The sequence below is a fragment of the Mustela putorius genome, unplaced genomic scaffold, assembly GCF_011764305.1.
Source record: "Mustela putorius furo isolate JIRA1106 unplaced genomic scaffold, ASM1176430v1.1 tig00000095_pilon_pilon_pilon, whole genome shotgun sequence".
In the NCBI taxonomy this organism is placed as follows: Eukaryota; Metazoa; Chordata; class Mammalia; order Carnivora; family Mustelidae; genus Mustela; species Mustela putorius.
The window spans coordinates 41,164,289-41,286,237 of record NW_025421280.1 but is presented as its reverse complement, the minus strand read 5'-3'; the positions used below and the strand labels follow the sequence as shown (position 1 = coordinate 41,286,237).

At 62.8% G+C, this 121,949-nt stretch overlaps 7 protein-coding genes and 1 long non-coding RNA gene across 19 annotated transcripts; 4 read left to right on the top strand and 4 right to left on the bottom strand.

Moving 5' to 3' along the window:
* Nucleotides 1-15,010: 15,010 nt before the first annotated feature.
* C2CD4C (C2 calcium dependent domain containing 4C) lies at nucleotides 15,011-18,721 on the bottom strand. The gene is made up of 2 exons (XM_045088279.1): nucleotides 18,566-18,721; nucleotides 15,011-17,973 (listed from the first exon to the last, which is right to left on the bottom strand). Exon 2 carries the CDS (start codon nucleotides 17,929-17,931, stop codon nucleotides 16,669-16,671), a length of 1,263 nt encoding a protein of 420 aa, XP_044944214.1. The 5' UTR covers nucleotides 17,932-17,973; nucleotides 18,566-18,721; the 3' UTR covers nucleotides 15,011-16,668.
* Nucleotides 18,722-19,210: 489 nt separating this feature from the next.
* On the bottom strand, nucleotides 19,211-51,424 carry SHC2 (SHC adaptor protein 2). Of its 8 annotated transcripts, none has more exons than XR_006609067.1 (15): nucleotides 50,294-51,424; nucleotides 38,125-38,195; nucleotides 36,382-36,442; nucleotides 36,077-36,196; nucleotides 34,842-34,895; nucleotides 34,664-34,715; nucleotides 34,460-34,586; nucleotides 33,221-33,374; nucleotides 32,621-32,684; nucleotides 30,032-30,175; nucleotides 27,469-27,779; nucleotides 25,362-25,495; nucleotides 22,400-23,821; nucleotides 21,768-21,799; nucleotides 19,211-19,385 (listed from the first exon to the last, which is right to left on the bottom strand). XR_006609067.1 is itself a non-coding variant. In XM_013048785.2 (13 exons), the coding sequence occupies exons 1-12, from the start codon at nucleotides 50,756-50,758 to the stop codon at nucleotides 25,367-25,369; spliced, it is 1,752 nt and encodes a 583-aa protein (XP_012904239.2). In that variant the 5' UTR covers nucleotides 50,759-51,424; the 3' UTR covers nucleotides 19,211-23,821; nucleotides 25,362-25,366. The 8 variants fall into 8 exon arrangements, 2 of the variants coding, with proteins under 2 accessions (XP_012904239.2, XP_004778199.1); XR_006609069.1 differs by lacking the exon at nucleotides 21,768-21,799 and having other exon boundaries at nucleotides 22,400-22,490; nucleotides 22,814-23,821; XR_006609066.1 differs by having other exon boundaries at nucleotides 21,768-23,821.
* A 1,435-nt stretch (nucleotides 51,425-52,859) lies between these two features.
* On the bottom strand, nucleotides 52,860-57,591 carry ODF3L2 (outer dense fiber of sperm tails 3 like 2). Its single transcript, XM_004778140.3, is given in 5 exon segments — nucleotides 52,860-53,897; nucleotides 54,730-54,843; nucleotides 56,537-56,644; nucleotides 57,466-57,531; nucleotides 57,534-57,591. Coding segments are annotated over 5 exon segments (831 nt in total). The 3' UTR covers nucleotides 52,860-53,412.
* Nucleotides 57,592-69,065: 11,474 nt separating this feature from the next.
* LOC106004256 lies at nucleotides 69,066-73,063 on the bottom strand. 5 transcript variants are annotated; one of them, XR_006609062.1, is made up of 5 exons: nucleotides 72,929-73,063; nucleotides 72,419-72,574; nucleotides 70,688-71,329; nucleotides 70,363-70,556; nucleotides 69,068-70,030 (listed from the first exon to the last, which is right to left on the bottom strand). It is a non-coding gene; the product is annotated as an uncharacterized LOC106004256 (long non-coding RNA). The 5 variants fall into 5 exon arrangements; XR_006609063.1 differs by lacking the exons at nucleotides 72,419-72,574; nucleotides 72,929-73,063 and adding an exon at nucleotides 70,160-70,188 and having other exon boundaries at nucleotides 69,066-70,030; nucleotides 70,688-71,857; XR_006609060.1 differs by lacking the exons at nucleotides 72,419-72,574; nucleotides 72,929-73,063 and having other exon boundaries at nucleotides 69,066-70,188; nucleotides 70,688-71,857.
* Nucleotides 72,034-76,361, top strand: MADCAM1 (mucosal vascular addressin cell adhesion molecule 1). The gene is given in 6 exon segments (XM_045088252.1): nucleotides 72,034-72,226; nucleotides 72,349-72,621; nucleotides 73,012-73,030; nucleotides 73,032-73,333; nucleotides 74,928-75,338; nucleotides 75,981-76,361. Coding segments are annotated over 6 exon segments (1,176 nt in total). The 5' UTR covers nucleotides 72,034-72,165; the 3' UTR covers nucleotides 76,091-76,361.
* A 1,358-nt stretch (nucleotides 76,362-77,719) lies between these two features.
* On the top strand, nucleotides 77,720-84,393 carry TPGS1 (tubulin polyglutamylase complex subunit 1). Its single transcript, XM_045088249.1, has 2 exons — nucleotides 77,720-78,097; nucleotides 83,616-84,393. The coding sequence occupies exons 1-2, from the start codon at nucleotides 77,760-77,762 to the stop codon at nucleotides 84,151-84,153; spliced, it is 876 nt and encodes a 291-aa protein (XP_044944184.1). The 5' UTR covers nucleotides 77,720-77,759; the 3' UTR covers nucleotides 84,154-84,393.
* Nucleotides 84,394-85,629: 1,236 nt separating this feature from the next.
* Nucleotides 85,630-98,583, top strand: CDC34 (cell division cycle 34, ubiqiutin conjugating enzyme). The gene is made up of 7 exons (XM_004778138.3): nucleotides 85,630-85,930; nucleotides 89,603-89,810; nucleotides 90,316-91,009; nucleotides 93,536-93,622; nucleotides 93,739-93,836; nucleotides 94,591-94,725; nucleotides 98,012-98,583. Exons 1-7 carry the CDS (start codon nucleotides 85,630-85,632, stop codon nucleotides 98,223-98,225), a joined length of 1,737 nt encoding a protein of 578 aa, XP_004778195.2. The 3' UTR covers nucleotides 98,226-98,583.
* An 11,993-nt stretch (nucleotides 98,584-110,576) lies between these two features.
* Nucleotides 110,577-117,184, top strand: BSG (basigin (Ok blood group)). The gene is made up of 8 exons (XM_045088242.1): nucleotides 110,577-110,730; nucleotides 114,481-114,637; nucleotides 115,244-115,326; nucleotides 115,452-115,585; nucleotides 115,668-115,944; nucleotides 116,271-116,295; nucleotides 116,402-116,463; nucleotides 116,548-117,184. The coding sequence occupies exons 1-7, from the start codon at nucleotides 110,664-110,666 to the stop codon at nucleotides 116,460-116,462; spliced, it is 804 nt and encodes a 267-aa protein (XP_044944177.1). The 5' UTR covers nucleotides 110,577-110,663; the 3' UTR covers nucleotide 116,463; nucleotides 116,548-117,184.
* Nucleotides 117,185-121,949: the final 4,765 nt, after the last annotated feature.

Genomic DNA, 121,949 nt, shown 5'->3' with positions numbered 1-121,949 from the left:
CGGAGCCAGAGGCATACACTCAGCTGACAGATCCCCAGGCATCCCTGGTCAAACACTCTTACTCATGATCACACATTGTCCCAATCACACCCTTCCCGCTGCCCCCGCCGCCCCCGCTCCAAGGTCCGTCCAAGTGATGGGTCACACTTACGAGCCTCTTCAGTACCCTCGGCTCTGGGTCAGTTCCTCACCCTCTAGTTCTCCAACTACAGAATTTTGAAGCGTTTTCTCACAGAGGCTCGTTCAGTCTGGGTTTCTCCAGTTTTCTCAGGATCAGCGAAAGGATGTGGATAAATGAGGAGACACAATGCGTGTCAGTGCATTCTGGCAGGGGCCCTCAGCGGGCACTGCCCAGAGACTACAGTGTCCACACACATCATCGCCGCTGGGGCTCGGCCCCGTCCTCCGACCCCGGGGTCTGTCCAGTTTTCTCCAAAGGAAAGTGCCCTGTCTTTCCCTTGAAATTACAGACCCTCTTCAGAGAGATACTTCAAGACGATGCAAATCCTGTTTCCTCTCTGCAGGCTTGCCTCCACGACTCATCACTTCTTTCTTTTTAGGGAAAGCTGAGCTGGTTTCCCATTCCCAGGCATGAGACACCCTTTTTCTGTACAAGTTGACTAGGTAACTAGTAACTAGTAACTAGGTAACTAGGTTACTAGTAACTAGGTAACATAAATGGATCCCTGCCTGACTTAAGCATATCATGACATAAGAGTGCAAATGAGTGGGCCCAGATGGTGGCTGGGGCTCGAGACGGATGGGGACACATGGGTGGTGTGGTCGGGTCCAGCTGTCACGCCAGGCCCCACCCCCGTTGCTCAGTGGCAATGGTGCTCCTGACTGCGGGCTCCGCCATGGACTGGGTTTGCAGATCTGTGAGTCAGCGAACACGAGCTCTAGAAGGAGAGTGATGTGTGGCCCCTGGGGTCCTCCTCCCCATAATCCCGTCGCCTGGCCGTGTGGGATGAGTCCCCAAGAGCGGCGACAAGTTGCCGCAGAGAGAGTGCTTCAAAACAACACACATCTATTCTCTTACGGTTCTGGGGTCAGAAGTTAACTGGGTCTCACTGGGCTAACGCAAGGTGTGGGAAGGCTCCAGGGGAGAACCTGTTCCCACAGCTCCAAGACACCAGGCAGGGGATGGATGACCACTTAAAGATTAGCCACTTCAGGGAGCTATCACGACCATGCCCCTGCCAGGGGCTGGGGAAGAAGCCACCGCACAGCTCCCGCTGGGGGAAGTGAGAGGGCGCGGCTTCTGAGGGGCTAGACTGTTCCCTCCAGCACTGAGCTGGGGCACCAATGACCCCCACTGGTCAGCGCCCAGATCACCAGCTCTGGGCTGGGCAAGGGAACCTCAGCACCACTAAGATCCTCAGTCCTTCTGTGCGTGGCAAGATTGTATTTTGTTATAATAATTAAACTTGCCCCCGCCAAGCCATGTTTTGCAAAACTGTGCGACTATGGAAAAACAATGACCAGAGGCCCCGGTTCCCCAGCCGCCCTCTACCCATGGCCTTCGTCACCTAACTTGGGGGTTCTGCCACCGGAGCAGAGCACGACTCTCTGCCCCACACCTGGCCCTGACAAAGAGACCATGGAGATGCGGCTGCCCCTGCTCCAAGCCTCGCGCGCCTCCTCTAGCCGCGGCCACAAACGCACGCCTGGGCGAGCCTGCCGGAGGGTGAGGGACATGGGGGCACAGTGGGGCGGGGTGGCTGGGGGACCTCGGGCAATGCGTGGGGAGCCCAGACAGCACCCATCCCTCCAGCCGCTGGTACCCCTGCTGACTGCAGCTTCCCAGCTGTGCGGCTTTTGTCCTCACAGTGGTTGGAGGGCAAAAGCTGAGGGATGCAGGCCCCTCCTTCTTCAGGGCAGTTGGACTACATGGGGCCATCACATCACGGAAAGGGGGCCCCAGGGGAACAGGCAGGCTTCCGAGTACCAGGACTCTTCCCCTTTGAACCTCAGAGCACTGTGCTGTTCCCGTGAAGACGCAAGGGACAGAAATACAGGATGAGCAAAGCTTCCTGACCCCACCCACAGTAAGACTCAACGGAGGCCTCCCAAAATGGGAGGGCTAAGTCCACACGGGGGTCCTGGGACAGCTAGCCCATGAGCCCTCCCCACCTGCCCTCCCAGCCAGGGGTTGCAGGGCACAGAGGGGCCCCACAAGGTCTGCGGTAGACCCAGACTTGCTGGACCCGGCAGCCCTGGAGGAGGGCCTTCTGCTGGATGTGTTATTAAGATGTAACAGGGTTCCCCGTGTCAACCCTGCGGACATCTGGGTCATTCTCTGGGGGGCATTCTGGGCACTGTGGGGGGCGGCTGCCGGGAGCTCCCCAGTCATGACAGACACAGACGTCCCCAGACATGATCCTGTGTCCCTGGGGAAGAACAGCCCCCCAGTGAGGACTGGCCTGCAGGTGAGGCCTGGTGTGGTGTGCGCGGTCGGAGGACAGTGGGGAGACGCTCACGGCCTCTGCTCGCGTCTGACATCGAAAAACACCCTTCACTCGTGTTTAAGAAGTTTTGACCCTGAAGAGGTGCTTGTCCTGGGTTTGATTTCTCTGACACCGGTGAGGACAGTCTCTTTCTGTCACAAAGACAAAGTTGCTCCAGGGCTGCAGCAAAGACCCAGAAGGTCCCTAAGATTCTCTCTTCCTCTCACAAGTCAGGGTCCATGCCCTGAGCGGGGAAGGAGAGGCTGTGCCCCTGCTCTGGGGTCTGTGGTTTACCCTTCAGGGTGAGGCAGCAAGCAGGACAGCAGGTGACCTCGCGTGGGGGAAGGTGGGACAGCAGATGCCCCTCCTGGCCTCCACCCTCTCTCCCTGCCTCCGCCCCACTTCCCTCGGCACTCCTGCACTCTGACGGGCTCTGCAGCGATGGGGTTCCTTTCTCTCTGGGCTGTGAAGCCAAAGCTGTGTGAGATTCCCCTGAGTTCCTTCTTGGAGGTGAGGAGAGTCCCGTTGAGGGGACACTCACTGCCAGGCTCCACTGAAGACAGGAATCGGGTGGCTTCCAGGGCGCAGGCATCCTTACTCACATCCCATTGGTTGGAATGCCATCACATGGCCACACGGGTTCCAAAGGACGCTGCGAAATGCAGTCTTTTTGAGACACAGCCGCAGCGATAAACTGGGGTTCTCTTTCAAGGGCATTTAAGGGCATTCTCCTCCGTAAATGCCAGTCAGCAACAGAAAATGCTGCCTCAAATGGGCATAAGCAATGAGGCACATACTGTCTCCCCCGCCCCCCCCACCGAGGGGCTCCTGGATGCTCCCCAGCAGGTCTCCCTACTTAGAACCTGCTAGACTCCGCTCTGCTTTGATGCTCTGTGGTTCTCTTGGTTCTGCTCCGTTCTGCATTGCATGCTTCCTCAGATGGACACCAATATGGCTGTGGCTATTCCAGACATCTCATCACGAAGCTGCCACAGCCAAAGACACAGTCACAAAGGGTTTGAGACCTCTCTGAGGTCAGCAGAACAGCCTCAGAGATGTTCCCATCCAAGTCCCCAGAACCTGGACTATGTTACACTGCATGATGAGGGGATTAAGATTATAAATGGAATTAGGCTTGCTAACCAGCTGCCCTAGAGGTGGGGAGATTATCCTGGATTATCTGGATGGGCTCGATGTAATCAGAAGGGTCTCGGTAAGCAGAAGCAGGAGGCAGAAGAGAGAGCCGGAGAGTGGGCGCAGGAAGACTCAGCCCACACTGCTGGAAGGGTCACAGCGGAGGAAGGCAGTGGCTTCCTCAAGCTGCACGTGTCTGTGGGTACGTGAGTGCGCGCGCTTGCACACACACACACCTGTCACATCTCATTGGCTGGAAGGGGGTTACGTGTCCATTCATAACCCAATCCCCAGCAAACAGGTGAGACACCGGTGGGGCGCTCTGTCAGCACCCGGATGGAGTGGGCTTCCCTGAGTCACACAGTAGGGAGAGGACACCCAAAGTCTGCAGGCTCTGTCCACAAGGAGGAGACTGGCAGGGGGCTGGCAGCCAGCAGGGTCCGCCCCAGGAGCGCGAGAGGCTGGACCAGGAGGAGGCAGCATCGTGTGCATGGAGCAGTAGTGGAAAACCTGGAGGGCAGGGGACAGCCTGGAGGTGCCCTACATGGAATGATCATAACAAGATGATACACCCACCACCTTGCCTGGCAATGCCTCGCTAATATGTACACCCCAACCCTCGGGAGTTTGGACTCTAGTTGTCCTAGGTTCGATTGGGTCTCCCCAGAAAGACATGTTCAAATCCCAACACCCCAATCACACCAGGGAGTTGAGAGTACCAGGAGGAACGTCACTCTGTGGGTTCCTGAAGTCTCCATGAACCCTGACCCTGGGGCAAGGAGCATCTACAGGCCCAGTGAGGCTGCCCTCCTGCCCCCTGTGGGCCCTCCCTGTGGGCCCTCATCTCCCAACCAGGCTGCTCCCCAGGAGGCACAGCCTGGGCTCCTCTGTGCCGCCACCTGTGGACCAGGCTGCCAGCATCTGTTGCCATAGTAACCAGTTCAGCTACCAAGCACCCCCCCCACACACACCCCGGCCATGGGACACCTTCGGAGCAGCTGGTGACATTTCAATACGGACAGTATGTCAGATGTGAGCACTGTGTCCGTGTGAACCCTCCCAGCCATGGTAACCACAGTGCATTCTAAAAGCAAATCCTGGTGTTTAGAAAATACACCGAGGTGTGCTATGGGGGAATGGGTGTTGCATCCCCAGACTTAAATGGTTCAGAAAACTGCATTTAGATATGAGCGTGTGGGGGTGCCCGGGTGGCTCAGTCGGTTGGGCGTCTGTCATGGGGTCAGGTCATGATCCTGGGGTCCTGGGATCAAGATCTGCGTCAGGCTCCCGGCTCCACCCCCACTTGTTCTCCCTCACTCTCTGTCTCTCAAATAAATAAATAAAATCATTAGAAAAATAAAAATAAATATGAGTGTGTGTATACAGATGACAGATAGGTGTGGACACAGAACATGACAAAACCAACAGGGCAAGACGAAACCCTCTGGTGAGTCTGGGCAGAGTCAGCAGGGGTTTCTGGCATGAACCTTGAAATCTTTTTTTTTTTTTTTTAAAGATTTTATTTATTTACTTGACAGAGAGAAATCACAAGTAGGCAGAGAGGCAGGCAGAGAGAGAGAGAGAGAGGAGGAAGCAGGCTCCCTGCTGAGCAGAGAGCCCGATGCGGGACTCGATCCCAGGACCCTGAGATCATGACCTGAGCCGAAGGCAGCGGCTTAACCACTGAGCCACCCAGGCGCCCTGAACCTTGAAATCTTCTGTGAATTTGAAATTATGTCAAAATTAAAAGTTATGGGGGGGGGCGCCTGGGTGGCTCAGTGGGTTGGGCTGCTGCCTTCAGCTCAGGTCATGATCTCAGGGTCCTGGGATCGAGTCCCGCATTGGCCTCTCTGCTCAGCAGGGAGCTGCTTCCTCCTCTCTCTCTGCCTGCCTCTGCCTGCTTGTCATCTCTCTCTGCCAAATAAATAAATAAAATCTTTTAAAAAAAAATTAAAAGTTATGGGGCGCCTGAGTGGCTCAGTGGGTTAAAGCCTCTGCCTTCAGCTCAGGTCGTGATCTCAGGGTCCTGGGATCGAGCCCCGCATCGGGGGTCTCTGCTCCGCGGGGAGCCTGATTCCCCCTCTCCCTCCCTCTCTCTCTCTGCCTCTCTGCCTACTAGTGATCTCTGTCTGTCAAATAAATAAATAAAATATTTAAAATAAATTAAAAGTTATGAAAATAACATCCAAAGTGCAGAGTTCAGGACCCGTCCAAGAGACTTGGCTCTGCCGGTCTAGGTGGGCCCAGAATCTGAAGAAGCCAGCAGCCGAGGACAAGAAGAGCGTGTTGCGTCGGACTGTGCGGCCCCATGTTCAAGCCCCAACTCCCAGAACCTGTAAGAGAGGCCTTATTTGAAAACAGGGAGTTTGGAAATAAACCCGAACCCAGACGAGGTCATCCGGGAGCAGGGTCCCTAAACCCAATGGCTGGGGTCCTTGTAAGAGGGGGAACGCGAGGAGATTTTGGAGGAGAGAGGTGAAGGTGGGCGTGAGTACCTGCGAGGCAGCGAAGGCCCCGGACGGCACCGCCAGGGTCTGGGAGGGAGGCTTGGAACCCCCATGCACTGGCGGCGTCCATCGCACCTACTCCCGGCAGGGCGGGGACCGCGCTGCGAACGGTCTCCGCCTCTCAGCTGAGGTCCCCGGGGCCCAGGGGAGGGCGTCACGGGGCTAAGAGGCAGGAGACGGGAGCGACTGACGTAAGGGGACACGGCAGGCTTTACCACGAAAGGAACTTCGAGCAAAGATGGGAAGGCGGTGGGGGGTGGGGGGCGGCGTCCGCGCAGGGGCGCAGCCGGAGGAACGGCGCAGGGCTGAGGTATGCTGCAGCAGAGAGCCGCGGGGAGGCCAGAGTAGAGTGAGGAGCTGAGGAGGGCGCAAAGGGGCCCCCAGGCCGTGGGGCTGCGGCTTTGCAGAGCCGGCGCACCACCTTGCGTGCGGGTGGACGTGTGTGCGGGGCGCGCCAGGCCCCCGACCCCGGCCGGCCCGCGGCGGCCGCTCAGCTCCTGGAGCACCTGCTCGTCGCCGTCCGGCCGGTGCTCACCCGCGCCCTCTGGCGGCAGCGGCGAGAACAGGCCGTGGGTGGGGCCGGGACGCGAGGGGGCGGGGCCTGCGCCGGCTCCCCGAGGGGGAGGGGGAGGGGAGGGGAAGATGGGGCAGGGGGGAGGGGAAGATGGGGGAGGAGGTGGCGGGACGCGGGCAGCGTGGTGGGGGGAACAGCGGGGGCGGTGCGATGGGCGGGACGGCGGGGGCACTGGTGGGCACGGAGGGCGGTTCCCCGAGGGCGAGGGTGGCCGACAGGTGAGTGGGACGGCCGGGAGCCGGGAGGGGAATTCGGGGGGGCTGGGGGGGCGGAGGGCTAGTGGGAGCCCCGCGAGGTCGCGCCTGGCAGGGCTAACGTGGGGGCGAGAACGGGTGAGCTCCGAGCAGCTTCCTCACGCCTCGCCCCCGAAGTACGGCGAGTGACGGTGGGGCGCTCCGTGGCTTTTTGAAAATCGAACTGAAAGTCCCATAAAATAAAGTTTATATTTTAAGAGTTTATTTATTGATGTGACAGAGAGAGATCACAAGCAGGCACCGAGGCAGGCAGGGGGGGGGGGAGCAGCCGCGCCACCGAGCAGAGCCGGATGCGGGGCCCAGGACCCCGAGATCACCACCCCAGCCGGAGACGGAGGCTTTAACCCACTGAGCCCGGAGACGCCCCTACAATTACGCATTTTAAGGCGAACAGTTCAGTGGCATCTGGTGCCCTCCCAGTATTGTACACCCCACACATCTATGTGAGTCCAGAACATTCCATCACTCCAAACAGACCCCATGCCATCAGCTGTCACCCCCATCCCAGCCCCCGGCCCGCGCGAGCCCCCTTCCCGTCCCTGGAGGGGCCTGTTCTGGACGTGTCACACACGTGGCCTCACACCCTGTGGGGCCTCCTGGGTCTGGTTTCCTTCCCGGGCGCCGTGGCCTCGTCATCCACCCCAGGGCCTCGCTCCTGCTGGCGGCCGATGGCTGGATGGACCCGGTCGCGTGTACCGCTGATCCGCGGGGGGACGTGTGGACGGTCCCCACTGGCAGGCACTGTGAGGAACACGCGTGTCAAAGGACGAGTTTCCCTTTGAGGGGCTGCTGCAGCCCTTGCGGTGCCTCCGGGAGCGGAGCGGAGCTGCCGGGACCCCCATGTGAGGCCGCAGGCACTGCAGGCTGCGCCCCACGCCCGCCGGCCCTGCTCGGGCTCCCATTTGTGCAGCCCTGGCTCCCGGGTGTCCTGCCGGGGCCGAGCGGCCTCTCCTCCTGGCTCCGCTTTGCGTTTTCCTGGTGACTAATGGTGCTGGGCATCTTCACGAGCCTGCCGGGCATTTTGCTGCCCTCTTTGGAGACATATCTATTCCGGTCCTTTGCCCATCTTTTAGTTGGGTCGTTTGTCTTATTTTTTTTTTTTTTTATTGTGTTGAAAGAATTTTTAAAACATATTCTGGATACTTGACCCTGTGAGCATTTATAAACAAACTCACTGCTGTAACCATGACCAGCCCAACGCAGGGACAGCGACAGCCCCCCCAGAGACCATCCTCCGCCCCCTCCTGCCCCCCAAGCCCGGCCACCGGCAGTCGTGTCCCCGGTCCTTGAACTCCCTGTAAATGGAATTGCTCAGCACGTCCAGCGTCTGCCTCCGCACCCCGAGCGAGGGTTCGTCCATGCTCTCAGGGATGGCTCTGGGCTTGCTGGTGGGTGTGGCCGAGGGCGAGAGAGGGAGGCCTGGCAGACCCCCACCCGCAGGCCCACATCCAATCGCAACACTTGCCAGAGGCTTTTTTATTTTTTTTAAGATCTTATTTATTTATTAGTCAGAGGGAGTGTGTGAGCACAAGCAGGGGGAGCGGCAGAGGGAGCAGAGACCCCTACGTGGGGCTCGATCCCAGGACTCTGGGATCACAACTGAAAGGAGACGCTTTACCAACTGAGCCCCCCACGAGTCCCTGGGCCAGAAGTTTCGCGTCCTCAACCTCTTTCAAATATATCCCCCCCACTCCCCCCCACTCCCCCCCACGCCCGTGCCCTCCTCCCATGCCCCCCCCCCGCTGCCGCGCTCCGGTCCAGCCAGCAGTACCCCTTCCTCCCACACACCAGAGGGTCTCTCTTAAGCATTTAGCAAAGCCCACAGCCCCACAGGGACTCCCCAGTCCTAGCGAAGTCCACACACCCCTCAGACCCCAGGCCTCCATGATGGTCCTGGGGCACACAGCACTTGCTGACCTCGGTCAGCGCCCTGTCCCTCGTCTCCTCCTCCTCTGGGAGGGCAGGGCTCTGGTCACTCAGATGGGGTGCGGACCCCGAAACGTAGTGATGAGAAGCAACGGTCTGGGACCCTGTGGCTCGGGAGCTTGGGCAGACACCGTGAGGAGGAAAGTCTCCTCGCGGTGGAATCAGGGACACGGGTGAGAAGACTGCAGTCCAGCCCGTACTGGCTCCACGTCCAGAAACTTCACTGGTACCGCCAGCCTGACCACTCCGGGCCTGGCCCTCCTCACGGCACAGGACACTGCTCTGAGGCTGAGAACACTGTATTCCTGCTGTGGCCTGGCCTTGGAAGTCACCTGGTGTCCCATTGGCCACGGTCTGTGGCTCTGAGCAGACATGAGGCCCCCTGGATTTGATGAGGACACCGAGAATCCATCCCTGGCTAAGGACAGGCCAGGCTCTGGAAATGTCACCCCAGAGGCCATCTCCAGAAGCCATGGTCTGCCACGGTGGAGTCTTCTCTGCATAGCCTGCCGTGGGGTCCCTGACGTCCAGCTAAAGCCTCAGTCACTGTGGGCACTTGGTCAGTATCTGCCCCTCGAAGGAGGGACAGCAAACACGTCTCGAGTGTTGAGAATATGGTGGTCACCAGGCCTTCCCTCCTATCGTACAGGGGGAGAAAGTCAGCCAGAACCTGCAGAGGCGCGAGCGTTCCTCTGTGCAGTATCACTGGGGGCTGGGGGCTCTCCAAGGCACTGCCAGTATTGGGGCCAGGTCGCTCTTTGGGGTGGGACAGTCCCAGGCACAGTGTGGGAGCCAGCAGCCTTCCAGGACCCCATTCACTGGATGCCACAAGGACCCCCCAGTTGTGGCAACGGCCAGTGTCCCCCGATGTCAGCCAGTGTCCCTGGGAGGAGAACCACTCCAGGGCAAAACAGCCGTGTAGAGCTCCAAGCAGCCCGGGGGGGAGGGGCTCCCTTACTCCCATGAGGCTCCAGGGAATCCGGGCTCAGCTGCAAACTGCAGGACTCACCAGCAGCAAACCCTTGAACTCCATCCACAGGCTACAGTTCATGGCCGCAGAAGGCACAAACTAGATCTGCTTCACCTTGAACTCGGGACATGAGTCTCCTCCGAAGCAGCTTCACCATCCTGTGGGTCCTCCGTGGCCACCCAGAAAAACCGTGACACGTGTGGTCCCTGGGGGTTTGATGGGGTCGATGCTGTGCCTCTGCCATCGGGCCACCCCCAAAGCTGAAAGCAAGCAGAGCATCTTACTCTGCACACGGGGAACCTGAGGTCGGGGACGGGGTGGGGGTTCTTGCCCGGGGTCCTTTGTGGGGAGTTCAGAGAGCCACGGCTGCCACCTGGGATTTGAGGAATAAAGAAGAGGCGTTGTGGCATGACTGGGGGAGAGGAAGTAAGGCTGGGAATCAGGTCCGACCTGATCCAGGGACTTGGAGGGTCAGGGCTGTGACAGGGAGGGGAACCCAGGAGCCAGTCAGGGGTTAGGATCACCACACCAGAAGCAGAAAGAGAAGACACCCAGGCTCCACTCTCGGGAGTCCCGAAAAACCACCCCGAGGCTGGAGAATTCTCTGGAGGGAACTTGCAGAACCTGCCGCATATGCAGGGATGTCCGTTCAGGGGCCTGCGGCCGAGGGGGGGCCTGGGGTGGAGTCAAAGGCTGGTTTCAGTCCCAGGTCCACTGATGCAGGGACCGGTCTCTGGTCTCCCTGGCATCAGGTGTGTTCGCGGTCACCTCCCAGGCCCCTCTGCATGAGGCTAAGCTCTCTGCCGGCCCTCGGGTGGGAGCAGAGCCCCCCCCCCCCCCCCCCCCCCCCCCCGCCCAACGAGCCCCATGGCTAGGCCTGCAGCTCTGCCAAGACCAGGCTTGGGAGCCCCGCCCCCACCAGCACCCCGAGGGGGAAGGGCAGGTGTCATTGCTACTCTCCAGAAGGAGAGCGCAGGAGTGTGGCGAGACGGGAGATGCCCCCCCCCCCACCCCGCGAGGGTGAGGTGGGAGCTTAGGGCCTGTGCAGCACTGCTAGGAAGTGCCCTCCTGCCTGCCGGGTTGGCCTCCCTGGGCCTCGGTTTCCCCACGTGTGGGCCATCCTTCACAGCCGTTTTGGGGTTAATAACTAGGCCCTTGGGGTTTGTGCATATCCTACAACACCTGGAGGGGAGGGCCGTCTTCCTGGTGGGGAGGGGGAAGCGGAGCCCTGGGGGCCTGTGAGCCGCAGAGCCGGGCACGCAGGAGGTGAGGGGGCGAGGGCAGGGCAGAGGCGAGGAGGGCGAGCAGACGCAGTTTCCCCATCCCCGTCAGGTCCCCCGAGCCTGCAGGCCGCCCTCCCTCCCAGCTGCGAAGACAGGAATTGAATCCCACGCTGGAGGAAGGGGCAGGCGCCGCAGGGAGCCGCCCCCAGCGCCAGGAGGCCTCGGTGGGGCTGACTCCTCTGCACTGACCAGCCTAATGGGATTATACGAATGACATGGCTGTGTCGTGCCTGCTTTCGCTGGCCGGTCTGAGCAGGAGCCTGTCTTCCCACAAAGGAGCCTCACAGAGGGGGCGGCTCTGCAGCTCTGCGTGGGACGGTGGGGTCCTGACGGGACATGCCTGAGGCCACACAGCCTGCAGACTGCAGGATGGGGCTTTGAGTTCCACCAGGAGCGAGCGGCCCCTGCACGTCTCCCAGATGAGGGCTCAGAGCTCGGGCCCAGGGAGATGAGCAGCACACAAGGGAAGCTTCTGGGTCTCCAGTGCCAGGATATGGGGCCACGGTGAGCCCCTTCCCCAAGCCCCTTTCCTCCACCTCCGGAAGGTCCCTCCCTGCTCAGTGCCCAGCTGCCGAGGCTCCCAGCCCACTGGGATGCGCAGGTCTTCAGGGCGTGGCTTCCCTTCTGCTTTCCCACATCAGGCTGGGACACCCCTAGGTCAGCGTTGTTTCTCCTTCCCCAGACAGAAGACTTGCTGTATCCGTGTCCTTTGACTGTCAACGGAAACACAAAAGACAGCACAGAGACACACGTACGTGTCAAACTAGCTGAGGCCAAGAAGGGACTTCATTGTCCCTCTGAACTGAAACGGCGTGCAGCTGTGGACTTCAGGCACGGCCGGATGTGGGCGCCCACGAGGTCGGCAGGCATCAGATCCCTCCTCTCTTGGCTCCGCTGTGGCCTGTGCTGGCTCCGCTCAGAGAAAGGGGCAGCCAGTCTGGTACCCACTGCTGCTGGGGGCCCTGGGTGTCCCTGGCCCTCCTGAGAGTAGCTATGCTGGCGGGGCGGCCAGGCTGCAAGGGTGTGGAAGGGTGCCTCCAGCTCGCACGCGGGGCTGAGCGCTGGGGGCCGACACTGTCCAACTGCTGTCCCCGGCAGTAAAGGGGGTCTGACCTCGGTGCAGAGAGGGTTCCCCAGGGAGCGAGAAGGGGCCTGAGCCCCACAGGTGGAATGGAGCGCACAGCAAGGGTGTGTCCCTCACGGAGCCGGCACCCAGACAGGAGGGGTGGCCACCTCGCAGGTGGCCGGGGCACGGGCCAGCCGCCGCGCACGCACACGCGCACCCACACGCGCGGCAGAGCTCGTCGCCAGCGCACGCAGAAACACATGCACACGGCCCGTGCAGACTTGAGAGCTGACACACACGTGGCCACCCTGGTGAGCCTCCGTGTGTTCCCGAGCTCACATCTGCTCTGTGTCTCGTGGGTGCAAACAGGATGGCACTGGCACGCTCACGGCCACACCAACGCACGCACGTGTGTGCACAGGGCCCGTGGCTGTGCCCACACACACAAGCACGCACACTTGTGTGCGCACACGCATGCACAGACTGCCCAGCAATCGGTGGCTAGCGGGGAAGAGGCAAGAAGGTGCCCGGTTGCCCTGGCAACACATCCTGGGACATCACCAAGCCTCGTGTGTGCGGCTCGTCTGCTGGCTGTCGGCAAGCGGGGGCTGCTTGGGACCCTAACCCCGCACAAAGGCTCCCGGTGGCTTTGTCACGGACAGTCTGGACCCCACGGAGCTAAGAGGAGAGAAAGCAGCCCAGCCTGGGGTCAGAGCAGGAGTCAGGGCCCTGCCCAGGGGAGCTGTGGGCAGAGACGCACCCAGCCCTGGGGTGTGGAGGGGGCACGGCCCCTCAGCCCCAGGACCTGGGGAGGGACAGAGCACAGCACCACGACTCAGGGCACTCTCGGCCTGCCCAAGAACCCCAGAGTAAGCCAGCTCCGGGGCGGGGGTCTGAGGGGACCCCAGCTCTGAGCAGGCTGTGAGGGGTGACCCAGCCCAAGCCTGTCTGTGCTCCTGTTCCACTGGGCATGGGTTCAAGGCCCCCTCCTTTCCAGGATCGCTCTGCTCCTCTGTCCCCTCTGCCGTACAGTGGGCGCGCACACTGCAGACCAGGCACACGCAGGGTGTAGAGCCGCACACAGTAGGGCCACACCCCACCCTCCCACCTGGCTCCTGGGCTCTCGGTCTGCAACCTGGGACTTCCTCGCTGGGATCTGCTGAGGCTCCCCAAGGGGTCCAGCATACAGCAGGAGCCCAACTAATGCTCGCCGGCAGAAAGGCCGAATGCTCAGATGTGTTTGCCCTCCCCGCCCCCCAACCTGGCAGTGCCCCCCAGTCCCACCAGTTCTACGTGGGGGGCTTTGGCTGGACCAGACAGGGGCGGGCATGCCCAACACAGGCTTGGCAGGGAGGCACCCGCCCCCTCCTGGGACCCCCCTCCTGCCCCTGCGTGTCTTCCAGGCTGTGGGTCAGGCATCCCTCCCTCCGGGCCCCAGTCTAGATGGTTCTGCAGCTGCCCAGGCTCGAGCGCCCCCCTCGGGTCAGCACCTGGAGGGCCAGTCCTCCAGCTCTGTCTCATCTACCTTTTGACCCTAGAACTGGGGGCACTAGGGAGCACAGCTCCCCACTGAGCAAGTCTGTGAAGGGGCTCTGGGCCTCAGTTTCCCCATCTGTGACACAGAACGAGTCCCCAGTCAACCCGCATCAGCCGGAGCTCCACACTCCCTGGGCCTGAGGAGCCTGTGCTGCCTGACCTGCTCTTGTCCTCACCATGTCCCCGTTCCAACCCCCAGCCTCCAGCGACGTGCGCCTCCCAGCCTCTGCCAGAAACGGTTCTTCATGTCTCTCGCCAGCTCAGGCCTTCCACGGGAGGAGAGCCAGGGAGGCAAGGCTGGCCCCCGCTGAACAGCAGCCCGAGCACCAGCGGTTCCTCGGGTGAGAGCAAGGGTCGGGGAAGCGAGGGGGACCCTCGCCCTTTCCCACAGGCTTCCCAGCTCCTCAGGGACCCTGCAGAGGGGCCCAAGCTTCCCAGCTCCTCAGGGACCCTGCAGGGGCCCAGGCATGGGGTCAAGCCATGGTTTTGCAATGACTCATCCATTACCAGGCAGGCGTTTCGTCAGCATGTGAGCTGGACATCAGACGCAGGACGTACTGAGAAAAGCCCCATACCCCAGCTGAGAGGACTGGGAAGGCTTCCTGGAGGAGGTGCCGTCTCAGCCGAAGACTGAAAGTGAAGTTGGGGGCTAGGAGACCTTCCAGGTCCAGCGACCAACATCAATGTGAATGGCCTGCCCCGCAGTCCAGGGTGGTGGGGGCGCCTCCTGGCCGACGCACTTGCTTCCTGCTCTCTCTGATCACAGGGGCTGAGGCAGACCAGGTGACAGCGAGGGGCAGGTGGGGGGGGGGCGGTGCTCCTGCTCTGGTGGCCAACGGCATCTGACCGGGTCCCTGCTGGTGATGACACCGCAAGTCCAGTGTGTCTACAGGTGGGCAGAGCCTGGAAGGGGCAGGTCCTGGATCCTTCCAGGGGCCACAGTGAGGGTGCGGCTTCCAGGCCAGCTCTCACCAGCTAGAGGCCCTTGAGCACGCCACGGAGGGACTCCTGCCCTGGTCTGGGAGGCGGGATGCCACGTGTGCAGACGCTGGGCACGGACAGGACCTGCACACAGACCCCCGGGTTAATGCGTGCTCGCCGGCACCGTGTCAGGGCCCTGGGACCCCAGTGGCAGCCCCCCTCCAACCCGGTGCAGTCCACCTTCCCACCCCCCCCCAAGCAGGAGGCAGGCGCAGAGCACCTGAGAGCTGAGAGGATTCTGTGATCAGAAGGTCCCACCGCCCTCCCCGGAGCTCAAGGCAAAACTCTGCCGGTTATTAAACACCAAAGCCAACGGATCTCCACCCCCGCACTCCCAGAAACACCTTTATTGCACTAAAAACAGCATTTATAAACAAACACACTTGGGAGAAGGTGTCTTAAAGATTTACCCACAGTCACCCTGGAGCACAAAGATAACAAATAGTGTGGGGCCACACAGAATGGCCCCCCAGAGGGACAGCAGGGCTGGGAGGTCAGGGTGTGGGTGGGGGGGGGGTGACAAGCTCCAAGCGTCTGACTCAGGGCAGGGTCCTTGGTCCACCTGCTCCAGCCCACGAGCCTGGCCCTGGGGGGTCCCCGGGTTCTAGAGGAAAGGGGAACCCCCAGCACCAAGAGCAGGGAGCATGAAGGAGCAGGCCTAGGACAGAAGTGGGGGGCAGGGAGCGCACCACAAGGAGCCTCAGCTCCCAGGGCCCCAAATTCTCAGTCCCAAAGTGCAAAGAGGAACAAGTGCTTTCCCTGGCTGTGGGGAGACTCCTTCGCCCTCCCCCATGCCATTTGGAAACCTAGTCAGGAGGGACAACGTCTGGGGGGGGCGCCCAGGACCCCAGGAGCTGCCCCCGTCCAGCCGTGCCTACCAGACAGCCCAGGACCAAGAGGCACGCCTGGCCTGGCCCGTCCCTCCAATGCAGCATTTCTGCTGGGTGACGCTGGGAATGTTCATGGACTACCTACCGTCCAAGGACCCGCAGACGGCCACGACATGGAACCCAGGCGACATGAAGGGGCACACCGGGGCCCTCCCCACCCGCCGGCTCTGCCCCTCCAGCCCACCCATGCTAACCAAGCCCTATTTCCTGCGGGAGGGAAGCCCAAGCCTCAGTCCCTGGCTATCACTTCCTGGCATCCAGCGGCCAAGGGCTGCGCAGCCTTGGAGGCGGCCCCCAGCCTTGGAGGGATTGGGGGGGGGTTGGGGCTGGGGTCTGCGCTCTGGGCCTGCTCTGAGTATAGCCCCCATGGTGGGGGGGGCTCCTGAAGGTGAGGTGGGCAGGCGGGGGAGGGAAGGGGCTGGAGAACAGCAGACAGGCTCCCGGGGCAAGAGGAGAGCCTCAGCCTCCGAGGTCCCCTCTCCACTCACAGCCCCACAGCCACACGGCCCCCCTCCTCCGCCCGCGTGGTGCCAGCTGGGGGCGCCTGCCTCCGCAACCCACTTTGCTCCAGAGCCTAACCCAGGTGGGGTGTCCCCTGCAGCGTCACGGGTGCCGTCGGCAGATCCCGGGCCTGGGACTGCTGTCAGGGGGGCGCAGGGGTCTGCTGGGCCGGGCCAGGGGGAGTCCCACACAGCCGTGGGAAACACTGGGCTCAGCCTCGGAACCGGCCCCTCCGGGCCTGTGATCCACTTGCACGGCCTCCAGGCATGGGTTCCTGGCAACCACCCTCCCCAGAAGACCCCTCTCCAGAAGTCTGAAAGCGTGAAGAAGCACGAACCACTTAGGGCACAGGGTCGGGGAGGACGCTCCGCGCTGCAAAGTGTCCCCTTCGTTTCCCTGGCGGCCTCCTTCCTCATCTGAAAAAACGGGCCCACGCGAGAGCGTTCTGGCCACGGTCGCCAGGAACCCCAGCACTGCCTGCAGCCCGGCCAGAGCCTAAACAGCCCCCCAGCCCCCACCCCGCCCCTCCCGGGCTGCTGGCCCGGCCCAGCCTCCTGCCCACAGGGACTCCGAGCAGGAGGGCAGGGAGGGCGGGGCCTTTACAAGAAGGGGAGCAGCGAGGTCAGGGGCAGCTCCTTCTCCCCAAGCAGCGCGTCCCGCTTGAGGCTGCCGCCCTTGTTCACCACCTTGACCCTGAGGGCCAGTTTGCGGACGCTGGCCGGCCCCAGGCCATCGAAGAAGAAGTCCTCATTGAAGACGGGGTGGTGGCTGTTCTTGATGATGGTGCTGCGCTGCTTCTGCAGCTTGCCGGGGACCAGGCACAGCCCCACGCAGCAGTTGATGGAGCGGGCGTCACAGAGGTGGTCGTAGAGGCCCTCGGCAGCCAGCAGGCGCACCCGCAAGCGGGCCTGGGCGGCCTCATACTCCGCGAGCAGCCGCACGCTGCCCCGGGGGCCCATCGGGACGGCGTGCTCAGCACGGGGCGCCTGGCCGGGCTCGGGCCCTGGCTCGGGGGTGGGCCTGCGGGCCAGGCGGCGCCGAGCCCTGGGGCTGGTGTCTGGAGCACTGTCCTCAGCAGACAGGGAGCCAGGCCGGCCCGCGGAGTGCTTGAGCTGGCTCACTTTGGCCTGGCTGTCCTGGGCGAACCCTCTCAGCAGAGACACGGAGCGCGACAGCAGAGGGGACCCGAAAGGGGAGGACTCGGCAGAGGACCCCGTGTCGCTCTCCCCGCCGCTGAAGTAGCGGCTGGGGCTCATGAGGGCCCCACCAGCCTCCCTTGGCACCCCATCGCCTCCATTGGCTTTGGCGCCCCCCCGACGGCGCCCGGCACCTGGGGAGCCCATCTGGGCCAGGGCTCCGTGCTCGCTGTGGAACAGGGACTCCTTACGCCGCGTGTGGGGGCTCTCTGCCAGCGTGGCAAAGCCGTAGGACGTCTGAGCCTTGGGCACGGAGGGCAGGGACATGGCGCCCTGGGCCTGGGGGTCAGCGTTGGTGGCTGCCTCCTCAGGCGGCCAGTCCTCTGCGCTCTCGATCTGGATCACATGCCTCGTGGCTGCCTTCAGCAGGCTCTTGCTCTCGGCTGCCAACTTGGCGGGCAGCCGGGGGCTCCGGGGGGCTCGTCGGGGTGTCCCTGAGGCCAGGCTCTGCTCTGAGGAGGTGGGGCCCAGCTCAGCCGGCCCCTCGGGCTCCGTGGGGCCAGCGGGCAGCTTGGGGGGTATGAAGAAGTCAGGGATCTTGTCGGGAGTGAGCACATTGCTGTACAGGGGCCCCTTGGAAGTCTTGTCTCCAGCCTCACTCCCAGGAGGGACGTTCTCCCCAGACCCCCGAAGACGCTCCAAGAACCACAGGTTGGTTTTCTTCATGGGGGCAGGCAGGGGGGGAGGTCAGGAGGAGCTCTGCAGAGTCTGGGAGGAGAAGCAGGGGTCAGGAGCTGTAGGCTCGCAGGGCCTGAAGGGGGGGGGGTGGCTCCTGGCACCTGTGCGGGGACCACAAGGACAAGGCCCTGGCCTTCAGGGAGCCCGCAGGGTCACTCAGGGCGTGTCGCGCCTTCCCTCCCCTCCCAAGAGAGATCGGGCTTAACTTCCCAGACGGTGTGCGCAGGGAGCGAGGTGGGGGCGGCGCTCCAACTCCCCGGTGGCTCCCAGGGAGAGCGGCCCCTCTCCCGCCCCCACCCCGTTTTAAGGATCTCAAAGCGCTTTCTAAACGGTCTGCGCTCAGTCCAAAGGGAAGACACACACGGTGTGTGCGCGGACCCCCGGGATGTCCCAGCCCCGCGCCCCCACCCCCCGCAGCTCCCACCCACCTGTGGCTTCGCCCAGCTGTGAGGGCGCAGGCACCCGGATGGGGGCTGGGACAGGAGATGAGTCGGGGGGCTGACGGCACAGCGAGCTGACCCCTCCCACCAGTTCTCCGCCCTCCAGCCCCCCAGACTCGGCTTGGGGTGGGGGCGGAGGCCCTCGCGGAGCCTGCGGACCGTGGCGGGGTTCCCGCACTCACCTGCCCTGCGGCGGTGGCCCGAGGCTGCAGGCGGTCCCGCGGGGCACGCCGGGGTCTTGGCGCGAAGGTCCGGGGCCCGCGCGGGGGACGCGGCCGCAGCTCCAGCACGGGCGGCGGCGGCGGCGGCGGCGCAGCAGGGACTCATTCACCGGCGGCGGCGGGAAACCGCCCAGCCCGGCCGCCGCGCCGCCGTATTCCTCCTAGTACGGCCGCGCGAGCGGTCCTCGCCCCGCCCCGCCCCGCCCCGCCCTCAGGCCGCCGGCGGCCGTCCCTCCGCGAGACCCCGGGGGCGGGTGCGCGCAGGCTGGAGGGCAGCCGGTGGTGGCGCCGTGTGGATCCTAGCGCTTGTGCGTGCGGACCCGCGAAGTCGGGGACCCCCGGTAGCCCCCGGCCCCTGCCTCGGTCCGCCTGGGCGGGGCCCGAGCCCACGCTCGCTTTGGGCCGTTCTAGGGAGGGCCGAGTCCCCAGCAACGAGGGGCGCAGCTGAGTTTGTCCGGAGCGCCTGGTCAGGGCCAGGCCCCTAAGCGCTCACAGCAGCCCGGTGGGCAGGCCCCACTGCTCCCCCCCCCCCCGGCCAGGGCGGGTCGAAGTGAGGGTCTCCTTCCAGCCCTAAGGACCCAGCAGCTAAGACACGGGAAACAGGTGTCCACTCGGCGGCGGCCCCCCGAGGAGCGGCCTGCGTGTTTATTGAGCAGCTGGTGGCAGCGGTCGCGGGGTCCAGATGACCAGTGGTTCCCAGTGCCAGCGACGCGGGTGGACAGGTACACAGGCACATTGTGAGTGTCGGTTTGGTGACAAACGGGTAGCAGGAAAATGTGATCTGAGGGGAGACGGGAGAGCACCCCACCACGCTGTTCACAGCTCAGAGACTGAGAAGTGTGGGGGGGGACCAGCTGGGACCCACCCCCAGGCCTGGCCATTCCTGAAACCACAGGGTCCCCGATCCCACCACTCTTGCCTTGAGCTCTGCCCACCTGAGCCTCTGCTTCCTCACCCCTGGCCCACCCTCCCAGCTTCCACGTCCCCTTCTGGACCCTAAAGCCAACCTGGTCCCGGTCTGGTCTTGATCTGCGAGAAGCCAGCAAATTAATGGGTTGCCAGGACTAACCCAAAGCCTGGACTTTATTAAATTATGATTGTCCAGGAGCCTCCTGTGTTCCTCTCACAGCCCCAGCTAGGATGGGGCCTGGTCTGGAGTGACCGCTGGTTCACCAGCAGAAGGCAGTGCAGAGGGGCAGGAGGAAGTGGGAGAGAACCCCTCGGAGTGAGGTGGGGTCTGGAGCTCCATGGTCCAGATGGGAAAAGCAAGGCTCAGAGAGGTCCGTGACCCGCACGGTCTGTCTCCGCTTTGTTCTCTCAGCAAACACTGAGCCCCCGTTTGTGTTGGGAGGACACTGCCACGGCCACCAAGTCCGACAGGGGAGGCAGATGCCAGTGAACGCCTCAGTTCACCTGGGCTTCCAGGAAGCGTCACAGCCGGACTGCACGTCCACTGAACCCCACCTCTAGCCATGATGAAGAGCGCCCTAGAGCACATATTTGGCTGATGCCCACTGCCCTGTTGGGCCATGGGCTGCAGGAAGGAATGCAGGAAAGCAGCCTTACCCCTGCTGTGACCCCAAGACACGGAGGTCTGTAACAAATGCCTGCCAGACAAGGGGATGAACTAGCACCACAGTGAGAAGCTGCGTCCTCCAGCAGCGCTCCAGCACTCGGTCCTGCAGTGGGCAGGAAGGCGGGCCTCCGAGGCCACAAACCACTTTCCTCTGTTGCATGGACAGGGACAGAGGCGTGCACAAAGGGAAAGTGATGGAGTCAGGTCTCGGGGTGGGGTGGGGGGCATGGCCGGGTTTTCTGGTGCCAAGCCAGCCTGGGTCCTGGGAGCTTCACTGCCCTCTTACCCGGTTGGGGCAGGGTCTCCTCCCTGTTGGGTTGAGGGCGGAGGCCTTGAGCTTCTTCTGAGCTGGTTCCCATGCTGCACAACCAGGGACCCTAATCTGGAGGGGCTCCCCTGGGGTTGGAACCCTGATGCCAGCACTTGCTGCTGTGTGATGGCTGGCAGGTGTCCAGACTTGTGCCTCTGTGCCCTGGGCACTTGGCCCCTGCACACCGCCTCCGGGTGAGGGTGAATGGGTGGCGACAGGGAGAAAGTTTACAGCAGGGCCTCGAATACCGTGCAGAGGCACTGGACGTCGTTTCTTGGATGCTGCTACTGCTGAGAAAGGAGGCTGGCCCAGCCTCAAAGGGACCCCAGCACAGCTGGCTCAGCAGAATCCCCTCGCCTGGGCCCCAAGCACATCACCTTCAGGGGCTGGGGAAACCGAGGCACAGAGAGACAAGGAACCTGGGGGGATGTCCCAGACATCTGCCTTAGGAGAGGCAGGGTCCAGGGCCCTGGCTCTGCCCGCCAGTTAGGTAGCCTTGTGCTCCATAAACAGGAGCCTCTCCCAGTCAGCAAAACCGACCTCCTCTGCAGAGCCCGGAGGCTGGCGGGTGCGGCATGGCCCCAGGACTGTCCCCACACCCCAAGCGGCAGCTTTCCTGGGATCAGAAGTGGGGAGGCTGGGGAGGGGCCCCTCCCACCCTAATCAGACCCCCTCATGCTGCAGGACCTTGGTCCTCCACCTCCAGCCCCCAGGGACCTAACCTTGTGGGAGACCGGAAGGACAGGGTGCTTCCCAGGAGCCAGGCTGCCCCTGGCAGCCATCAGCAAACAGCTCCTTGAGGAAGCGGGAAGAAAAAAGCTCCAATCCTGAGAAGTTGCCCTAACCCACGCAACTGCCTCCTGCCCTTGAAGAGGGACAGGAAGACCTCCGCCCAGCGAGGCACAGGTTAACCCACTGTGGAGGAGGGCCACTGTCCCCGGTTTCCAGATGGTGAAACTGAGGCACGGGGCAGTAGCCCAATTCCGGGAAGGGCAGCAAGCAGTCCAAGGCTGCATGGTGGCTGCCTCCCACCCCAAGGCTTCCTGAGGATGAGGCCGGCCCAAGGAGCATCTGTCAGCCGAGTAACTGAAGGTACCTGGGGGACCCCGCGGCAGCCAGGCTCACAGGCCCTATCACTGCAGGGGCCCCCCAGACCGGGCTCTCCCAGCTCAGAGAGCTGGACAGGGGAGGTGAGGGGGTGGGAATCCCAGCTCTGCCCCTCAGCCTCTGAGCCTCTGCTTCCCCATTTGTCAAGTGGGGAGAATGGGCGCACTCACAGGCTTCAGCAGGGGTGCTCCATACAGGCAGGCTTTGAGGGACGACCCAAGGGAACGAATGAATGAACAAAGTGCATTAGGACCCCTCGCGAGCCTACAAGTCTCCGAGACTCCCCTAGTCCAGAGCCCAGTGAGTTCTCCCAACTGCCCCCTATTCCTCTCCTGTCCCCAATGTATACTTCCCACTTAGGAATCCTATCTTTTCTGTGCTTAAAAGCTCTCCAGCGGCTGTCCCTGACTCCCAAGCTTCCCCCAGCCGTGTCCTCCACGCCACGACTCCGCTGACCTCACCATCAGCCACACAGGCCACCCTTCTGGTCCCTGATTGTGCTGCAAGCCACACACCACAGGGCCTTTGCACCTGCTATTGCTCCTGCCTAGAATGCTGTCCTCTTCCCTGGGGCCTCTCATCCTCCAGACCGTAGACTCTGTGTCATTCCCACCCTCCTGGATCTCCTGGGCTAAATTCCAGGCCTCCACCCTTTCCTGTTGTCATTACACACTTAGAGGGGATTTGCTGCTCATGTCACTCGACGGTCAGCTCCGTGAGGACAGATCGGTCTTGGTCCCTCCTGAATCCTCGCTACCCACCAGAGGTCCGGGCAGATATGGGGAGCCCAATGCTGGCATACCAAAGGGTACCAGGATGAGATGAATAATGGATGATGGGTGGACGGACGGACGGACGGACGGACAGAGACTGGCCCCTCCATCTCCATGTCTCTAAGAAACAAGGTATCAGAGTCCCCTTCGGCTCCGCCCTTTGACAGCTTCCCCCACCCCCCAGTTACAGACAGACTATGGGGGCTGCTGCTTCCCCAGGGTGTGGGGATGGGGCCTGCTGACCTCAGAAACCAGCCCCCAGGCACAAGTGTGGCCCTGGCAGGGTGTGCTGAGGGTCGGGAAGGGTTCTCTGGTATAGTCAGAGGAGGGGTCCCAGGGAGAGATGAGGTTTCTGGGGGGGAGAGCCCAGAAATCACGTGAGGGAAGGTCTGGAGAGGTGCTGGGGATACGCGAAGGCTCCTAGCGGACAGCAGTGGGGACACCTGAGAAGCCAGGCCACATTCGGGGCTGAGTTAAGAGCAGTCAGAAGAGGAAGAGCTCCTTGCCCAATGTTCTTCAAAGACAGTGGTCTGCAGCCCGCAGGAGATAAACCACGGTGCTTCCCTGGAGAGGACCAGGCCGGTCTGAGAGAGGAGTGGGGTTGGAAACAGTCCTGAGGGCAGGGCTGCGGCTCTGGGAGCGCCTCCTCCCCCACGGGGACCCACCCCCAGGGTCACACCCTCCCGGGACAGGAGGACACACCTGTGCCTTGCTTTCCACCTGGGAGAATGGCCTGGGCCTCCCAACCCGAGGGCCCCTCAGTGTCCATTATCCCCACATGTAATTACAAACAGACCCAAATGTCCAGTCCAGATGGACAGCTGGGCGGACAGGGCCCTCATGACCGCCCCCCACCAGGGCGGATTGTCCTGGCGCTGCCCGGATGTCCCCCACCGTCCCAGTGAGCCCTGAGGCTCCCCAACCCCAATGCCAACGTCCACAGGTGTCCCGGCCTGAGGACCCAAAGCCCCTCAATTCTTCCCCATAAAAGACAACTGGGCACTGATTTTTCAGGTGGAGAAACTGAGCCGGTCAAGGATGGAACCCATCTTTCCAGGGAGGTGAGCTGAGGTCCCTCTGGGGAAAGAGATGCTGCCTCCTGGACCCAGCGGGGACCCTGGCCAGGGCTGGGAGAGAAAGCACTGTTTCTGTGATGTCTTTTCTTCAGAGATGAGAAAAGGTTCTGTCTTTGGTATGGACACCCTCACCCCAGGCAGAGGGTGGAGGCAGGCAGGGTCAGTAGAGAAGGGGGTCTTCAGCCCCCCATCTCTTGGCCTCACTGGCCTAGCCCAGGGCCGGCTAGAGGAGGAAAATCCAGAGGCCCAACCCGAGGAAGGAGAGACAGCGGCGGCTCTGCCTGACCAGGATCCAGAGCCAAGGTGAGGAACCCGTAAGGCCTCGACAGGGAGCGTCTGCAGAGCAGGACAGGAGCAGGGCCAGAGCACCATCACCTGGGCACGACAGAAGAGGAGAGGTCAAGGGTCAGCTGCGAACCACCAGAGACCCAGGTCCAAGTGGCCCCCCCAACCTCAGGTGCAGGACCCAGATAGGGCCCTCAGGCTGAGGGGCCAGGGTGGGGGCTCAGCTGTGCCGTGTTCTTGCTGTGTGACCTAGGGCAGGGCCTTCACCTCTCTGTGCTGGTCCTTTCTCTGCAGAATGAAACTGCTCGGAACCAGCTGGGACTCGGGAGTCCTGGGGGCGCTGAGCACCACGCCTGGACACAGCCACTGCGGCTTCAGCAGCCACTGTGGTGGCCATCAGCACTGCTTTTCAGGTCACACACCCCTTTGGGGACAGAAGGGAAGCGTGTCTTAGCCCGACGCGTGCCCACTCCCAGCCCCTAGTGCCCGGCCCCAGACTGGAAATCCCTTCCGTGTCCGCAGCCTCAGGCCCAGCTGGGGACAGGGAGGAGGGGGAAGGGGCCCGTGTTCTCGGGGACTGGAGAGCAGCCCAACTGGGTGGAAACTCCTCTCTGCTGAGCTCTGGGGGGACCCCCACGACCCTCTTCTCTTGCAGCCCCTCCCCCCGCAGCTGAGCCCCCAGCTCCCAGCTTCTCAGATCCCAGGTCCTACCACGCCCTCCTCCCTGTGGACGTCCATGCGGCCCGGCTCAGCCACATCTTCTCCTGCCCAGACCACCACCCACCGCACCCAGAGGCCCTCGTCTCTCACTAAAAGGTCCTGGAATCACCCCGACCTGCCTGTCCCCCCCCAGCTCAAACCCTCCCATGGCTCCCCAGCACCAAAGCCAACGGCCAAGCGTGTGCCTCTCCATTTCACCCACCGATCTGTGAACGCCCCCCAGACCCAGGCCGCCCTGAGTCCTTTCTCCGGGGTACAGCCACCTCCTCCAGAGACGGTTTATCACCAGTGAGACCCAGAGTTGCCTAGACAACTCAGCAACCCCAGTCCTGGGCATAGACCCGGGAGCCATGAAAACACACATCCACACAGAGACGCAGCCGTGCCGTTCTGAGAGGCATCATCACGTAACAACCAAAACGTGGGAACACCCAAATGTCCATGGACACTGAATACATGAACATGTGTGCGTCCCTGCGAGGGAGCGTCCCCGGCCCCAGCAGCAGCGAGGCCCCACATGCCCGGGGACAGAACCCGAGCCCACGGCACTTAGGGAGGGAACCAGACACAGGCGGCCCCACGGGGTGTGAGTCCCCACGCGTCACACGCCCAGAACAGGTTCCTCCACGGACAGGAAGGGGGGCTTGTGAGGTCCGGGGATGGGGGAGTGGGGGGAGTGACTGCTCATGGGGACGGGGTGCCTTTCAGGATGATGGAATGTTCTGGAATTAAGTAGAGAATGATTGCACTTCTTTAAACCCACGAAAAACCACTGAGTTGCACACTTTAAATGGGTGAATTCTTCTGTAGTCTGCGAATTCTTTTGTAATTTTCAAAATGAGAAGACAACTGGGTGAATGGGTTAGTGCTAGGGGCCTACGGGCAGGTACACACCTGGCTCAGGGCTCACCTGGCTCAGGGCTCCCGTCTAACCACACCACGCAGATGCAGCTCACTCTCCGCAGCCACAATGGGCTGCCCGCTCTGCAGGTGGTAGTCGATCAGATGGCTGATGCTCTCAAAGAGCACGTCCTTGGTCCGCACCTGCCCAGCCAGAAGCCTCAGCGTCAGCACCGCCAGGAGCCTGTGGAGAGGCCCACTCACCGGGAACCTGCGCTCCCACGGGCCCTCCCCGGGGGTCTGATGCACGCTCAAGTCTGAGAACCACAGCTCAGAAGCTTCCGTGGAATCAGACTCAGAATTCTGGTGTCGGGCTCCAAAACCACAGGATCCTGGGGCCACCCCTCCTGCAGCAGGTGGAACGGAGGCCCCAAAAGGGACGTGTTGATGTCCCAAGCCCTGGAACCTGCAGCTGGGACCTTATTTGGAGATGTGCTGAAGTGAAGAGTCTCCAGATGAGTGTGTTCTGGTGGCCCCAAAGCCAACGACTGGGGTCCTTGCAGGAGTAGCAAAGTCGGACACAGAATGCAGGCAAGGCAGAAACCAAAGGGCTGTGGGGAGCAGGGTCCTCCCCGCCAGGCCTCAGCAGGAGCCCGCCCCATGACACCTGCATCTCAGACCCGCAGCCGCCAGAGCCAGGGAAGAAGACCCCAGCCTTGTTGGAACGACTCCGGCGGCCACTGTCTGGCCAGGCACTCCCAGAACATCTTGGGAACACCTAGCAGAGAACCACCTGTTGCCTCTTGGAATGAGAAAACCTGAACATCAACATGAGTGAGGACTGGACCCAGCCCGGACGGGAACCCTCCGGCCCCCTGCTTGGTGAGCAAAGCAGGCTCAGAAGGCACACTCCTGGGCCCTGTGGCAAAACCACCTATTTCTCTAGAACTGGGGTTGGGACCTGGAGTCGGCCCTTTAACCAAGTATTTGAGGAAGCTCCCAAGTTTCTGGAGCTTTAGGAGTTGCAGACCCTATCTGGTAGACCCACTTAGCAAGAGGGAACGGGGCCCAGGAGGTTCTAAGGTAACAGTAGAGCCACACAAGGGGAACTGAGAACAGGCCTCACAGCCTCGCCCCCACCGCAGAGTGTGACCCCCTCGGAGAGACAGAGAGCGGATGGAGCTCCCAGGGCAGTTCTGAGGCCCCAGCTGGATGCCATCAAAGCACCTGGGGAGACCCTAACACCCCAGGCTCCTTCCCCTGGGCAATACCCTGTAACCCCAAGGCCCTTGGACGCTGGAAAATGCTTCATAAACCCCAGAACTCCTTGTAAACTGAAAAGTGCTCTGCAAACCCCAAAATGCTTTAGGAACTGTGGAATACCAAGCAACGGTACGAGGCATCCTGTTTCATGTTCCTCAAGGAGAGGGGAAAAATCCCAGCAAAACTCTCATGCCGCTCAAAGGCAGACTTAAAAGACACAGACTTCGGGGCGCCTGGGTGGCTCAGTGGGTTAAGCCTCTGCCTTGGGCTCAGGTCATGATCTCAGGGTCCTGGGATGGAGCCGCCCAGGGGGGCCGCTGCTCTGCCGGGAGCCTGCTTCCCCCTCTCCCTGTGTCTGCCTCTCTGCCTGCTTGTGATCTCGGTCAAGCGAATAAATAAAATCTTTAAAAATAAATAAATAAATAAATAAACACGCAGGCTTCAAAGGCGTCAAAGTGAGCGAAAAGTGCACCTCCAGTCACTTGGAGACCCCAGAACTCCTTGTAAATGGAAACGTGCCTGTGAGCCTTAAAACACGCTGGAAGCGAAAACATCGCATTTACCACTCACAGACCTCACTGTGTGAACGCCGCACAGTGCGGGCGGCCCGGCCGAGGGACGCGGTGCTTTGGAAGCCCTGAAAGGCCTTGAACCTGCAAAAGGCCTCGCAACCCCCGAAATGCTGGGCGGACTCGGGGACCCTCTACACACACGACGACCCGTGTTACCGCGGAACCGCTTTGTGACTCGGAGTCTCCTGGTCACGCGAACAGAACCTGCACGCGGAAAGGCTCCGCGACTCGGAAAATCCGTCATGAAACCCAAAGGGGGCTGGGGTGGGCGGCCAGCGCCCCGCCCGCCCCCGGCCCCCTGCGGACCACCCCACTCCGGCCCCGCCCCCAGCCCCACCTTACCACGCCCTCGGGGTCCACGAGCAGCAGGTGCTTGGGCTGCCCCGCGTGCATGCCGGTGAGGACGTACTGCCCGGGGTTGGTGACGCTGTCGCGCACCAGGAAGTCCCCGTCGGCTCGAAGCAGCCTCTCCGCCGCCCTTCGGCTCATCTGGCCGTGGTACCAGGGCTCCTGCCGCAGCTGCTCCTCCGTGGGGGCGATGGGGGCCCGGCGGGTGGGGGGGCTGAGCCACTGGTCCTCCGAGGGAAGGGGCGCCGCCGCCGTGCCCAACCCCACAGAGCACTCGTGCAGCTTGAGCGCATCCTCGAAGGGCCCTGCAGGCGAGGACGATGTGCAGGAGGCAGCGGCGGGCGGCTGCCTCCTGCGGGAGGGGGAGCGGTCAGGGCTGGGAGGGGAGGGGAGGGGAGGGGTCTGGGCTGGGAGGGGAGGGGAGGGCAGGGCTGGGCAGGGCTCCTGGGAACCCAGCGTCCAGGGCATCAGACCTTGCCCGCCTGCGTCCTGAGGGTGCTCCGTGTGTGTGCTGGGTGGGTGTGTGCGTGTGCCGGGTGTGTGCCAGGTGTGTGCTGGGTGGGTGTGTGCGTGTGCCGGGTGTGTGTGCTGGGTGGGTGTGTGCGTGTGCCGGGTGTGTGCTGGGTGGGTGTGTGCGTGTGCCGGGTGTGTGTGCTGGGTGGGTGTGTGCGTGTGCCGGGTGTGTGCTGGGTGGGTGTGTGCGTGTGCTGGGTGTGTGCTGGGTGTGTGTGTGTGTGTGTGCCGGGTGTGTGCCGGGTGTGTGCTGGGTGGGTGTGTGCGTGTGCCGGGTGTGTGCTGGGTGGGTGTGTGCGTGTGCCGGGTGTGTGCTGGGTGGGTGTGTGCGTGTGCCGGGTGTGTGTGCTGGGTGGGTGTGTGCGTGTGCCGGGTGTGTGCCAGGTGTGTGCTGGGTGTGTGTGTGTGTGTGTGCCGGGTGTGTGCTGGGTGGGTGTGTGCGTGTGCCGGGTGTGTGCTGGGTGGTGCCTTCTTCACTGTCCCCTGGGGTCTAGTTACGTGGGATATTCTCTCGGAGTTTTAGGTGTATGCAGATAAAGAGCTGCTCTCTCCAGTGTGGACGCCTGCTTCGTCTTCCTGTCTCGTCCCCTCGGCTCACTTCCCAGCACGTCCACCTCCTGTTTCACTGACTGCCGGATGGCCCCGGCCAGCCCCCACTACAACACCGCGCTCCCTGCAACAGGGCACTTGGTGGCACGAGGGAGGCTGGCGTTCCTCTCTCCGGCACCCCCCAGACAAGCTTCTGGCCTCTGCAGAGGCTTTCTGAGGCTCCTGGCCAGCACAGTGCAACACCAGACAGGCCATTCGCCCTCTCAGAGCCTGTCTTCCCCTTGTAGAACTGCACGTGGGACCGCACAGATCAGAACCCCAGCCCTGACCCCGACCCTGGCACAGCTGTGTCCTGTGCCCCCACACTCCTTCCCCCCCTGCTCCTCGGGAACCCCTCCTGCCTGACTCCTCTGCTGGTCCAGGTGCAGCTGGCCCAGCCTCCAGCCAGCAGGACGCTCGACCAGGCCTGGCCCGTCCACACCTGCATCCCACCATCCCACTGACCCAGGCGGGACAAATCAGACGCAGACCAGGATTTTCAGTGCAAGGCTGGCCGGGGTTGCTGCATCATCGTGCCCCCTAAGGGGACAGCCAGCCGCAGAAGCTCCCACGGGAGCACCGCCTTTCCCATCTGAGGGCCGCGGTGAGCCAGCAGGGGCCACGCTTTTAGTCCCCTGACTGGTGCACGGTGGGTGCTCAAGGGACCTCCGCTCGGGCCACATCAGTGGTGGGGGAGGGGGCTTGGCGGACTCTGGGAAGGAAGAAATCTCCAGCTGGCTTGGTTGGTTCCTGGGGATCTCCCACTAGGGAGGTGTCCTGAGGAAGGGACGTGACCCTGCGTGGGCCAGCACGGACCCAAGAGCCCACGGTGCTTGTGGAAGAGGATGGCCTGGTGTTGTGGCAGGTAAGGGGGCTGTTTGGACACAGCCTCCTCCATCAGACGGAGTCCTCTGTCAGGCCAGAGTATCCCAGAGGGAAGTGAGCAAACGCCCCCACCCACTGTTCACTCTCTCCTCACGTGCTTAGGCCTGCCCCAGCGGACTGGGGCCTCCCACCCAAAGGAGCGGTCTCCCCAAGGGTGCCTCCCCCATCAGGCCAGGATTCCCAGTGGAAGGGGTCTGGGCCCACTTCCTCAAATGATGGAGGAGCTAAAATACCCTCATCAGGCTGAGGAGACCCTGAGGGAAGGAGCTAAGCCTCCCCCCCCGGAGACGGAGGCATCTCATAGGGAAGAGGGGCCTGAGCCTCCCCCTCATACCAGCCACTCAATGCCCTTCCCCACAGATTGGAAACCCCTACAGAGAGGAAACTGGGTCACCCCCAAGAGACTTCAGAGTCCCAGGGAGGGGGGCTCAGAGCCTCCCCCTAGGGAGTGCCCCCACCCCACCCTCACCAACTGGCAAAGTCCCAAGGGGAAGAAGGCTGGGCCGCCCCCATCAGACCACTGGTTGCTAGGGGCACACCTCCCCTCTCCGGCTGGCCTGCCCCCACGTACGCATGTCAAACAGATCCTTCTTGGGGCTGTCCTCCGGCTGCAGAACGTCCGGGGTGTCCAGACCCTGCGTGTTGACGTATAGGTGGTCCTCGTAGTCTCTGGGGCCCCTGGTGTCGGCCTGCACGTAGCCGTCCCCCGGCGGGCCTGGGGAGCACAGGAGGAGTGGAGGGTCAGCTGCAGGAGCCCAGGACCCGAGGAGCAGGAGGGATCACACAGGGAGCCCCATCGCCACCTGCCGCCCTCCAGGCACCGCCTGGAGTGACAGACCGCAGGAATGTCCCCCCAGGGGCTTCGAGCTCCAGAGGGCACCCCCAGGCAGGGACACTGCCACCAGGCAGGACAGTAGCAGAAAGCCCCAGGCGTAGGCTGATGTGCACATCCAAAATCTAATCCCGATGAAACTGGTCCACAACACGCAGGTCGCCCGATAGTGTGCCTGTACTATTTTAGGGTTTCCTTTCTTTTCTTAACTGTGAGTTAACACCCACAGAGCAGCAAAGTTCTCCTTCCCTGGGGCCACTCAGATTCTGCCAGACCCTGACCAGGCCCCTGGCCTCAGCCACCGGCCACCGTGTCCCACCAGGTGCCGGGGGCGGTCTGCTGGGCTGAGAGGTGGGAAGTGGCATCTGGGGGCCGCAGTTTCCTTTTCTCACATCTGAGCAAGGCTGAGCTTCTCTTCCTAGGGTCAAAGGGCATCCGCGTGTATTCTTCTCAGAACTGTCTATTCCTTTCTAAACGTCACTGTTTTTAATCCTTGGCAGAGAAATCATGATTTCAATGCACTGTGCGGCCACAGCCAGCCCGAGAGCCCTACGGTTGGTAATACCCGTCATGCCAGTGACATCTTTGCCCTCCGGGACATGTGAACTCACACGCCAGCCCCATCTGTCCTCTGTGGACATGGGCAGGTCTGCTAACCTCTCTGCGCCCCCCTTCCTCTGTGAAATGGGGTGCTAGGGCTAGATCCTTTATAAGCAGGGCTGAGGGCTACAACCTTAGAACAGTATCATCAAAGTTAGAATTCAGGACACCTGGGGGACTCAGTCAGTTAAGCGTCTGCCTGCAGATCAGGTCATGATCCCGGGGTCCTGGGATCCAGCCTGCATAGGTCTCCCTGCTCAGTGGGGGGCCTGCTTCCCCCTCTGTCTGCCCCTCCCCCGCTTGTGCGCTCACTCACATAAATAAATAAGTAAATACTCTAAAAAAAAATTATGATTCAGTTTGAGGACTGATGACGTGTGGGTCCTGGGTGGCTGATATAGGCAGAGGGCAGGTCTCCTGGTCTGCCTGGAGAGGCACAAACTCTTCCAGCCCACCACAGCCAGAGCCGGCGGAATAAGCCTGGGTGGCAGGAATCCAGACCGAGAGCCAACTCCTGGGCATCGGAGCTGGGGCACGAACACAGCGGTAGGAGTTCTCGGCTAGACAACAGGGAAGGGCGTAACCAGAAGCAGGAGCATGCGGAGGCTTGGGGCTGGGAGACGCTGGGGAGACGCAGGGCAGTCAGACCAGGTACGAGCACCTGCAGGGCGCCCAACAACAAAAGTGGCCTTTAAACACCATGCTAGGAGCGCCAAAGACGCCCAGATTACCGGGAAAGATCTACAAACAACCCCAAACCCAGCACAGATGTTCGTGAGGCTGCGGGGGAAACAGGCAGCTGCAGCGAGGCTGGTGGGCGGACAGCCCCGCAGCCTCGGGCGTGTGACAAACACTGTTCCCCGCCGTCCCCCAACCTCGCCTCCGCCACACAGCCGCAAGGCCCTCCGTGCCCGGCAGGAGGGCCCGCGCGAGCAGAGCAAGCTGAGCTGTAGGGCCTGGGCACGAGCCCGCAGCCCTATGGACGGACGCCATGGTGAGCAAGGACCGGCACACCTCGAGGGCCAGCACCTCTGCACGTCACACCGAGTGTGCAAGGACACACTCCTGGCTGCAAGGGAAAGGCAGGTCACTTCCAGCGACGTGTAATGAGGTGAGAGGCTCACAGGCTGAAAACGCATCGTTTCGTCAAAACAAAAGTCCACGGTACCTTGATGGGTGCCCGACGACGGGACGTCCACCCAAACGGAAGAAGCAGCCACTCGGGGGACGGGCCCTACTGGGAACCCTAGCCCACCTCGTGCTGTCCTCCCCGCACACACCTGGAGGTCCACCCACACCTCCGGGCCGAGCAGCGGCCAAACAGAACAAGGGTGAGGACATGTGCATGGACAGGCGCGGAGCGAACCCCAGGGCGGACGGCTGCGTGGGGAAGCGAGCTGGACAGCGAGCGTGCAGAGCCCCCACCGTCCGTGAGATCGTGGAGAGTGACACGCGCCGGGGAAACGAGACCAGAAGCGAAGGACAGTGGTGGCCTGCGCGGGCAGGCGGGGAGGCAGACGGGGCAGGGGTGCCCAGCAACGTCTCACCAAGTGCACTTTCACCCCAGCATTTTGAACCACGGGAATACAGCACCTCTGCCCCAAATGCAACGAAAGTGGTCTGTGCGGAATAAAAAGAAACTGACGCCGATGACCCCAAGAGCAGGGAGTGAGCGCAGTCTCACAGGGCCAAGTGAAGAGAGGGCAGGGGCGGGGCTGGGGCACCTACCAGCACTTGGGGCGCCCAGGTCCCACGGCAGGCTGCACGTGTCCCTTCGAGCAGGAGATGCCCCCTGCAAAAGACGGTGAGGGTCCTCCAGCCACATGCAAGCCCCCGTCCCTGGGCCCCACACCGCCCTCCCCAACCCTCCACGCACTTCCGCCGCAGCCTCAGCTGCGCTCTGCACCTTCCCGCCACCTGCCGCATTCTGTTCCTTCCACCTGGGTGCCCTTCCCTGCACTGCTCTCCCAGGCAACTCCGATCACCCGTCAGGGCCGGCCCAAACGCTGCTTCCTCCTGAAAGTCCTCCTGACCCCCGAGTTGGACTCCCTGTCATAGATCCCTGGTACCGCCCCGGACACCCTTTTCATGGCCCTGATGCGACTGTGGATACGAGAATCCGCTCAGGTTCTGAGGCGGGAGTAGGGCCAGACACCCTGTGCGGTTTGGCCAGGGAAGGGAGGAAGGCCCAGGACCCGCCGCCGCGGTCACAGAGAAGAGAAAGAGAAGGCGACGCTGGGGTTAGGCCCGAGAAGTCAGCGCCTGGGGACAAACCCCCGCAACCCCCCACCCCTGCTGGCCCAGCCCATGAGGGCCAAAGGGGCTGACCTGGCTGAGGGCCCCGAGGGCACTGGGCTGAGTCAGGGCGAGCCTGGAGTCCACCAGTCCGCCCAGGGGCGGCTCCTTCCCTGGGATGCTGTTGTAGTAATTGTGTTCCGATTCCTCCTCATCCCCCCAGGCCGAGTCCTCTGGCCTGGTCAGCCTGGGGACAGACAGCAAGCGGGAGCACAGGCAGGAGCCTCAGGGCTCAGGGGCAGAGAGAATGATGACCCCCAAGAGGGTGCTAAGGCCTTGCAGCTGGAGTTCCTGGCTCTGGCGCTCCGGGCTGGCTGTGGGGGGAGCTACGTGCTCTTTCCCACCGGGGTGCTGTGAGCTCCCCAGCGCTTCTGCTAAGCCACAGTGGTCCTCGCTCTGGCGGGTGGGGGGGACACGCTTGCCCCACGCTTGTACCCAGAGCCAGTCCCGAGGTTAGGGTGGCAGTGCTGACAGCCCTGCCCTCTGGCCCTGCGGGTCCTGAGAGTAAAACAGGGGCAGCCACGGGAACCGGCCCCCAAACCCCCCGCCCCTGCAAGGCCCGGGAGGCGTGCACATGTGTGGGGCGTGAGCCCACAGGGACAGGGTTCCAGGCACGCGGGTGAGGACTCCCACAGCCCAGTCTGTCCCTGCGAACTCCGCTCTTGGAAACGGCTCACACGGTTTACCCACTACTTAGTCGGGCAGTTGGCTACCTCGTGAGCCAGGCAGCTGAGCACAAGGCTCTGCGATCCAGCTGGCTGCCCACAGGCGGCGGCCCAGCAGCTAAGAATGGATTTTTCTGTTTTAAGCCACAGAACTTTTCAATGATTCAGAGAACAGCAAAAGAACAATGTTTGGTGACACGTGAAAGCGACATGAAGTCCAAACTTCGTGTCTGTAAACAGACCTGCTGGCCCTCAGCCCGGGACCCCTCGAGACACCCCCACGCCACAGCGGCCAGGACAGGCGGTCCGGCCGCACAGCCGAGAGCATGGACCCTCTGGCCCTCTGCAGAAGTGGGGGCCCCCGCCCGGAGCGGCTCCTCAGATCTTTGCCTCAGCCAGCCGGGGCAGAGCAGGTGCATTCGTGCCGGGTTCCCAGACGAGGGGACAGGCCCGGCGGTGGGCCACGAGCCCACGGGGCGCACGGAGGAAAGTCGGGACAGAGCAGAGACGGCCCCCAACGCGGAGGAGGCAAGCACGAGGCCCGGGTGCCTGGCCTCGGTCAGGGCACACGCTGTCCCCGGGAAGACAGGACAAGGCAGGTCTGTACCTTTCCGGGGCCACGACCACCCGGGGGGGGCTATGCAGGTACTGTTTGAAGCGCAGCTCGAAGGCTTGGCCCACGGTGCTGATGACGCTCTGGGCGACGCCCCCGCAGCACTCCAGGATGTGGCAGGCTGCAGACAGCGGCACGTTACGGGGCATCCGTCGGCCTGGCCCCTGGGGCCCCCAGCCGCCCCCGCCGGGACCTCACCTCTCTGGTTGATGGGATCCTTGGCTACATAGGCTACATAATCCGTCATGTCCTGGAAAGAGAGCGAGCACAGGGCAGGGGTCAGCCCGGCCAGGAAGCCGCCCCCGAATCCAGCGGTGCGGGGGCCCTCTTCAGGGAACAGAAGGGGCATGAGTCCACCCCCGGCCCCCGGCCTTACCGTGTCGCCGCCCGACGCGAAGGAGATGGACTGCATGTGGTGGTTGGCAATGATCTGGCCGGAGAGAGACATACGTGGTCACAGGCCAGGGCCACAGGGAGTGGACCAGAAATACACCTGGATGGGGACGGCCCCCGGGGCAGGGTGCAGAGGTCACGCCCACCCCCAAGCATGCGCAAAGGCACCCAACACCCACAGAAGCACAGACACGCACCGTCACACACAGAGACACAGACACACTCCGCCCTGCACAGATGCCCCCACGGGGACAGGTCCAGAGACACAGCCACTACCACATACACCGGGACACACTCAAGCCCTCTCCACACCCTGACATGCCCCGCGTGGGCCTGCACAGCCACACACATGACACCTGGGGCCCCCGGATCATTGGGCACACCCAGGGCCACCTCATAGGCAGAGACCCAGGCAGGACCGCCCCAGGCTCCAGGGTCCACAATACCCACCCTGTGCTCATTTGCATGCTCATTTGCATGCTCATTTGCATGGGCTGGCTCATCTGCGGTTCACTTATGCATGCGCCCTCATTTGCATGTGTCCTGTGTGCACATCTGCACACTCGTTTCCATGCTTGCTTGTGTGCTCGCTTGCCACCATCCATGGCTGTCCTGAGTGCTCAGGTGCCTCCATGACCCAGGGAGCAGTCAGTGGCTCCCCAGGTCCGCCACACACAACCTGGCTTGGGTTCCGTCCCTCCGAGTGCCCCCACAGCCGCACATCCCAGCACTCTCCAGGGTCACGGTGCTGTCTCGCCAAGTCCCGAGGCTGTGACTTCTCCACCTCTGTCTCCCCACAGAGGGCCTCTGCCTGGGATGTCCTCTGCTCACCTCCTCCCTCCCAGCTCACCTCACCACCTCTGGGAAGCCCTCCAGGATGCCCCCGCTCCATCACAGAGCCTACTGCACACCTACAACATCCCTTGCCGGGCCCCATGGTCCTTTTTAGGATTTGTAATTATTCTCTTGGTTTCCACCAAGACTCCAAGCCAGGGCCCTCCCCCAGGCACTGCTGACCCTGCGTCCGGGTCACTCTCTGCAGGGGCGTGGTGGTTGGTGGCAGCCCCGCACTGTGCCTGCCATGAGGGCAGCTCAGCTCCTGGCTCCGGGTGGGTTCTCTGCACACCCCAGGTGACCACATCCACCCGCGGCTCTGCACCCAGCACCCCTCCAGCCTCCCCCAGAAGCCAGGGCGGCCCTGCAGCCGGCGACACCCACCTGGCGCGTGGCGGGCACCGAGAGGTTGAGGCCGTCGGTTGAGATGCTCACAGCGATGCTCATCCCGGCGAAGCGCAGGTTGCTCTTGCCCAGGATGGAGGCCAGCGCTTTGTTGGGGGCCTGGGGTGGGGATGGGGCAGGGGGCAGTGCGGGGCCTGCAGGCTGGCTAGCTCCGCGCCGCTGCAGAAGGCGGGGCTGCGGGGGCAGGGGGGCGCTGGGGCGGGGCCCAAGGTCGGCCACGCCAGCCCCCACTGCTCCAGCCACGCCCACCAGTACCGCTCAGGGACCGGGAGCCCCTCACCCACCTTCTTCTTCCAGGAGCCCCGGATGCCAGGCACGGCCTCATGGAGCCGGTTGATGGCTTCCCTGCATGGGGGGAGGGAGGAGGGGGCTCAGTGAGCTTGAGAGGGGGTGGGGCGCTTGGGGAGGAGGCAAGAGCTCGCAGAGTGTGGGGGTCAGATGCCACGGGCTCTCAGGAGGGAGGGAACCTAGGGCTCCTGGAAAGGGGAGGAAGGGACAGAGCCCTGGATCAGGGCTACTGGCCCCCACCCGGTGCATGCCTGCAGACCCGCCCCCCACACACCACCCTGGGTTCTCACCCTCTGGCGCCTCCCTTCTCAGTGACCAATGCATCCCTGGACCACAGCCCAACGTTAGACCACAGCACGCAGACAGGGGATGAGCACAGGCCCAGAGCCTGGACCCCAAGTTCCGCGTGGCCACAGGCCCGTCAGATCCCCATCTGTGGCTTGAGAGGGTGACTCTGCTCTGGACTCCCCCAGACAATAAGCAACAGACCGCTGGGAAACAGCCAGTCCCCCAGGGGGCCAGGACATCACGGGACCCCGAAGGTCAGACTACACCGGGCCCGGGAAAACTGGTGCCACAAGAACAAACCCGACCCTTGCATCCAGCCGGCGGGAAGTTGAACAGAGCTGCCACCTGGAAATGGTCCAGCAGCTCTCCAAACAGCGAGATGTGGGGTCAGCATACAGCCCCCCACAGCCGGGTGACACACCCAGGAAAAAAGGAAACACAATCCACACAAGACCTGTTCACAGCAGCTCAAGTTGTGATAACCACTGACACCCAAGGGTCCACCGACTCGTGAACAGATACACAGGCCTCCCCCATGTGCAGGAGCGTCCCGGCCCCAGCAGGAGCGAGGTCCCCACACACGGCCCCAGGGACGACCCTGAGCCCACAGCGCTCAGGGAGAGAACCAGACACAGGAGGCCCCACGGGGTGTCAGTCCACGTATGTGACACGTCCCGACCAGGCTCCTCCACGCATGGGAAGGGGCCTTGTGGGGGCGGGGGATGGGGGAGGGTTGGGAGAGGGGGTGACTGCCGATGGGCACAGAGCCTCTTTTTGGGCTGATGGAATGTTCTGGAATTGGGGAGGGAGTGGTTGCACAATCCTGGGGAGAAACTAAAACACATCGGCTTGTGCACTTTAGCGGGTGAGCTGCTGACACGTGAATGACGTCTCAGCAGTGTTTTCCTGTCTACAGCCAACAGACTAGCTCAGTGCTCACAGGCAAAAAGATGTCTCTCCCCTCGGGCTCGGCCCTGGCTGGACCCAGAACTCTTCGTTACTGTTCCCAGAAGCTCAGAGCACCATGAGATCACTGTCTCTGCCCCAAAGACAGCAGGGACCACAGAGATGCTGTCTCCGCCCTGGACAGGCTCCCAGCCCGTCGGCCCTGACCCCAGTCTTAACCAGGAACGATCCAGCACCCGCAGGTCCCACACACTGCAAGGGACCAGGCATCCTCTCTACCTGAGAGAGAAAATCCAGGGTCTGGGGAGCAGGGGCCTCCGGAGGGCAGGACAGAATGGGGACTCAGACACCACGCGCCCCACCCCAAGGCCATTCCAACTCCTGGCCACACTGTTGCCCAACCCGGGTGGCAGGAGGGAACCTCACCGTGCCTCTCCTCCTGGGCTCCCAGGGCAAACTGTCTGAGCCACCTCCGAAGCCTCACATCAGCCCTCCCCAGCTGCCCCGAGCCCCTGGCCCCACAGCGGCCGGTCTCCGAGGCTCACCTGGTCACCTGGGTGCGGGTGTTAAAATCCAGAGAGCGCATGGAGCGGAGGATTTCAATGCAGCCCATGTACTGCGGGGAGAGAGAACGAGCCGTTAGCAGGTGGGCCCCTAGCACCAGCCCAGACGGGCCCGGGGCAGGGGACAGGTGAACCCAAGCCTTTCCTCCAGCACGTGCTGCTCTCTCTCCTCTCCCCCCACTGGGCTGCAGCCCTGCCCCATGCTCAGCAACATCCTGCCCTGCTGCCCCAGGGCCTTTGCACCTGCTGCCCTCCTTGTCCCTCAACTCGCAGACGGGTTCCTTCCCCATCTCGAGGCTCAGCAGCCACATCCTCGGAGCCACCTTCCCGGACGCTAAGCAAGTGCTTTCCGGAAGCTGACTGATCCCTCCAGGCACAGGCTGGGCTGCTGTTGGTCCAACTGTCTGCTGTTAGTTCTCGCTTTCCGTTCCATGGGGGCATGAGCCCAGGAGGGCCAGGAGCGTGAGCAGGACGGCAAGGCTCTGGCTCACACTCAAACCCCCACACCCAGCACAGGGCCCGCAGGCAGATAGGGAGGAAACCATCTGGACCATGAAACCCAACCCTTGGACTGTCTGGACCTTTCCAGGGGAAGTGTGCCAACCCCTGCCGAGGCCGCCATCCCCACAAAAGGGGGCTTCCGAGTCTCCGAGAGATGACGCTGAGGGACAACAGGGGAAGAAACAGCGGCAGAGCTCCCTGACTGCTTCAACCGCTGCGAGAGGAGGCCGTCGGGGACCAGCCCGGGCCGGAAGCCTCATTCCGGCCCGCGTCTGGGTGCTGGGGCGTCTGCCGTGCTGCACCGATGGCCTCATGGCAGCACCCCTCACCGTGCGCCCTGGAACACGCGTGTGCAACCTCCAGAACAGGCAAACCCCGGAGACAGAAAGGTGGCCGGCAGGTGCCAGCAGCTGGGGGAGGCGGGGTTCGGCGCTAATGGGAACGGGTGTTTCTGGAATGACGGAATGTTCTGGAACCAGAGAGTGCTGATGGTTGCGTGACCTTGTGAATGTACTAAATACCATTAAAGCATACGTACACTTGGAAAAGGGTAATGGGGGGCACCTGGGTGGCTCAGTCTGTGGAACACGCCACTCTTGATCTCGGGGTCATGAGCTCAAGCCCCCTGCTGGGCCCAGAACTTACTTAAAATAAAAGCATAGAATAGAACAGAACAGGATAGAAAATAGTTAATGGGTAACTGTTGTAAATGTTACCTCAATTTTTAAAAAATCACAAATTCACACACACTTTGACCTTGAAACTTCATTGTAGGACTTCACCGCACAGATACAACAACCCAGGGGCTGTGGGGGTGTGTACCAGTTGGGGTGTGGGGCAGCCCATGTCCTGCCCTCCACGGGGCTCTGAGCCTGCAGGACTGGAAGGGGAACAGGCGGGCAGGTGTGTGCTGCCAGCAAGATGCCCTGGTGGGTCAGCGCCCGCCCACTCCCTTTTCCCCCAAGCTGCCCTTCATGCTGGCCCCAGGGGCTGGCTCCCCATGCCTGGCCCTCCTCTGTGCGCCCTGCCCCCCCCCCCAGTCTTCCCTCAGGTACACCTTTCGCACACACCCTCCTGTCCTGCTGGTACCGGTAGCACTGAACAAATCAGCTAGAAGTCAGAGACATCCTAAATCTCAACACATCCAGTGTGTCAGATTCAATACATGATCCAGTTCAACTGGAAATGCCACTAAACAATGAATATTTTCTTAGTATAAGTATGTCCTAAATAGTTCGTGGGACATACTTATACCAAGAATTATTGGTGTTCACTGAACTTTTCATTTAACTGGGTGCCCTATATTCTTGCTAAATATAAACAAATCATGGTTCTTGGAATGCAAGGGTATGCATTTGTAAGAAAGACAAGAATTTTTTATGTATTTATATGAGATTATCTCCAAGGTCCCTCATTAAGTAGCAGGAACAAGGTGTAGAACAGGGGCCATGGTGAGTCATCATTCACATGCACAAGGGGTCAAGGACAAACACGTACACACACGCATGTATATACTGTGTGTGTGTGTGTGTGTGTTTGCTCGAGCACAGATGAGTGATTCTAGCAGGTTATAGTGGCTGCTTCTGGGAGAGAAACCTCATGCTATTGACAGACTGTAAAACACAGTCATAAGCCATTCCTCCCTCATCCAAGCCCTAGGGGTGGCCATGGAACATTGTTTGGGCCAAAGAGATGTCACCAAAGGTGACTCAGTCAAGGTCTAAAGAATCACTTGTGCCCTGGATCTTGTCCCTCACGGGTCTCAGGTACCTGAGACACGGCCAGGCCAGCCTGCTCCATGAGGACAGATACGTGGCCCATCACCATCATCCCAGCGGTCACTGGCCCATCGCCACGTGAATGAAGAAACACAAGAAATAGTAAATGTTTGTCGTCCTGCACTAGACTGTGGAATGATTTGTTACATGGTGAGTGCTAACTGAGATAGTGACCCGAGGAAGCGCAGGAGCAAGCCGAGCAAAGACCCAGGCAAAGGGAATGGCAAGTAGCAGGCACAGAAGTGAGAACAAGCAAGGAGAGGCCACAGACTCACTCCAGTGCAGCTAGAGCAGAGAATCCGGGAGCAAAGAGAGATGACAGGACACAAGCAAGGCACCAGGGCAGGGATGATGGGCTGGGTTTCATGCTACGTACACTGGGGAGCCATGAGAGACTTTTAAGTAGGGAGTGACTAGATCTTCTCACCTTCTCTTGGGTGGACGAATGGTTGGATGGATGGATGGATGGACAGATGGACGGATGGATGGATGGACAGATGGACGGATGGATGGATGGACAGATGGACGAATGGTTGGATGGATGGATGGATGGACAGATGGACGGATGGATGGATGGACGGATGATGGAAGGAAAGGTGGATGGATAGATAGAGGATAGATGGACGGATGGACTGATGGATGGGGGATGGTTAGATGATGGATGGAAAGGTGGATGGATGGAGAGTTGGATGATGGATGATGGATAAAGGACAGGTGGACATATGATGGGTGAACAGAGAGATGGACAGATGGATAGGAGGAGGGACCATGGATGGACGGATGGATGGATGGACGGATGGGCGGATGATGGATGGAAAGACAGACAGGATGGGTGGACAGATGGACGGATGGGTGGATGAACGGATGATGGATAGACAGATGGACAGACAGATGGGCATGGCCTATATGCCAGGCATGTGTTAGACAACTGGGTCCTCACAGGGAATTTGTTGCAGTCCCTGACCCCAAGTGGATTTTCTCACTGAGGGGACAGCTTTGGTGGGACGCTGGCTGCCCAACAGGTCTGTTCCCTCTAGGTACGGAGTCTGGGCCGTGGGTGTCAGTGTTCTAAGCCCAGGATGAAGGGTTCTGATTCCCATACCACCCCCAAGCTCACCCCAATTAATGTCCGGTCCTCTCTGGGAGGCTGAAATGCTCCAGTGTGCCCCCAGTCCCTGCTTGGCGAAGGGTGGGGAGCACGACTTACTTGTGCTGGAAAGATGGGAGCTCCCAGAAGGAATGCAGCGGGGGCACCCCGGAGGGCTGGGAACAAGGGCTGCAAACTCAGATGCCAAAGGGGCCAGAGAGGGGGGAGGCCGGCAGACGGCCAGGGCGGGCTCCTGCACACGCAGACTGTCCTTACTGATCACACATGACCTCTGTCAAGGCACCGTCCCCGTGTCCCTGCGCCACAGGGACAACTGTTAGCCCTCAGGAAACGCAGGTCCAAGGAGGCTCAAAGAAAGCACAAGCTTATAGGTGGCAGAGGCAGGATTTGAACCCATGCACCGAGGCCCTGGTGTCTCTGGCACGACCACAGGTGTGGCACTACACAGCATATTCCACAGCCATGGGGGCCCAGGGCTACCAGACACCTGATTTTTTTTTAAAGGAGACCAGAAATCCGGGGGCTTTGGTGTGAAATCTCGTAATTTGTAAATGGTGACCAGAAACAGAATTTTTACTTTTAAATAGATAGCAGGGGTCAAAGCTCAGAAGTCAGATTCAGCCTAGGGTTGGTCAGCAGGGAGCAGGACCTCCACCAAGGAAGCACCACCCACCGGACGCCAGCTGTGCTGGGCTGGACGCTGGCCTCACTGAAGGTCTGTGCACCTGCTCCCCCACCCAGAGCCTATAGACGGCCCCTAAATCCCAGATGGGTGTCCCAGGAAGACACCAGGGGAGCTCAGAGTGGCAGATCCAAGAGATGCAGCGCCTGCCTGATCCTGGGAGCCTTGGCAGGAGCGTCCCCCCACCAACCCCCAACCCCCACCCCCGCGAACCTGCACCTCCGACCAGCAGCCTCCAGGGCCCGGAGCCGGGAAAGCCGACTCTGCCATTGACTTAGGCTGTCCCGTGTGTGGTGACTGGTGAGAGCCTCCCGGGACACTAACACAGGTCAAGAAGAGACCCCACATGGCTCTGTATCCCACCTCCCCCTGGGCACACGTGGAAGCACAGGCAGGCCACAGCCCACCCTAGAACACTACAGGGAAGGAGCTCTTTTTGAGGCCTGGAGGGGGAAGGGACAGAGCCAGCTCCCACAGCAAGCCAGGCCTGCGGAGATGTGTGAGTACCCAGCTGTCTGCGCTCCCGGCGGGGAGAGCCTCACATCATCCTCTGCCGTATGGCCCACACTACTGTGGCCCCAACATTCTAAGCAGACTCCATCTATAAACATAACTGGGTTTATTTTTTAAGGAAATGGCAGGAAACCATTCAAGTCCTCATTAGTAGATGAGAAGATCCATGTAGCGGGTCCCCCACGTGGGAGCGTCCCCGGCCCCAGCAGGAGCGAGGCCCCCGCACGTGCTGCCCCGGGGACAGACCCCGAGCCCACGACACTCAGGGAGGGAACCAGACACAGAAGGGCACGTGGGGTGTGAGTCCACGCATGCGACACGTCCACGGAGGGCAAGCGGGCCCATGAGGGCCCGGGGCTGGGGGGGCGGGGACAGCTGATGGGGACGGGGCTTCGTCCTGGGGAGACGGAACGTTCTCGGATTAGAGCAATAGTGAGGGTTTCTGTAAATTTGTACTAAAAGCCCCTAAACTGTACAATTTAAGTGGGCAAATTTTATGGTACTGAATTCTATCTTAGGTTTTTTTATTTGTTTGAGGAAAAGAGGAAACTGCCTATCGCGCCCGACAGCCTCTGGTTTGAAGCCTACTCAAGCTTTTCTGAGCGGCACCGGAACGGCCGCAGCACAATCGTAAGGCGAAGTGTCTGTCCAGGCGACTCTGCTAAGACAAGGCTGCGGAAGTCTGTGGGCACCCAGGAAGCTCGCACAGCCTCTAAACCCCCCTCCCGGCGAAGCTGCAGAGCAGCCTAGGGGGTTGCAGGGGGTAGTGGGGGGGGGGCTCTGCAGGCACCTGGCGTGGGGGAAGGGGGCTTGGTCTGTGCGGCCAATAGCTGAGCTCCAGGTGAGCAAAAGTGCATCCTCCACGAACCTGAGAATCCCATCCACGCCTTACGTCCACCCCTCAGTTCTGAGGCTCTGACCCCACAGAGACTTACTACTCACGAAGGAGATAGACGTCCCCCTGGCCCGTGTGTGGGTCTCCAGGGGCCGCGTAACCACCAGGATCGGGACAGTGGATATCAATGGGGCCCTGCTCTCTCCTGGTTCTAGAGACCACGTGTCCAAATCAGACGTCGGCTGGGTGTGTTCCTGCCGAAGGCTCCAGGGCAAGGATGCCGGTCCTCCAGGTCCTCACAGGATGGCCCCAGCCCCATCCGGCCAGTCATCTCCGCCTCTGTAGTCACACGGCTTCTCCCCGCGTCCGCGCTTCTCTCCTCTCGGGACACCAGTACTTCTAGACTTCACGGGATCTGGGGCCCTGGGGGGCTCCATCAGTAAAGCGTCTGACTCCTGATTTCAGCTCAGGTCACGACCTCAGGGTCGGGAGATGGAGCCCTGCCCCAGGCTCTGTGCTCAGCGGGGACTCGGCTGGAGACACACTCCCTGACCCTCTGCCCCTCCGCCTGCTCACTCATGCTTGTGTGCTGTCTCAAAAAAAAAAAAATTTACAGCCCATCCTAACCTAGGATGGCCTTGTCGCTACCAGATTCCATCTGCAAATAAAGTCCCATTCGGAGGTCCCAGTGGACATGGAGTTGGGGGGACACCATGCTTTCCAATACACCAAGTGACCCAAGTTTCCAGAACCGTATCAGGACGGACATCCACCCTGCCTCTTGCTTTGCTGGATGGGGAAAAGGCAGCCCAGCCCTGTGCTTCCAGCCCTGAACGCACAACCTAAACCCAGTCGTGCGCAAACGCCCGCCCGACACCAGCGGAGAGACAGCTGCACCATCACTAGAAAGCGGGGCGCCCCACTCCGAGCACGGGGAGACTCCCACACTGGAGTCTCCCAATCAATGATTCTACGTCCCCTGGGACTTCAGAACATCCCGCCGGGCATTCGTGCATGTGGGAAACCCTGTGCAATCACCATGCCCCCAACCGACCTCACCTCACCCGTAACACGAGGTGTGTGGGGCCACTTTTGTTCGTTTACTTTCTAACTGTGGCAGGATGCACCTGCAAGTCCCCATGGTCACTATTACATGAAGCACGCTCACTCACACCCCCACCCTCTGGCTCCAGAACTTTCCATCCCCCCATACGGAGACTCTGTCTCCACGAAGCACAGACCCCCCAGCCCTGTCCCAGCCCCTGCACCCACCCCCTCCTCTCCATGCAGACGGGACTCCTTTGGGGCCCTCCTGGGAGTGGGACCTGCAGGATGGGTCCTTCTGGTTCTGGCCACTCTCGCTGAGCCCCATACCCTCGGGGTCCCTCCGTGTGTGGCAGGGGTCAGGGTCCCTCCCTTCCTGAGGCTGGACCGTGTACCCGCGTGGGGACGGACCACGCTGTGTGTGTCCACCTGTGGGCAGACGCTGGGCGCTTCCTAGAGCACCTGCTGTGACTGGTGCTACCATGAGCACAGGGCGTGGGAACCTGCTTTCACGTCTTCGGAGGGTACACCCAGACAGGGCAGGACTGGGTCACATGGGGATTCTGTTTAACTTTTCAGGACGGTCTTAATACACACTGGATTTAGTGACACTATCACGCATATTGACAGAAGACTATTTTGCGTAGCTCAGACGTTACCAGGACTTGTCCAGTAGTTCAGAATATCACGTCGCTTACAGCAACGCCAGTGGTGTCTGAGCTGCTGGACCCCACGTCCACCGCAGCCGTGTGCACCCTGGGCGTCATGAAGGCACCAGCTTCCACCCAGGTCCCAGTGCGTCTATACATGTGGAGCGAAGTCTATACATGTACACACCGAAACATATCCTGAGCTATCACAGATTGTTGTCACTGTGTTTCTCCTTTTTATTGCTGCTTTGTTACATCCTATGGATTCTCAGGGAAACCAACCTGCAGGAGGTGTTACAGATAGACCTGAGGTTCATGTCATGGTGGAGGGTTACAAAATACTGGGTCTAAATGAGGAGCTCTTAAGCCAACAGCACTGCAAGCCGTTGTCTTAAACCGAAGTCGGAATCACCTGGAAACTGTGACTGCAGGGGGCCCACCCCAGAGTCTCTGACACAGCAGCTCTGGCGTGGAGCCCAAGAATGTGCATTTATAACAAGTCCCCAGACATCTGGGCACCACACTGTTCATCACTGGCTTCAGTCAACTTGATAATCCCATCTCTCTTGCTATGAATAGATTTTTGCCATTTGGGGCCATTGAGGTCTGGGGGGAAAGAGAACTAAGGAAGGAACGGTCTTCTTTTCTTCCAATGCACATGGTTGGATCCATGTGTGATGCCTGGTGCAGTGGCTGCCATTCTGGGACCATGAGGGCAGCTAAGCCGGCATACTGAAGACAGCAGCACAAAAGGATGGAAAGACCTTAGGTCATCAGGGATGTCGTCAAGCCACTGAATTAAGTCATCCTGGAGACACCCCACCCCTTGTCTTCAAGGAATAAGCTGTGTTTCAGCCAAAAACATCTCTATTCAGTTAATCTCCCACAGTTCCCTTGCATTATCACGAGCGTATGAAAACCACACTTCAGGAAAAACTGAGTGATATGGAGTCCTCGCTGTTTCACTGACATGTGTCCAGGCTTGAGCTCTGATCCCTCCCAGCCAGTCAGTCCACCTGGCCAGGATCAATGTCTTTCTGTGTCCCACAGCACCACGAGCAGAGCTGGGCACACCGTTTTAAAACCTTTGTTCATGGAGAGCTTATGACAGGGCACGAATGAGGGCTCCTCACGAAAGAGAAAGGTCTCAAGGCACCTGGGCGGCTCCGTCGTGATGCATCTGCCTTTGCCTCAGGTCACGATCTCAAGGTCTTGGGATGGAGCCCTGCATCAGGCTCCCTGCTCAGTGGGCAGCCTGCTTCTCCCTCTCCCTCTGCCCCTGCTAGTGCGCGCACTCTCTCTCTCTCTCACTCTATCTCTCAAATAGATAAAGAAATATATTTTTTTTAATTTAAAAAGCAGAAAGTTCTCATCAGTGGAGTTTTTATGAAATCAGAAGCCCAATGCATCAAAATGGTACGAGTGGGAGGAAGACAGGATTGGTGGGCCACAGAGCTTGATGCAAATTCTGGCTCGTCCACAGTGCGGGTTCACATTCTTAACAGCGGAAGTTTGCTCAGACACCCGCCCTTCAGAAACATCAGAAGATCAGGGACAACTAGAACTGAACTGTCCAGTAAGGCAAACATGTGCCTCATGCAACCACCTGAATTTTACTTAAAATTAAATAAAACTAAAATTTCATTTGTCACACTAGCCACATTTCAAAGGCTAAGTGGCCAGGTGGGGCTACCATACTGGACAGCAGAGATCTGGAACATTCCATTGCCTCAGGGAGGTCTTTGGGCGGCGATGCTCTAGGTCCACCCCTCAGCTAGTTGAGGCAAAGTTCATGGGACACAAGTCTGGCCAAAGAGACATGAGGGGAATCTGGCTGGGCATTTCTGAGAAAGGTTCCCTCACTCATGAAAGGGCCAGGACCAGAGGGGAAGAAGGCTCTTTCCTGCAGGGTGACGGGACAGCCAGAGGGAGACCTGGTCTGAGAGGGAAGTCACATCAAGGGTGGCACCCTCACCTCCCGGGGTGGCTGTCGCCCCACAGACAGGGCAGTTTAGAACAACAGACGTGAACTCTCTCAGTCTGGAGACCGGAGGCCTGAGATCCAGGAGTTCAGGGCTGGACCCCACCCCCCACCCCCTGCCCTGAAGGAGGGTCCTTCCTGCATCGGTGGAGCCTGCTGGTAGCCGCTGGTGGCCCCGGACGCGCAGCCCCGTCGCTCTGTTCTCCGCCTCCTCTTCACACAGACCTTCTCCAGGTGTCCTCACATAGCTTACCAGGAACCCTTAATTACATCGGCAAAAACCCTGTTTCCAAACAAGATCACGTTCTGGGGTTCCAGGCGGACGCGGATTTCGAGGGCACTTTCACGCCAACACAGAGTGACAGAGCCCGGATCCACAGGAAGGTCAGCGGGCCGCTGAGGGGAGCGGCCACAGAGGGGCCCTCTCCCACGAGATGACGACGTCCTTCACCTCAAAGCTCTGAGTGTGGTTTGGGGTGCAGCAGCCGCCATGTCCCTTAGCAGGAGAGGGTCCCACGGGTTCCTCCACGTGGCCGTGCCTTGGTGTCCTCATCTAGATGACGGGCGGGCACCCTCAGGGCCGTGACGATGACACAGGCCGGTCCATGCCTGGCACTGTACTGGGCGCCCAGAACTCAGATGCCGCGTTCCCCTCTCTGCCTGCCGGGGCTCCACCTTCTCATCTCAAACAGGGATCTTTCCAGAGGCCCATGAGGCTTCCAGGCAAACACAGCAGAGACAGAGGCTGGTTCAGATCCTTCATCCATCAGAGACGCCTGTGGGCTCCATCTCCACAGAAAGGTCCCCACTTCTCTCCGCCCCCATGTGTCCTTGATCCAGGGACTCGTCTCTCGTCCCCTCTGGCCCGCACCCCCACCCCATTTCTATAGAGCTCCCACAAAGACCCCTCCAAACCCCAAACTCCACCCTTTGAGCCCTGCTTAAAACCATCCGCACCTAGCTTGCCTACAACCCATTCCTCTGCTGCTTCTCTCTGGAAGCTCCACACACACGGGTCCGGGGCTGTTACTCAAACATGCCAAGTGCATTCCCTGCCACTGGGCCTTGGCACTTGCTATGCCCCTGCCTGCGACTCCCCCTCCCCAGTTGTTTCATGTCTGGGGCCTCATGGCTTCAGGTCTCATTGAAATGTCATCTCCTGCAAGATCCCTTTCCCCACGACCCCCTCTGAAGTAAACACCCAGTCTTACCCTGACATCATTCTATTTTAATTAGCACCTGCCAGTATCCGCCACGTCCGCGTTCTCTTTATTTACTATTTACTATTAGCGTCTCCCGTGGAATGAAGCCTGTAAGCACGGGGACCGGATCCTCCTTCCACAGCAGTGCGCCCGGCGTGCACTGGTATTCACTGTGTTGACGAAAACGTCATGATCATGGCAGTAACCTAACAGCGTGCGCCCCACAGCCCCAGCATCCGAATCCGGAACACTCTCTGCCCCACGCCCACAGGGCGGATGCAGCTTCTCCGGAGCTGGGAAGTCCACTATGCGCGTGACACCCTTGCTACAAAGCAAATCCTGAACCCAGTCACGCCAGCAGACCCGTTGCCAGAATTCAGGAAAAGAAAGGACAAAGAGCCAAGTCAAAGACCCCCGAGAACAGGGACAGACCCAGACTGTGGGCCCGGCCAGTCCACGCTGGGGCCTGAGGCTCCACATATCCCACAGGGTCCCCGGATGATACAATGCTCAGACCTGAGCCAGGCGTGGAGGAGGGAGGGTCTGTGACATTCAGGAAGTCCACACTCTCAGGGACGCAGTACTTTCCTGGGGCTGTCAAAACCAAGCGCCACAAGCCGGGCCGCTTAAGCCACAGAAACGTCTCCTCTCCCAGCTCTGCACACCCAGAAGTCTGAAATCAGGGTGTAGGCAGGGCCACGCGGCGTCTGGAGGCTCCCTCCAGGAGAGGGTCCTTCCTGCCTCCTCCAGCTCCTGGGGGTGGGGAGGAGCAACCCTTGGGGTCCCCAAGCCTGTGGGAGCATCTCTGCCACATCTGCCTTCCTGCTCATGCGGCTTCTCCCTGTGGGTCTGTGTCATTTCCCTTTTAGGACAACACCAGCCTACTCCGGGACGACCTCATTTTAACTTGATTCTATCTACAAAGACCCTGTTTCTAAAACTGTATTCACAGGTGCCCGTGGACATGAACTTAGCAGGGGACACCACTCCACCCAGTCCTCGGAGAGGTGGGACAGGAGGTGTTGGGGACAGCTGCAAAGGGAACAGAGAACCAAATGTAAATGCATTCACTTGCAGGGTCCTTGTCCCAAAAAGCCACCTGAGGGGGTGTGACTCCTGCCCGACGTCTGAGGACATTCTGGAATCTGATGGTTTCTCAGACGGAACAATGGGCTGTGGTAAGAGGACCGCTTTCTCCGGAGGGAGGGAGACCGTGCGAAGCCCTGAACGGCCAGCGTCCTCCGGGTTAGCTCGCTCTACGGGTTCAGGGACAGACATCGGAGTAGAGACGGTAAAACGTTTACAGTCGTAGGTAGAGACGCACAGATGCTCTTCCGTCTGCTTGAAAGGCTCGCCAGGATAAAGGAGGGCCCCTCGCTTTTCACCCCACCCTGAGTCCCGCAGTCTCCCCCCCCCCCCCGCCCCGAATCCTGCGGTCCGGCTGGGCGTGGCCCCTTTCCACACGCGCCCCACCTCGGCCAGGGCCTCCGCAGGTTCCGACTCCGCGAAGACGCTTTTAAGGCGGGTCCGTGGGGGTAGGACGGGCCCACCCGCGTCCCCCCCCGCGCACCCCCCGCAACACCCACGGAGCCGGAGAATGTTTCACCCGCGCATGCGTGCCCCCCACCCACCTGCCGCCCTCTCTCCGCCCCTCCCCACGTGACGCGGTGGGAACGCCGACCCCAGCGCCGCGCCGGCTGGAGATGGGGGTCCAGGCTGGCGGGGAGAGGAGGAAGCGTGGAGGAGAGAGACCGGAGAGCTCGCTGGGTGTGGGCGGCGGAGAGGAGGGCGGAGGGCAGCCCCAGCCTGGGGGTCCGGGGAAGAGACGGTCCCAAGGACCCCGGGCGGCGCACTTACCCGCACGATGTAGGAGACCCCGGGCCCCAGGACCCTGGCGTCTGGGTGTAGCCAGCCGTGCGCCGGCTTGTGGATGAAGCTGCCTTTGCGGATCCACTCGTCGGCGGCGGCGTCCGGGGGCCCGGCCACCCCCCGCGCGCCCCGCGGCCCCCGGGCCCCCGCGGCCCGGCAGCGGCTGAGCGCGGGCAGCGGGCAAGGCGCGGCGCAGCGCGGTTCGCAGGCGCCCAGGACCGCCGCCGCCAGCGCTGGGACGCCAGCCGGGCCGGCCGGCTCGGGCTGGGAGTCGGCGGCCCCCGCGCCCCCGGCCGTGCGCGCTGCAGCCGGGCTCCGGCCCAGGAAGCCCGCGGGAGCGGCGAACTTCCACTGCGGCATGCGCGGCAGCAGCGCGCAGAAGGTGGTGGGCGCCTCGGGCTCGGGGGGCGCAGGCGGTGCGGGGGGCGTGCGCCCGCCCGGACCCTGCGTCATGGCCGCGGTCGCCCGACCGAGCCCGACCGGGCGCTGCGCCTGGCGCGGAGGAGGCCCTCTCCTCCGTCCCGCTCCCTCCCCGCCGTCCCGCTCCCTCCCCGCCCCCGGCCCGGTGATGTCATCCGCCCGGCCCAGCGCGCAGCCGCGGGGGGCTGCGCCCCTGGGACCCGGGCCCTGGGCGTCCCGGCGCCTGCGGGGAGGCTGGGGAAACTGAGGCCCGCCGGAGGCCCGGACGCTGCCTCGGGTCCAGCAGCCGGGAAGGGAGACGACCCCAGCTTCGCCCCACCCACCGGTGCCCAAATTCCTAGAAGGACGGAGGTGGGAGACACAGAAATCACCTGCCTCCTCCCGCTTCTGACTGACGGGGAAACTGGCGCCTGGAAAGGGGTGGGGACGCGGTCGGCGAAGGCGAGAGCTCCAAACCCCAAGGTCGGGCCCCTCCCTCCCCACTGTTCCAGCTGGAAGACGCTGGAAAATGACCGCCTCGCTCCGTTTCCTAATGAGGAAACTGAGACCCAGAGAGGGGCACGCGACGAAGACTGGTGCCAGGCGTGTGGGTTGGGCTGGCGAGGTCCGGGAGGGAGGAGCAAAGCCCGGTCTCTGTTCTGCTTTTTCTCTGGGCTTCGGTTTCCCAGGCTGGAAGCTCGGGGCGCGAGCTGGGGGGTCACAGGCTCCTCCTCCATTTCTGGGGAGTTCTGTACGGCATTGACCCAGCTGAACTCATGGGCCCGGCCTTCAGGCCGGCCCGCCCCTCCGTCCCCAGCCTCTTAGTCCCCCACCCAGACCTCAAAGTCTGATGCCTTCTGCACCAAGGGTTCGACAGCCACGGTCACCCCAGGACCCAGCCTGCTTCCCCTCCCCCGCCCGGGGGTGGGGCTGACTGCCGGGAAACAAAGGGAGGGGGGCCGGGGCGCGCGGGCAGGTGGGAAAGGCGGGGCGAGGCTGCGGGGAGCCGGATCGATAAATCAGAGAAATGAGATCACAGCCTGGCTGTAGCCCGCGAAGCCTGTGGGGGAGGCGGCCGAGCGGGGAGGGACTCGCAGCGGATTGGCCAGCGTTGGGGTGGGGCTGGGGTCGGCGCTGCCGCGGGAACCTGCGTGCGTCACGCCTCGGGATGGCTCCAGTGCCGCTGCGTGGTCGCGAGGAGAGGGGGTACCGCGGGCGAGTCCCTGGGGTCTGCCGGGAGGGCGGGGGGCGGGGTGATGTTTTCAGGGCCTGGACCCCCCCATCTGGGTTTGTGTGTTGTGTGTCTGTACACATACGCAGACCGTGTGAGAGTTGACCTGTTTGTCTATTGTGTGCAGATTTGAACATGAGTATGCATGTGAGGGGGGCATCCGGGTTCCCCTGGGGGTGGGCGTGTGTGTAGGGGTCCTGGTGTGTGTCCACCTCCTTAGATAAAGGGGCGTGTGTTCAAGTTTGGCATTTCCAGGCTGGGGGAAAGGGACAGAGTCAGGGCCATGCATCTCAGGACCCCTCTGGGTCATGCCTGAGGTGCCACCCCTGGGCCATGTCCTCCTGGTGGCAGTCTGTCCCTCCCAAGCGCCTGGGTCTGGGTTTTTCTGGGTTAGGGGTTTATAAGACCAGGGCTTATCACACAGGAGGCTTGGTCACATGACACCATCCATCTGTTTCCTTCCTATTCCTAGGAAAGAAGGGCAGGAACAGAGCCCAAAGACCAAGATTCCGGTCCTGGCATCAAAGGGACACACGGGCTCACTGTGTGCCCTCAGGCAAGGGTCCAATCTCTCCAAAGCCCCATTTTCTCTCAGTATAGATTAGTTGCCTCCTGAGTTGCTGTGACGCTTAGATAATCTTTAACTATATCTGAAACACGGTAGGGACCTACTGATACATGGAAAATAGAATACATTAAACTCCTATACATCCTTCAAAGCCCAGTTTCAATGTCCCCTCTTCCAAGAAGCTTGCCTGGCTTCCCTCATTCTCAGCCCTGGCTCTGCCTCTCTCCTTAACGAGCTCTGGGTCCCTTTGGTCCCCCGAGGGGCTGCAGAATTGGGGGGGTCTGGATCTGAAGAGCAGCATTTTAAGTCTCCTTTCTTTGACGTGGACAGTGGGTTAAATGAGCTCACGTGTGTGATGCTGGCAGCTCTCGCGCCACAGACAGATTTATTGGCAGGCAGCTAGAGAGGGGAATCAGGCTGCTTCCTGCCCGATTTGGGGGCTGGAACCAGCGCAGGCAGCTGTGCTTCTGTGAGAAGCAGGGGAGAGTCCGAGTTTAGCCGAAACCTGAGCTGTCTTGGGGACCCAGGCCCTAGCAGGGCGGACGCTGAGTTCTAGGACACAGGAAGCTCATCTCCAGCCAGCCTCTCGGGAGGGCTGGGGTTGTCCCTTTCTCTGCCTGGCCTGACTTGGCCTGGCATGACCAGGAGGAAGAAACTGGGGCACTGGAAGGAAGCTCACCCCGCACAGGGCCACAGGGTCACAGCCTCCAGAGACCAAAGGAAGCAGGTGGCCTAGAAGGACCTCAAAGTTCAGAAAAAAGGGAGGAAAGAGGCGCCTGCTTGCCACTTCTCCAAGCCCCCCACTGGCCAAGGCGAGACCCAGGAGGGGTCTTCCCACACCCCCACTTGACAAGGCAGGTAAACTGAGGCTTGGTTCAGGGGCAGCTAGGAGTCCTGACCCCAAAGGTGTCAGGGCGTGGTGTCCATAGCCATGGTGGCCGCCTGTTTGGAGTGGCGGATGCCCATGGTGAATGCTGGGGCTCTGGCTTTGGTCATGGTGACCTGCTCAGGTCTGTGGGTTCCAGGTCCAGGGGTCTCTTCCGGGGGCCGGGGGGCACGAGGCCGGCCCAGCATGGTGAAGGCGGGCCGGCGCTGACGGTAGGTGTTGGGGTCTGGGCTGTCATACTGGCCAGGGCCTGGGATCTCAGCAGGGTCCTGAGGGGGGCGGATGGGGGGCGTGCGGCCTGCCACTGTGTAGCTGGGGCTGCGGGGCTTGGTGAATATCTGGGAGCCCCAGAGGGAGGGCAGGGTGTAGGCGTTGGGGGCAGGGGCTGAGGTGTCCTGGAGCTGTGGGCGCAGGCGGGAGCCCAGAGTGAAAGCCGGGGAGGTCCGCTGACGCACAGGGGCCGCCTTCTCTGGGCTGTAGGCCCCGGGACCTGGTGTCACCTCCAGACCTGTGAGAAGGAGGTGAGAGGGTTGGCAGCGTCCTCGCCTGCTCGAAGACCTCGCGTGGCTGCCTCTGTGCTCCCTGTGCCTCACGGCACTCTCGGGCAGGGCTCTCCTGCTTCCCAGACCTCCCCGTAGAGCAGGCTGTTCCCTCTTTCTTTGTGGTTTCAAAGAGAGTAGGCAAGGGGAAGAGGGAGCGAGAGAATCTTAAGCTGGCTCCATGCCCAGGGTGTGAGCCCAGCAGAGGGCTCCTTCTCATGACCCTGAGATCATGACCTGAGCCAAAATCAAGTGTTGGACACTTAGCTGGCGCAAGCACCCAGGCGCCCCCAGGCTGTTCTCGTTAAGCCTCTGGGCCTTTGCCCACGCAGCCCTGCCAGGCACACCGCCCACTTTCCCATTCCCACCTCCAGGAGCTGCTTCTCATCCTCCCAAACGGTCCCAAAGCCCCCTCATTCCTGCTGCCTCCCCCACCCCTTCCCCCTAGGCAGAGCCCTCCCAGGAGGGAGGGAGAGATGGCGGGGCGCATGCGTGGATGACCGGGTGGACGGATAAAGGGGCTTACGGGTTGTGGATGGATGGATCATGGGTGGACGGAGGGACGGACAGAGCGGCGGGGCGCTGGGTTAGTCGGGCGGAGGGGCGATGCCAGGGCTGAGCCCCAGCTGCCCTCACAGCGCCACCTGTGCTCGGTGTCACGTCCATGTTCTCTCGGGCCCCTCCTCGGAGGCGTTTATTTTGACATCCAAAGACACTGCAGTTCCAGGACGTGGGGGAGGGGGGACAGACAGGATCGGAAAGGGCAGGGCCCCTGGAGGGCAGCCCTGACCAGGTACTTACCCCGCAACTTGCCTCGGCCCTGCATGGAGTAGGCCGGGGTGCAGCTTCGGCCAAACCGGGTGACTTTGGGGTCCAGGAAGTAGACAGGCCCAGGGCTGGTGTCCTGTGGAGATGCTGGGGGAGGGGGGAGCCCAGGGTCCTGAGAGCACCTCTGAAGGCCCCCTCGACCCCGCTCAGTGCCCCTGCTCCACCCCAGGGCACCCTCCCTCCAGACAGCCCGCAGCCCCAGCTTGGACCCCTGAGGTCTGCGTGCCCCGACTTTGTCCTTGCTGTGTCCTCGTGATCACAGCTGTCCCTCCCTCAACCTGTCCTCGGCCGTGGACCAGGGAACCCGCCGGCGGTTGGTTGGAACTGCACGTACAGTAAGACTAACTAGACCCTGAGGAAGGCCCCCACCCTGCCCCCGGGGGGGGGGGCCGTGTGGGTCTCAGCGCAGCCCCCGGGAGCCGTGTCTCTGCCTCAGTGTCCTCGGGGGCAGGGTGAGAAGATGGAACGGAGGAGGGTGGGTGGAGGGCGGCCCCACGCGGGGCGTCTCATGGCCCAGACCCTCGCTGAAACTAAAGTCACTGCCGCAGCTGAGCCGTGAATGCGTGTGCCTCCGCGCGTCGTCAGTGTGACACGGACTCACAGCCCACACACGAGCTGACCCACCACATGCCCAGCTCCAGGCCTGTGCGTCTGCTGCCAGCTCTACCACGTCCCTGGTCTCCCGCGGGCTTGACTGAACTTCTCACCCTCCACAGCCCAGACCACATGCCTCCACCTCCAAGAAGTCTTCCCAGGGAATCAGCTAAGTCTACACTGGCTCCCACCCTCCCCCGTCTTCCCCCGAGCCAGTCGGTCCCTCTGTCCCAGGCTGTGTCCCGGGAGAAGCCAGGTTGCTGTGGGCAGAGGCGAGGTTCTGAGCCCTCCCCGGTGGAAGACAACAGGCCACTTCCCTCCTTTGCCTTCTGGGACCACTTGGAGCTTCTGGAGTTTTGTTTCGGTTCAGGTCGGGATTTGGGCTGATTGTGAAGGCTGAGAAGCTGCTGCTGCCCGGCAAATTCAGTCAGCCCACCCCCACCCCAAACTCTCATCCCTGGAATCAGAGTCCTTGTGCGGGACCTTCCCCCACCCAGGAGCACTGGGGACCTCAGCTCTGGGAAATGGGGCGATGGAGTCTGTGAGCACTCCTATTAGGAACGTGACGGCCGCACCACAAGTAGCGTGCACGGGCAGCTCGACGGGCAGTGAGCTGGGGCCACGGCCACCCACGTGAGCGGCACAGATGGCGCTGACCCTGTCCCTACCCTGACACAGCAGCCCCGCCAGGGGAAAGGCAGGTGACGCAGAAGAGAGGACCCCGCTGACTGGGCCAGCCCTGCCCCCCACTGCCTGTCCACTCAGCAGAGATGGTCAACGTGCCCTCTCCGCAGCTGTCTGCAAGGAGCCCCGTCTTGCTGATGGGGAAACTGAGGCTAGGACCCCCCGCGATGCCCTGCCTGGACACCAGGCGCTAATCCTGGCTCACTGACGTGGGCAGGCACCTGTTGGCTGCACCTCTGGAAGGGGTACACTGTCACTGTTTGCAGGGGAGGATGCTGGGGCACCGAGCTACTGGGCGTCACGTCCACAGTCGGGCAGCAGGGAAGCCTCGAGGCCAGAAGGCAGGCTCTGGCACTGTGCAGCACACTGCGTCCGGCCTTCCCTTCTCTCCCAAGGACACAGAGGAACCTTCCCCAGGGTCACCGTGCAAGCCAGGCGGGGCTGCTGGCTCAGCAGGAGACGGGGGCTCAGAGGGGCCCTCCCCCACCTACCCCAAGCTTACCGGGGCTAGGCCTCCAGAAGAGGGAGTAGGCCGGGCTCAGCGCCCTGGTGCAGTCGTGGTTGATGTAGCCCACAGTGGGCGGCAGGATGTACAAGCCTGGCCCCGAGCCTGCAAAGTCCTGCGGTCACTTCCTGCAGCTCCAGACACTGGCACATGGGCAGGAACCCAGGGCGCAGCCACTGAGCCCCCGCCCAGGCTGCCCGCCACCCTCCATGGCAGGGGTAGAGGGTAGGAGCTGCCCGCCCCCCACTACGGGGGGGAAGTGAGTGAGGGGCATTGTGAGTCAAACCTGAGTCAAAGGTAGGAGGGGCCACAAGGCCAGCAGTGTCCTCCTGCTCCACGGCACATTGGGACAACCGAGGCCCAACAGAGACGCGCCGTCTCAGGTGGGGAAACCGAGGCCCAGACAGAGACGTACTGTCACAACTGCAGTGTTTGGTGGCCTCAGCAGGAAGGTCAGGGCCCCAGAGCCTCCCCCGTGTTGTTCTGTCGCACACAGAAGCGTGCACCGGAGCCGGGCCCCACCGAGTGCATCAGAGTGGGAAGGCTCAGGCCACAGCAGAATGTCTGGCCTCACAGCCCCGCTCTCACCCACTCTGTCCTCGCTGCTTCGTGGTCGGCTAACCCACCACAGACTTCTTGTCTGTCTGCCCCGCGGACCTCTGCTGCCTGTCGCTGTGGCGGCGGCAGCCCCGCCGAGGTGCCTGCCCACCGCGCGCCCTGTTCTTGCTGGACGGAAGCGCACCCAAGAGCCACGCTCACACCCTCCTTTCTAGGAGGGAGACAGGTTTGGGGAAGGGCAGGGACTGGCCAGAGCCTCCCACCTCCAGCTGGGCTCCCCGAATCCCGAAACCGCAGTGGAGCTGGGGAGAATAGAGCAGGACGAGCACCTCCCGCCAAGGCCTCCCTCCTCCGCAGCTGGAGCATACCGTTCTCCATGGTGGCCGTCCCGCAGGACTTCCTCAAGCCGACGTCCAGAATCCGGCACTCGGCGGCCGCCAGCCCTGGGGTGCTGTGGTGAGCCGTGGATCGGGGTCACAGCCAAGGGTCCCCATGGCGAGCACGTGGAGGGCTGCAAGGGGCACAGGGACCAGGCAGGGGCCACGCAGGCTGCCGTCTTGGCCGCGGCCGCAGCTCCCGGCCGCAGCTCCCGGCCGCAGCTCCCGGCACTGTCCTCGGGCCTGGTGGCTTGTGCTGGCGTTGGCAGAGCCCTGGCCTCAGCCCCCGCCCCCCAGGGACTGCACAGACAGTCCCTTGTCTGTCAGCAGAGAGTCTTGGGGCCCTGGCCCTAGTGGGCTGGTCAGCGGACGCTGGCCTGGAAGTGCGGCCAGGATCGAGTGTCGGCCTGGTGGCTGGATGGTCCAGGAAAGAATCCGATGTCAGCAGAGCGGGTCCCCAGGGAGCCATCAACCTGGGCAGCTGGGGCCCGAGAAGGCTCCAGGGAGCCAAAGCCATAAACGGAATACCTGCAGCCTTGTAGCAGCAGGGACTGATGAGGTCTTGGGAAGTGTGGCCCCATTTCTGCAGCTGGGGAAACCGAGGCGGAGCGCAAGGTCAGACGGTGAGAGTGCCGCTGTACGGGAGCTGCAACTTCAGGCCAAGGAGCCGGCCTCCCTCATCCAGTTTGCATCCACTGAGCTCCTGCTGAGTACGAGGTTCTGTCTGGGCTGGGGGGACACAAAGGAGTAGACAGAAAGGAGCTGGTGTTCTCAGGAGGGAACAAAGGAAATAAACAAGAAAGAATTAAGAAATGAGCACACAGTATATAAGAAGGTGTTAAATGTGCTAGAAAACACCAACCAGGTAGGAGCCCACAATGGCAGCATAGGTGCCGGCCAAGTGCTGGGGCAGGAGGACGGGTCTTTGAATTGAGAAGGTAAAAGAAGAGCACGTCATAAGGAAATGGCTGTGCAAAGGCCCCGGGGCAGAAGCAACGACGGCAAGGAGGCAATGGCGGGCCTCTGAGGACAACGCACTGCCTCCCAGAAGCCAACAGAGACTTACTCCCCAAATAGAGTTTATTTCCCTGCCTCCACTAAAGGCAACTGCTGTGTCAGGCTCTAAGAAGGGGCTCAGGAACCTGACAGAGCAGAATTCAAACTCCTGTGTCTTCCATGTGTGCTGTCAGGCCATTTTGCACTCTGACTTTCAACAGCTTTATTGAGCTATAACTTACATACGATGCAGTTCACTCCTCAATGTAATTTTAGTACAACTTATAATTTAACTTTTTAATCAATCTGTTAAGGAGTTCATAATGAGTCTGAAATGTTTATATTAGAAAAGAAAGGGGCTGCCTGCGTGGCTCAGTGGGTTAAAGCCTCTGCCTTTGGCTCGGGTCATGATCTCGGGGTCCTGGGATCGAACCCCGCATCGGGCTGTTTGGCGGGGAGCCTGCTTCCCCCTCTTTCTCTCCCTACCTGTGATATCTCTCTCTCTCTCTCTCTCTCTCTCTCTCTCTCCCTGTCAAATAAATAAATAAAATATTTAAAAAAAAAAAAAGAAAGAAAAGAAGGGGGGGAAGATCTTAACACCTGTGACTTCAGGTTCCACCTTAAGTAGCTAGAAAAAGAGGAATAAGTGGAAGGAAGGAAATTAAAGACATAAGAGTAGAAATGCCTGAAACGGAAAACTGTAGAAAGGATCAACAAAAAAATAAATAAATACAAATTAAAAATATTTAAAAGAGTCAACAAAGCCCCTCCACCCAAAACCTGGTTCTTTAAAAAGATTAACAAATTTAATAAAGCTCAAGCTAGAATGCCCAAAAACCAATGAAAAAGAACACAAATGACCAATATCAAGACTGGAAAAGAGACATCGGTACAGACCCACATGCCTTAAAGGGACAGTAAGGTCTCTGTGAAGCCACCAACGGGAAAACTCCCATCCTTTACGGGCTCAGACACTTCACGGGCACTGCGCTGGTTAATTATCTCAGGATCCCACTGAGGGAAATGCTGTTGCTAACCCTCATCTGTGGTCACCGCCGGGAAATGGAGGCTCCGGGAGGGGAGGAGACATGTGCAGGTCCCTGAGTAACTTAGCAGCAGAGCCAAGAGTTGAGTCCAGGGCATTCTGACTGCGATTTTCATTCCAAGGTTAGGGTCAAGGGCTTCTCCCAGACTCTAATCCCAGCTCAGCTTTCCAGGAGGGCTGAAAGCCCGCTGTGGACTCCTGCAGCCGCAAGAATAAAACCCAGGCCCTCACTGGCACTTAAGGTTCCTGCCAGGCAGAGTCCCCCTTCTTCCCCTCTGCCCTCGACTCCGATCCTTCAGTCCTCACGCGCTCGACTCGCTCACTTGACTCTTGTCACAGTAGCACTCCTATTCCTTGAAGCCACTCCTGCCGGGTCCCACCTCAGGGTGCCTGCTTGATTTCCCTCCACCTGGGACACCTGGACACCTCCATTCTCAGACACCTGTGGGCCCCCCAAATTGGACAAGCCATTTGCTTCTTTCCAGAAGCAGCACAGACTCCAGCACTGTGAACTGAACTAGGCACTGATGAGAGAGACAGGAGGTCAATACCCCAACCTCCTCCTCCCCCTCCCCCTGCCAACCAGTCTGTCCACCGACCAAAACTGGCCAGCAGTGCAGGAGCCCAGGGATACTGCCACTGAGACCAGCCTCAAGGACTCAGGACCAGGAGGTGGAAAGACCGGGGACCTGGCTGGAGGATGATCCTTCATCCAGGTTCCAGCTGGGATGCGGCCCTGACTGCCTCGGTTTCCCCACTGCGACACGGAAAATAGCCAAGGGCTAATGCGGGGTGAGGATAGACAGGAATGACTGCCTGAGCCTGAAGGGGAGGTTTGGAGACCTCAAGGTCCAGCAGTATCACCAGACTGAGTTTAGCCACAGAAACCTCCCCAGCCCGGCCTCCAGCCAATCACACCAGCTTCTATCTGTCCGCCCTGTCCATCCGCTCACTTCTGGCTCCTCACCACGGCCAACTAAAGGCATGTAAATGAGAAGCCAATTGTAGGACCATGCAAATGAGCCATGTTTTTAATCCAGTCTGATTCACTGACAGAAGAGAGCAACTCAGCAAAGTAGAACAAGGCAGGCCGGACTGGGATAGGGCGCGAGCGTCCTCCCTCAGCCATATGATCCAGCCCTGGGGGCTCCGGGGCTCCGGGCCTCAGTCCCCCCGGGGAGGCTGCTGGACGGAGTTCACAGCCTCGATGCTCATGATTATCAATCCGACGGTGTTTATATGTGTGCCCACTGTGCGCCAGGCACGGTTCAGGCGCTGGGAGAACAGGTGTGAACAAAACACATCAAGTCCCTTCCTCATCCTTTTGTTGAGATAGGCAAAGGGGTGAGTGCGTTTTACATTACTTTAGAAGTCAAAGTCCTGTCGTGGGAAAAAATCGAGGCCAGGGAGGGCTTGGAGGTGTGGGGAGTTTGCAGTTTGAAGTGGCGTGGTCAGGGGAAGCCTCACGGAGAAGGTGATGTTCAAGAGAGTCCTGAAGGAGGTGAGGAGGGAGCCAGGGGAGAAGGCACAGCAGGTGCAAAGGCCCTGAGCCTCAAGAGCGCCTAGCATTCCCAAGGAACAGCGAGGAGGCCCATATCGGTTGGAGCGTGATGAGTGATGGGGAAGGAGAAGGAGCAGGTCGTGCAGGGTCCCTGAGAGGGCAGGGGCGTTTACCCAGGGGCACAGAGGCACCGGGGAGTCCTGGAGGGCTGCGGGCAGGTCCGACGCCGGCCGGCCTCGGTGCTACCGGCGCCCTCTGGCGGCAGCGGGGAGAACGGATCGTGGGCGGCGCCGGGGGACAAGCAGCTAGGAGACTGCCCTGGTCAGGGAGGGGTGGGGGAGACGGGGAGGAGCTGGGGGGGGCGGGGAGGAGATCGTGGGGAGGAGCTGGGGGAGAAAGGTCGGGAGGGGAGATGCGGGATGGAGTGCGGTGACGGAGTCGGGGAAGAGATGGGGAGACGGGGGGGGGGGGGTCGGGGGGCGAAGCGGTGGGAAATGGGGGGCGAAGGGGGACTGTGGGCTCCGCCAGCTCGCGGTGCAGGAGAAAGCCAGCAGGTGGGTCCCAGAGCTACCGGAAAGCGAAAACCAGCAGGTTTGGGAGCCACACCTGATGTGGTTCCTCCAGGATTTGGGCCTGAGAACAGGACGAGATGGGGCTGCCTGTGACCAGGAGGGGAAATGCAGGTGTTGGGAGAAGATGCAGAGCTCGGTTTTGCAGGGGTGGGACGTGGACTCTGGGAGACCGCTAGCTCTGCCAGTCCAGGTTGTGGGTTCTCTCTGCCACAGACACAAGGACCCCAAACAGCGGCTCAAAAACACCCACATGTCTTGTGTCACAGTCTCGGAGATGACAGAGCCAGGTCCCCGCTCTGCTGGTGTTGGGCGAGCTGGGGGCTGACCCGGGAGGCTCCAACGGGGAGCGGTCCACTTCCCAGCTCCCTCGGAGTGTTGCAAGGCTTGTTTCCTTGGCTTGGAGGACTGGGAGCCCCCTTCCCAATGGCGTCTGGCCAGGTGGCCTCCTAACATGGATGCTTGGATTTTCAAAGCCAGCCAGGGGAAAGGTCTCAGCAACAGGCAGGATGGGCTGGTATTCTGTGTAACAGCAACAGCGATGGGTGTCCCGGCCACGGGCCCTGGTCCTGCCGTCTCTCCGCTAACTTCATCTCTTCCTGAATCACCGCCCCCAGATTCCCTCATCTCCCTTCCTCCTCTGTAACCCATCTTCTACACAAGAACCAAATGACCTTTTGAAACCAAAACATTCCCTGGGCTCTCTCCCTGTGCCACGAACACATCCAGACTTCTAACCTGGCCTGTCTGGCTGTGAGCGCAGGAACTGTACAGACTATGTAGCAGCCTGTGCAGGGGTGACCGACACTGACCACAAGACCCAGAATGCAAACCACACGTGCAATCCTGAATTTTCTAGTAGCCATGTCACAGAAGAGAAACAAGATAAACCAATTTTAATGATACATTTAACTCAACAGAAGCAAAACAGTACCACTTCCGTATACAAACACTGTGGTTGACATTTTACATTCTTTCCTTGATGCCAAGGCTTCAAAATCTAGCCTGCGTCTTGCACCTGGAGCGTATTTTGCAGCAGCCGCAGTTTGACCACGGCCACCGTGCTGTCAGCAGGGACCGAGACTGCTTCAGGGTCAGGGCTCCCTCAGTCCAGCGGTTCTCAGCCTAAGGCTGAGCCCCATCATGCCCACTTGCAGTCACCTCCTCCCCTCTACCTTGTAACCACTGCCCTGACTTCAAAAGCGGGGCTGTTGCCCCCGTTTTTATATATAAACTGTGTACTGTACTCTTGTGAGACCTTTCCCTAGACCTAGTGTGTCCGAACTATCCTCTGGCTGGGTATGGTTGTAAACCATTCATTTTCATTGCTGAGTGTAGTATCGACGCATGAAGGCTGCACACTTCATTTGATGAGCTTCTAGGGGGTTTCCCTTTGAGGTTACTGCAAATAATGCTGTTCCCAGCATTCCAGAGGGCACAACCCGTGCAAAGGTCCTGAGAAAGCACCAGGCTTACGTGTTGAACAGTGAGGAGGCCCTTATGGCTGGAACAGAGTTCCTATGGCTGGAACAGAGTGAGGGGAGCAGAGAGAGAGGAAGAAAGTGTAGGGAAGGGATGGGGACGGGGTGAGGGGACGGGGGGGGGACGGGGGGGGGGCTTGGGCTTTTACCCTGAGCGGGGGTGGGCACCCAGCCGGGCTCTGGGCAGAGGAGGGGCGAGGTCAGCTGAGGTCAGGTGTAAGAGACAAGGAGTCAGGCTTTGACCTCCATCCCCTCAAGAACAGGTCTGAGGCTGAACCCAGGCGAGGGGCCTGTGGATCCCTTTAGCCACACCCCTGCACTACCACGCCACACACACACACACACACACACGCACACGCACGCACGCACGTGAACGGAGCACGCAGAGGGAGAGGCCACAGCGGCGCCTGTTTTGTCCTGGAGCTGGGCCAGTGCATGATGAACTCCTAGTGACGTGTGGGAAAGGGGGACCATCGTCCACATTACTCTGCTAGCGGCCCAAGTTCCCGCCACTCCTTTCTAAAATCATCTGGAAGCTGAAAATGAGGCTGTGCCCCCAGAAGCCTGAGGGGGAGTTTTGGGTTATTGGGAGTTTTTTTAGACTTCATTTGAGAGACAGCGAGCACAAGCAGGAGGGAGGGGCAGAGGGAGAGGCAGCAGCAGGTCGACCTATGACGTGGGGCTGGATCCCAGGACCCCGAGGCCATGACTTGAGCAGACGCTTCACCAACTGAGCCCTCCAGGCGCCGCATAAGGCTGGGTGTATTGAGTGACTGCTGTCTTCTGTCGCTGGCACCCCGGCAGCAGCAGACAGGTGCACAGAGGGCCTCCATCCAGTGCCAGCTGCCACTCTGACCTCCATCTGCCACAATCTGGCACTTCCCATCCACTCCTCCTGGGCATCTGCAATTGTCCTTTGTCCTGAGGCCAGCCCCAACTCAGACTCACGTGCCTCTGTGGCTGCCTGCCCCTTTATTCCGAGGGGACTCTAACAAAGCAGACTTGTTCTCCCCACGACCAGAGCGCACGGAACCTGCCAGTCTCCCCTCCTGTCTCCATCCGGGAGAGCAGCAGCTTTCCACGGGGGACTGGGCGGGAGTAGGATCAGCTCGCGTGCTCTGCCCGGTCCCCGTCTTGCCGATGCAAACACTCAGAGGGCTGGAGGGCTGGACAGATGTCTTGGCGGCTTTCCTGGAGCCCAGAGTCGCACCCAGCCAGGTCCTTCCTCTCCTCTCTGGCTTCACCCACCCGTCTGGAGCAGCCCCTCTGGCCTCTCTGCTCTCCTAGAACGCAGCGGGCAGCCCTGGGCGCGGGGCCTTTGCACCGGCTGCACCTTCTCGGCGACACGCCCTTTCCCGCACAGGCGCTCGCGGATTCCGGGCGCCGCGCTCCACCCCACGGGCCCCTCCACGCGACCAGACCCTCCACCCCCCACCCTTCCTCCGCTCACAGCGCTTCCCACCAGCGAACAGGGGACCCGGAGCTCCCGAGAGCGGACGGCTGGGGTCAGCCTGGAGTCAGCCGCGACCGGGAGGGCTGCGGAAGCCGGCGCCCGCCTGCTCCTCGCGCTCGGTGCCCTCCCGCCCGCGTCAGGACGGAAGCTCCTGGGCGCGGGGCTCTGCCCACTGGGCCCTCTGCTGCCCCGCTGGCACCGGCAGGCATAAACACTTGCAAACCGAGGGACCCGCACCCCGAGCCCCCGCTCTCAGACCCCGACATCAGGTCCCCGCGACGAGCCGCCCCTCGGCAAGACCCTGGTCCCCAGCGCCACTTCGCCGGACCCCGAAGACCCTCCGGCCGTTAGGGACATCCCTCGAGCTCCCTAGCGCCGGGACGCACAGCCCCTCCCGGCCCCTCGCGAGCTGCAGGGTCGGGAACCGCAAGGACGCGGGGCGGCGGGGCGGCGGGACTCCGGGCGGCGGGGTCGTGGGGCGGCGGGACTCCGGGCCGCGGGGTCAGGGGGCGGCGGGGTCGTGGGGCGGCGGGACCGTGGGGCGGCGGGACTCGGGGCGGCGGGGTCGGGGGGCGGCGGGGTCGGGGGGCGGCGGGACCGTGGGGCGGCGGGACTCGGGGCGGCGGGGTCGGGGGGCGGCGGCCCGGCGCCGCGCGTGGCCTTGTGGGAAACACCGGCCCGGGGCCCGCGGCCTGCCGGGAGTTGTAGTGCGGCGGCGCGGGGCGGGCGCGGGGGCCGCCGGGACCTGGGGTCGCCGCGGGCGCGTCTGCGGAGCCCCGCGGGAGGCGCTGACCCGGGCTTAGGGACCCAGTTGGCGCGGGGCTGCGGGATGCGAACGCGCTGCAGGGCCGAGGCCCCGCGACCGGCGAGAAGAAGCAGCGGCTGAACCGCCGCGTCCTGCTGGCTAGGAAGATGGTCCCCAAGGACGGCGGCGCCGAGAGCCTCGAGCCCTCCCGCCCCGCGCCTCGGCACCAGCACGATCCGGGACCGCACCCCCAGCCAGGACCGTGCCGGGCACCCACAGCCCATCCCGACCGGCTGGGACTGCCAGTCTCGGCCTTGGACGCTGAACCCTAACGCCATTCCCTCCCCAGCACCAGAAACCCAGCGCGGTCCACCCAGGCCCCTGCCCCCGACGCCCAGGCACAGCCCTGCACCTCGGTTCCCCACCCCCACCCCCACCCCGCAGAAGCACCCCCAGCGCCAGCTTAACCGCGCCCAGATCGTGGCCCCACCTCATCATCCAGACGCGGCTCCTGGACTCCCACGGTGGTGGTGGTGCGGGAGCCCCCGGGCCTCACTCACAGGCGGGTGCAGACCCTGCTTCCCAAAGAAGCTCCTGGGGCAGAGCATCCCTGAGGGGTCAGGTCCGGGCGCTGACTATGACCCCCCAGCCTCACGCCTACTCCCTCCACAGTCCGGCCGACGGGACCCCCAGCCTAGCCCCTATGAATCCACCGGCCTTACCCACCCGACCTCGGAAGTTCCAGCGCCGCTGGCATTGGGGTTTGATTGTTCCCTGGGCGATGTGGGGGGCTGAGCAGAGGGGACCCATCCCCTCCAGGCCGGGAGCACCCCAGCTCGGACAACCACATGTGTCCCCCAGGCATCACCCAGTGTCCCCTCAGGGCAGGACCACCTGCGGGACAACCACCGTCCTAACCCATTAAAACACCAGGGGCCCCTACATCTCTGCCTGGAGTTAGGTGGAGAAGGAGAGGGGAGCTCCCCACCTCAGGAAAGGACATTTCCATTCCGTGCTCAGGACAGACCACAAACCCAGCCTGAGGTCAAAGCGCCCTGCTTGCTAGAGCACACAGGTCACTGAAATTCACCCGCAATCATGTTGAAAAAAAACAGGAAGAAGGGTGGCATGAATGCGGGTTCCTGGCTGACTCAGTGGGTGCGGAGTGTGACTGTGGTTCCTGCGGTGGTGACATTGGACCCCTCACTGGGTGGAGAGAGAAAATCAGAACACCTGGTGGCTCAGTGGGCTACATGTCTGCCTTTGGCTCAGGCCGTGAACCTAGGGTTCTGGGATGGAGTCCACCTTCGCTTCTCCTCTCTCTGCCTCTGTCAAATGAATAAATAAAATCTCTTTGTTTAAGATTTTATTTATTTATTTATTTGACAGGGACACAGCGAGAGAGGGGACACAAGCAGGGGGAGTGGGAGAGAGAGAAGCAGTCTTCCTGCTGAGCAGGGAGCCCGATGCGGGGCAGGATCATGACCTGACCTGAAGGCAGACACTTAACGACTGAGCCACCCAGGTGCCCTGAATCAATAAAATCTTTTTTAAAATTGAAAAAAAAAATTAATCTTTAAAAAGTGGCATAAGTAAAATGAATTTTGTAAAATGTAAAATAAAACATAATACAGAGTGTATCCAAAATACAGTTGTTCCAATATGTGATACTGGGGCTTTTTAAAGATTTTATTTATTTATGAGAGAGATCACAAGTAGGCAGAGAGGCAGGCAGAGAGAGAGGGGGAAGGCAGGCTCCCTGCTTAGCAGAGAACACGATGCCGGGCTCCATCCCAGGACCCTGGGATCATGACCCGAGCCACCCAGGTGCCCCTAAGTTAAAATCTTAATTAAAACTGCATTTCAGGGGCGCCTGGGTGGCTCAGTGGGTTAAGCCGCTGCCTTCGGCTCAGGTCATGATCTCGGGGTCCTGGGATCGAGCCCCGCGTCGGGCTCTCTGCTCAGCAGGGAGCCTGCTTCCTCCTCTCTCTCTCTCTGCCTGCCTCTCTGCCTACTTGTGATCTCTCTCTGTCAAATATATAAATAAAAAAATCTTTAAAAAAAAAAAAAAAAAAAAATAAAACTGCATTTCAGGGGCGCCTGGGTGGCTCAGTGGGTTAAGCCTCTGCCTTCAGCTCAGGTCATGATCTCAGGGTCCTGGGATCGAGCCCCGCATCCAGCTCTCTGCTCAGCAGGGAGCCTGCTTCCCCCTCTCTCTCTCTCTGCCTGCCTCTCTGCCTACTTGTGATCTCTGTCTGTCAAATAAATAAATAAATAAAAACTTTAAAGAAAAAAAAGAACTGCATTTCAGGAGGTCCATAGGGACACGTGGCAGATCCGTAGGCAGTGGCCATAGGCACACGTGGCCAGCAGCTCCGCTGCAGCCTCGATCAGTGCTGGGACCCAGCCCTGCTGTCCCTGCAGTTGGGCCTGGGCAGCCAGGCTGGACCCGAGCCAGCCCTGGACCTGGTGCCGCATGAGCAAACCCTTCTGAACGACTTGAATTTTTCACCGCACATCTGCCTGGCAAGGTGGCCTGCCTCCTCATAGAAAAGCCAAAGAGTCTGCATTTCGTGGGGGCGTAGCAGCGACTTCCTCAGGTGCCTCCGGCTGGCTGGGGGGAGGGGGGGGTCTGCGTGGGCGGCGGCGGAACCGGGAGGGTGCTCAGTGCAGGAGGATGGAAGAGGGGCTGGATGGGTGGGTGGGCGATGATGCGGGACATGTGGACACGTAGGCGCCCGGACAATGGACAATGGACAGATGATGGGTAAGTGAGAAATGGACAGACAGACGGCTGGATGATGGGTGAACATGTTAGTCTCTGGTTGGACCCACAGATGATCTGACTCCCAGACTCCACCCTGGTCTGCCGGCACCTCCTAGGGCTGTTTTGGGGCATGCTCTGCCCTCTGCCCTGGAGGAGTCTGGGGGGGTGACCCCTGCAGTGCCGTCCCCAGCTGTGGGCAGAACACCGTCACCAGCACCCTTGGCCTGTGCCAGGGCCCCAGCCTCTACAGTTTCGTCTTCTACCTGCTCCCCGCGGAGCTGCGCAAAACGGTGGCCCAGGGCCCCCGACCAGCACGGCAAACTTGTCAGACAAGGCCCCACCCTCGACCCACCTGTGTCCCACCAGACTCCTGCCTGCCTCCAGGGACAGGGACCACCACATTGGCCTCTCACACTCACTCTCTTCTCCCCGGACCATCCTCCTGGGCCACGCTTCCTCTTTGGCGCCCACCCCAGCTCCTGATCACCCTTCAGACTCCCAGCACGGTCACCTGCCCTGCAGCCCAGAGCCCCCAAGAAGCTTGATGGTGGGTCCCCAAGTGCCCCCACAGCCCTTTGGGTGGGGGCCCCATCAGCGAGGAGCCACTGCTGGAGGACAGCACAGCGTGAGTTAGCCGGAGGACCTGAAGCCAAGGGTTTCCCTTCTGGGAGCCCCAGCTGCAGGATGCTAGGGACCCTCGAGGCCCCACCCTTGCCTTTTAGCTCATTCAGTGCTTTCCTGGCCTGAGCCCTCCAGCCCCAGTAGGGGACCAGCCACAGTCCCCAGGGAAGCTGGGCCCAGCTAGGGGGCCTTGGAAGGCTATCCTGATATCACCCCACCCCCAAGGGCCTTCATCCAGTCGGTATGAACCCAGACGTCACAGCCCCAAGTCTCCACTCCCTTGGTGCTCACAACAACCTAAATCTCAGGCCCCCAGATGGTCCTCAAGGGGCCAGGCCATGTGCGACCCAGGCTCTGATCCCCGGCCACCACCCATATGGGCTTCAGCTTCCCAAAAAAAAATAAGTTTTTTAAAGACATTATTTATTTGGGAGAGAGAGAGCACCTCCGAACACAGCAGGGGAGCGGGGGGCGGGGCAGATGCCCTGCTAAGTAGGGAGCCCGATGCAGGGCTTGATCCTAGGACCCCAGGATCATGACCTGAGCCGAAGGCAGATGCTCACTGAAGCCTCACCAAAGGGGCCGCCGGGAGACGCTGTCTTCATGGGCATCCGGTGTTCCTTCAGGCTCTGACCCCGTCCTGCGTCAGCCCTCCTGCCGGACCCCTGCTCTAGCTCAGCCAGGAAACCTCAGGGCAATTTCTCCAGTCTCCCAGAGCTTGTTATGGGCATTTATTTTTTTTTAATATTTTATTTATTTGACAGAGAGATCACAAGCAGGCAGAGAGGCAGGCAGAGAGAGAGGAGGAAGCAGGCTCCCCGCTGAGCAGAGAGCCCGATGCGGGGCTCGATCCCAGGACCCTGAGATCATGACCTGAGCTGAAGGCAGAGGCTTTAACCCACTGAGCCACCCAGGCGCCCTTCTTACGGGTATTTATTAAAGGATCATTCATGAAATATAATAATAAAATAAATAAACAAAGTAAGGATCATCTACAGTTTCCGTTCCCTTCCTCCCTGCCCCAGCCCTGAGGCCTGCAGAAGCACGGAGACCACTGCGGGCTGGGCACAGTCCAGCATGAAGCACCCCGCCCTCATGGCTCCAGCCCGCCCCGAAGAAGGCGCTGTGAGCCCCCGACCGACCAGTGGTACCAATGAGGGCAGCTGACCCAGCCCAGGTGAGAAGGGTGTCCCCGGAGGGGATGGGCATCTCTGGGGTGCTGGGACCACTGGCCTCTCCTGGGTACCCTCTGAGGAGGCCAGGTTCCCATCACAGCTCTGTCATGGGAGGGTTGAGGCCAGGATGACAGGTCTTGGGGGGGGGCTGGGACCCTCCATGGGAAGGCGGCTTCCTGCCTCTGGCCACTGAGGACTTCCTCCTGGGTGGGGACAATGCCGGGAAGGGCAAGCTCTGCAGGAAGCCCAGGTTGCTGGGGGGTGGGGGCGGCGTTAGGGGGAGGTAGGGGTGACCTCTGTCCCTGTGGAGGTGGCTGACTGCATGGACTCACCCTCCTGAGGAAGAGACGAGATGGCCCAGCTGCACGGGGGACATGTGGGACCTGCTAGGGCTGGTCTCGGGCCCCTCTCTTCAGGCCCCCGCCCTCCTCAGGCCCCTGCCCGCTCCCTCCCTCTGTGGCTCTGCTCCCCCTCCCCCACCCCGTCTGGCTCTTCCTTGCCTCTGCCCAGAACCCTCTGGGTCTGATCGGCTCACCTGCCCCTTCCTCGGAGCACCTGTGTCACCAGGTCATCCTTCGTGCTCTCTTAGAGCTGTGCGTGTCCTTGAGCGTGAAGGTCGTTATCCACACGGACAGGGCACTTGGAGCCCGAAATAAGCACCATGGAGGCCAGGGATGGGTGGGCGAGGCAGGCGCAGAGAGCTAGGGCCCGCCCTGCAAGGGGCCTTGGCTGGAAGGGAGGCAGGAAGCAAGGTCAGGGGCTGGGAAGAGGCCCATTGACCAGGCCCACTGCCCCCTGCCCGGGTTAAGAGCCCAGCTTCCCGAGAAAGGCCCACACCTCCGGCCCGGGTAGGGCCTCACCTAGCAGTCCACCTTCCTGTGCTGCCCTTCCCGGCACAAGCCTGGAGCGGGGGATGGGACCAACGAGAACAGGGCTCTGAGTTCACGCACGTGGACCTTCGCCTCCCCGAGACCTCAGTTTCCCCCCTCTGCTCCAGTCCCTCCTCTTCTGCCTCCGACAATCGAGACACTGAGAAGAGCCAGGCACAGAGCTCATGGGGTTCAACTCTTCATTGTCTGGCTGCCCCTTCCCTTATTCCCAAGCCAGGAAAACTGAGGCACAAGCCACACCCCGAGGCCAACCCCAAGCACACCCTCCACCTTCTTCTTTCTGCATGCCTGCTGTGCGCGGGCTCCCGGGTCACGCGCTGGGCCGCACAGCACAGGAGACCCGGCTCCAGGACATGGGAAATGTGGTTTCAGGCACACGACTTCGGAGAAAGTAAAATTGGGGTAGGGGGAGTGAAGCTGGTTGGCGAAGGCTCTGAGGAGGCAACATTTGGGCAGAGACGAACAGGGGGAAGACACAGCCACTCCGAGGCCCCGAGGCTTCCGGGTCCCGCGAGGCTCCAGCCCCGGTGAGATTTCGCTCTGGGGTGTTGCTGAAACCACTCTGGGTGCTGGGGGGTATGCGGCCACGAAGGTCCAAGAAATGGGGCCAGGCTGAGGGGCAAGGAGAAAAAGGTGGACAGATTTCTCGGGACTCACTGGTGACGACTGGGAGTGGGCAGCCCGGCCAGAGCCCTTTCCCAGGCTTCCCTGGGGGCCCTCGGTCCCGGTGTGGAGCAGAGCGAGGCAGCCCCCCAACCCCGGGCTCCCAGGACCGCAGCAGCCCTAGCTGTTTCACTGAGGGGAGACAAGCTCAGGGGTAGGCGGTGACTCAGGTCACCTTCACCCCCAGAAGACCCCCACCACCCCCACAAGATCCTCACCCTCCAAGGACCACTCTTCCAGGAGGTTCCACTCCCAGGAAACCCCACCCCTCAGAGGACCCTCTCCCCCACAAGCCCCCCACCCCCATGACCCCACAAACACACCCTCACCCGCAGGAGGCCCCACCCCAGGAGAACCTGCCCCGCCCCCACCGCCTCCGCACTTCCGCGCGGGACGAAGGATGCTCTGGTCGCCCCCCGCCCTGCTCCGCGCTCGGGCCGTGGAGGCTGAGACCGCAGGGCTGTCGAGGCGGCCTGTCTCCGATTTCCGTCCGCTTGGCTCGGACCGCCACCCGGTCCGGTCCCCATCTTCCAACCCTCCGGTCTCTCGGAGCGGAGTCCGCTCACACCTTCCCGCCCCGTCTGTCCTGACCCTGGCCGCGGGGTCCCCGCCAACCCTGGCCCCCAGCCCCTGCCTCTCTGTCGCCTCCAGGGTCGGGCGTCAGGGCGGGAAACGCCCCCGGGAAAGCCCCGGGGAGCAGCCGGAGGACGGGGCGGCGGGAAGCAGCCGGGGCACCACTATTTAAGGCGCGGCCGCGGCGAGCGGAGGACAGAACCGGGGCGAGCATGGAGCAGGGTCTCGCCCTCCTGTTTCCCGTCTTCCTGGGGCTCCTCCAGCGAGCCCAGGGTGAGCAGGGGAGGGGGCTCCGGCGGGGGAGGGGGTCTCGGAGGAGGCCCGGGGGCGGGGGGGCTGGGGGGGGTGCTGGGGCTGGGGGCGGGGGCGGGGCTGAGAGCGCCGTCTGCCCGCAGGTGGGTCCTTGGAGATGGAGCCTCCGGATTCCGTGGTGGCCGTGTCCTTGGGCGGGTCGCAGCAGCTCACCTGCCGGCTAGCCTGCGCCGACCCCAGGAACCCCATGGTGCAGTGGCGGGGCCTGGACACCAGTCTGGGCACCGTGCGGTCGGACACGCACAGCAGCGTCCTCTCGGTGCACAACGCCTCCCTGTCCGAGGCCGGCACCCGCGTGTGCGTGGGCTCCTGCGGGACCGACACCTTGCTGCGGACCGTGAAGCTCCTGGTGTTCGGTGAGCTTCGTCCCCTCCTGATGCCTGGGCACATTCGGGCCGCCCAGCAGCCCTGTTTTACCTCCAAAACAATACTGCCTTTTCCTGGGAGTCTTCCCAGATTGCCCCCCCCGCCCCCCCCAAAGACTGCATCAGCTCCAGCTGAGTCCTCCTGCGACCCACTCCCTCCTCTCCCGTCAACCCTCCTCCCCCTACCTGACCCCCACTCTCTCTGCGTTTGACCTGTCCTCCATACTTGACATTCTAGATACACACGCTGTGGCCACTGGGTCTTCTGGGAACCCAGGCACTAGCAGTCCCCACTCACCTCTTGGCCGCACCCCAAGCCCCCTCCTCAGGGCCCAGGACTGACCCTGTGGGCTCGCCCCCCCCCACACCCTCTGTCCACAGCATTTCCAGACCAGCTGACTGTCCCCAGTAACCCTGGTGGCCAGGCGGGACCAAGAGGTGGCCTGCACCGCCCATAACGTCACACCTGCCAACCCCGAGGCCCTCTCCCTATCCCTGCTCCTGGGGGACCAGGAACTGGAGGGGGTGCAGGCCCTGGACTGGGATGTGGAGGAGGAGCCCCAGCAGGGCGAGGACCAGCTGCTCCGAGTAACACAGCGCTGGCTGCTGCCCCCGCTGGAGACCCCCACCCCACTCACCCTCCACTGCCGGGCAACCATGAACCTGCCTGGCCTGAGGCTGAGCCACCAGCGGGCCATTCCAGGTGAGTCTCTGGGGTTCTGGCCAGCCTGCACACAGTGCTGCAGGAAGTAGGTGAATTCCCCCCACCCAGCTCCTGTGAGCCCTCATGAGTGGTGCCCAGGAGCTCTTCTGGGATCCTGGCTCCGCACCCCCCCACCGTGTCCCCATCTAGACGGGTCACAATATCTACAGTAGGGGGGAGCCCCAAATGCCTCCAGTATGATATTCCTCATGAGTTTATTCAGCTGTTCAACAGGTTAACTGAGCACCTTCCCTGTGTCAGACCCCCTGAGGTCCTGTCCTGCTCTGCTCACAGTCCTCCAGAGCCCCTCCCTCTGGGTAAAAACGCAAATCCTCCTATGTCCACAGGGCCCTGAACCACCTGCCCTCACCATCTCCCTCTCCCCACCCTCACTCTGCTCCAGCCACATGAGCCTCCCAGCTGCTCCTCCAAGAGGTTAGGCTTGGTCCTGCCCCAGGACCTTTGCATATGTTCCACCCTCCACTGGGAATGCTCTTCCCCCAGCTCTGTCCATTGCTCCCTCACTCGCCTTCCCGGTGAGGCTTCTTCCGACCTGTCTAAATGGTCAACCTGTCCTACTGCCTCTTACACATGGATGTGGACACACACATATGCACACACGGGAGCCCTTTCTCCTCCTGTATGTTTTTTTACACCTTTTAACAATATCTGGCATCCTGCATTTTCTGTTCATTTTCTCCATTGTCTGTAACCCCTACTGTTGGCTTCACTGAAAAAGAAATATGTCTGGTTCATGGCTATGTCCACAGTGACTACAGTGCCTAGCGCTCAGCAGGTGCTCAACACGTGTTCTGGTTGGATGGATGAGACCACAGTGCCCAGCACATAGCAGGTGCACAACAACCACTTGCTGAATGAGTGAACAAGTGAAAACATTTAACTTGGGGCTGAGGACCCAGTAGGTGCTTGGTTCAAGTCAGACATTATTAATTTAACAAACATCTAAAGTAAGACAAGTGTTGTTCACATCATGAAGCTGCCGGCATCCTCTCACTAAAAAAGCACAAATTCCTTCTCCATGAAACTCCTTACTGTCCTTGGGGCCGTCAGGTGTGGGGATGGAGCAAGAGAGCTCCCAGTGGACAGGAAGTGGGGGCGGGGAGAGCGCGGTGGGAGCGCGCAGAGAGGCCTCTGGATTTGAAAGACGTTTCATGGTAGGGTGTACAAATCCCTCGGATCCTCAGTCTCCCGGGCTGTACCACCAAGGACGGAGCACGCCTTCCGTTTGCCAGGGAGCACTTCCCCTCCCCCACCTCCCAGTCCTGTAGTTTGTAAAGCCCAGTACTGCCTCACCCTGCACTCGGATCAGTCTCCGTGGCCGCTCCCAGGATGGGTGGTTCACACCCCCTCCGCGTTGAGGAAACTGCAACACAGACGTTCGGAAACTCACTCAGAGTGGGGAGGGGACCAAGGCAGACCCTGACCCCGCTCCTCCCCACTGGGATACCCTTCCATTTGTCCAAGAGGCCCTGGGTGGGGCTTCAGCCCTTCTGGTCCAACTCTGTGGTCTAAATGGAGAGACGAACAGAAGAGGAGCCTGGGGCAGGAGAAAACCCAACACCCTGTTTTCCAGTCCTGCACAGCCTGACCTCCCCGGAGCCCCCTGTCGAGACCTCTCCCGAGGCCACCCCAGAGCTGAGCTCCACTAGCAGCTCCAGGAGTCCTGGACCCCCACCCAGGAACAGCAGCTCCGGGAGTCCTGGACCCCCACCAGGGAACAGCTCGAACCGGCCCTGCCGCCCAGAGATCCACCAGTCTCCAGCCGCAGGGGGTCTGGAGCTACTTTGTCAGGCGCTCTGTGACCCCGGTGTGGCTGTGGGCTGGACCCAGGCCCCGGGGGGTCTGGAAGCCTACCAGAGACGGGAGGCTGGGGCCCAGGCTTGGCTGAGCGTGCCCTGGGCCGGCTGCTGCTCTGAGGGCTGGTTTCAGTGTCGCCTGGACCCAGGGGGACAGATGGCCAGCCTCTACCTGGTCCCAGAGATCTGTGAGTTCTGGGGGCTCGGGAGGGGCCTGGGGGAGCCTCAGAGGGAGGGAAGCCCAGGATCAACACCTCAGACAGGGAATGGGCCTGCTCAGATTCAGTGTCCCCAGCTGTCCCGTGGGCTTCCCTTACGGTGGAAGGTGACAGTCACTTGGCACTGTGAGGGCTGCAAATTTCAGAGACTACGTTTCACAGTGATCTGTAAACCCTGATCTTTACACCCCACAACAGTTTGTAGGATACGAATAGAACAGAGCCACTCAGGTCATTTCAAATTTTCTAGTAGCCACATTTAGAAGTACAAACGAGATATTTTACCTTCTTTTCTCTTAAAAAAAAAAAAAAACTAATTGGTCAACATGTGGTGTGTAATTTACACGGATAGCAGGGGACATTCAGACTAGCCGGGCATGGGGGACGGCCATGTCACTTCCAACTAAAAGGTCCTATGTACCTTTCAAAAGATCCATTCTGGAGTCGTCTGGATATTTCAGCAGTTTTTGTACACTCCAAAAGACGCCCTAAACCATGAATTCCTCTCTAAAATCTCAGGGAACTCGGCCAATGGGAAGCCCCTAGCAGATTCTGCTGAGCTTTTCCCCCACACCTGCAATCAGGTGCTCACGGCTCCGCTTCCTTCTCCAGGCTGCCAGACAACACCCCCAGCCCTGTGGACAGGCAGCTTGGTGCTGGGGCTGCTCTTCTTGGGATTCCTTGCCCACCGGCTACGGAAACGCTGCAGGCCTGCTCAGTGACCACCCAGCCCCCCAGTTGCTTGGGGCCCCCTGCCCCACCTAGACTGGGCTGAGGGGGACTGGCCGGGCCCCTCCTGAAGTGGCCTGCCTTTCCTGCCACACCTTTGCAGCCAGAGGACGACTGCAGGCTTCTGGACCTACGTGGTGGAGAGCTAACCATAACCCCCTAACCCTGATGGCCAGCCTCTGAGATCCCCCTCAGTGGGACCCTTGAGGACCCACCCCCCCAGTGGTCCAGAGCTGGAGAATAAAGAGCATCTGGTTTGCCTCAGTGGTTTCTGGGGTGTTACAAGGATTTCACTGTCTGCACTGGGCGACTGCCCTAAGATGAGGACAGACAGGACGCAGACCCTGGCTTGGCCCCGGCTGGAGGAAAGGGAAAAACGCAGTGCAGGCTCTGCTTGGGGTGGGCAGAACACAAAGGCTTGTGCCTTTCCCCGGATGGGAGAACAGCTCAGGGATAACTAGAAGTCCTCGAAAGAAGTGGGGGAAGGGGGCGCCTGGGGGGCTCAGTGGGTGAAGCCGCTGCCTTCAGCTCAGGTCATGATCTCAGCGTCCTGGGATCCCCCATCGGGCTCTCTGCTCCGCAGGGAGCCTGCTCTCTGCCTGCCTCTCTGTCCACTTGTGATCTCTCTCTCTGTCTGTTAAATAAATAAAATCTTTTTAAAAAGGGGGGGTGAGGCGGGGGGCGGGGGGGGTGGACAGCGTGGACAAAAGCCACCGAAGCGGCTTGCTGAAGGCTATGTTCTCTCTCTCGGGGTGGCTTGGGGGCCGAGTCGGTCGGGTGGGGCAGAGGCGAGGAGGGCTGGGAGCAGACGAAAGGCTGCCGATGCCGGGGTTCCGCCCGCGGGCACTGGGGCGCCCGGCAGGGTTCAGAGCGGCAGAGGCTGCGGTGCGAGAAAGACCCCTCGGGTGCGGAGGGGAGGTAACAGCACGGGACGGGGACGGGGCCGGGGCCGGGGCCGGGGCACGGGGGACGGGGTCGGGGACGGGGCCGGGGCACGGGGGACGGGGTCGGGGGACGGGGCCGAGGACGGGGCCGGGGACGGGGGACGGGGCCGGGGCCGGGGGACCTCGGGCCGAGCACCCCTTCGGCGAGCCGACCCCCGAGCTCAGCCTGGCAGGCGGCGGGCGGGGAGAGGAGACCTCCCCCCACCGGGGGGAGCCGTAAACTCAGAGGCAGGTCGGACCGGGCTGAAGGCCTGACGGTGCACAAAGGCCCGAGGAACACCGGAAAGCGGAGCGGGCTCGGCGCTCCGTCGCGGCCTCGGAACAGTCCCCGCGCGCGCTCCGCGGGGCTTCCCGGATCTCCAAGGAGACTGGTTGCTAGGGGACCATGCTAATGAGGGACTCGCCCGCTATCAAGATGGCGGGCAACCCGGCTTCAGGCCAAACACCATGCCCGATCCTGAAGAGCCATCTTGGAGTCTGGCAAAACTCAGGTTCCGCGCTTGAGCCTGGAGAGCTAACCGGCGCACGCAAAGCGGAACCCGGAGAAATGATGCCCATTAGAACCTAGGGCGGGGTGGTAAGTCGCCTGTTCCACTCATTGGCCAGAGTCTTCCGGTGGGATCCCGGCGCCTTCCGCCCTTAGCCAAGATGGCCGCCCCGAGGCGCCCGCGCACTGTGGAGTCCGGCGGCGCTTCCGGTCCCGCGGCCCTCACCGAAGATGGCGGCGGTGGAGAAGCGGCGGCCGGCAGTGGCTGCGGTGGCCGGTTTCACCGACAGCGGCCGGCCGGCCGCGTCCCGCACAGCAGCAACGGCCGAGAGTGAGGAGGACTTCCTGCGGCAGGTCGGCGTGACGGAGATGCTGCGCGCGGCCCTGCTGAAGGTGCTGGAGGCGCGGCCCGAGGAGCCCATCGCCTTCCTGGCGCACTACTTCGAGAACATGGGCCTGCGCTCGCCCGCGGACGGCGGCGCCGGGGAGCCCCCGGGCCAGCTCCTGCTGCAGCAGCAGCGCCTGGGCCGCGCGCTGTGGCACCTTCGCCTGGCTCACCATTCCCAGAGGTGCGGGGGCGGGGCGGGGCGGGCCGGGGCGGGCCGGGGCGGGCCGGGGCGGGCCGGGGGCGGGGGCGGGCCGGGCCGGGGCGGGGCCGGGCCGGGCCGGGGGCGGGCCGGGGGCGGGCCGGGGGCGGGCCGGGGGCGGGCCGGGCCGGGGCGGACGCGAGCCCCGCGTGCTGCCTGCGGACGTACTGGGCCCGGTAGTCCCCCTGGCGCCGGCTGGACCCCGACCGCGGGCGCTCCGGCTTTGGGGGGCCTCTCTGCAGGAGCCGGGGCCCCTCCAGCCCGCCTCACTGTTGGGAATTCACGGGGCCCAGAGAGGACCCAGAGCCGCAGAGCTAGTCCTCCGGGCCGAGGATCTCCTAAATGCCTGGTTGCTGGCGTCGCTGCCCATCCATTAAGCCGGAAAGCGGGTGTTACAGGGCTGGGCCGAGCACACTGAGAGCAGCTCCGTCACCCGAGGCCCGTACCCCCGGAGGCAGCCCCCAGCGGGCAGCGGGCTGTCCAGAAGGAGGCCAGCCTCACGCCCAGGAAAGGGGCTGCAGGGACTAGGCGGGCAGGTGCCCTGGCCTGGAGGCCGTGCCGCTGCGCTGTGGGACTCACCGGCTCGTCCGCCTTCCCCGGGCTGAAGCTGGGGGGGGGGGTGGCACCCCCCCCACGTGCCCCCCAGCCGTTGCGAGCCCACGAAAGGTGATGGAGGAATATGTATTGAACAGACGATCCACGTCAGATATCTGGGTTGAGCTTTCCAAACGCCGAGCAGGTGCGGTCGTGAGTGGATGTGGGTGCCCTGGGACTGGCTGCTGGGGAGGGGTCCCCAGAAGCGGAACCTGAGGCAGCATTCATGTGTGGGTAATTTATAAGGCAGTGCTCCCGGGAGAACCCTGGAAGCGAATGTTCCAGCCTGGTCACCAGGGGGTTGTGCCCTCCCCCTGCTTCCAGCACCTGCCTACCTTTAGGCAGCCCTCCCAAGAGAGTCGCAGGTACAGGCCATAAGGACAGCACTGGGAAGCTGGGGAGGGATCCCAGGTATGGGAAGGGGATGGAGGGCGGGCATCTGAGCAGAGTGTCCATGTGCTCTGAAGTCCTACGTTGCTGGGTTTGCAGGGGCAAGGGTGGGAAGAAAGTATGCAGAGACGGCCCTAGGCCATCCGTGGGGCTGTCCATTGAGGCGGGAGGTCACTGATTGGGGGGGAAGTTTCCAGGGTTTTGGGGGACTCGTAGGTCAGGCGGCGGGGAGAACCTTGCAGCTGGAGGATGGAGAGGGGGGTCTGCAAGTGAGACAGGCGGTCATCAGCCAGGAGGGGTTGTGAAGGCCTCAGGAGAACTGAGAAGAGCCCAGGACCCAATCCTGAGGAGCCCCAGCCTTGGAGAACCCATAAAAAAGCATGATCAGGCCAACCAGACATGAAGGAGGGACAAGAAGAGAATGTCATCGCAGGACATCGTCCAAAGGGGAAAAGTCATCAGTGGCTGGGCCACCATGTACAGTTGTTCAGGCCAAACACTGCACAAGCCACTCATCGCACAAGCCGCTCACCTATAGACAGTCACAAACAAAGATATGTCTATGAAGGTTTTTTTGTTTGTATGCTTATTTGTTTTTTAGATTTTATTTATTTGACAGAGAGACACAGCAAGAGAGTGAACACAGGCAGGGGAGTGGGTGAGGGAGAAGCAGGCTTCCTGTCAAGCAGGGAGCCCATGCAGGTCTCGATCCGAGCCAAAGGCAGACACCGAACGACTGAGCCAACCAGGTGCCCCTCTATGAAGGTTTTTTTGTGGAGTTTTTTCCTAATTCACATAGAGGCCCTTTGTGGGCTGGCAGCAGTCCTGTGTCCAGCAGCCCACAGATGCAGGCTGTTAAGTGTCTGTTGGGCTTAGGGCCAGGAGAGCTGTATTACATGTGCTGTAACAAATGTCCACAAACTCGGTGGCTTAAAGCAACAAAAATGTGGGGCGCCTGGCTGACGGAGTGGGTGGAGCAACTCTTGATCTCAGAGTTTGAAGTTCAAGCCCCTATTGGATGTAGAAATTAGGGGAGGGTCCCTCCTGCTTCTCCCAGCTCCCAGGGCTCCAGGTGTCCCGAGGCCTGTGGCCACATCGCCCCAGTCTCCTCCTCTGTGTCTCTGTCTTTTACTTTCTCTTCTAAGGACATTTGGATTTAGGGCTACCTCATCTCCATATCCCGGACAAAAGACACCCGCAAAGACCTTGTTTCCTAATAAGGTCACCCTCACCGGTTCCAGAGAGACATGCCTCTTGGGGGGACAGGTCTCACTGCCCTGCAGGGGTGTTGGAGCCCTCGCCTGGAGGCACTTTGGAGCTGTGGGGCTGTGGAGGGTGGAGTGAACCTGGGAGTGGTGGCGCTAGGGGCGGTGATGCCCGAGCCCCTGCACTCTCCTGCTATCTCCAGAGACAGAGCCAGGGGCCAGCTCAGCCGACAGGGGCCCCATTGGGAGCCCCTGGACCTAGCCCAAGGGGCCAACAGCAGAAGCCAGGCCTGGCCAATGTGGGAAGCAGGTGCCCCTGTGATGTGGAGTGTCTGGGCCCTCTCAGGGCTGATCTTGAGCATCTCATCCGTACCCAAGATGCAGAGAGAAGTCCTCCAAAACCCCTTCTCCTCTGTGCGCAGATCAGAAGTGGTGTTCTCTGGGAGGTGGTGGCCCAGGGTCCGCTGGGCCACCCCCTGCCAGCCTCAAAGCCCCAAGGACATAAAAACCATGTTTGTGAGACTTGCTGAGGGCCACGTGGCCACCAGGGGGCAGAGCCAGCGCGAGCTGGACGGTGTGGCCCCCATCCCCCGAGGCCCCTGAGCCTTCCCGTTGCCTGGGTGCCTTCCTCTGCAGGCCCCCCGGGGATCTGGGAGAACCTCCCTCCAAGGGCACCACGGAGTCCAGGTTCCTCCCGGGCACCGTGGGGTGCTGAGCGGCCTCCCTGGCCTCCACCCACCCGGGGATGACCCCCAGAAGTGCGCCCAGACCTCACTGGGAGCCGCCGGGGGACGGCCCCATGGAGGGCCCATGGTGTAAAGGGAATGGTTTCCGTGCCTCACCCCGGAAGCGTTCTATGCACACCCACACGGGTGTTACGTGAGCAAATGCTCACACTCTAGTGCCCCGGGTACGGGCTGACATGGCGGAGCCCTCGGTGCCAGCCCAATCCCCGCATCACAAACGGAAGCCAAGTCCCAGAGCACCACGACCCGGCAGACAGAGCGGGTGCGCCCTGGCGGCCGCCAGGAGCAGCGTGGGAGTCCCCAGGGGACTGCGGCACCGGCCAGCGGTCAGGAGTCCCCTTCCTCAGCGTCTTGCCCTCCAGCTCCTACTTCGTGCAGCTGTGGTTGCCGCTCTGCGCGTCTGCCCGCCCCCCGAGGCCGGGACTGTCGTGGGCGGCCTGCCGAGGCCTGCCCTGGTGGCAGCTAACACCGAGGATGCAGGGCCACCTCCGCGTGTCAGGCCCTGTGCTAGGTACTTGGCCCTTGAGAACCCTGAGAGGCAGGAATGGGGACCTTCGCTCTGGAGTGATGAGAACCCAAGGGTGGGGCCAGCTGAGAGCTGGGGACAGAGCTGTGCTCCCAGAGGGCGTTCACGGGAACCAAGACCACCATGGCACCGGGGCCTTGCTGTCTGGGTCCCAGCCTCTAGGGAGGAGGGAATTCGCCCCCGTCGGGGGCCGGCCAGGCTGCTGGAGAGGAGGCATCGCGGCCCAGAGTCGGATGAATCATGGACCGTGGTTGCATGGGGACGAGCTGCGCCACGTGGCAGCCACAGCTCTGGGACTTCAGTGGCCCCGACACAAAGGACTGCTGCCCACACCCGGAGCCAGAGGCCACAGGGGTGCGCCTGAGCATGGCCCGGGGCAGCGGACTGCTCAGAACTTGCCTTGGATGTGGACCACGTGTGGCTCCCACGCCCACCTCTCCGCAGAGTCAAGTCCTGTGGCCCGCCCGCCCCTCGAGGGGTGGCCGGTCTTCAGGAGGCCACTGGGCCCTCCCCACCCACACCAGCCGGGGCAGCCTGCACCCCCATCGGGCAGGGCAGTGTGGTAGGCTGTGGTCTCTGTCTCCTGTCCTGGGGCTAGTCTGTCACGCCCAGGGCTCGGACCGAGGCCCGGGAGTGTGCATCTTCAGAAGGCGGGCAGACCCTGAGCCGCGGCTGAGTTCCGGACGGACCCACACCGCCTGGCACACTTGCCATCTGCTGCCCTCTGCGGCTGCCGGGCTGGGGGTGGCTTGTTAGTCAGGGATGGGCAGCGGGCAGAGGCCCTAGTGACCGCCACGCTTGTTCACAGCAGACCTCCGACCCTTCCTGGGGAGGAGCTTCAACCCCGTTCGAGGCCTCAGCCTGCTAATGCGGTGGCGGTGACGAAGGTCACGGGGCGTGAGTGCCGTCCGGCGTCCTTCACCCTTCACGGCACTGGTCTCAGGGACCCCGAGTCCCAGCACAGCACGAGGGCCCCACGACGAGAAGAGAAAGGAGTTTATAGCCAGGCGGGCCGAGGGTGCAGCCCCAGCTGGGAGGGAGGCTCCCCAGGCTCCTGTTCTCGGACTTCTGGGTGGCGGCTGCCTCTGCTGATGGGCAGAGCTCACGGGGCAGCCCGCGCACCCGGCAGCCCCCACGGGGCAGCCCAGCGCAGACCGGGCTCCCGGCCTGCCGGCCCACGGGAAGATGAGGCAGGATTCCCAGGTCACGCGGGAGGTGAACAGGGCCGCAGTGAGCCTTCTCTCCCTAGGGGTCACGGTAGAAATGCTGAAGGGCCACCAGTCCAGTGAGGGAGTGAGACGTGGGGCCGACCAGCCCCCAGGCTCAGCGTGCGGCCCACACTAACACCCGTGCTCCCCGCATCTGCTCCTGAGGCTCACGGCACAGCACAGCCGCGTCCTGGGGCCTCGGGCGCAACGCGGGGCAGAGCCGTGCCCACCGCACAGCTGATGGCAGGCGGACAGACAAGGACACGTTGTATTTTGGTTTCGTGAGTGGTCCCTGTTGCAGCCATTCAGCTCTGCGTTTGCAGCAGGAAGGCCACCGCAGGCTGGATGAGGCCACGTGCCGATAAAACTTTATCTACAAGATGGGCCATGGGCTAGATGCGACCCATGCGCGTAGCGTGCGGACTCCCGGGCTGTGGGACTGTGGGAGCATGCCACACCGTGTCGGGGCACTGGGGGCTGTACAGAAACTCCCTGACGTGGGCTCATGGGCTGACGTTTGAAACTTCCTCACGAGGACGTCTTACGTTAAGTCAGATGGTGGTAACTGCCCTGAAGATAAAGAGGGGGTGAGGGCCCTGGAAAGGGGACACTTGAGCAGAGTCGGAGGAGCTGGAGGAGCCATGGGGAGACGTGGGGGAAGGGCACACCAGCCAAAGGACTCGGCCTTTGCAAAGGTCCTGGGGCTGGACCAGGCCTGGTTTGCTGGAGGAAGACAGGAGGGGACGGGCACTTGGGGCTGGCGGGCGGGGCAGGGGGCCGTGGGCGGTCCTCGGCTCTGCCCAGCTGGGCCAGCGCTGCATCCTCTCACAGGACAGCCTTCAACAACAACGTCAGCGTGGCCTACGCGTGCCTGAGCGCCAGCGGGCGCAAGAAGAAGCCGGGGCTGGACGGGCGCACCTACAGTGAGCTGCTCAAACGCATCTGTCGGGACGGGGAGGCCCCCGAGGAGGTGGTGGCGCCCCTGCTGCACAAGATCCAGTGCCGGGACCACGAGGCCGTGCCGCTGGACGTCTTCCGCGCTGGCATGCTCACCTGCTTCGTGCTGCTGGAGTTCGTGGCGCGGGCCGGCGCCCTCTACCAGCTGCTGGAGGACCCCACCCTGGCTGTGGCCGACCGGCGCGTGGGCCAGGCCGTGCTGGACACCCTGGAGGGGGCCCTGCAGGCCAGCGACGCGGCCGCCACACCCTCCCGCTACCTGGAGGCTACCTCACGCCTGGGCCCCGACAGCCTGGCACTGGCCATGGACCGCGCACTGGGGGCTCGGCGGCCCGGCTCCCCGATGACCCGGGAGGAGTTCCTGGAGAAGGCTGCTGCCCTCTTCATTGCCAAGGTCAAGCCGGTGGCCTGAGCCACGCACGCCTTACCTGCCCCTCCTCCACCTGCACAGCTGGGGGCTGTGCGAGGACCGGCTCCTGGGCGGAACCCCCGTCTGGGACCAGGACCGGAAGGGAGTCCCCCCACCCCCACCTTCCAGCCTGGACTCGTGCCCCTTCAGAGGGGAGGCCGAGGGTCCCAGGAAGTGGCACCCCCTCCCCGCAGTCCCACAAAGTCCCCTCTCGACAGTAATAAAGTCTGTTCTCCAGGCTGACCTGGAGTGTGTGTGTGTGCCCCCCTACCCATGCCCGTGTCTACTGAAATGCTTCTCCGTCCAGCACGTCCAGCGCTGCCTGGGGGCAAGGCCGGCCGCCTGGGAACGCCAGGGCGCCCCTGGACTCTGCTTTACGGAAGTAGAGGGCTACCAGGTGCCCAGGACCCACACCCCTGGAGCCCAGGAGGCCCTGCTCTCCACAAGTACTCCAGCCTATTGCTTGCAGCCTAGGCCTCAGGGTCCCTGGCTGTCAACGGAAGAGGTCAGCTGGGCAGGTCGTTGTGGCCGTGATGGTGGAAATGGCCAAGGTGTGAGCACTGCGAGGTCTTATGTGCCCTCTGAGGACTGCCCGAGTAGGGTGGGTGGGGCGGGGAAAGCACGGCCCGGAGAGGTGAAGGTCCACCCCCCCCAGCAAAGGGCCCCTCGGGAACCCGCACGCCACGCGACCACCACCTGCCGTCGGCCCACCCAGAATCCACACGCGCCCACGAACTTCGTCCCGGCCCCCACGGGGCATCCCTCCTCCCACCCAAGGGGATGGTTTCTTCCACAAGGCATCCCGCCCGGAGCAGGAGGAGGGAGGCTAGGGGCAGACGCCCAGCCCAGAGGATCGCCGGCTGGTCACGTCACTCGCGTGGCTCAGCGACAGCTCCAGCAGGTGGGGCCCAGGACTGAGTGAGGGAAGCCCCATGGGAGTTTACAGCCTTTCCACCGCTGCTGGCAGGGACCTCCTCTCTCCATTTCCCAGTACCCACCCCCCCCATCCCCGCACAGGCCAGGCCATCAGGGAGCGGGGGGAGCCGTGGCTGCTGTTTTCCAAAAACAACCCCAGCAGGACTCCTGTTCCCACTCGCTCTGGCAGAACTTCCCCTACTCCCCCTCGGAAAGGGGTCAAGATGTGGACTCTGCTTTCCCTTTCCTTGGACTTGGGTGGCTCTCACGACTTTACTGAATTTCCACGGCGAGGTCAGAAAATGTGGCACATACTACGGCCAGCAGGGCTCACCCACGCACCCGGGAGCCCCTGCGAGGAAGATTGGGACCCGGGCGGGGGCTGCTCTGCAGACTCACGGACTGAACAAGTAACTGTTTCCAGCTGCAAAGCTGTGGGTCGTCTGTCCTGCAGAGATAGGCTCCTGGAAGACTCACGAAAAGCGCCAGCTCAGCGCATCAGGGCCGTCACTGCTCTGCTCTGCCGTGGCCCCACGAGGGAGGGGCACCCAACTTGTCTGTACCATGGCTGCCACGGGGCTGGGCAGCAGCGAGAAGCAAGCGTCAGGCCTGCAGACAGGCAGACCACCTGTGTCACGTGCACACCTGTCCCAGAAGCCAACACAGGGATCGGGGGCAGGCAACTCCCTGGAGACTCAGGGGCCAAGGCCACCTCCAGTCAGCTCCGTGGCCCCCGGAGGTGGCTCCTCCTTCCTAGTCATCAGAAGCCAGGGTGGGCATCGTGTGGCGGGCGCCTCCCCTGCGCAGGGGAGCTGCATAGCCCTGGAGGCTCCCCCCATCCTTGTGGCGCAGGAGTTGCCCATGAGTGAGGACCAGGGCATACGGGAGCCAGCCCCCTTGTCTCAGATGTCTTTGGTGCAGCTCAGGCTCCAGGGCCCCCCCGGATCAGACAGAGGCCAGCCCCAGCCAGGACCACGGCCCCCACGGCCTCACCGGGTCTCCTGGCTGCTTGATCTGGGGTCCAGAAGTCCCGTGCGCCATGATCCTGGATGGATCTCTGCCAGCCGACAGAGTCCTCAGAAGCTGACATGAACCCCTTCCCTGGACGTCACAGTAGCGTGGACCATGGAACCCTATGAACCTCCCCTTCCAGCAGCCCCCCTCCCCGCGCTCCACGTGCACTGACCCTGCCCATAGCGCTTCCCCAGCTCCTCCCCCCTCTTAGCACCTCACCAGCCCACGGCAGCAGTGACCGCCTGGACCCCTGGACCCCGTGGGTCCGCACATCCGTAGCTTGGGTCCCTTGCCCAGCCCTCAAGAGCAAACCGCCAGCTGGCTGTCCTCTGGAAAGGTCCCAAGGACATCCCAGGCCTGCTGTACCCAGGACAGACCCTCCAGTCACCCTCCCGACACTGGGGCTCCCCTGGGGCTTGTGGTATCCATAGAAGCTCCTGGGCCACGGCGGTCCGGGGCTGGCCAGATGCCTCCTCCTGCCCCGTCACCTGGCCCTCTTCGGCCCCCTGCCCAGCCCACCCCCCCATCCAAGTGCTCCAGGACCCCTGTGCTCAGCCCTGGGACTTTTTTCTACGGTGGCTGAGCTGGGAGTACCTGGATCTGAATTCCGTCCCCACAAGTCGGATGAAAGAAGCCAGCACTGCAGCAGGCAGACCCGGGGGACTCTCCAGCTTCTTCTCCGGCCTGGGCCCCCCACTCGGCCCCAGGCACCCTGGCCTCCAGCCCCTTGTCTCCACCGCGGGGCTGTTGTACGTGCGATTCACTCTCTGTCACACTGTTCCTCCCGTCCCGTGGGCCACGCTTCCTCACTCCACTCTGGTCTCTGCTCAACGCCACCTCCTGAGGGACCCCTCCCGAGGGACCTCTCTCCAGAAGGTGCTCCCCTGCCCCCACCCCTGCGAACGCTCACCCGCACTGTCTTCACAGCTCCTGTTGCTACTGAATTTCCAGCCTGTTTATGACTCTCTCCCTGGCTCCCCAGGCTGAGGGCTTTGCTGGTTTTCGCCACCGCTGCACCCCAGCACCTAGATTTCTGCACAGAAGCTGGCTCACAGACGTAAGTGGATTCAGTTGTTGCGGCTGTCGTACCAAACCACCACACACGGACCGTCTGACAGTTCTGGGCTCAGAGGCCCTAAAACCCCGGCCCCAGGTGGACCTGGCTCCTGCCTCCCAGAGGCCGCACCTCGCCCGCCCGCCCACAGCCCCCCTCCCCCATCCTCACCACCAGCCTTGGTCCATCTCTGGGACTCTGACCCTCTCAGTAGGGGGCCCACCAGTATTACCCAAGATAATCTCTTACCAAGTTTTTTTTTGTTGTTTTGGTTTTTCTTAAATGCTAGCTCTGCACCCAACGTGGGGCCTGAACTCAGGACCCTGAGATCAAGAGTCGCACACTCAGGGCTCCTGGGTGGCTCAGTTGGTTTAGCATCTGCCTTCGGCTCAGGTCACGATCCCAGGGTCCTGCTCAGTCCCTCGCCCTCTGCCCCTCTCTGAAACTATAACATCTTAAAATATAAATAAAAAGCCTTGCACGCTCTACTGATTGCAAGCCGGGCACCCCTTCCCATCTCAGTTTTGTTTTTTTCTTTTAAGATTTTACTTATTTGACAGAGAGAGAGTGAGCAAGGCAGGGAACACAAGCAGGGGGAGTGGGAGGGAGAAGCAGGCTTCCCGCTGAGCAGGGAGCTCCACCCCAGACTCTGAATCAGGACCTGAGTGGAGGCAGATGCGGCCACACCTTCTCAAGATTCTTAATCTTATCTGCAAAGTCCCTTTTGTCCTGGAAAGTGACATAATCACAGGCTGAGATTAGGACGTAGGCAGCCGTGGGGGCATTATTTTCTACCAGAACCCAGCCCCAAGGGCGCAGCCAGAAGGAGGCGGAACTGGCCTTGAAGCCGGTTCCGGTGCCCACAGAGCACACCGGGCCCGAAGCCTTTGTCTCTGGACTCCAGGTCCCCGCCCTTGAGGCCGAATTCCCTCCCCACCCCCCCTCCTCCCCCCCCCCCGCTGCACCCTTCTGCTTCACCCCTGCACACACACACCCCCACCCCCCCACCCCGGCCTCCTGAGATCAGGTCTTCCTTCTCAGCAGGCAGAATGGCAGCCACAATGTCCATAACCTTTTTTTTTTTTTTTAAAGATTTTATTTACTTATTTGACAGAGATCACAAGTAGGCAGAGCGGCAGGCAGAGAGAAGAGGAAGCAGGCTCCCCGCTGAGCTGAGAGCCCGACAGGGGGCTGACCCTGAGACCATGACCTGAGCCGAAGGCAGCGGCTTCACCCACGGAGCCACGCAGGCGCCCGTCCATAACCTCTTGAGGAGCCACAGGAAAGCGTCTCAGACGTCAGCTCATGTAACTCTTCGAACAGAGAAGCTGGGACTCAGCTTAGCCTCTGAGGACCATCTCTAAGGCGGCCACAGAACTTCCATCGGACGCAGGCTCTTCTGCGACATGTAAGGGAAGGCCCAAGTCAGACCGACTGAGGAGGAGCAGAACAAACTTATCAGTCTGCCTTTTGGGGGCTTTCAGGGAAGGCCAGCCCAGCTGGATCCGGGAGCACACACAGGGTTATGGCACTTTCTCCTCCAGGGACTCGGGTTCCTGAGTGCCAAGCAGGTTCACAAGGCTTGTGGTGATGAGAAGGTTCACAAGGCTTGTGGTGATGAGAAGGTTCACAAGGCTTGTGGTGATGAGAAGGTTCACAAGGCTTGTGGTGATGAGAAGGTCCCATTTCTCCAGGCCCAGGCCCTCCCAGCTCAGCCACGGGGGCCCCGTGTTCTCTGAAAAAGTCCCAGAGTCCCATCTTACTAGATGAGCCACGTGCCGTTCCTAATCCAACCCACGGCAGCAAGGGACCCGGAGTGCTCTGGGGATTGGGTGACCCTCCCTACAGCCACGGTTCCGAGGGCCGTCCAATCTGAACCTTACAGACTAAGAATGGGATGCCCCCAAGAGAAAATCGAGATGCTGTGGACAGAGGACAGACAGGCAGAAACCCCTGATGACCAGCACCCCAGAACATTTCAGAGCCCAAGGAGCAGACTTTCCTGGGGGCTGAGGCCCCATGGGGCACCTGCTAGAGCACCTCCCTTTTCCTTTCCAGAACCAGCCCCCCACCCTATGCTTTGTGGGGATGTGGGGCTGACACAGGGAGATCCTGGGAAACCTGCCTGGGACAACCACGGTTAGTTCTAAGTCCTATTTACTAACAAGCTGCCACAGGGCGGACGTCGGTGCTCTAGGCAGAGAATGACGGTGAGAACACCTGGAACCCTTAGCAAAGCACACCGACCTTGCCACCCACAAGGGGCCTGCTCCAGGTCCCCCAGGGTGCAGGGCAGAGGTGAGCCAGTCAAGGCCCCGGCCCTGAGATCCTCCTCAGAGATCTCCGTCCCTGTCCCCGCGTTGGAATTTTGCTTTCTTTGCCTCAGGTAGGTTCACCTGCCTGTCCTCACATGGGCCACGGCCAGGCGCCAGGGGCCAGGGGTCCGGGGTCCGGGCACAACCCCCGCAGCTGTGGGCGGCCCCCGCGCGCACCGTAGCGTCACGCCCACCGCCCGGGGCGCCGTCACCCCGAGGATGTGGAGGCCGGAGGCCGGGGCGCCGGGCTCAACTCTCACGCCGAGTGCCGCGGCGGGGGCGCGTGTGTCCAGGACCAGCCCGGGCCGAGCCCAGGCGCCGTCGGGACGAAGGGAGCGCCGGGGAGATGAGGGCACAGCCAGGCCCGGGGCTCGTCCGCGGGGCGGACTCGGTCTGGGGGCTCGGCCGAGGCGGGCGCCGACAGCGGGGTCCACTCCTCTGCCCAGCCTCTCCGGGGAGCCGGTGCCGCCGCTCGCGAGTCCAGTCGTCCGCCCGGTTTCTCCGCGCCTCGGCCTCGGGGCGCACGCAGCTCGCGGGGCCTCCGCACCGCGCCCCACGCTCGGCCCCACCCTCCGCTCCCGGGCGGGACACTGAGGCGCCGCCCGTCGGGGCCCGGGCTCCCACTCCGCCCGCCCGCTCCGCCACGGCCGGCGGGGCCTCCCTCCCCGCTCGCCCAGAACCACCCGAGGAAGGAGCCCGCCCGCCTCCGCCCCGCCCCGCCCAGAGGACCCCGCCCCGGCCCGCCCCGGCCCGCCCCGACCCGCCCCCGGGCCGCGCGGGGACGTCATAAAAAAAAAAACAACCCAAAAGCCTTGCGGCCCGTGCCGGGACGACGCAGCCCAGCCCTGCCCGCCTCCCCGCGCACAGGCATCCCGGGTGCTCGTCGGAGCGGGGGGCGGCCTCCCGGGGGTCGGCAGCGGCGGCCTCCCGGGGGTCGGCAGCGCCAAGGCGCCTGCGCGCTCGGCCCCCCCAGCACGTCCCTCCTGGCGGTCGCGCCTGCGCGCTCCGCGGGCCGGGGCACGGGGACTCCACTTCCCGGTGTGCCCCGCGGGCGGGCGCGCAGGCTCAGTCCGGGCCCCGCCGCGGCGCGCAAGCGCGGTCGGGGGACCGGCAGTGCGCGCAGGCGCAGCGCGGGGCGGGGCGCGCGGGCCAGGCCGAGGCGAGCGCCGGGCGGGCGGCGGCGGCGGCGCCGGGGCGAGTGGAGCGCACAGGGGTCCCGAGTGGCGGCGGCGGCGGCGGCGGCGGCGTAGAGGAAGAAGGCGGCGGCGGCGGCCCCGGCCCCGGCGCCCTCCCGGCCGGCGCGCGGCCCGGCCCGTCCCGCGCCCCCGCCGCGGCCCCGCGGCCCAGCGCGCCCGCGACCCCGGGCCCCGCCGCCGCCGCCGCCATGGCCCGGCCGCTGGTGCCCAGCTCGCAGAAGGCGCTGCTGCTCGAGCTCAAGGGGCTGCAGGAGGAGCCGGTGGAGGGCTTCCGGGTGACCCTAGTGGACGAGGGCGACCTGTACAACTGGGAGGTGGCCATCTTCGGGCCCCCCAACACCTACTACGAGGGCGGCTACTTCAAGGTGAGCTCGCGGCCCCGGGTCCCGTCGGGCTCCTCCCCTCGGGCGGGCCCCTCGCTGTCCGCGCGGCCCCGGGAAGCCGCTGCAGCCCCCGCTTCCCAGCCGGGCTCCGGGAGCCCCGAGGGGAGCCCCGGGAACGCCGCCGGCCGGTTCGGGTGTGGGGCCCTTTGCTGGCCTCAGCCCGTGGCAGACCCGGGAAGGCCCCCAGCTGCCCTCCCCGCTCCCTGCCCGGAGGCAAGAGCTTCCCCAGGCCCGGCGAGCCTTACTGTCGGGGTCCACGGGGCTGGGGGAGAGCGGGAGGGAGGCCAGCGGGGGGGCGGGCCGCGCCGCCCCTTGCCGGGCGCCGACAAAGGCGCCCTCGGGACCTGGCCAGCTGGGGCCTGCTTGGAAAGCGGCCACCCTTCCCGGTGGCAGCGGGGCCGGCCCCCTTGGCTCCCTCCCGAGCTTTATGTAACCTGTCCTCTCGAGCAGGCCCTGGGTGCACTTGTCACGGCCACCGCCCACTTTGTCCCCGGGAGCCACACCGCAGCCTGCGCCCTGGTGGACCTTGGGCCCCTCTCTCTCCCCGGCCTGCTTTTCTGGGTTCCACCGCGGAGCAGGTGGCCGCTGGGGGCCCAGATCCCACTCTCCAGAGCAGTTCTCCTTTGTCGTTGCTGGGAGCAGGGCGGGGGTGCCCTCCCTGGGCCTGGCTGGGTTTCCGAGTGTGACAAAGGACTCGGGCCAGGACTCCGGCAGCCCTCTCGACCTCACCACCGGAGCCCAGGCGCGGCCTTGGAAGGACTCTCGGGTTGCAGGGCTTTGCTTTTGGAGCCAGAGGCACAGGGCCAGGGGTCTCCGTGCATGAGAGCTGGGGAGTGAGCCCTCAGCCTGGAACGGCCCCCACCCCTGCCTGCCGAGAGGCTGCCCAGCCCCGCGGGTGGTGCTCCCAGGACAGGGCTGGGTTCCACGTCAGGCACCGGCCCGCTCTGACGCGCTGGGTCTGGGGTGGACCCCCCAGCAGTTTGACGAGGTCCTTTCTCAGCCTCTCTGCTCTGCGTGGGGCTGTAAGGACGGGTCTCCGCTCACACACCGCGGGAGGGTGGACTCGCACCCTGAGACCAGGCAGGCCGGACGCGACTGAGGTGGCGGATCTGGAAGGAGGGGGTGGGGGGTTCTGACTTGGCCCACTACCTGGTGGCCGGGGATTGTGGTAGATCCTCCAGGCTGGCACTGGCGGAGGGGCCTCATCCCCTGTGTCTGAGAAGACGGGACGCCGGGTTCCAGACTCATCGGCCGCACGTCCTGTCCTCCATGAAGCCGGCGTGGCCTGGCGGTGCCGGGGGGCAGGGGGTGCCATCCACTGTGTCCTCTTCTCTGGGTGGGACTGGGTGGGGAGAGGAGGCGAGGAAATGCCGGGCTGGGAAGTACCCAAGGGCCACCGTCACTTCCCAGCCAGGTTCCCCCGCGTCTTCCTCGTCAGCCTGGCCTTGAGAGCCACAGTGGGCCTCGGGCTCACCTCTGTGTGGTGGACAGAAGGGGGTGCCAGAGGGAAGCAGTTCAGGGCCCTGCTCCAGTGAACTCGCTGTGTGTCTTTGGGCATGGTACTTGCCTTCTCTGGGCGAAGTCCTCCCTGGGGACGCTTGTAACGGTGCCCGGGGGGCGGGGGGCGCACCCGTTCTCAGGGCCCTCCCCTAGAAATCTGTAGGGCAGGTTCCAAGGTCTAGGTTTGCCCTGTAGTCACCAGTGAGTTCCCTCCCTCCCTGGGGTTCAGCATGGTCACTCCAGAACAGAAGGGCTTCCCCTAAATGCCCCCAGTGCCCCCTGCCCTGAAGAGTGACTTCCCAGAGACGGGCCTGGGGCAGTCGTAGCACAGGTGCCCAGCTGGCTCCTGGCACACAGGCTCAGCTGAGCGCCTGGAGCACCGCCAGGATCCCGGGCCAGGCATCGTGGTGTCCAGGACCGGGGCTTACACAAGAAATGAAGCTTTTTTACCTGCTGAGACCTGGGCAGGAGGCCCTCCCCAGTCTGCCTCCATGACCTTCCTGTCTGCTTTCCTGGCCTCCCGCAACGGACGCTCACAGGAGAACGGTCTGTCCGGCGCCGTCCGTCCGGCACCGACTCCTACAAGGCCCAGACCGCAGGGGTGCTGGGAGTCACGGTGCCGTGAGCACGCATCTGTTTTCATTTTCCCCACGGCCTGGAAGCTGACCCTGGGAGTCCACCGTCATGCTGGGGGTGCGGAGCCCCCAGGGCCCCACCAACCTGTGTGCTGACCTGAACCCGCCATGCTCCCCGGGGCCTGGCTCCTGGTCCCTCCACAGGGCTGCGCTGAGAGAATGGCCCCTAGGGTTGCTCCTCGGCCATGGGGCGGGGGCCTGGGTCAGCCCAGGTGACCCCGAGGAGGCCTTCTAGTGTGTGGCAGGCAGGGTCCAGGCCGCCCTCTGGTGGGGGTGTCTGTCCTGGCTGATGTCCTCGTCTGCGTGTCCGTGGGCTCAGTCCCCAGACGGCAGCCTGCACTGGCTGAGCCTCCTGCTCTCTGCCCCTCCCCAGGCACGCCTCAAGTTCCCCATCGACTATCCGTACTCCCCACCGGCCTTCCGGTTCCTGACCAAGATGTGGCACCCCAACATCTACGAGGTGAGTCCGCCAGGCCCACCCCGCCCCCAGCGTGTCCATACTGGGGAGGGGGCTGCACTGCCTGACGGGAGAGGGCTGTGGTGTGGGCACTGACCCCCTCTACCGTCCCCACACAGACAGGGGACGTGTGCATCTCCATCCTCCACCCCCCGGTCGATGACCCCCAGAGCGGGGAGTTGCCCTCAGAGCGGTGGAACCCCACCCAGAATGTCAGGTGAGGCTGGACCAGGCCCTGTTGGAGGGGCTGCGCAGGACAGGAACCCTGTCCCCCAGCAGCTCTCCCGCCTCGGCTCCTGTGGGACTTGCTCGAAGCTGGCCAGGCCTAGGGACACAGATGTGGGCGGACATGTGTCTCTTGCTCTCAGGGCCGTGACTCCCTGGATTCCTGCGTTGTCCATCCAAACTGTCCTCCCGCCGGGGTCCTGGGGGCCCCAAAGACCCTCTCCCCTCGTTTCCTGGTGCTCCGTGCCCCATCCACCCTTGGGAACAGCCACTGGGAACCTCAGGGCCATGTTTTCTCTCCCACGGTCCCCCCACAGAGGCCGGTCACCTCTGTTTCAGGGCCAAGCCCCTCACCCTGCCTCCTGCCCTGCATGTCTTTAGTTCAGCCCAAGCCATAATGAAAGCTGGTGGCACGGAGGGACCCACTTGCCTGCAGGATGCCTTGAGAACGGGGACATGTGGAATGAAGGTGGTCCTGGCTGCCCACACGTGTCCTTTCCCCAGGCTGGGCTAGCGTGGGGCAGGGGCTAGGAGTGCGCCCTTACTCTCCAAGGGGCCTGAGACAGAAACCAGAGGCAGCGACATCACCCACAGGGTTGGGAGTTGAGGGGTCCCCCGGGTGGGGGCTGGCCCCTGGGTGTGTCCACGAATACCATGGCGCTAGGCCTGGCTCCTGGGGTGGTGTGGCCAGAGAGCACGCCGCCCCGGCGGACGCCACCCCCCCCAACACACACACGCACCCCCAGGACCATCCTGCTGAGTGTCATCTCGCTCCTCAACGAACCTAACACCTTCTCACCGGCCAACGTCGACGCCTCCGTGATGTACAGGAAGTGGAAAGAGAGCAAAGGCAAGGACCGGGAGTACACGGACATCATCAGGTGAGCCCCGTCGCGGGGGGTGGGGGTACACGGACATCATCAGGTGAGCCCTGTCGCGGGGTGGGGGGTACACGGACATCATTAGGTGAGCCCCGTCGCGGGGTGGGGGGTACACGGACATCATCAGGTAAGCCCCGTCGCGGGGGGTGGGGGGTACACGGACATCATCAGGTGAGCCCCGTCGCGGGGGGTGGGGGTACACGGACATCATCAGGTGAGCCCTGTCGCGGGGTGGGGGGGTACACGGACATCATTAGGTGAGCCCCGTCGCGGGGTGGGGGGTACACGGACATCATCAGGTGAGCCCCCGTCGCGGGGGGTGGGGGGTACACGGACATCATCAGGTGAGCCCCGTCGCGGGGGGTGGGGGTACACGGACATCATCAGGTGAGCCCCGTCGCGGGGGGGTGGGGGTACACGGACATCATCAGGTGAGCCCCGTCGCGGGGGGTGGGGATACACGGACATCATCAGGTGAGCCCCGTCGCGGGGGGTGGGGATACACGGATATCATCAGGTGAGCCCCGTCGCGGGGTTGGGGGGTACACGGATATCATCAGGTGAGCCCCGTCGCGGGGTTGGGGGGTACACGGACATCATCAGTTGAGGCCGGCTGCCGGGGTCTGCCCGGAGACAGTGGTCCAGGAGGGAGACCCCGTCGCGCAGTGGGGGGCGGGGGGCCGCCAGGCTCAGGCCAGCACACTGGCTCTTTCTCTTTCCCTCTGTTCATTGTGCCCCCCCCCTCCCCCTGCTCTTTATGAAAACGGATGTTCTCTCTCTGTCACGGGGGAGGCTCGAGTCCTGCGAGCACGTGGTCCGCGTGTGTAGCTGACGGCGCCTGAGCCGTGTGCTGCGGAGTCTGGGTCCCAGGAGCACATACGGTCGGGCCTAATGGCCCAAGCTCCAACCGGGTCGGACCACTCCCGTCCGTCCTGGGCAGCCCAGCCCCCTGCTTGCCCCCTGCCAGGTGTCCTCCAGATGGGGCTGGTTTGCTGCTCCTTCCCAGACTGACTCTTGCCTCAACTTCGCTTTTCGTGCTTTTTCTTTTGGGGGGGGGCGTGCTTTTCCCACATCACGTTGTACGTTCTCATGATTCCCTGCGGTGAACGTCGCTCACGTTTGTACCTTTGAAACTTTGAGTTATTCTGTAAAGGCAGAAAAAGATCATGTATTAGCGTGTTTAGAAAATCACTTTCATTTTTTGGAAAACACCCGTTTTTCCTGGTTTTAGAAGCAGCGTGGTGTGCAGGGATCGGGCAGGACTAAGCCTCCAGCCCTCGTGCTGGTCTCTTCTGGTGATAAGTGATGGTCCCCGCAAAGCAACCGTCGGCAGAAGGAATGCGCCCCGGAGCGGGCGGGAGCGGGCGGGAACGGGCGGGACGTGGTCTGGGGCTCGGCTCGGGCACTGGAGCTGCTTGACCTCCTTTTCTCTGGCCCGGCAGCCGCTCTGTGTCCGTTGTCCATTGTTACTGTGTAATGCGCTTTACGGACTAGTGGGGGACGGACTTAACCCTTTGTTGGGTTTTTCCAAAAGCTCGTGCACTTCTTACCTAGAAAGAGGAGTAAGGTCTGCACCAAGCTGCGTCATGACCCGGGTCGAGGAGTGGGGGTGGCGTCCCCAGCAGCACCCACAGGAACGTTCGGGCCGCAGTCCTGGCATGTATGCGCAGGGTCGTCCCTGGGTCGGGGGCACGCCTGGCTGTCATGGAAGCAGGACCTCGGAGGCACTGCGGGACCCCCGGGGCTGCGGGGCGGTGCCACGGGACATCCGTGTGTCGGAATCACCGCTGTGCCCTTGAAAGTGGCACAGTTCTGTGTGGATAAAGCTCCAGGAGCTCACGTGGGTGAGGAGGGGACGCCTTCGTGACAGAGAAACAAAAAGGAAGCCTCGTGATCTGAGCAGGTCACCGAACAGTTAGCATTTATGTGGGGCCTTGCAGACACCCGCATGCACCACTGCCCCAAGACCAGCCCCCCCAGCCTCCCGCCGCTGCTGCTCTGCCTGATCTCGGAGGCCCGTGGGCCGGCCTCCCGCACGCACACGCGTGCACACGGCTGTGCATGTGCCATCGTCCCCCGCCCCCACCCCCGCTAGTCCGTCTCCCTGTCCTCCGCAGACCCCCGGGTCCCTGTGCGCCAGGGGCACCTGGACGGGGGAGAGCGTCACCGGGAGCCTCGTGTCTGCTCCGCTTTCTGCTCGTTGTGCTTCTCTTTTCTCAGAGTGAAACCACGTTCTCCTTCGGTGGCTCTGGCCTGTTTTTGCTGGGTCTGTGGTGGTTTCTGTGAGCAGCGTCTGAACGATGGGTGCAGGGTTGCTCGTGGGATCCGGGTGCTTTTTCCCCTAGCAGCATGCACACGCACACGCATACACCTGGCCCTACGGGGACCCCGTGCCCACAGAGCGGCCCCTTCCCCCAGTTCCTTGTCTCCCCATTGTCCCAGGAAAGCTCTCCCCCGAGGCCAGGCGGTCCCAGCTCTGGGGCTCTGCGGAGGAGCAGCAGCTGGGCTGGCGGCGGCTGCCGGGAGTGCCTGTCGGGCTCCTGACCGGGGGGACCCTCCCTGTGTGGCGGGACTCCTGAGGGTCCTGCGCGCTGCCTCGCCCCAGTTCTTTTTCCAGGCACCGCCCACGCGGCGCCAGAATTACGAGCAGACTGTCTTCAGCCCTCGGGTCCCTGCAGGCCGCTCACACATGCCCACGTGAGGGCGGCTGGGACGTGAGCCGCTGCCCCGCCCCGCCCCCACCCAGCCGTGTCCCCACGCGCTCTGCCAGCGGGTCGTTGACAGGGTGTGCCATCCTTGGCCCTGCAGAGCGTCCGTTCGGGGGTGGTTGGTGCCTGCTCGTCGGGCTCTAGGTGGGAGTCCCCCACCTCGGGAGCAGCTCCCCGGGAAAGCCAGTGCGCCGGGCTGAGCGCGAGCCCCGATTTCCTCCTCGCGCTGGCCTTCCCCGTCTGCCCCCACACCTCCATCTGCCTGTCCCTGCGTCCCTCCGTGTGTGGTGGGCGCCAGGGTGGCCCAGGCGCTGAATGCGTGCTGGAAGGTCGGCTGCAGGCCTGACCCTCCGTCCCGGCCGGCGCACCTCTGCTGTCCCGGCCGGCGCGGCCGCGCGCCTCCCGTGGGTGCCGACCGTCCCGCGGGACCGCTCGTCTCTGGCGGCCAGGGTCCTGCGTGCCGTGGGCCCCGCCCTGTCTGGCCCTCCTCTGCGGCCTCCGAGCTCCTGAGGGCTGGGCTCCTGTTGAGGGACCCCGACGGGCACAGAGCCGTAGCCCACAGGACCGTCTCTCCCCAGGAAGCAGGTCCTGGGCACCAAGGTGGACGCGGAGCGGGACGGCGTGAAGGTGCCCACCACGCTGGCCGAGTACTGTGTGAAGACCAAGGCCCCGGCGCCCGATGAGGGCTCGGACCTCTTCTATGACGACTACTACGAGGACGGGGAGCCCGAGGCCGAGGCCGACAGCTGCTTCGGGGACGACGAAGACGACTCCGGCAACGAGGAGTCCTGACACCACGACCCCGAGAATAAACTTACAGATTTTACCTCAGCAGGCCCGGGCTGTGTGGCGCCGAGACTGCCTCGCGGGAGGGGTGCTGCCTGGCCCCTTGGGTGGTCTGCTCTCGGGGGTCGCCCAGCTCCCACGTGTGTCCTGGGTCCTCTGCTTCCCAGGAGAGGGCCGCCTGCCAGGTTTGGGACAGCCTGGGCGGCGGGGGCCTGAGGAACCTGGAGCCCCCACCGGTCCGCAGCTCCTGCTGGCCGGGGCCAGAGCCGTGGGCTCCCAGCTTGTGCGTGGACGGGTTCACCTGTGGTAACTCCTCTGCTCTGGTTTGTTTGGAATCTGAATAAAACGACTTTATGAGAAGCTAGAGAACCACCCTCTCCTTGGTCTCCACGAAGGACTGCAGAGAACGGCCGGTCTGTCGCCAGGCCCCTGGATCCTGACAGGCCCACGTGCCTGTGACCGTCCGTGCCAGGCGCGGGGGTAGGGCCTACAAGCACCCGGACACACACGCTGGGGGCACCATGGGGATGGGGGGTCTGGGCGGGAGGTGGCCACATGTCCGCGGACACCCTGGCAGCCTGGTGCAGAGCACGTGCTGCCAGCCCGCACCCGGCCCCTGGGGCCTTGGGGCAGTAAGCCGCCTCCCTGCCAGCCGTTGGGCCCCCGGCAGCCCCGACGGGACCTGCGTCGTGCCACCGTCACCCAGGACCTTGGCTTCATTCCGCGTGACTGACACGTCCAGAGTGGCCCAGATTCGGGATCAGATGGCCTAGTCGGGATGAGGTCCCCCATGGGGTCAGACGGGCACGTGCCCAGCCTGACAGCACCATGGCTGGGCCTGGCTGACCCCACGCAGGAGGGCGCTGGGCAGAAGGAGCCGGGCTGTCCGGGGCGGGGCCAGTCAGACCTGCACCGCAGCCGCTCACCAGGGCTTCTCCCCTGCCCCGCTAGTGTGCCCTCGGGCTGTGGGTGCTACTCTCTGTGAGCCCCTGTGGTCTGGTGGTTCCTGACCTGGAAGGGTTCACCCCTTGTTTTAGTTTCTGGCTTCTCTGAAGCCCAGAGAGCTGGCACTGCCGGCCCGGCAAGGGCCCCTGTGGATAGGACTTGCCGCTGGTGTTCTCAGCTGACGCGGCCTGTGACAGCTACACCTGTGCCCCTCCCCAGCTCCTAATTCGGGCCTCGGGCCGCCTGGGGTCCAGACTGCTGAGTGGGGGCCAGGTGTGCAGCCCTCTCAGCATCCAGTGGCTTGGAGGCCGGGAGACCCACACCTGCTCTTGACTTCCTCCTGCCGGGAGGAGGACCCCTGGGCTGGGGTCGGGCTTACCGTGAACCCCTCCCTGTGTGGCTGGCACCCCGCGCTAGGAGCCGGTCAGGAAGGGGATGGGCACTGGGGAGGCCTGCCCCGCCCCGCCCTGTCTGGGGGACCCGCAGGCGTCCTCAGCGGCCTCCCCTGGCCCTTGGGCTTCCTCACAGCGGCTCGGGCTCCAGGGAGAGGGGCCACAAGCAAGGCCACGTCCACCCACGCGGAGGCCACACGCATCGCTTCCGCACAGACTTGGACGCAGGTGAGGGAGAGCCCTGCCGGACCCGAGAGGAGGGGACCCGTACCCACCTCTCGGATCCTCCCCCACTCAGCTGCCACGGAAGCTTTTGCACCCCCAGATCTGGCCGTGGTACCTGAGGCCTCAGTTCAAATGCTGTAGCCTGTTGTGAACTCGTGGCATCAGTGTCAGATCTGAGCGGTGCAAGCTGCGAGACAGAGACCGGGAGCCCGGTTACGTAGAAACTTAAGAGAAATCCTTTTTACACTCTGTGGAAAATAGAGCGTGTGTGTCCTGTATGGTATTTGGGACACATTCTCCGTATAAGATGATGTTTCGTCCTTGATCTGAGATTCCGAGCGCAATCTGTTTAGATGCCGGCCAGGCCACTCGTCCTGGGGCGGCTACCGTCCCACTGGACAGGACGTGTGAACACTCTGTAAATACAGTTTCTCTTGAACTTGTCCCTGGCCTGACACACCCTCCTGCGTGAAGACAGGCCACCTGGCCTCACTTGCCAGTGCCACCAAATGAAAAGATGGCTGGTGACTTGTCTCAGAGTCCCTGCACACGGGAGAGTGCTGTGGCCTCCTGTGACCAGCTGGCCTTTATAGTGACTGCTTCGGTGAAGGACAAAATGCCCAACTCAAACGGACTCCTCCCATTAGCTTCTGGGAGTGAAAGGCCACGGGTTTCAGGCACAGTGGAATCCAGGCCCATGTTCTGCCCAGACCATCTCCCCTGGGGTCAGCAGCAGAGTGACAGCTCCAGACCTGTCTGTATCCTACTCCCGGAATCGGAATCTGTGTCTCTGAAAATCAGGAAAGGCAAGGACTTGGGTCCTGTCCTGGAGCCTCCGGGGGAGCCAGCCCTGCCCACAGCTTGACTGGCTGTGGGAGGCCCGTTTCCACCCGCCGGCCTCCAGGACTGGGGAAGAGTCCGCTTGTGTGGTCCCAGGCGCTGAATGTGCCCTGAGCCCGGCCAGCCGACAGCCGTATGCCTCCGCCTTCTTTGAGCGGCCCTTCTTTTTTAAGGAACTCCTCTTCCCTTGGGACCATCCAGGCGGACACCCTAATGGCTCCATGTCCAGCAGAGAGAGAGCTGCTTTGGAAGAACTCCGTGGAGATCAGACCGCCTGAGCACCACGGGGACCCCACATCCCCTTTGCCAGCCCTGGGGGCCTGTACACAGGGCAGTGGGAGGCAGGGTGCAGGGTTGTGAGGGGGAACTGTCCCTGCCCATCAGCCTGAACCCCTCAGGGGGTGGGGTCGGGGGAGGGGACAACCAAGGTGGTCATGGCAGGGGTCGGGAAAGGAAGGTCATGGTGGACGGGGCGCTGGGGGGGCAGCCCTAACCCAGTCTCTCCCCAGGAGGCGACAGCTTGAGATTCACGTCGCAGGGTCGTGAGTTTGCCTCCTGCTCCTTGCCCACTCGTGGCCCCTGCCCTGTGCGAGGCCGGGGTGCAGGCCTTGTACACCTACAATGGGTGTCTGCGGAGTGAGCCCGCCCTGCTCCACCCACTCTGTGACCCCCAGGGGCCGTGGGGTTGTGCGAAGCTGCGGGGATTTCTGGGGAAGGACTGCGGGCTGCGACAAAGTCAGCTGCCCCTGCGCAGAGCCGGGTCTCTCAGGACACCTGGCCCCAGGCCGAGAGCCGGCCCACGGGGGTGGCACAGGCGTCCCCAGCAGGAACCCGGCCTTTGAGGATAAACCTGTCCTGGGGCTGGCCAGCCGTCAAAGTCCCCGGTGAAGCTGACCAAGGGACCGGGGAGTCTTTCAGGCACAGCTTGCTCCAAGGGCTCAGGTGAGGGCCCCTGCCCCAGCCTTCTTCCTGGCCTTGCCGGCTTGCCCCAAGCCACGTGATCAGAGACTCTCCACAGTGGAAGGACAGCGGCCCAGGGTCCCACGCCACCTCTGACCCAGTCCCTGGGTGGTAGGGGCTCCAGCCAGCGCTTGGCACTTCTAGACATACGTCCTGGAGTCTAGGGCAATGACAGGAGCAGGGGGGCCTGGCCAGACAGGAGCTGGGGGAGGGGCCACCGCCCACACCCTGACCCTGCTGCTGCTGAGGCTGCTCCCGGGGGGTTCCTGCGTGCTGAGACCCCAGCCTTCCCTCCCACATCAGGGCGGCAGCCCCGAGTCCTGCATGGAAGCTCCCCCTCGTCTGGGGAGCTGCCTCCGTGTGCTCACGGTGCTGGGGGCAGCTGGGAGGGGTCCTGGCTTGCACCCCAGGCCCCCATCCTGCACTGCTCGCCTCCCCTCCCCCTTCCCGTCTCCAGCAGCTGGACCCCGGGCTGGCTCCAGTGGCGGTGCTGGCATGGCGCAGCGTGGCCAACTGGGGGCCTCGGGAGCTAGACCTGTGGGTGCCAGACATACAGAAGAGCCACAAGGCCCAGTTCTGGCCCAGCCCCCTCACTCCCTACAAAGTGCCTGAGCACCAGCGGGGAGGGCCTGGCCGCAGGGCATCAGCCCATGGCCGGGGGCCACCAGACAAGCCCCCTACGTTCCCCTCTCTGGGTGGGGTGGTCCTGGAGGTCAACGCTAGCATTAGGCCATTCATCTGCAGAAACTGAGGCCCAGAGATGTTAGTCAAGCTGCCAGTCACATAAGCAGTGGGGAAGCTGGGGTTTGAACTCCAGGACCCGTGATCGGGGCACAGATGTAGCATGTGCAAAGGCCCTGGGACAGGAAAGAGCAGCAAATTGTGTGAGGAGGACATGAGGAAGGAGGTGGGGAGTCACGGCAGAGGCCCACGTGGCTGCGGGGGCCGGGTCTGTGCCCCCGATTCAGGGCCCCTCCAGGGGGCACGGGGGGCAACTGGGTTCTAGAGCCTCTGGCAGGGGTACTCGGGGGGGCCCGGTGTACAGCAGGGGCCAGCAGGCTTAAATCCTTCCCTGCAGCTCTAGGGTCAGCCCTCCCATGCCTGTCCTCTGGCCCCTCGTGTTCCGTCTCCGTGAAATCCCCAGCTGCTGGGGCCCCAGCCTCAGACCTGACACCCGGGGAAGACGCCACGCCCTTGCTCGGCAGACCCCTCACTGCAGACGGTGAGGCAGGGAAGGGGGGACCGATGGGTCGTAATAAACTGTGTGGACCTGTGTGACTCTGACCCCACTCCTGTTCTCCCTGGGCCACGTGGCCGTGCACAGGCCATGGCTTCCCTGCTGATGAAGCGGGCTGCACTCGGAAGGCTCTTCATGGAGGCCACCAAAGTCAGGGGCCTGCCGCTCCCGGGACAGGCTCCAGGCCGGGACCCCGGGGGCTGGGCCAGAGGCGTTGATGCTCGGAGACCCCGAGCAGGGATGTTCAGTATCTTCTTCCTCTTGTTTTTCTGGTAACATCTTTATTGAGATGCGATTCCCATGCTGCAGATACACCAGATTCTAGAACTTTCCGCCACCTTAGAAGGAAACCCCGTCCCCACCAGCTGTGACACCCGGGCCCTGGGGCCCAGGAGCCCCCTTCCCCGTGTGTGGAGGAGCCCGTTCTGGGCGGGCCACCCGCGTGGACTCACACCCCACATGCCCTTCTGTGTCTGCTTCCCTCCCCAGGCGTTGTGGGCTCGGGGCCGTCCCCGGGGCTGTGGCGGGGTGGGGCTCGCTCCTGTCAGCGGCCGGTGACGCTCTCGCACTCGCACGCAGGCACCTGTGTGTTCCAGCCACCAGCCAGCGGGTTTTGGACTGTGCCTCGACTTGGCTGCTGGGCGCATCCGGGGCCTTTCGCTCTGGCCACTTCTTTCCTGCACAGAAGCGCTGGCCTGCCACCACGCCGCCACCAGCACCGTGGCCCTGTCCTTGCTTTGCAGGAAGCCACGGGTTGTATTGTTCTGTGACACCCTCAAGGGAGAGCCACATTTAGGGGCAGGGAGGCCAGGAAGGAAGCCTCGGGCCTTGTCCGTGTCCTGGCAGGGCTCCATCTGGCTGCAGTCAGGGCAGGGTGTGGAGGGAGAAAGGCTTATCTCCCCATCCCAGCTGCTCCTTCCTGGCCCAGCGGGGCGCCCCCATGGGTCCCCAGGGGCGTGGGAGGCCACCAGCATGACTGAGAAGAAGCCCGCATAGCTTGGGGACTCAGCACTGCCCAGGCCATCTCCAACAGTGTCAAAACGGCCTCCCTCTGGCTTCCACCAGACGGTAGGACTCCACTCCCTCCAGGAGAGGCAAAGCCACAAAGCAGGATTTCAGGACAATGAGACCCTATCCTCCCACAACCTGGGACACGAAGTCAGAGATGAAGGTGCGCAGGACTGCCCTCCCTCCCCAGGCTCCAGGAGAGGACCCTTCCTGGCTCCTCCAGCTCCGGAGTCTCCAGGCGTCCCTCGGCCTGTGGCTGTGCCCCTCCTGTGCCGCCTCCATGGTCACGTGGCCTCTGCCCTGTGTCTGTCAGAATTCCCCTTTTATGAGGACATCGGCTGGTGGCTAGGACCCACCCTGCTCCAGTGTGACCTCATTTTAAGCCAGTCACCTGCAGCTGCTCCAAAACAAAGGCCCATTCTAAGGAACATCTGGGTACAGATGGGGTGGGCGGCTCCGTTCCCGCCAGCACAGACATGACACTCATCACCCCATGGAAGACACCAGCTCACCTGCCCCGGTGCCCTGTGATGGGAAGGTCCTCATCACAGCTGACTGACGAGGGAACCTGGGCTCTGGCGATGAAGCCACACATCCCGCAACCCGTGGTGGGGTTGGGGGGAGGGCCAGGGTGGGGTTCGCGCCTGGGCACGGCAGCACGGTGCTCAGCAAACAGAGGAGCCTCAAGGAAAGCCTGGCTAGCTGGGGGTCTGCCCCAGAATAACAGATCGGAGCCCACAGCGTGGGGCCCGGGGGTTGGAAAGCGGCTGAAGTCAGGGCGTCCAGGGAGATCGCACTGGAGCACAGATCCAGAATTAATTCGCCACGATGCTAAGCTTCTCAAATTGGACCCTTTCTCTCCTGTCTTAGGGTTGAAGGGGGGGGTACCTGCCAAGGAGCTCCGGCAGACAATGGGGGCGGGAAGAGGCATGGGGGGAGGGAGGGGCCGTGTGCAGAACCCACGGAGTGGCGGGGGGGGCGGGCGGGGGGGCCACCATCCCCATAACGCTGGAGGCGGAGGACTGGCCAAAACCAAAGGCTGAGCGAGAAAGAGCCCCCCTGAGATCCCAGTATAGCAAAGACACCAGCCAACCCCGGGTGAGGAACCCGTGGGCCACTGGGGAGCCCCGACAGGGTAGCCAGCTCAGTGAGTGGGGGCAGCGGCCATCTTTCCGGAGAAAATATCACTTAAGCGGTGAAGTGCCCCAGAGCTGACAGGCTGAACCCCCTCGCAGGCTGGGCACACCCCAGGGGGCCTCCCCGGCTCAGCTCCCCTGCGCACCCCCGGGTGGTCCAGCCCCAGCCCCACTGCCATCAAGTCCACATGGAGGGAGGTGTGGGATTTGCAGCAGCTCCCTGGCCCGTGGCCAGCAGTAACAAAGCAAAACGGAAATCATGCTCCAACAGCTCTGGGGCCGAAAGTCCAACATTGAGGAGGGCTGGCCCGTGCGCCCGCTGCAGCCTCAGGGGAGTAATCTTCTGGCCCTTCCAGCTCCTGAGCTCCAGGCGTGGTCCCTCGACCTGTGGCCGCATCCCTCCCGGGTCTGCTCCCTCTTCCCAGCCTGTCTCTTCTGGGTGTCTGTGTCTCTCGTCTTGCACCTCTTAGAAGGACACCAGTCGTTGGGTTAGGGTCCCCTCGATCCAGGACGAGCTCATCTCAAGACCCTTTCTCCAAATGAGGCCCCATTCACAGGTTCTGGGGGGCACCACTCAGGCCACTGACACCCTGTCCTCTGCCCATTCCCACTGCGGACCCTCCCGGGCCCCCTCCCCCTCGGTGGCCCAGCCATCTCTCTAGAACACGCAGCAGACGACAAGCCCCCTTTGCCCGAACCCCTCTCAGGGTTCTGGATGAAGACCTGGAGAGGTCTGGATTTCAAAGCTCCCCCTTTCAGAAAAATGCACCTAAAAACTCAGAGGGGACACTGTAGCCCCGGACAGATGGGAGTGACAGAATGGAAATCTAACATCCGCTTCTCTCTCCTGCTCCGTGAGTTGGAGACATTTTCTAAGAAAAAGCAGAAGGCAGTGGACCGGGCGGGGGTGGCCTCCTGGGTGTAGGGCGTCCGAGACAGGCCAGGAGAGGCCTCCGCCCGGAGGTGGCCAGCGTGGGGACGAGGAGGGAGCCAGCAGCGCCACACAGCCTGGCACGGCCTGCCCAGGACTCCAAGGCAGGACACAGGGCCAGAGACGCTGGAGTCAAGGGCCTGGGGTGCCCAGTCCTGAGGGTCAGCAGGGCCTGGGCTTCTTGCCATCCCCAGACCAAAGCGGCAGAGACAGACAGAGAGGAGGGCCTGTCTCCTTGCAGTTCTGTCGGACGGAGACGTCCCGATCTGGAATCTGGGCCCCTCCCAGACAGGGAGCCGGCGTCCGAGGCCCCGGCGGGGGCGGAGCAAGGAGGGGCACCTGCGGGACGCGGGAGTGGCCGTTGGTCCTCCCGGAGGACCCGCCACGCACCAGCGGGCGGGCGGGAGGCCAGCGCAGGAGGCAAGGAGCTCGGGCTGGCCACGAGGTCAGAGTGAGCAGGGCAGCGAGGGAACTGACGACAGGTGACGGTACTGGGCTGCTTTGGGGCAGGTCAGAGATGCCAGGCGGAAGGACACCCACATACACCTGAGTTTCAGATACAGAACAGGTACATTTCAATGTCCGTCTACCCCAGATACTGCATGGGATAGGCTAACACTTTAAAAATCATGGATTTGGGCTGCCGGGGTGGCTCAGTGGGTTAAAGCCTCTGCCTTCGGCTCAGGTCATGATCTCAGGGTCCTGGGATCGGGCCCCGCATCGGGCTCTCTGCTCCGTGGGGAACCTGCTTCGTCCTCTCTCTCTCTGCCTGCCTCTCTGTCTACTTGTGATCTCTGTCTCTCTGTCAAATAAATAAAATCTTAAAAAATACAAATCACGGATTTTTTTTAAATCTGAAATTCATTTTTATTTGCTAAATCTGGCCACCCTTGCTGGAATGATCCTGGAAGTCTTCTCCAGCCCCAGGGAGGGGGGCCAGAACGCTGGGTCTTGGGGGAGGCACAGCCACATCGTGCAAACAGGCGCAGAGACCGCCCGGTGGCCAGAATACTTCCCACGAGATCTGTCCCCGCCCAGCCCGGCGAGGGCAGGACAGGGGCCACGGACTTCCACCCAGGCCGGAGGGACTGGAAGCCAGCTGGCTGCTTTCCTCATCATTCTGCACGTAGCTCTTGGCCCCCTTCTGTCCACCCCACGGCCCCCAGGCTGGGGCTTCTGGCCTTCCTGAGGCTCCCAGGTGCTGCGGGAGAGTCTCCGGAGAGCAGAGCCCCTTCAGCAGCAGGACCCGGCGCCTCTCTCCTCCAGAGCTCGCCCTAGCCCATTCCGCCTCTGCCTGGCCTCCCGCCTGCCGGGTCGCTGCCTCCCCGAGCCCGCCCTGTGGTCCACAGGCTTGCCCTCGCCTTGGGGCCGCTCTGGACATCACAGACTCAGGAAGCCGCCCAGCCCAGATCTAAAGGAGCCCTCCCTCACCCACGGGGGGCAGAGAACTTCCCCTGCTTCCCTTCTAGGTAGGGGCTTTGGCAGGTCGAATCATTAAGTGGACATAAAACAGATGAGCAGGAAACAAAAGTCCAGTAACAGGTACAGTGCATGGGACACCCGAAGGGCCACGGAGAAACGCTCTGGATAACTGAAGCATCCCCTTAAATACTACCTCCAGCTAGAGCCGAAAGCAGATGCTGGGGTGGGGTAGGGGGGAGTCTGCTAGGGGAGGTGGACAGGGAAAGGCTGCAGGATGTCCCGTGATCCCCCTTCCTGGCCCCGTGAGGCAGAGAGCTGGCCGCTGGGCTTTCCCTTGTGTCTCTGGCAAAAAGGTGACTTCTTGATTTTTCAGAGCTTCTCTTGTGTCTGCGGTTTTTAAAAATGACCAGGAAAACAAGAGAGGCACGCCATGGGGCTGTCGGCCTGCAGGTCTGCGGGAGTGCCGGCGTCAGTGTTCGCACGTGCACACCCGGGACACGGGGACTGTGGGCTCAGCCTTTCCAGGAACTGCTGGGGCGTCTTCGGTCTCTTTCTCTCCCTGCCCTGGGTGAGGGTTTGGTTCTTCATGCCCCACCCCTGTGAGTTTCCTTCCTTTTTTTTTTTTTTTTTGAAGATTTTATTTATTGGGGTGCCTGGGTGGCTCACTGGGTTAAAGCCTCTGCCTTCAGCTCAGGTCATGATCTCAGGGTCCTGGGATCGAGCCCCGCATCGGGCTCTCTGCTCAGCGGGGAGCCTGCTTCCTCCTCTCTCTCTCTGCCTGCCTCTCTGCCTGCTTGGGATCTCTGTCTGTCAAATAAATAAATAAAATCTTTAAAAAATATATTTTATTTATTTGATGGATAGAGGTCACAAGTAGGCAGAGAAGCAAGCAGGAGTCGGGAAGCAGGCTCTCTGCTGAGCAGAGATGTGGGGCTCAATCCCAGGACTGATCCCGGGACCCTGAGACCATGACCTGAACCGAAGACAGAGACTTAAGACAGAGACTTACTTGACTGAGCCACCCAGGTGCCCCTGTGAGTTTCCTTCTGATCACAGCGTCCTGCCTGGTTGCTGTGGGTAGGGCCTCCCTGTGGCCTTGACTTGTTGCGTACCCAGACGGCACGGGTCGGCAAGCTTCATTTCATTGGCTTAGTGCCTTTTTGTGGGTCTTTGGAGAAGTGTTGTATTCAGATCCTTTGTCCATTTTTATTCATTTATTTATTTTAAAGATTTTTATTTATTTGACAGAGATCACAAGTAGGCAGAGAGGCAGGCAGAGAGAGAGGAGGAAGCAGGCTCCCCGCTGAGCAGAGAGCCTGATGTGGGGCTCGATCCCAGGACCCGGATAATGACCTGAGCCGAAGGCAGAGGCTTTAACAACTGAGCCCCATTTGTCCATTTTTAAATTGGGTTGTTTGTCCTTATCTTAAATCAGGTTGTAAGTGTCCTCTGCATATTCTAGATGTCCCTCATCAGACACGATTTGCCAATATTTTCTCCCATTCTATGCGTTGTTTTTTCACTTTCTTCTTGGTGTTCTTTGAAGCACAAAGGTTTTTTTTTTTTTTTTTTAATCTTTTTTTTTTAAGATTTTATTTATTTTATTTGACAGAGAGAGAGAGATCATAAGTAGGCAGAGAGGCAGACAGAGACAGAGGGGGAAGCAGGCTCCCTGCTGAGCAGAGAGCGCTATGCGGGACTCAATCCCAGGACCCTGAGATCATGACCTGAGCGGAAGGCAGCAACTTAATCCACTGAGCCACCCAGGCGCCCCGAAGCACAAAGTTTTTAATATTTTATTGTTGATCAATCTTTTGGTGTCATTTATAAGAACCACTGCCTAACTAACTGTAGGTCATGAAGATTACACTACCTTATTTTTTTTTAAGATTTTATTTATTTATTTGACAGAGAGAAATCACAAGTAGGCAGAGAGGCAGAGACAGAGAGAGGAGGAAGCAGGCTCCCCGCTGAGCAGAGAGCCCGATGCGGGACTCGATCCCAGGACCCTGAGATCATGACCTGAGCCGAAGGCAGCGGCTTAACCCGCTGAGCCATCCAGGCGCCCCTACACTACGTTATTTTTATTTGAAATTATTTTCTCATTTAAAAAAAGTATTTTGTGGGGCACCTGGGTGGCTCAGTCGGTGAAGTGTCCGCCTTTGGCTCGGGTCATGGTCCCGGGGCCCTGGGATCCAGCCCCGCGTCGGGCTCCCTGCTCCGCGGGGAGCTGCTTCTCCCTCTGCCCGCCCCTGTCTCCCCATGAATAAGTAAATAAAAGCTTAAAAAAAATAAATTAGAAAAAGTAAAATATTTGTTATAGCGGTGTCCGTCTGGCCGGGTTGGTGGAGCACGCAACTCTTGATCCCAGGGCTGGGAGTTCGAGCCCCACGCTGGGTGTAGAGATCATTTTATTTTTTAGAAGATTTCACTTATTTGACGGAGACACACCGCGAGAGAAGGACCACGAGCGGCGGGAGCGGCGGAGGGAGCAGCAGCTCCCCGCGGAGCAGGGAGCCCGAGGCGGGGCCGGACCCCAGGGCCCCGGGACCAGGACCCGGGCCACCCCGGCGCCCCGAGCTTACGGCTATTACTACGAATAAACTCTTCGGGGCGCCCGGCGGCTGCCTTAGGCCCGGGCCGTGGTCGCCGGTCCCGGATCGAGCCGGCGGGGCGGCGCCCGCCCCCCGCCGCCCCCCGCCGCCCCCCGCCGCCCCCCGCCGCCCCCCGCCGCCCCCCGCCGCCCCCCGCTCCTGCCCCTCCCCGCGGCGCCGAGTCTGAGCCCCAGGAAGGAGCGACGAGCGCCGGGCGGGACGCGCTGCGGACGGGGAGCGGCAGAGCCGGCTGGGGCGCCCCGCACGCCTGCCCGCGTGGTCCCCGCCCGCCCCCGCCCGCCCCCGCCCGCCCCCGCGCGCCCCGCGCCCCGCCCCCGCGCCGGCTCTCCTCGTCCGTGTCGCGACGAGACACGCACACTCGCCGGCGGGGACCTCGAGCCCCGGCGGGGACACGCCTCTGTTCTGACGTCACACTCTGCGCGGCGGAAGAAAGGGAGGAGGGGCCCGCCGCTGGCGCCGCCCCCGTTTCCTAGCAACGCAGCCCCGGCCCCAGGACGGGGGGGTGCGGGGGCCATGGGTCACGTGGGCCGCTGCAGGCGCCCGCTCGCTCCGGCGCGTGCGCACGTGCGTCCGCGCGTCCGCGCGCGTGCGCGGAGGGGCGGGGGGAGGCCGCCGTGCCGTGCGCGTCCCCGCACCTCGACGTCGCCCGGCGAGCGCGCGCCCGGCACTCTCTCGGCTTCTTATAGCGCCGCGGGCGGCGGTTGGCGGCGGGGACAGCGCGGACGGTGGTGACATGGCGGCGCCGCGGCTCGTGGTGCTGGCGCTGGCGCTGCTGGGCGCCGAGGTCGGCTGCGGGGCGGGTGAGCGTCCGGCCCGGCGCGGGTGGGGGCGGGGCCGGGGGCTCTGGAGGGGGCGGGGGTGCCTGACCCCGGGCGCCCTACGCGGGGAGCCGGCGGTGCCCGGCCGAGGGGACCCCCGCGCGGCCTCGCCGAAGCCTGGAGCGGAGCCCGCCGTCGTCCCGGGCCCGGGGCGGCCCCGTGGTGCTCGAGGGGACGCGCGGGGGTCGCCTCGGCCGGGGCCGGTGGTCTCCGGGCCCGCGGGGGTCGTCATTCCTGGCAGGATTTGGGTCCCTAGTCGCGCCCCGGGGAGGCCCCTGCGCCCGCTGCGGCCCGGACGCCGGAGCCCTTGCGGGGAAGCCGGCGCGCTCCGCCGGTTCGGGTTTCTGTCCGACCTCGGGGCGCGGAGGCCGCGTTTTGCAGGAAACGGAGGCCGAGGCCGGGGTGGGGGGCGGGCACGGGGGCCAAGGTCGCCGTGAGGTCGCCCGGGCGGCCCGGGTCGGAGCGGGAGTGTCGGGCGCGCCGGTCTCAGCCTCGCACGCGCGTGTGCCCCGGAGCTCTTCCCGGGAGGGGCCGCGGCTTGCGGGTGGGCGACGTGGTCCGGGGCGCGCGCTGGAGCCCGGGTTCTGGCGTGTCTGCGGGGGAAGCGGGACAGCCTGTGTCTTCGGTAGAGGTGGGCTTCCTCTGGGCCCTCCGCTGTGTTCTGGGGGCAAGGTCGCCCCGGAGGGCCCTCGGGAGCAGAGTCCGGGGTGGGGGCCGGAGCGCTGGAGGCTGGCAGCAGCCCGCGGGCCTCTTGGAGGAGCTTCGGGCCCTCGCGGCTGACCCACCGGCCGGTCTCGGCTGGCCGCCTCCAGTTGATGGGATGCCCCTGCCAGGCACAGCGGCTGCCGGCCGGCCAGCGGGTCTCTGGAGGACTCGGACAGGAGCCCGCGGGCCAGATGCCTGCGGAAGAGGCTGCCAGTCGAGCCTTCGCAGATCGCGGCCGGCGCTGGAGGTGCCCACGGCCGGCAGGGGTGGGGACTCTTGGTTTACTCTCTCTGCGGGGGGCGCAGCCCCCGGGCTTGCTCCTCCACCGCATTCCTGGGTTCCATCGGCTCGGCTCTGCCAGGGAGGCTGGAGGACCCCTGCCCCGGGAGCTTGGGCTGTCCCTGCCCTCTCCCACGTGGGGGAGCTCCGCGTGTCTGGGGGCGTTTGGGTCCACCTGGGATCTGCATCTGTGGCTCTTCCTTCTCCCTTTTTAAGATTTTGTTGATTTACTTATTTGAGAGTGAGCAGAGAGAGCATAAGCAGGGGTGGGCAGGGGCAGACAGAGGGGGAAGCAGGCTCCCGGCTGCTGAGTCCCAGGACCCCAAAACCAGGACCTGGACTGAAGGCAGACGCTTCGCCCAGGGAGCCCCACAGGCGCCGCCTCCTTTCTCAGCTCTGGCGGCTCCCTCCGGGGACTCCGAAACGCCGCGCATACCTGTTCGCCTCCTGCCTGGGTCACAGCTTCCCAGAGACTTTGTTCAGGGGACTGTGCCCGCAGGGGCTCTGCCAGGTGGGCACCCACGTCGGCGGAGGCTGCAGGACAGGGCGCGCTCTGGGACTGTCCTGGGTCCTGGGTCCCCTCGGCCTGGTTGGGGTACAGGCTGGCCGGTCCTGCCTGCTGCTGCGGGCCTCCTCAGAGCCCCCTGTGGGGAGGCGAGCTGGAGCCGCCCGCCGGCGAAGTGCAGGGGATGGGCGGGGCGGGTGCGGAGCCCGAGCTTGTGGCTGGCGTCCCAGAAATGTTCTCTCGCTCCTCCTACCTGAGCAGGCGGAGGAGGTGGGTGGGGAGGGGGGTTGCCGGCGGCCTCGTCCTGCTCCTGGGCTGTTTACCATAAGGCCCGCCTGGCCCGGGGCCCTGCCCGGCTGCCGCAGGGCGTGGAGGAGGGGCGTGGAGGAGGGGCGGCTGTTTTTAGATGAAGGTGACTTGACTTGGAAACGAGGCTCGCGGTCACAAATCGGAGTTTGGACTCTTTGGCCCCTCTCTCCTGTTCGTTCCCCGCCCCTGGGAATTCCCGGGGGTGCCCCTCCCATCTGCCAGGCCAGGTGGGGGCCCCTGCCGCGGGTGACCCTCGGGCAGGGCAGGAGTGTTACCTGTGGTTCCCCAGACGTCGTGTGTGTGTTGGGGGGGGCTGCCTTGGCCTCTCAGAGTGGGGTGCCTGCTCCTCGCTGGGAGAAGCCCCCAAGCCTGTGAGGTTCAGGCCACGTCCTCGTCTCCCAGGGAGGCAGGGTGCCGCTGGGACCGATCTGACGGACTGACGGAACCGTTCTGGGGGCCGTGGCTGAGGGGACAGGTGCAGTCGTGGGTCCTGAGGCTTCAGAGAGAGAGGCAGCCCTGTCTGGGGGAAGGGCCGCCTCGGGCCTCACTTCCTGCCCTGACTCACCACTCCCAGCGGCTGGTTTTGCAATCTTGGGAAATCGTGACTCCTGAGAAATGCCGCTGTCTGAAAGGGGACCCTTCTGTAGACTCGGGGGACAGCCCTCTCGCGGCTTCCCGCCCCCGTCTGCTGGTCGCTGGGCGGGCGGAGTCCTGCGGACAGCCTGCAGGCCACCCCCGGTGGGCGGACACGAAGGCCCACCTGTCGCCAGGACCTTGGGGGTGTGCTGCCTTGCCCCCGAGCAGAAAGGCCAAAGCCCTCAAGGCCTGGTGGCTGAAGCCGGGCGCTCAGGTGCGGCACACGTGGTGCACACGCATGTGTCGGCGTGTGTACGCGTATGTTCTCGGGGGCCCACGGGGGGGGGCCTCTGCAGTTCCTGTCCGCCTCATGGGGGTCCAGGACCTGTGTCCCGTCCACAGTGGCCTTCGGTCCAGCCTCCTCCCACAAAGCCCCCGCCCCAGTGGGAGCGCGGGTGGGGTGGGAAGCCGAGGGCTGTGTGTGTGCAGTTCCCGGGGGGCCCACGAGGGGCGCTGTCGGCCCACGGAGGACTGCGCGTCCGGCCAGCCAGGCACGCGGGAAAGCCTCCCCGCCGAGGTCACCCTCCCGTAAAGGTGGCCTGCTGCCTTTTCGGGTTGTTTCCTTTCTTTCTGATTTTTTTTTATTTTTTTTTTAAAGATTTTATTTATTTATTTATTTGACAGAGATCACAAGTAGGCAGAGAGGCAGGCAGAGAGAGAGGGGGAAGCAGGCTTCCCGCCGAGCAGAGAGCCCGATGTGGGGCTCGATCCCAGGACTCTGGGATCATGACCTGAGCCGAAGGCAGAGGCTTTAACCCACTGAGCCACCCAGGCGCCCCTCTTTCTAATTTTTAAAGATCTTCTGTGTCTGTCTGAGAGAGCGCACACGCGAGGAGTGCTGGAAAGGCAGAGGGGGCGAAGCAGGCTCCCTTCTGGGCAGGGCCCGGGTGAGGTGGGGCTCCGTCCCAGGACCCCGGGGTCGTGACCTGAGCTGAAGACAGGACGCCCAACTGACTGAGCCCCCCCCCGTTGTCCCTAGATCTACCTTTTAGAAAAGGAAATTTCAGGTGTGTGCTGGGACTGGAACCGGCGGTCTGTCACGGGCTTCTCCCGCCCCCGCCAGCTGATTTGTCTCCTGACAGGAGCCGCTCCGAGCCCTCCGTGGTGAGCCCCGTGGCCCCTCCGGCACCGCGGACGGAGCCAGCTGTGTTTCAGGCTTGTGGCCTCTCCTCCGGGCCTGCAGTGGCTGGGCCGGTGCAGGCGGGCCCCGGGGCCCCTGGGCAGGCAGCTTGGGGCCCTCGGTTTGGGTCCTTTCTTGCCCTGATCCCTTCGCTCATGTCCTGTCCTGTGGCCCCCAGTGAGCCACATCTGGACTTCCATCGATGACACGGGCTCCAAGACGCGTCTTACCTGCACCCTGAACAGCAGCACGACCGCGGTCACGGGCCACCGCTGGGTGAGGGGCGGCAAGGTGCTCAAGGAAGACACCCTGCCCGACCTGAAGACGGAGTTCGAGTGAGTGGGGCCCGGGGGCGGGTTAGCCCCGGCGCCTGCAGAGCCGCCGCCCCCAGCCCCCACCCTGTGCCCCACTGGCTCCGCTGTGGCGCCGCGCCAGTGGCCCCTCTGGTCAGTCGGAACGAAGGTTTCAGCCGGTGGGCTCGCTCTGGGCAGATCCTAGGCACAAGCTGCGCACGCACCCCCTGGCTGTGAGATGGCCGAGGGGTCTGAATGTGGGTCGTCCTCTGAGACCCTTCCCTGCTCTCCCCAGGGTGCTGGCTCGTGTGGGCGGGCAGACTTGGGTGCTGCCCAGCCGGAGGTCTCCCCTCCCTGCCCCCCTGAGGCCTCAGGCGCTCCAGGGCACCCTGCTCTGAGGCCTTGTCTTGGTCAGGAAGGCCCAACCCTAGAAGCAGGGTCCTGTTGGTGGTTTCTGGGGTGGCTGGGCACAGAGACGCACGGAAGCAGGCCGCCAGTCAGGGAGGGGGTACCGGTTCCCTGTGCTCCCGACGGTGACCCCCGACTGCTCCTGCCTGACTCTGCTGGGAGCCCCCTGCGGCGTGAGCTGTACTCGGAAGGGTCGGTGCCGCGCACGGGGCCCGCTCACGGCCATGTGTCTGCTCGCAGAGTGGACTTGGGGGAGCGCTCCGGGGAGTACTCGTGCATCTTCCTCCCAGAGCTCGCGGGCAGGACCAGCATCCAGTTGAAGGGTGAGCTGGGCAGGGCCGGGCACCCCCGGGGGTGGGGGCGACGCTGCCCGCCCGCCCAGCAAGGCCGGCTGGGGAGGCCGCGGAGCGTGGGCTCAGGCCCCTGCCTTGCTCGGTCTCCCCCGTAGGACCCCCCAACATCAAGGCCGTGAAGAGGTCAGAGCACGGCACGGAGCGGGAGACGGTGGTGCTGGGCTGCAAGTCCGAGTCCTTTCCCCCCGTCCGCGAGTGGGTGTGGTACAAGATGGAGAGCTCGGGGGAGGTGAGAGAGGGGCGCGGACGGAGGGGGCCTGACCTTAGCCTCGGCCTCTGCCTGCGCGCCTACAGCGTCCCCCTGCCCCCAGGTCATCAGCAACGGCTCCCAGAGCAAGTACTTGGTGATCTCGTCGGAGACCAAGACGGAGCTGCACATCGCCAACCTGGACCTGGAGGCGGACCCCGGCAGTTACGCGTGCAACGGCACCAGCCCTGAGGGCACCGGCCAGGCCGTCATCACGCTGCGCGTGCGCAACCGCTTTGCTGCGCTCTGGCCCTTCCTGGGCATCGTGGCCGAGGTGCTGGTGCTGGTCACGGTCATCTTCATCTACGAGAAGCGGCGGAAGCCGGATGAGGTCCTGGACGGTGAGCCGTGCGCCCTCTGTTCCCGTAGGCTTGGGGTTGGGGAGGGGCCGCTGTCCAGGAGCTCCAGACAGAGGAGGGTGCTGTGGGGTGAGGGTCCCAGGCTGGGGACTCTCTGGCCTCTGTCACGGGGCTCTCAGTGGGTGGGCGTCCCCCGCCGACGGGCTGTGGCAGCGATCTGGCTCCTGACCTGGTGCAGACCGTGTGCGTCCCGGGGGCGGGCTCCCTGCCTGTCTCTGCGGTCGGGGTCGCTGAGGGCCCTGCGGGGGCCTGGTGCGACGCCACTTCTGACGGCCTGTCCTCTTGCATGTGGCTGCACACCGGCACAGATGAGGACGCGGGCGCCGCGCCGCTGTAAGTCTGGGGGTCGGGCGGGGCGGGGCGGGGCGCTGTGCGGGCCGTCGGACAGTGGGAGCCGTGGGGCCTCCTGAGCGACCAGAGGCCTGCCCTCCTACCCCAGGAAGAGCAGCGGGCCCGTGAACGACAAGGGCAAGAAGGTGCGCCAGAGGAACGCCAACTGAGGTGAGGCTCGGCCGGGGGGCGGGGCGGGGAGCGGGGCCCCTCCCCGCAGGCCTCCGGTTCTGAGAGCCCCGCCCGCCCCTGCAGCGGCCGGCCTCGGTCTGGAGCAGCTCCGCGCCTGGTGTTGGCAGACGCGCGTTCTTCTCTCAGAGGAGACCTGCCCGGCGGAAGCAGACCACACACCGCGGGTCAGATCACAGCGTTTCTTTTTTAAACTAGGGTTTTCTACACATAGAATTCCTTCCTTAGGGGTCTTGTTTTTCCTTTTTAAAGATTTGTGAGTGCCTCGGGGGAGCCGTGAGCTTCCTGCGAGACTCCTGTCCTCGGCCCGCCCCTCAGCTGCCCCTGCCCACCTGTCCGCTCCCTGTTCCCCCGTCCCCACAACCCGTCCCCTTGCTGTCCCTCGGGCATTGAGCCATCTGTCCTGTAGTGGGGGTTGAGAAGAGCACACTGGCCTTTCCCTGGGGCGCTCCCTCCTGCGGCTGCTGGGCCATGTTGGGACCCTCTGGGAAAGGTTGCAGGTCCTGCCCGGTGCGTCTGGAGCTTTGCTGACGCGGCGCCTCGGGTCTGTGTTGTGCAGCTGCTGGTAGGCCCACCGGGCCCTCCCCGGCCCTCCGTGCACCTGCCGGCGGCCGTGGCTGCAAAGCCCCCTCCCCAGCTGCTCACCAGCATCCTGACTGGCCCACCACCCGCCTGCTCACCAATAAAGAAAAGCTGACCTGTCTCTTTCTCCTCCAGCTTCTACATGCGCCGACCGGGTCTTCCAGGAGAGCGGGCAGGGGCGCAGGGTGGCGCACTTGGGGTCCTGGGGGTGGGGCAGGGCTGACAGGCTGGCCAGGAGCTTTGTTGCCAGGCCGGGGGGGAGGGGCATGCAGAGGACTACAAGGAGCCCTGTGAGTGCTCCAGAGCAGGGCTGGGCCCCCTGGGACAGGCAACGCGTACCCACAGTGCCTGCACCCGTGCCCTGGGCTGGAACCTGGGAGGGCTGTGGGCCAGCCAGGACCTCATGGGAGCCCCAGCAGGTGTCCCCAGCAGAGCTAGCCCCTGGGGACGTTGCTCCAGCCCAGGAGGGGAGCCTGAGGCCTGGAAAGACAGGTGGCCCTCCTGAGCCTGGTGCCCAGGAGAAGGGGGTCTCTGTTGGCTGAGCTCAGCCTGACATTGGAGCAAACGGGGCCATGTGGGCAGGGTTGAGAGGCTGGGTCGTGCTCTAGCGGGAGCAGATAGGAGGAGGCAGGGCATCCCCCAACCTGGGGTTTTTACCAGGTGCCAGCCAGGCCTTATGCCTGGTCCTAGAGGGGAAGCTGTCCCAGGGAAGGGAACAGGCTCGGGCAGGTAGACCCTGCTGCCCGAGGGACTCTGTACGCCTCCCCTCCGGACATGAGCCCAGACCTCCAGCAGGACTGGAGGCCAGAAAGCAGGGTTTGGGCGGGAAAGCTCCAACATCGCGAATCCACAAACATTGAAGACAGGCTCGGCCTCTGAGCCACCAGTCTTGACTCCCAGGGAGGAGGCGCGGCCCGTCCCCACTGGGTCCAGGCTTCAGCATGGCCCCCAGGACGGCTGCATCCAGTTGTGGGTGTTGTCCCTGGGCTTCTGTGGACGGAGCGGGGTCCTTGAATGGCAGCCATGCACACCACAGCCTAGGGGGGTGCCAACTGAGCTAAAGGCCCCAGAGCTGGGGGAGCTGCGGGCCTGGCTCTTCCCTCCTGCCGTCACCAGAGGGAGCTGTAGGTGAGCCACTGAGCAGGGCTTAGGGCCCAGGGAGCCCCTCCTCTACGGAGGTTTTGGGGTTGCACCCGCCTGGCCCTGCCGACCCCCGAGCTGGACATGCCTGCGCCAACATCCCTAAGCCTGGGGCTCCTTGGGGGCACTAGCAACATGGCTGGGCACCCCTGGCCTGGCTGGGGCCGGGGGCTCTGTTGGGGGCTGGCCTTGGTCAGGGTGGGGGGCGTGGAGAGGGGCTGGTCCCTGGCTGGGGCCGCTGCTGGGGGGGCCCCAGAGCTTGGGTGCAACTGCCGCCTCCCTCAAAGTCGGAGCGGTGGGCATTGGGTTGCTAGGGGTCTGTGTCCCCTGAGAGGCCATGGCTTTGTTCATCACGCTTGTGCTGCACCCTGGTGCGCAGGGTGGAGGGGCTCAGGGAGGTGTGGTGGCTTCTGGCAGGCAGAGCATGGGGCCTGGAGGGGCGCGGCCGAGCAGGTCTGATGGGGCGAATGAGGCCTGGCCACCTCAGCTGACCTCTTGTTGGTCCTCCTGCCCTAAGAGACCCTCCCCACCCAGAGGTGCCCCTCACACGGACACAAGGAGCAGAAATGGGGTCACTCCCAAACAGCCTCGTACATCTTTAAGCCCAGAAGTACTCATCCGTCCGTCTGTCCGTCCGTGGCGCACAGCAATGTGCTGCCCCTTGCTGCTGGGGGGTGGGGTGGGGGTAGCTTGTCAAGGGCTGCTGAAGCCGGCCCTGGTTTCCCCAGAGTGGGATGGGGGAGTCAGAGGATTTGGTGAGGTCGTCTTTGGCGAGTGCTTGGAGGCTCCGGAACCAGCATCTGGAGACTCCCAACTTGGGGCTGGGGGGGGGCAGGGGGGCAGGGCTGGGGTGTCCACCGATGCACAAGGGCACTTGGAAGCGTCCGCTGGCATCTGGGCCCACAGGCGGGGCCGCCCGCCTTTCCCTGGGACCCCCCCGCCCAGACCGGGACCCCCCCGGGCACCCCCTGCGTTACGACGAGGGCCTCACCCGGCAGCAGAAGAGGGAGCAGGAACAACGTCGGGGGGTGTTGGGGCATCATCGGAGCTGGGTCCGCGCACACCATCTTCGCACCTACCAGGGCAGTGAGCTCTGTAAGGAAAGTCTGGTGAGCCCTAGGTCAGCCGAGCTGGGGACCCCGACCTGGTCGTGCAGACAGCATGAAGCCAAGGCGGTGGGCCGCTCTGCCTGGGGTCACTCGCTACCGTGGGCAGGATGCCAGGGCTGGGCCTGCACCACGGTGGCTCTCAGACCTAAGCCCTCTGACCTGTCACCATGGCTGATGGGACATCCTGTGGCTCCCGAGTCTGGCAGTGGGCTCTCCAGGCCGCCCCTGAGGCTTGAACACTGGGACCTGTCACCAGGCCATGGCCTTATTTTGTCTTCCGGGTCTGTTTTTCACCCAGAGGGTCCCCAAACTCGAGGGGCTTCGGGACTTTTGACCTGGACTTGCCCCAACTAGAGAGGAAGCAGGCTCATGAAGGCTAAGAGCGGCTGGGGAGCCGGGCGGCCGGGAGGTCAGGAGGGGCCCCCAGAGCCTCTTCTGGGGCCCAGGAATGGGGAAGAACGGGGCAAACCAGACGGTAGGAAGGGCCTGGGCTCGCTCGCTTGCTTCCCTTTTACTTGACAGAGACACAGAGAACACAAGCAGGGGGAGTGGGAGAGGGAGAAGCACGGAGCCCAGCGAGGATTTCGGGATCCCAGGACTCAGATCGTGACCTGAGCGGAAGGCAGACGCCTAATGACTGAGCCACCCAGGCGCCCCTGGGGTTTAGTGAGAGGTGTGAGAGCACGGTTAGGCAACAGACCATTGTGAACTGACTCACGGTTCGAGAGCTTCATGATTGTTGTCTCTGAGGGTACTCCCCTGCTCCCACCCCTGGGACCTTGAGATCCTTTCTTCTCCCACAAGCCAGGCACTGTCCTGCCTCAGGGCCTTTGCACGGACACACCGCCGGCCCAAGTCTTCCCACAAATGCACTCCTGGCACCAGCCCTCCTTTTCTCAGGTCACTCCCAGACATCACCCCCGACCCTTCTCATCCCTTCCCCGGCTCTGAATTGCGCAGCACCTTCTGATGATGGATAGCAGGATGTCTGTTGAACGTCACCTTTACGGTGTTGATCGTCCCTTCTGCTCCCATCAGCAGAGTGCGGGTGGCCGGACCCCAGCCCCTGGGTCAGGTGCTTCATAAACATTTGTGGAACCAATGCAAAAAGAGTACTGTGCCCTCGGCAAGGGGTAAGATGGAGTGGAGAGACGGAGCTGGTGGCCGTCTGGCCCGAGGTGGGGTCTGTTGGGTGGAGAGGAGTCGTCAGGACCTGGGGACAGGATCGCCAAGGCCCAGAGAGGGGCCAGGACCCCCTAGGTGACAGGGTCCAGGCCTGCCTTTCTCCCTTCCAAGCGCAGTGGGTCCTCAGGCTGGGCCGTGGGTCTGCCGCCTCCCCACTCTCGGCCTCAGCCCCGGGGCTCTGGCGGCCTGCCCAGACTGACATGCTCCCAGGGTGAGCATAAAAGATGCCCGTTCAGCTGGAGCACACATCTGCTGGGGGCTGGCTGCAGCCTGGCACGGCCGACGCTGCGGCCTGCCCAGCTGCTGCCTCGCCCTGAGGACCCAGAGCGGCCCCGCCCACCCAGACCTGCAGCCGCGGGTCTGGCGGGCCTGAGGCTCTTGGGAGCAGCCCCCTGGGATGCCAGACCTGTTTGGCAGAAGCACGGGAGTCCTTGAGGACTCCTTGAGTCCTTGAGGCAGCCTGGTGGGGGCTCAAGATGGCCCGGCTCAGTCCCTCCCTCGGTCGCCCAGGAGTGCCGGCTGTGTGCAGAAACAAACTACATTTCTGCCTTCCTGGGCCAGACAAACTGGCAGGTGGTGGCTCCCCCTGAAAAGTGCCCTGAGGGTGGTGGCTCCCAGAGGGCCAGAGGCTCCTCTCCGGTCTCTCTCCATTACCCGGCTCTCACTACCCCCCCCCCCCCCCCCCCCCCCGCCCTCCGGTTGAGCTGGGATTCGGACCAAGGGGCAGGGCCCTGGGCCTGTGCTCCCGCGCCACCTACCGCCAGATAACCCCCAACCTGACTCTAGCCCCAGACACAGAGCCTCAGCTGTCTTCCCAGAGCTGGGGGCTGAGTGGCCAGCCGGGGCCTGAGCCTGAGAACTGGGGCAGTCTGGTGGGACGCCCATGTGGGCATCTGGTGGGAAATGGTGAGGAGTCTGGGTTCCACCCTCCCATGACCCTGGGAACTTCCCCATTTTATTTTATTTTATTTTTAAAGATTTTATTTATTTGACAGAGATCACAAGCAGGCAGAGAGACAGGCAGAGAGAGGAGGGAAGCAGGCTCCCCGCCGAGCAGAGAGCCCTATGCGGGGCTCGATCCCAGGACCCTGAGATCATGACCTGAGCAGAGGCTTTAACCCACTGAGCCACCCAGGTGCCCCTGAACTTCCCCATCTTAAAGCCCACCAGTCTCACAGGAGACCACATCCCCCACTGAACTTCATGGCACTGTTTGAGGGTTGGGGGGCACCAGCAGCATCCAGTGGCTCTTCCTCTTGGCCTGTTTTCCTCCCATGCAGGAGATGGGGAAGAGCGGAGGGCTGGGGGGCCTGGAGACTGGTGGCATGGACCCCATGTTGCCCCTCCGCACACAACACGTTCCCACCGGGGTTTTTGTCCTGGGCCTTCAAATTACAAAGCAAGGGTTCTTTTGGCCTTTAAAAAATCCTTCTATGACGGAAATTATCAAGC

What these genes read in the sequence shown, in the direction of transcription:
- C2CD4C (XM_045088279.1), bottom strand. Translation starts at nt 17,931, where the DNA reads ATGAAGAAAACCAACCTGTGGTTCTTGGAGCGTCTTCGGGGGTCTGGG.
- TPGS1 (XM_045088249.1), top strand. Translation starts at nt 77,760, where the DNA reads ATGGCGGCGGTGGAGAAGCGGCGGCCGGCAGTGGCTGCGGTGGCCGGT. An exon ending in CTGGCTCACCATTCCCAGAG is followed by an intron (nt 78,098 to 83,615) that starts GTGCGGGGGCGG and finishes ATCCTCTCACAG; the next exon opens with GACAGCCTTCAACAACAACG.
- SHC2 (XM_013048785.2), bottom strand. Translation starts at nt 50,758, where the DNA reads ATGACGCAGGGTCCGGGCGGGCGCACGCCCCCCGCACCGCCTGCGCCC. An exon ending in TCGCGTCGGGCGGCGACACG is followed by an intron (nt 34,716 to 34,841) that starts GTAAGGCCGGGG and finishes CTCTCTTTCCAG; the next exon opens with GACATGACGGATTATGTAGC. An exon ending in GTGGTCGTGGCCCCGGAAAG is followed by an intron (nt 33,375 to 34,459) that starts GTACAGACCTGC and finishes GTCTGTCCCCAG; the next exon opens with GCTGACCAGGCCAGAGGACT.
- BSG (XM_045088242.1), top strand. Translation starts at nt 110,664, where the DNA reads ATGGCGGCGCCGCGGCTCGTGGTGCTGGCGCTGGCGCTGCTGGGCGCC. An exon ending in CGAGGTCGGCTGCGGGGCGG is followed by an intron (nt 110,731 to 114,480) that starts GTGAGCGTCCGG and finishes TGTGGCCCCCAG; the next exon opens with TGAGCCACATCTGGACTTCC. An exon ending in AGATGGAGAGCTCGGGGGAG is followed by an intron (nt 115,586 to 115,667) that starts GTGAGAGAGGGG and finishes CCCTGCCCCCAG; the next exon opens with GTCATCAGCAACGGCTCCCA.
- CDC34 (XM_004778138.3), top strand. Translation starts at nt 85,630, where the DNA reads ATGGCTGCCACGGGGCTGGGCAGCAGCGAGAAGCAAGCGTCAGGCCTG. An exon ending in GGCGCAGGAGTTGCCCATGA is followed by an intron (nt 85,931 to 89,602) that starts GTGAGGACCAGG and finishes CAACCCCCGCAG; the next exon opens with CTGTGGGCGGCCCCCGCGCG. An exon ending in AACCCCACCCAGAATGTCAG is followed by an intron (nt 93,837 to 94,590) that starts GTGAGGCTGGAC and finishes ACGCACCCCCAG; the next exon opens with GACCATCCTGCTGAGTGTCA.